Source organism: Amphiura filiformis, unplaced genomic scaffold (assembly GCF_039555335.1).
Source record: "Amphiura filiformis unplaced genomic scaffold, Afil_fr2py scaffold_64, whole genome shotgun sequence".
NCBI lineage: Eukaryota > Metazoa > Echinodermata > Ophiuroidea > Amphilepidida > Amphiuridae > Amphiura > Amphiura filiformis.
The window spans coordinates 430,130-553,279 of NW_027305528.1; the positions used below are offsets into that span (position 1 = coordinate 430,130).

General features: G+C 36.6%; 4 protein-coding genes across 5 annotated transcripts; 3 read left to right on the plus strand and 1 right to left on the minus strand.

Annotated features, from left to right (window-relative positions):
• Window positions 1-1,509: 1,509 nt before the first annotated feature.
• Window positions 1,510-11,622, plus strand: LOC140144575 (phthioceranic/hydroxyphthioceranic acid synthase-like). Its single transcript, XM_072166394.1, is given in 2 exon segments — window positions 1,510-6,992; window positions 6,994-11,622. Coding segments are annotated over 2 exon segments (5,829 nt in total). The 3' UTR covers window positions 7,340-11,622.
• Window positions 11,623-11,821: 199 nt separating this feature from the next.
• Window positions 11,822-38,257, minus strand: LOC140144570 (glutathione S-transferase C-terminal domain-containing protein-like). 2 transcript variants are annotated; one of them, XM_072166390.1, is made up of 10 exons: window positions 38,068-38,257; window positions 29,807-29,898; window positions 28,722-29,125; window positions 26,944-28,040; window positions 24,852-25,000; window positions 23,158-23,270; window positions 21,772-21,945; window positions 15,824-15,991; window positions 14,271-14,340; window positions 11,822-13,178 (listed from the first exon to the last, which is right to left on the minus strand). In XM_072166390.1, the coding sequence occupies exons 3-10, from the start codon at window positions 29,112-29,114 to the stop codon at window positions 13,021-13,023; spliced, it is 2,322 nt and encodes a 773-aa protein (XP_072022491.1). In that variant the 5' UTR covers window positions 29,115-29,125; window positions 29,807-29,898; window positions 38,068-38,257; the 3' UTR covers window positions 11,822-13,020. The 2 variants fall into 2 exon arrangements, with proteins under 2 accessions (XP_072022491.1, XP_072022490.1); XM_072166389.1 differs by lacking the exon at window positions 38,068-38,257 and having other exon boundaries at window positions 29,807-29,924.
• A 198-nt stretch (window positions 38,258-38,455) lies between these two features.
• LOC140144571 (progesterone-induced-blocking factor 1-like) lies at window positions 38,456-84,721 on the plus strand. The gene is given in 17 exon segments (XM_072166391.1): window positions 38,456-38,879; window positions 58,333-58,575; window positions 60,817-60,936; window positions 63,278-63,368; window positions 63,371-63,410; window positions 64,658-64,766; window positions 65,832-66,013; window positions 66,464-66,589; window positions 68,476-68,574; window positions 70,098-70,263; window positions 71,201-71,351; window positions 72,117-72,207; window positions 75,503-75,605; window positions 76,852-76,982; window positions 77,561-77,645; window positions 79,402-79,563; window positions 80,933-84,721. Coding segments are annotated over 17 exon segments (2,280 nt in total). The 5' UTR covers window positions 38,456-38,552; the 3' UTR covers window positions 80,987-84,721.
• Window positions 84,722-89,261: 4,540 nt separating this feature from the next.
• On the plus strand, window positions 89,262-119,629 carry LOC140144577 (uncharacterized). Its single transcript, XM_072166397.1, has 11 exons — window positions 89,262-89,438; window positions 102,601-102,752; window positions 104,771-104,892; window positions 105,434-105,566; window positions 106,734-106,804; window positions 108,301-108,506; window positions 109,504-109,600; window positions 110,352-110,504; window positions 112,833-113,005; window positions 114,426-114,591; window positions 115,375-119,629. Exons 1-11 carry the CDS (start codon window positions 89,275-89,277, stop codon window positions 115,567-115,569), a joined length of 1,632 nt encoding a protein of 543 aa, XP_072022498.1. The 5' UTR covers window positions 89,262-89,274; the 3' UTR covers window positions 115,570-119,629.
• The last annotated feature ends 3,521 nt before the right edge of the window (window positions 119,630-123,150 follow it).

Consider the following 123,150-nt stretch of genomic DNA (forward strand, 5'->3'; position numbering starts at 1 on the left):
AATTCTGAAGTATAAAACAATTGATTCTGGAATTTCCAACATTGGGGTCGATGTTCTGTTTTATAATAAAAATGTTTTTCTTGATTTCCATGATAAGGGCAAGTCGGTGGAAGACATCCTGTCTTGTTTTTGCCTAACCACTGGTTTATTCAGTTGAAATCCATACACCACCTATGGAAGACATGACTTTAATCTGCCAGACAGGGGGTGTAAATTTCAAATGGAGTTGCCTTTTCAGGTAAACCCAATTTGAAATTCACATTCCTGTGTGGAAGATTAAGGTCATGCCTTCCATAGGGGGTGTATGGATTTTATCTGGTATAGCCCAATGAATTCTGTCGGTCGGCATGACATCACTTGAGATAGATTGCTTCTTCACATTGGTTGCTTTTCCATCTCGCCCCCTCAGACACTAAGGAACACTTACCATTGCACTCAGTGGAGGAAATCACAAAACATGCCATAAAATAAACACCTGTTGGTGAAACAATTCCAAAAGGTTGATTTCTTATCATGGAAATCAACTTTAAATAATTACCAAAGACAAGGCAAACCAGTATTTTCTGTGCTGAGAAAACTAAAACTAAAGGGCCCCGTACAAACCAATAGGGACTTTGCGAGGGTGTCCCCCTTTGACAGACGTGAGATGTGGGTAAGTGCAATAGATGGAACAGCCCCGACCAAGCGAATAGTCCATTGAGCCTCTCTCCTACAAATATTGCACTTGACATTATAGCACACAATGATCTCTCTCTTTGTGCCATCCAATGAGTAAGTTGTTCTTGGGTGAACATGTTGAAGGTTGCAGTGAACACAAGTCCACATGATATCCATGTTCCTGTGCTGCTGAGGCTCTGTCTTGGTCAATTATCCCCATGCATACTTTACCTGAAAGTAGAACATACAAATGGAAAGTTTAGATTATGATTAAACAAGGAGTTCAGATACAAAATGTGATGTACAACGTGCATACATTTTCAAGCCAACATTTGCCCTAAATAGGCTATTCCATTTGAAATGCATATGTGACACGATCTGGTCCATGGGGGCCAAAGGCGGCAAATTTGAAACTAAGATAGAGGCAAAAATATGGAGTAAAAAACAATAAAATACATAAGAAAATAGACAGCAAAAAACTTCAAAACTTTAGAACCAAGTCACAGTATGCTAGGCCTTTGGTGTTTTCAGTATATGATAGCCTATTTTAAGTATAATGTAATAATCATAGTAACTCAATTATCAAAAATACTTCCTTTGGCCCCCATGGACCAGATCATGTCACATTTACCCTCTAGGCAAAAAATAAAAGTTGTTTGATTGTCCTCATATGACCGACCCTAATCTGGAAAATCTGGAAAAAAGTGGGTTTTTTTTGTTTGTTTTACTGTATAACTGAAATAACCCAATGCTAGCTTTTTAATTGACACCCTAGATTAAAAAATCCAAATTATATTTTTGAAATTATGATCAAAAACAGCACATATTTTCTTATTATGTTCTTTATATTTGATGAGTTATATTTGCCCATATCTAATAAACGGATATATCAGGTGTTTTTTTGTGCTTTTTCTCAGCTTAGAAGACGCCATCAAGCTTATCTACATCAGAGGAAGGCAGATGAAGAAGACTAGTGGGAGAGGGTCCATGGTAGCTGTATTACATGCAGTAGAAGAAGTTCAGGCCAGGTTAGAGAATAGTGAATACGTAAGTGTGGTCGATGTTGCGGCTATTAATAGCCCGAGTCAAATTGTACTATCAGGAGACAAAGATTCAGTTACTGGGTTTTCAGATGGGTTGAAGAGAGATGGCATTAGATGCATTAGTTTGAGAGTTGATAATGCATTCCATAGCTACCAGCAAGATGATGTCAAGAAAGATTTGATCAAAAAGCTGAAGTATCTGGATCCGTCATCTTCCAAAGATCTTTATGGAATGGTACCGATAGTGCCAATGGTATCTACAGTGACGACTGAATACTTAGATAGGGAGACTACAAACACATCGGATTACTGGTGGAAGAATGTCAGACAAGCCGTCAAATTCCGCGGTGCAGTTGAGAAGTTGATCCAAGATGGCTACAACTGCTTTTTAGAAGTTAGTCCCCATCCAGCTCTATCACCAGCCTTGAGGGATATCATTATATCATACGGAAACAAACCCAATCCACACATGTTCGTCACTGGATCGCTACGACGTCCATCAGACACCAGAGAGGTTGCAGACGACAAAGTCAACATTCTGCGTTCATTAGCGAAACTTCACGTAGAAGGATATCATTACGATTTGGATCTTCTCTTCAAAGATGGCGGCGACTACAAAGTGATGTCACTTCCTCCGTATCCATGGCAGCGAGTAATGTGTTCAGCGACTACAGAAAAAGCAAACAAACTGTTCAAATTCCCAGCAGGTCATCACCCACTTCTAGGAAAACGCCAAGAGTTGTCTCACTTCAAGGGAGAAGGTGCTCCACAAGTATGGCGATCCAAGTATGGAATCTCCTCAATACCTTGGGTACGGGATCACAAGCTTCACGGCAGCATTGTTATACCAGCAGCGGCACAAACAGAGACCATGCTTGCTGCAGCAAAAGAGCAGTTCCCGGATTCAGAGATCATAACACTACGTGATCTGAAATTTGAGCGATTCATCTTTGCACCAAGTACAAAAGGAATGCTTGAAACTACACTGGAGGTTAGACATCGGGAGGCACAGTTCACCTTGAAAAGCTTTAATCCATCGGACCAAACATGGACATCACACAGCAAAGGACACATAGACACTCCTAACAGAGTGCGAAGCTCCTCAGTCCATCAGCAAATGGATGACGATTTCCGTTGCGTTCGTTTAGCTACAGATGAAATCCGTCGGAAGTGTCCATTTGAAGTTGACCAACACGAGTTTTACTCACGACTTTGGCGTGGTGGATTCCATCTGGGCGATATGTTTAAATGCGTCAACATGGCGTTCTTCAGTCATGATTACAACGAAGCACTGTTATACACATCTGTTCCCGAGCCACTGGAGAAGGAATTCAAGCGTTATGTGTTCCATCCGGTATTGCTGGACAGCACATTCCAAGGAATCGGAATCTGTCAAATGTTTCAAGAACAGGAGAAAGCACGAAATGCAAAGACAGTGTTTCGCACATGGTTCCAAGTTCCTCACAGTGTAAAGAAAGTACGACTCCAAGGTAAGGCAACTACTCAGATAGCCTTCCACGTCAAGATATATCACGAGGATGATAAAACGGTCGGAGATGTTGTTGTGGCTGATGCAACAAACCAAAGAGTATTTGCCCAACTGGATCGGATCAGCTTTGAAAATGTCCATTCCAACGAACCAGAGGAAAAGGTGCAATTACGGAGAAAGGAATGGGAGAAGATCTCAGTCGATGTAGATGAGAATATTATCAATCAACCACCAAAACTTCCTCCAAAGTTGAATTCAAGGATCAGCAGGCCTTTGAGCGCAATTGGTTCAGAGAACCCCGGCGCTGTCATCGTCATCAAAGATAAGCAAGGCATTGCTATGGACCTGAAGAGAAGACTAGAAGTCGACAGCGTTGTAAGTGTCCTTGATCCACGAATATTGATTGACGGTGATGAAAGATTTCGCCGAGTTCTGAGATCGTTAGGTATAGTGACAGACATCATCATGCTCTCAACTCTAGATATTACGCAGTATGGACCACTTGGAAAAATCAACAGGGATAACTTTGAGGAAATCCAGTCTGCGATAGCCTTGTCACCTATCAGTCTATTCCGAGCCGTGGTCACTCATGATGCTAAGTTAAGACCCAGGGTATGGATGGTAACAAGAGGAGCTCATGCTGTACTGGATGTAGATGTTGTAGACCCACTAATGGCACCGGCATCCGCGTTGAATCTTACACTCATGCATGAAGAATGCGAGTTTTCTATTGCTACAATTGATCTGCCATCAGTAGTAGACTATGAAGAATCGGCCGAATGGTTATATCAGTACCTGCGGTCAGCACCAAGTGATGAAAACCTCGTAGCTCTAAGACGCAAGATTCCACTACCAGCTATGGATTATCAGCGAGAGACTGTGACTTTTGATGCCTTTGCTCTTCGCACTCAAGTACAGCCACAGTCTAGTTTCTCAGCACCAACTTTGTCTACGGATTGGCAGGTGGACGTCGTTGATACCTTGAAGCAGAAACGCTTGGTGGTGAAACAAAACCACGAAGTTCCACAAGAAAGGGGTCCAGAGGATGTTGCTGTTAATGTGTCAGCCTTTGCTGTCCAACAGCTGAAAGATGCATCCGACAAGAGGGTTAGTCTCAGCTACTTGTACGCAGGGCATGTCACCAATTGCAGTGAGGAGATCCAAGTTCTATTCCGAATGCGTAGTAATGTCTTAGGTTTCCGCTCAGGGGGTCACGTCACTCAAACGGTGTGGTCTAACGCTAATGAACTCGTCCCCATCCCAGCAAATCTGACTCCAGTAGAAGCCATCAATATTGTTCGTGACTATCTACCAGCCTTTGTTGCTTTCCACGACACTTTACAGTTGAACGAAAATGGCACCGTGATCGTCTGTTTGAGTTCTCTTAGTGACCGTGTTGGCTTGGCAACCACCCATCTTGCTCTTGAACAAGGTGCGAGCGTCTTCCTGCACGTAGAGACACAGGATACCAACATACTTCCAGTTGAGAAACTTTTAGGCATTTTGGGAGATTCAAGAGTGGTTATTACATCGAATGAGAACTTCAATAATCTCATCAATGACGGATCTGTAGATGTATTGTTATTTGCTGGAGAGATGACTCAAGACTCCAACAGCCTGACACGCCTTGTCGGTAAGATTCGTCCTTTCGGTACAGTAGTACAAATCCATGGCCGTAATGGAGCGAGTGAATCACGGATTAACTGCCTACCACCAAACACATACTTCTTGAGTATCGACATGGGTCTTGGTCGATACGAGGAAATGAAACCACGACTTCAGGATTCTATGATCAGATTGTTGCAGATGTTCAGTGTCCACAACGGATTCCAGGCTTTGAAGAACCTCACAGTACCAACAGCTCCGATATCCAAGTTATCAAGATCACCACACGCATCTATCGAAGAGGTCACCGTTACCATTGACGAGGAAACCATTCCTACCACGCTGAATTTTGATGATATCGAATTTACCGCCAGCGGAGACGTAGCTTACCTTGTGACTGGTGGATCACGTGGATTTGGTCTGACTGTGGTTGAATGGCTTGTCAAATGCGGCGCTAGACACGTGTATATCATATCACGCTCAACACCAGAAGAAGAAGCAGTCCTGAAGTTCAAGTCTTTCCGGGACACTGGTGCGAGAATCACACACCTGAAAGTAGACATGGGTCGTGATCATGAAGTTGAGAAAGCTTTGACGGCTATTCAAGATAACGAAGACCTACCACTTGAAGGAATTTTCCACTGTGCTACAGTTTATGACGATGTCATGCTGAGGAACGTCACAGCAGAATCCTGGAATAATGTGATGGTCCCAAAAGCTTTCGGAGCGTTAGTACTTCATCAACTGAGCGTCAAGATGGGCTTCCCGATCAGATACTTCGTTATGATATCTTCAGTGGTAGAAATGCTTGGCAATGCGGGCCAAGGCAGTTACTGTGCTGCCAACACATTCCTGTCTGGTCTATGTACCATGCGCCGAAAACTCGGTCTTCCAGCCACTGTGATCTCCCCTGGTGTAATCAATACTTCAGGGTTTGCAGCACGAGAAGGATTTGTTAACCTCTGGGAAAACATGGGAATGACCAGCCTACCACCGTCCGAAGTATTGAAAGGTCTTGGTTGTATACTATCTACAAATTTCCCCGATCTTGGCTTAACAGGAGCTATGGATCGCCGCAAGTATGCCAAGGCAAATGCTACCATGCTCTCCCATCACTTCAGTGAGACAAGTGGTACGTTTTCCGTCCTGAAGAAACTATTCCCAGACAGGGATTGCGTTCTAGATTCTGACAATGACATTCAGATGAGAATACGTCTTCTTCCTGCTGCAGATGCTCAGAGTCTTATCTTTAAGACTTTGTCTAATCATCTTGTGCAGAGGCTTGGTTTGAGCGATGAAGTTTCTCAAGACGCATCTCCAATGACGCTTGGTCTCGACTCGCATATGTCTACAGAGCTAAGTCAGGTTATCCACGAGAACTTTGCAGTTACTCTGTCACCCATGGAACTGTTGAACGACACCCTTACACTTCGTAACTTGACTTTGTCCATCTACAACAAAGTGCTGACATCTTCTGGTGAGGACGAAGAAGCAAGCCCCACACCTGTGGCCATTCGCAATGAGCTCTGGTTTAGAATTGATGAGAGCGTGGAGACGCCGACAAAACAGTTGATATGTTTCCCATCAGTAGGAAGTGGACCATCGATGTTTGCTCTATGGAGGCAGCAGCTAGCTGATCACAGCATACAGTTAGTGTCAGTTCAGATGCCTGGATGGGAAGGTCGTGAACAAGAGAAACCGTTGCAAAACATGTCAGACATCGTTGCCCGTCTATCAGACGCTCTTGCTCCTCGCCTTATGAAAGGAAGATTTGTATTCTTCGGGCATAGTCTTGGTGCATTGATCGCGTTTGAGCTTGCGCATCACTTGTGGAAGAATCATGACTTAAGTCCAGCTCATCTGTGCGTCAGTGCATGGTACCCGCCTACTCAGTCCTACCCTCATCCTGATGAACTTGAAGTATCAGGCGCTACAATGAGGAAGTTACAGAGATGGGTGTCAACTCGAGCAGATCCCATGAGGAACCCAGAGCCTGTTCCAGTCAAGTTTAGTTTCTTGGACCAGTCCATCCTTAACAACACACGATTGATGATGAGGCTGTTTCCAAGTGTCCAGGCTGCGATATTCACGTGCAAGAAATACCGTTTCCGTCATCGCGACCACCTGCCATGTCACATTACCGCGTTTGCAGGCAAGAACGACCCCTTTGTCAACCCATCTTTGGTTGACGATTGGATAACAAGTAAACCCAGATTTCAAGTTCAAGAAAGTCGTGATGGCAGGAAAACACATGTACATCCTTCAAGCTGGTAAGAACCTACTCAAAGAAATCGGTCTTGCTTTGGCAGCATTACCAACATTGGATGACGCGGCAAGAGAACCACGTGAAGCAATGGGTGCAGCTGCTGGCGCGGCAGCGTCAGATAACACATCGTCCCTCGCTCGGAGTGGGGTAGGAGGGGCGTCAGCATCTGGTCCAATTCAAGTTGAAGCTGATATTGAACGTATTCCGCATCAGTCTCCCAAACCAGTGCCGATGCCAAGGCCTAGTTTGTCAAGCTTAACGGGAATAGGACTGGAGTAGAACTTTCTTGAATAGTCGGTGCTGCTGAAATGAAGTGAAATTAATTATCATACTCTTAAAAATCCAATTGACCATACTCTCTAAAATATATCGTTGAAGGAAAAGTTTCTTGTCAAAGTATGCACGTGTGATACTCGGGGTATTCATTTGGATATTCAAGTGACCCTTATCTTTGTCTCCAAAATAACTTGATCATGTTTGTCATGTATGGACAGTTTAATTTCAGTAATTTGACAGAAATATCAACATCGTGACTTTTATATTGTATATAGTTTCGAACCGCACGATGAATAAGGCATCAAATATTAAGACAGTTTACTTTTTCTTGTCTGTATAGTAGAAAGATATTGTGTCAACCTATTGTTTTAAGCATATCTATTATAGGCCTATAAGCTCCTATAGTATAATGGTTATATTATAATCTTACGAAAACAGAAATTGTTACAGACAAATTTCATATTCAAACAAATTTCGCGTAGGGCCTACGTATTATTTGGATAGAATTGTAATTTCAGTTGAAATGCTACAGTAATTACTGATGTATCGAAGATGATTTTGATTCATGGAACCCATGCGTATATCAAGTTCGCATTTTTCTGTCATATAATATTTTGAATCAAATAAATTTACTGTTGTCTGAAATAAGAGAAACATCAAGGCAAGACCTTGAGAAAATTAGGCAATTCAAATCAATTGTAATTATAGTGTTGTTAATAAATTATCATCTGCAAAGTGCGCATTATATTACTCTTCCAACAGTATTGTTATAGGGGTACAGCAGAAAATCATGAATTTCTTTGATGCCTTTGAAGGGTGGGTGGGTAGGTTTAGTATTATGGTTTTATACAGTCAGGTCTAGGGATGAAGGCAAAGAAATGTCCCTGATTGTTAGTAGAGACAAGGTACATATAACGTGCATTATTTTATTATATTGACACTTGTTTTTAATCAAAAATGTTTAATATATTATAAAGTGAATTATTATAGTGAATCTTGTTATATAATGAAGAAGTGTTTTGAAGAATGAAATGTTATATTATGAATTGCATTATTATACTAACACTTGTTATAATGAAGAAGTGTTTGAAGAAAAATGGTATAAATGTTGTAGTATTAAGAATTATTGAATCCATGTACTATGAGTGCTAATGATTCGAAGGCTTGGAGCTGTGCAATAATGAATGTAGCTTAGATATTAGGGAATTTTGACAAAAAGTTGTTCAACTTGACACAGGTGACCTTTTGACCTTAGGTCACCTGCAATGGACTGTTAACTTCTGTAAGGTCAACATTTCTCTATTATCATCTTTGCTTATAATCATGAGTTTATGAATAATGTTAACCATGTTATACAAAGTATATTATTATGTTGTAGTATAGACCATGAAATGTGTTTTCACCCCATGAAATGTGTTTTCACCTTTAGTAAAATAGCAATCCCGTTCGGGTAAATTAAAACTGTGTAAACTTATATTGTAATTCCTAGTTTATTCTGAGCACCGAATTCATAAAACTGGTTCTGGTATTCTACTCTTTTAAGACAGTATTCAACAATTTCATATGTGATATGTGATCAATTAAAATCGGAAATATTGATTTTCAGATAGAGCCAAACAAAGGAAATAATTTCTTTTGCTGTCTTTTGTTTTGGAAACACTTCAACTGTTCATATCTTTGGAACTAAAGTTCAATTTCAATGGGTTTTTTTTTGCATAATAGCTTTGCAGATGCCTTTTTCAATCATGTAAAAAACTGAAAATTGAATATGCCTGATATGACTGATTTTGCTTGATCACACTGTATATTCAGAGCCGTAGCCAGCTTTTTTGGTCAAAAAAGGTCCAAATTTGGGAAGAAAGTCCACTTTTCACAAAATTGCCTGACCCCCCTGGAAAAAAAGTCCACTTTTTCAAAAATTAGCACTACCCCCTCCCCCACAAAAATCCTGGCAACGGGTCTGGATATATTTTGTGTCCTCCCGTCTTGTCATCCACGCATAAAATGACTTGATGGATAATTCGGACATTTTAAGGATTATGGCTTGCTTTACATCTGTATAATGTAGTAAAAAACTGTAAATCACACAAAGTTTCAGTTTATTTCTACAAACATGTCATTTAATGCATAAATTCACTGCACTTTGGTTGAAAACTGAGTAAAATACTTTATACAATCCACTGTTGTTTAGACGTTTCTTGAATTGTTACTACATTCCACTGTAGTATATGATTTACATTTAATGGAACCTCTGTATTCAGTAAAATAGTTGTGTATAATTTAGAATTATATTAATAGATCATTATTGACAAATACGTATGTGCTGTTGATTTGTAATTACGTTAACTCATGTTTCATCTTTAAAACATTGTGTATTCCTTTGTAAGAATATTAAAATGCACTCTTGGAGGACCGTATGTATTCAACAATAAGAAAAAATGTAAAAAAAACATGCATGACATATCATCAAAATATGTCCAAGTTTCCTATATTAACCCAGATATGTTGTATCATTCTGCAAAGTAGTTAAAAATGAAACAATTAGTTTCTATGTTCAAAATTAACTTTACTGTTTACACATAAAGTGATATTTTAAAACTTGTAAATGAAAGAAATCTTTTCCAATAATGCTAAAATTTCAATTTGGTCAAAAGGGTACAAAGGGTGTATTTTGATGCTGTTTGACATTAGATTAGAAATACATTAATAATATGCTATTCCAGTTGAAATTCACACCCCTATGGAAGACACAACCTTAATCTCTCACATAGGGGGTGTATAATTTCAAATGGAGTCACCCATTCAGGTAACCCAATTTGAAATTGAAACTCACACTTCCTGCATGGAAGATTAGGAACATGTCTTCCACAGGGGGTGCATGGATTTACACTCGAACAGCCCTATCATGGATAAACAAAAACACTCATCAATTGTGCAATATACATAAAATGTTTATTATGTCAATAAAAATACAGATATTATTGTAGCTTATTTTGCTAGGTCATTTAAGGATATTTACCATACCTTTGATATAAAATCTGCCATTTCATGCAAAATTTGGTTTACTTCTATGCTATGAAGTCATTCAAATAAAGGCACTCACATTTCAGTTGTGAAAATTCATATGGTACTTCAAGAAGTGCTTATCTGTTTGAATATAGAATTGTGCCATTTTACATAATTTTGAAATTTGCTCTCTGCTGAACACTACTCCAAATCTAAAATATGCTATCTACTGAAGATAGCATTTGCATAAAATCCTGTTTGATTGATTGGAGATTGTAGTTAGCTTTAAATTTAAAATGTGTTAAAAATTGAATCTAAAAGTGTGATATCAACTGAAGATAACACTTTTTGCCCTGTTACTTAACTGTGAAAGTTGACATGTCCGAAATTGGATGTAATGGGCCATTCCAGTTGAATTCAACACCCTATGGAAGACATTACCTTAATCTTCAACACAGTTTGTATGAATTTTAAATGGTGTTACCTGAATGGGTGACTGCATTCAAAATCTACACTCCCTGTGTTGGAGATTAATATTGTGTCTTCCACAGGGGGTGTATGGATTTCAACTGGAACAGTCTAACGTTGGACATCTTTTTGACAAAATCCCTACATGTAACCAAGATTGGAAGACTTTTATATTATCTTTTTATTTATTTATAGTAGAAACTAAGAAGTAAAATATAATTAAGAATTAAAATAGAACAATATCTTATATGTGCATGATTTTGGTATGCAGGTTTTGTTTTGAGCGTTTTATTCTATTTTCTCTTAAATTATATTTATTTGAAACATTTACCTGTTTTTAAGAAAACTTGAAAATTCCATTTTCTTTTGTATTTTGTGTTTAAAGAAAATACTATATATGTAGTAAAGGTTTAACGGACAACGATATGCAGGAACACTTTTTTGCCATATTACATGATGTCTTTCATTTCTTTACATTTAAGAATATTATTTTGTAAGACAGTAATTATTCTAACTGTTTAAGAATTGTAATTTAAATATTTGTGTTTGATTTATATTATAAAATGTTTACAATATAAAACAATAAATCTCCATGACAAATTCACAATTGTAAGTTGAGTTTATACTTGCCTGCGCCATATTTCTAGAAGTTAAACATATTTATGATGACCAAATTGGTTTAGCATCATATCATGTCTTTCTGTGTACAGTAAAATTCTAAGATTATTACATTATATGCAATACCCAATTATATGGGATTTAACAATAACATGATAATTGTAAGAAATTGTAAATAAAGTGAAATACGTAAATTGATGGTGCTCTTTCTTACGTTATTCTATGGTTTGTTTTAAGGGGAGCAATGGGCTATTCAGTTGTAATCCATACTCCCCTATGGAAGATACGACTTTCAACGCCCACACAGGGAATGTGAATTTCAAACGGAGTTACTCATTCAGGTAACCCGTTTGAAATTCACACTCCCTGTGTGAAGATTAAGGTCATGTCTTCCATAGGGGAGTATGGATTTCAACTAGAACAGCCTAATGTACCGTAGCCCTGTTCATTTATTTTGTAACTCAGGTCATTACATAAACGAGGTAACTTCAATTTTCACTATCAAGTGTAAATTTGGCCTTGTCAAAGGTATAACCAAATAAGTAAAGCGAGGCGGAATTGATTGTTTTTCACAATGGAGCCGTGAATCACATTCAGGATCTTCAATTTGCCAATCTCACGGCCATCTCAAAACGAGGTTCTACCCGCAACGTGTGTGCTGTGTGTCCGTACGCATGTCAAACTCATGCTATAATTACCGCATATATGTTGCAAAAGCCTTCTGTCATGTTGCTAGAAAAGCATGAGAAACAAAAATGCTCATTTTGTGCATGCGTTTGCAAAGAACCCCGTTTTGGTAGTAAGAGCGAATCCATGCAAAGGGTGAATACAGCCCCTTAATCAAATTAAAATTTGTTTCAAAATTCTGAAGTATAAAACAATTGATTCTGGAATTTCCAACATTGGGGTCGATGTTCTGTTTTATAATAAAAATGTTTTTCTTGATTTCCATGATAAGGGCAAGTCGGTGGAAGACATCCTGTCTTGTTTTTGCCTAACCACTGGTCTATTCCAGTTGAAATCCATACACCACCTATGGAAGACATGACTTTAATCTGCCAGACAGGGAGTGTAAATTTCAAATGGAGTTGCCTTTTCAGGTAAACCCAATTTGAAATTCACATTCCTGTGTGGAAGATTAAGGTCATGCCTTCCATAGGGGGTGTATGGATTTTATCTGGTATAGCCCTATGAATTCTGTCGGTCAGCATGACATCACTTGAGATAGATTGCTTCTTCACATTGGTTGCTTTTCCATCTCGCCCCCTCAGACACGAAGGGAACACTTACCATTGCACTCAGTGGAGGAAATCACAAAACATGCCATAAAATAAACACCTGTTGGTGAAACAATTCCAAAAGGTTGATTTCTTATCATGGAAATCAACTTTAAATAATTACCAAAGTCAAGGCAAACCAGTATTTTCTGTGCTGAGAAAACTAAAACTAAAGGGCCCCGTACAAACCAATAGGGACTTTGCGAGGGTGTCCCCTTTGACAGACGTGAGATGTGGGTAAGTGCAATAGATGGAACAGCCCCGACCAAGCGAATAGTCCATTGAGCCTCTCTCCTACAAATATTGCACTTGACATTATAGCACACAATGATCTCTCTCTTTGTGCCATCCAATGAGTAAGTTGTTCTTGGGTGAACATGTTGAAGGTTGCAGTGAACACAAGTCCACATGATATCCATGTTCCTGTGCTGCTGAGGCTCTGTCTTGGTCAATTATCCCCATGCATACTTTACCTGAAAGTAGAACATACAAATGGAAAGTTAAGATTATGATTAAACAAGGAGTTCAGATACAAAATGTGATGTACAACGTGCATACATTTTCAAGCCAACATTTGCCCTAAATAGGCTATTCCATTTGAAATGCATATGTGACACGATCTGGTCCATGGGGGCCAAAGGCGGCAAATTTGAAACTAAGATAGAGGTAAAAATATGGAATAAAAAACAATAAAATACATAAGAAAATAGACAGCAAAAAACTTCAAAACTTTAGAACCAAGTCACAGTATGCTAGGCCTTTGGTGTTTTCAGTATATGATAGCCTATTTTAAGTATAATGTAATAATCATAGTAACTCAATTATCAAAAATACTTCCTTTGGTCCCCATGGACCAGATCATGTCACATTTACCCTCTAGGCAAAAAATAAAAGTTGTTTGATTGTCCTCATATGACCGACCCTAATCTGGAAAATCTGGAAAAAAGTGGGTTTTTTTTGTTTGTTTTACTGTATAACTGAAATAACCCAATGCTAGCTTTTTAATTGACACCCTAGATTAAAAAATCCAAATTATGTTTTTGAAATTATGATCAAAAACAGCACATATTTTCTTATTATGTTCTTTATATTTGATGAGTTATATTTGCCCATATCTAATAAACTAATTGCTTTAAACTTTTCACATATAATCCAGTCGATTAGTGAAATTTTCATGCACACAACTAAGGAAAAGTACAAATTCACAAACATTTCATGTCGCAGTAACATGGGTTCTCTCTAAAATGCAAAATTTTAATGACACCAAAAATATCATGTTTAACAGTACCAAAGAGATATTAGACCCAAAAAGTAGCGACACAAAATTGACCTGTGTGTAAAATTATTTATTGCAAATCTGACAACGCTGCAGAGCAAATCACATATTATGGTTTTAATGTACTGTAGAGCTGGCTGTTTTTAAAAACGGGGTGTGACCTTTTTCTTTTTTCCTTCTCGATTTTGAGAACTAAGTTGCGCTCCTTCCCCTCCATTCACATGTACTTCCCCCCACCTGACAAAAATCCAAGGTATGCCACTGTCAGGTTACATGTTTAATTTCATACCTCTTTTTGAATGCTCTGTGTCAAAGTTCCAAGATGTCTGTTCTGCAGCATGTCCAACTATGAAATATTCCTATAAAGGAGGAAAAAGATTTACTTCAAAAGACAGAACATTGCATGGACTCTGGCAATTACATAAAAAAGACAAGAAAGACCTTACTAATTGGGTGGTCCTAAATTAATTTTGGTATAAACAAATCTGGTTGCTCGAGAAAATTAATGATTGAATGAATTTGGTGCAATTTGTAAAGTTGCAAATTCAAAAAGATTAGGCATGATAAATTGCACAGTCTAGCAGGTTCCACTTACCTGAAGTCAGTGGCAACCAGCGTGTGCCAATGATTGCAAACTGACCATGCTGATCATAGTCTTTCAATATGGAAACTATTTCTCATGGGCGATACCCATTAAAATTGATCCTTGTATACAGTAAACTGATGCTGCAACTCTTTGAATCACACCAAATGCTGCAGTAACTCATTAATTCGGTTACATTTCCAATTAAAAAAACCCAAAAAAACAAGTGTAGTATTATGTTGCAGCTAACACACTTCCATACACTTTCATCTTGAATTTATTGCTTTAAATTAATTGTGCTCAAGAAGAGTTAGGACCACCTAATCATGTGGGGAGTTTCTTTTTCAGGTGGGGAGTTTCTTTTTGTGATGTGTGTTATAAAGGCAACAAAAAGATTTATTATTTACAAATTAATCCATCATTATGTCTCAGCTTTGTATATCAATGGAACAGTGCCACAATATGGTATATGTCCTTTTTTTAGCTGCAGTACGAATGATTGCAACTGGGACATGGACATCTGTCTTTGCTGCCTGGATGATGTTTACATTTAGACTTTGATACAACTATACTTAATACTTTTAAGTATCTCTACTTTAAGTATCTTAACTCAACTTAATACTTTTGAGACATTAATGATATTTATTAAAATAAATACTCGGTATCATTAATGCAGATAAAGATAAAAAATAAACAAACTTCAACTTACAATTTATTAAAATAACAACAATAAGAGATATATTGTTTCATGTTAGCAAAATATTGCAAATCTGCAAAGCTCTAAAATGGAGCTACATCTCTGTACCACTGAGCTCTAAATTAAAGTGTCAAGTTTTCCGTGATTTAAAACAGTGAATTCCGCAATTTTCCATGGGTAGTTTTAAATACTAAATTCTGTGATTTCAGTAGAAAGGATGGTATGCCCATGTGCTAGGTAGGCCTAGTGCACCGCTACAAATTGGTTGTGGCATTATATTTTTAGTTGTTTTAAGGTTGATATCTTAGAAGACAGACTTAATTTTCATTATTTTTACCTAACATTCTCATTATTTTTTCTTCATTTTTATTTTTATCAAGGAAAAACATGTTTTCTGTGAATTTCAGTGTTTTCCATTTTTTTCTTAAATTCTGTGGATTTAGCCACTTTTTGCCACTCCGTGGATTTGCCACTTTACTCTAAATGAATGTACAGTGGCTAATGGACATAAGTCTTTGTGCCACTTAGCCATTGACATAAAAAGACCAGAATGACCACTTACATCGCAAGTAACGCCTGCTGTCTGGTACCGTTGACTTCTGGGATATGTGATAAGATGTGTGTCTTGTAAACCTCCATAGCAACAAGGACTGGATACAAAGGCTGCTTGGTGATGCAGACACTTGGACAAAACAAGATCTGTAGCTACACCACACGCATGCAGCGAAACCTATGTTAGATCAAAAGTGGAAAAAGAATGTTCATCCAGACACGCACACACAGACACAGAGGGTAATCAAAAGCAGATAATTCAGCATCGAAGTGGTTACATAATTCTCTTGGTTACCTGACCACACTATTTTGTATGCCTTCGAGTGCCATATACTTTGTGTGGTGATCGCTTCGATCGTGGTTCATTACTCAAGAGCGTGTTACATGACTTTGATACTGAATAACACAGGCATGGAACAATCACACATATCGACTGCTCAGTGCCAGAAATGGGTAAGTGCAATAGCTGCCATGTGTAGCTGCCGTATAGATGATTACAATATACTGCATTTACTATGTATGCTCAACCTGTCTCCTCAATAATCCGTAATCATGGTATTAGATATCATCTCTACGCAGATGATATTCAATTGTATTTCATATTCAACCCCAGTATTCCAGGTGAAGCAGCTAGTGCTCTGTTCAAGCTGTCATCCTGTGTGGAAGAAATACGTTGCTGGATGACACAAAACAAACTCAAACTCAATGATTCCAAAACTGATTTTTTCATAGCTGCATCCCCAAATAACATGCATCGCCTTCTCAACACTACAATTTGCATTGGTAGTACTGTAATAACACCTTCAGCTACAATCAAAAACCTGGGCGTAACATTTGATACAGCAATGAACATGTCATCTCACATAACCTCCTTGTGTAAATCTTTGAATTTCTTCCTCTGGAATATATCCAGAATTAAATCGTTATATCGATCAAGATACTTGTAGCAATGCAATGCGAGCACTTGTTCTCTCCAAATTAGACTACGCTAATGCTCTTCTATCTGGTTGCAGGTCTACCGATATTGCTCGTCTCCAGCGTTTACAGAACAGAGCTGCTCGCATTGTATTCCAAGTCCCTCGCCGCTACTCGTCATCCCAGCTTCTTGACTCCCTCCACTGGCTACCCATCGAAAAACGCATCATGTTCAAAATCCTCTTATACATCTACAAGTCACTGAATGATCTGTCACCAATCTACCTGTCTGATTGTTTGACGATCTATATCCCAACCAGAGAGGGTTTACGTTCGGCGTTAGACGCAACTCGTCTAGTTGTCCCCAGGAGCAACAGATTAATTGGTGATAGGTCTTTCAGTGTACAGGGACCCAAACTGTGGAACAACATCCCTTTAAACATCAGAGTTTCCCCCACTGTAGATAGTTTCAAGAGTAACCTAAAAACTCACTTGTACTGATTGTTGCTGTTTTTATGCCCTTTTTTTCTGGTATTATATGTTTTTGTTTATATTTTGTATCTTTGTAAAGTGCTTTGATCAGGTTGGAAAAGCGCTATATTAAGTGCTGTTATTATTATGTTATTATTATATTATTACTGTGTGTACATTGCCATATGTTCACAGGGTGGCTATTGCACCCACCCACTTCTGGCACTGATTGGTCGATATATGCCAGTAACAAACACGAATCTGTCATGTCTGTACAACTACATCAGCAATGAGGAAAAACTGTATGAAAAGGTAGAAAAATGGGCTATTACAGTTGAAATCTCACACACTGGTGGTGTAGATTTCAAATGGAGTGACCCATTCAGGTAACCCTATCCCATTTGAAATTTGTGAAAGATTAAAGTCATGACTTCCATGGGTGGTATGGATTTCAACTGGAGTAGCCCAATAGAGTAAACCAAAAATTAAGGTACCGGTTCTGTTCACCTTCTGTGCATGCTAAACAAAGATAGATATGTCATAATTGGAACCAGCAGCCAATAGCTGTATCTTTTAGCTCGAATTTAAGACCTCATTTGTTGAAATTGTTCTAGAAATAAAACCATGACAAATGCCAATTTAAAAGTTGCAGTTTTCTCCATTGCAAGCCCTATTGATTTGTACACAAAGCATTCGCGAACAAGAGAACTAACACTGTGCTTCCATTGATTAGCACGTTTAAACTAGTGTTGTGCTTTCATTGCACAAAAGTGCAACTTTTGATTTTGTTTCTTCATTAGGTTTTAGATCACTGTTTCTTTAATTCCCAACCAATTTCAACAAATGTGTACATCCATATCAAAACGATGCACTTGTCGGATGCTACATGTGTCTCATTTCACATAATAGCTAGGTATAAAAACCAGACTCATCTCCGAAGTGGAGGTCACTTCAAATCATCCCAAGTCACATGGTTTAGGAATACAGAACATTCCTTATGAGTGCACACCAGTAAATACAAGTCTCCTACACCCTGGGCGAAAAAAACCAGTGTTTAATACGAGGATTCGTGCAATACGACTAAATTAAATCCATTAGAAAAGGCTTAAACCCCAACTATTAGGCCCTGATTCATATTTAATCCTCATTTAGGCCTGGGAAATAGATTGTCTGTGAAAAATGACCAGGATCTGACTTTTTATTACAATTTGGCTAAACTTTCAAAATGTGTTACATTTCAGAAACACCAAGCTATTTGTAAGGTGGCGTACGCTGTATGGGCTATAGGGTGATCTAGTCGGCTTTTTTCTGGAAAAAAATGCTGGACTCCGTATATAATTTCTACAATAGATGACTTCATCTGACCTTCGACTTGCAGAAAGGGTAAGTTTTGAAGAACTGAGTCGCTCTGGAGTCAAGAAAATGACGTTTTCCTTGGCCCTGTTTGTACAGAAAGTCAATGGGAGCTATTTACTGGTGTGCACCCTGTACAATTTTGACCTTTTGACCTCGGTCACATTGTTTTCCTTCGAGTTTTAAATTGTTATCGATAAAATCCTTCAAAGCGAAGCTACAAATGACTGTATAGCATATCAATTAAGTGGTTTCTAGCTTGTTTAGCAAACTACCTGCAGATTTTTGACTATTGAAGGAGTATAAAGGTAAGATTTGTGTACAAATAAGGCCTATATCAGTGGAAATGCATACTCGGATCAGTCAGATCACTAACATAGCCTATAGCATATATTGTAAGACGATGCATTATCATGCATCACTGTGCATCGCTAGACTTCCAAATTTGGCACTGCTGTCATTCTCTATCATATAGAACAGCAAAAGCTTAAGAAAATCATTCCCACCATGGTTCGAGCATGCATTTAGAAGGCTGTGATTGGCTGAATGGAACCTGCATTGGACAGAATGTTGGTAAGCTTAAAAATTACACTGACCATTTTAACATGTTTTAGGCAAGCTAATTTTCATCGTACCCAGGCTCTACTCCCAGGGCTTATGTTATATAGTTACTAGCCATGTACAGTGGTGTAGCATGAGATATCCTGGGGGTGGGGGTGGCACAGACCACTATGGGGGATGGAGGGAGGGAAGGAGCATCACCAGGCCCTAGGGGCATCCAAGCACCTTTTCTGCAATTTTCCTCAGGGATTTTCAAAATTTTAAATCGATTGACAGGGGACATTATGCCCTTTCACCCCCCCCACACCCTTTCACCCCCCCACCCCACCCCTATGATGTTACACCACTGGCCATGTATTTTCTCCTCATTTGCTTTTGCAATTTGCTTATCTTCATGTTTGCTTGCTCTTATTTAGAGAGATTAAAATGAGAAATTATGAAATTAGAATTTTTGTCATTGCTATCAGCAGTAGATAGCAAAATATTCTAAAAATAGTACCATGTCAATTAGCTGATTTGCATAGTAAAAAACCCCTTCAAACTGAAAGAAACCAGTCTAATTAAGTTCACCAATGTCCAAATTTATGATTTACTAAATAAACATAAAAACATAAAAATTCTTTGTACAATTTTGACCTTTTGACCTCGGTCACATTGTTTTCCTTCGAGTTTTAAATTGTTATCGATAAAATCCTTCAAAGCGAAGCTACAAATGACTGTATAGCATATCAATTAAGTGGTTTCTAGCTTGTTTAGCAAACTACCTGCAGATTTTTGACTATTGAAGGAGTATAAAGGTAAGATTTGTGTACAAATAAGGCCTATATCAGTGGAAATGCATACTCGGATCAGTCAGATCACTAACATAGCCTATAGCATATATTGTAAGACGATGCATTATCATGCATCACTGTGCATCGCGAGACTTCCAAATTTGGCACTGCTGTCATTCTCTATCATATAGAACAGCAAAAGCTTAAGAAAATCATTCCCACCATGGTTCGAGCATGCATTTAGAAGGCTGTGATTGGCTGAATGGAACCTGCATTGGACAGAATGTTGGTAAGCTTAAAAATTACATTGACCATTTTAACATGTTTTAGGCAAGCTAATTTTCATCGTACCCAGGCTCTACTCCCAGGGCTTATGTTATATAGTTACTAGCCATGTACAGTGGTGTAGCATGAGATATCCTGGGGGTGTGGGGGGTGGCACAGACCACTATGGGGGATGGAGGGAGGAAGGAGCATCACCAGGCCCTAGGGGCATCCAAGCACCTTTTCTGCAATTTTCCTCAGGGATTTTCAAAATTTTAAATCGATTGACAGGGGACATTATGCCCTTTCACCCCCCCACACCCCCTGCAACCCCCCCACCCCACCCCTATGATGCTACACCACTGGCCATGTATTTTCTCCTCATTTGCTTTTGCAATTTGCTTATCTTCATGTTTGCTTGCTCTTATTTAGAGAGATTAAAATGGGAAATTATGAAATTAGAATTTTTGTCATTGCTATCAGCAGTAGATAGCAAAATATTCTAAAAATAGTACCATGTCAATTAGCTGATTTGCATAGTAAAAAACCCCTTCAAACTGAAAGAAACCAGTCTAATTAAGTTCACCAATGTCCAAATTTATGATTTACTAAATAAACATAAAAACATAAAAATTCTTTAGAGTGCACACCAGTAAATACAAGTCTCCTACACCCTGGGCGAAAAAAACCAGTGTTTAATACGAGTATTCGTGCAATACGACTAAATTAAATCCATTAGAAAAGGCTTAAAACCCAACTATTAGGCCCTGATTCATATTTAATCCTCATTTAGGCCTGGGAAATAGATTGTCTGTGAAAAATGAGCAGGATCTGACTTTTTATTACAATTTGGCTAAACTTTCAAAATGTGTTACATTTCAGAAACACCAAGCTATTTGTAAGGTGGCGTACGCTGTATGGGCTATAGGGTGATCTAGTCGGCTTTTTTCTGGAAAAAAATGCTGGACTCCGTATATAATTTCTACAATAGATGACTTCATCTGACCTTCGACTTGCAGAAAGGGTAAGTTTTGAAGAACTGAGTCGCTCTGGAGTCAAGAAAATGACGTTTTCCTTGGCCCTGTTTGTACAGAAAGTCAATGGGAGCTATTTACTGGTGTGCACCCATAATTATACAATTTGATTTGGGGATGATTTGAAGTGACCTACACTTGATATGAGTCTGGTATTTATTCCTAGCTATTATGTGAAATGAGACACATGTAGCAGCCGACAAGTGCATCGTTTTGATATGGATGTACACAAATGAGGTCTTAAATCAGAGCTAAAGAGTACAGGTTATTGGCTGCTTGTTTTAGTTTTAACATACTTGTCTTTATTTAGGATATATAGGGGTGAACACAACTGGTACCTTAATTTTTTGGCTTACTGTATATTAACAATAGTAATAAAAATGGTTTTCAGGACTAACATATAACCTTAAATTGGACAGAAACCATTCCTTACAGCTTTTCAACATTTTGAGTAAAGAATAACAAAATTATACAATCAAATCATGAGTAAAATGAGCAGAATTTTGCATGATTTGGCTAAACGTTGATTGGTCATGATCAGTAGTGTTCAATCCGGCAAGTCTACCACAGATGTGATGGATACTTACCCCAATGTCAAACTTCCCAATGTAGTAGTCAATGTTACTTTGATACAGAGTCACATTCTTAAGGCCAATACTTATTACTCTGTCAACGGCTCGTCTCAGTGATTCCTCATTGTTTTCTATCATGACAACATGGCATTCTGGGAGAAGGTGTGCTAGAACAATTCCTACATGGCCCTGAAAAAAAAACGAGAAGAATAAAAATGCAAGTTTAAATCAACACGCTATGAAAATATGACACTGAAAATTTCAGAGTTACAATGAAAAACTACACAATACCATGAAAATAACATTAACACTGAAAGTTCTTTTGTTATATTCAGGTATGCCCCTGACCCTTGTCCAGAGATGGAATGAAATACCTATGAATGACCATTCATTAACCCCACTGAAATGGGCTATTCCAGTTGAAATCCATACACCCCCTATGGAAGACATGACCTTAATCTCCCATACAGGGTGTGTCAATTTCAATTTGAGTCACCGATTCAGGTAACCCCACTTGAAATTCACACTCCCTGTGTGGGGATTAAGGTCATGTCTTCCATAGTGGGTGTATGGATTTCAACTGGAATGGCCTAAATGATGGATACTTATCACATTGAAATGTATTGGTCCATGCTATGATATTACTGGATCAGTGTTCATTACAGCAAATGATACCTATTATTACACTAAAAAATGCACTGAAATGCCATTTAACTCTACATGATTTAAGTGTGATTTTCAGTGTCATATAACTTCATAGTGAAACAACTAACAAGTGACCTTTGCAAGGCTGTGTGTCAATTATAGGAAATGTCAGCATAGTGTTTTTTCCTTCAAATTTCAACATGTGCTGTGACCCACTTGCTGTTTATCCGTAATTGAAAATTGAGCAGTTTTTATTAAGATACTAAAAATACTATGAATCCAGAAAATTTCTAATACACACAACCCGCAAACGGAGTTTGTAGTGCTGTTTGTGCAGTTGTGCAGCAAGAGTGCTGACAAGCTGTATAGGCTCTGCGGGATTAGGTTAGCATGCGCTATTGGATAAAGGGACCAGCGCTATGATACGTAGCTATATACTTAATTTCACTACCTTTAGTCAGTGGCACTAGCTTTGAAGGTAGTGAAATAGAGTATACCATACTCAAGATGAAACAAAGTATAGAATGATTTAGAGTGCACTACTCTTTAGCACCAATCACCATGAACTATTCCAGTTGATATCCAATACACCCCCTATGGAAATCTCCCACACAGGGACTGTGAATTTCAAATGGCGTCACCCATTCAGGTAACCCCAATTGAATATCACACTCCCTGTGTGGGAAATTAAGGTCACATCTTCCATAGGGGTGTATAGATTTCAACTGGAATATAGCCCAACCATTACTGACTTACCCCACCACTACAGAAGTCAACTATCGTGCATATTTTGTTGGCAAGCATCTTCACCCCGGCAATAAGACTCTCCACCTGGCTCCTTTTATTCTTGGCTCTCTTCTCATCAACATCTGTAAAGCAATGCACACAAAATGTTTAAAACTTTATATGTGGACTTGGTCAGGGGTGTTGGGTGAGGGAGGGCGAGTTGGCGCAGCAGTAGTTCCCTCGCCTTGCACCACTGAGGTCCCGGGTTCAAGCCCCGGCCAAAGGACTCATGTGCACTAGGTTTATCCCGATTCCATGCTCGCTCTCGCAGGTTTTCTCCGGGATCTCCGGTTTCCTTCTGTATCGCAAAAATCGGTGATTAGTTGTTTGGTTATCAAAACTTCCTTCACCAAATGGAATTTGGGGAGCTGCACAGATAATTGGTGGATGTTACAATCTAAATGCGGATAGGTGCGCGCCGTTCAGCAGCAACCTAGTTGATGCGATCAGATTGTGATGATTCACCATTGCAGTGAAATTACAGCGCTTTGAGTCCTCTAAGATCTGGAGAAAGGTGCTTTATAAATCCAAAATTTATTTATTTATTTATTTTATTGGGGCAACCAAGATGAAGTAGTATTTCCAAATAGTTCTGTTGACCCTACTAGAATGTCTAAAATTTAAAATTTTAATGCTAAAATGAGCCAAAATGAGGACAATTGCCCCGCCTAAAACTGGGCCAAAGGAAGAGGCATATTACAACTTTTGGTCAATTCTGCCCCAGTATTTTGAGCCTGAGGGGCAACTTTCCCCCACCCTGCCCCCTGGTTGGCACACCTCTGGATTTGGTAAGTGTATTCTCATGAAATTTAGGTTCAAGTGAACATTCTGTACGTCAGGTAGGCTGTTCACCTTCATTCAAAAGTAGTTCCGTAAGACTTCATTTGTTAAGCAGTTTCATTCATAGTACCAAAATGAGAGCGCTCTACTTCTGCCTGAGAGTATGTTATTATCAGAAAAGGCATTCTGATCGCAATTTTGAGTATGACACATGACACACGGCATACATTGTATATGTACAAAAGTAAATGTAAAAGTACATGTATATGAATTGTACATTTTATATGTGATATTCCATTATACGTGCAAATTAACCGAGACAGTCTATTGGTACGGAAGCTTCATTTACAGCCTGATCCTTGGTACAAAATGTGTCAACATCCAAGTTTTGATGACACTATTTCTTTGATGATGGTGCACACAATTACAACAGGCACTTGCTAAAGAATATGTTTGTGAAGATTATCATTCATCCAGGTAGTAAACAATATTTAATATTTGAACTATAATCTAGTCAACTGGACTTACTATTTTTGAGTGGGAAATTTTCCCGTCCAATCCTGAACGCATCATAGCCCTATATACTGATCACCTGGCGGTAAAAGTTCATGGACCTGTGAGATCAACCTGAGAGGTATCTTCCTGATCGCTGAACTGTAGGCCCCGGCCAAGCCGCCTCCCTATACCGTTTCACAAGTCAATGAACTTTTCCCGCCGGATGATCAGTAGGGCTGATGATGCGTTCAGGATTGGATGTGAAAATTTCGCATTCAAAATAGTAAGTCCAGTTGACTAGATTATAGTTCAAATATTAAATATCATTTGCTAAAGAGTGTCAAGGCCTTCCCCTAACCATTTGCTGATAATACATGCATGTGACATACCTTGACATGGGTTGACCTCTGCGGGGAAGCTGTCCCAATCTAACTCTGTGTTGACCAACTTGTCATCAAATGTGACCTGAAGATGATGCCTTTGTAATTTCTCTAAGATACCAGGTAACTCACGTTTAACAGCAGCTTTGACAGCTTTCCTATTGGGAGAAAACAGGAGAAGTTTTTGAAAAGGCATACTAGAGGTTATGCAACTGACTCAAGTGATCAGAGTTTGAAAATAAATCTAATACTGGAACTTACTTTTTGCAACTCTTGGTTCATCAGGCAACTGACCCTCTGGACTACTGGATGACTATAGGTCCGTTCATACTACGCCGCATTGCCGATATATCAATTACTTTTGACACAACTCACCGCAACTTGTCGCATTACCAAGTTAAAATGCATTTAACTTTATTGCGATACTGCATGCAGTATTTTGCAGTACGATGTAGTGGAGGCAATGTACCGCACAGCAAAGCAATTGAACAGACCTTAAGAACATTCACTCATTTGACTCAAGTGAATATTCAGTGACTCAAGTCCATTCAATTTGTAAAATGATTCAAGTGACTTGACTCGATTTAAAAATGATCCCAAATGACTTAACTTGACAAGTCCTTGCAGCTCTGGAAAACACAGCTCAAGTGTAATACTCAACTGAAATTGGTGTTGATTTTTTGACAGACACCATTTTTACTCACTTTTCAGCGCTCTTTAGTGTTATAACTGACAATTAGTTTTGTCTTCAAAATTATACTTTTTATTGTAAATAAATAAATCTATTAAGCATGATCTTATCTTATTTTTGAAAAGATTTGATGAGTTTAAATTTGCGTTAATAAGTAATTTGAGTTATCGCGGCTGTGTACTCTAGCCATTGTTTCTTTCTCAAAATTGAGTTTTTATGAAATGTTTGTACCTTGTTATGTTTTTTATAAATACAAGGAATGAAAATCCAGATTTGTAAACTCCAACTGCAATATTTTAAGGATTTTATTTCACTATTCCACTCGTGTTTGAAATTGAAAAGGAAAGAAAATCTTTGTTGTACCAGCAAGGTACACTCGCACAACAACTCATCGTGTTGTGTATCGCGCAATTTGTTAACGCACAAATACGCTGACGCATCTGCCGACGCTTATCTGCATCTTGCGCGGCGCATCTTATGGAAACACCACGGAAGCACTGATTTCACAAAAACCTAGTGGTCAAATGGCTCCGTTTTAGCTGATAAAATGTGGGTTTTTCAAGTTCTTTCCCCGATTTAAATATCAAGTTATGAATGGATTTCGCTCAAACTTCTCAAGGGGCTGTGGATTTACCCGATGTTCACGTAATATAAGTTTCAAAAAGCGAAAACTGTCGCATTCTCCTGTGAGATTCGATGAAAGTGCAAAATGTGACCACTTTAAACTTCAACGGCCATTATTTCAATGTTCATTTTCTTGGTAAAATGACGATTTAGGTACACGATAACTCAATAAATACAGCATCTATAGGTAAGCAAATATGATCATCGTAAAAAGCATGATCGACTCAAGAAACGGTTTTCTCATTTTTTATATTTTGGTCTATTTCCGATTTTGGGCATTATTTTGTGCAAATAGGGGTTTTTGAATTTTAAAAAGTTCATTTTGATGCCTTATATGGTCAATATCTCAAAAAATAAGGCCAATATCAAAAAAATAAAAAAAACGTTTTTGGAATGGAGCCTCAAGATTGAGCTAAAAAAAAAAATAATATTTTGGAAAGAGTGTTTTTTTGTTATGATTTACTTAACAAATATTTCCAAAAACTCACTTTCTTGGGATTTTCTTCAAAATTGTTGTTTTTACCCCAAATCTGTATTTATATTAGGATTTATTGATGTCTTGCCTTCATAAAAATGTATACTTTTATATGTTTTGCACGAATAATTACAAAGTTATTGCACTTTTACTACATGCATGTCTGAGAGTACACAGCCACCTTATTGGATTTGCCCACGCACCTCTTCTATCAGCCAGTGAATGGAATGTGTCCAGCATATCAGAGGTAGTAAAGTCTTACTGAAACATAGCATTAAAAAAACTACAGAAAGTTGCACAGAAATCTTTACCTTGATTTTCCCTTCCCAACCTCCGTCTCTTGACTACTACATCTCTTTTTCGCATGTGCAAGTGACATCAACTCATCACAGCAAAAATCACTTGGCATCTCAAGTATCGTTGAGCCACACTCCACTAAAGTATCCACTACACCTGGCATATCCCGCATGTTTGCGCACCACCGCAGTACAAATGGAATAGTCCTGAGAACATCTGTGCATCCCAACTCATTTACATACGCAACAAAGCATTGAATATAAGGGAAAAGTGCAACATCCACCAGGGTGAGGTCAGGTCCTTCTGCAAATGTGTGCTCAAGAGTTGGAAGTGATCTTTGAGTTGCAGACTTTTTAGCAGACGACTTCTTCTTACTCTTTGTCTCAGTGGTTTCATTCTGGAGTGGTCCTTCCTGATGCTCTGTTGGGGTTAATGCATCACATTGTTGCCCCGAGTTTGATTCCTTTGTTCCATCTTCTGTACGTTGAGCACACTCATCGTTGGAAACGTGTGAAGTTCTACTGGTATCTGATGCACTTTTGTTAGAAATTGATGCTGTAATTTGAGCACGCTCCTCTTTGGAGGCGCATGTAGTCCTGCTGCTATTTGATGCACTTCTGTTAAAATCCATTGTGGTTACTACATTGAGAGTTGAATCTTCTTGTACGTGAAGTTGAGCCATTGAAATGGTTACATCTTTCTTCACATCTGTTTCCTCATTCTTAAATTCATCACCTTTCGTCCTATCACCATAAATGGATTGCTTATATTTACGCTTATCAGTGATAATAGCAGCGCTTTTATATGCCGTTTTCAGACTTGGTCCATTACTTTTACCAGCGCCTTCTTTATGTTCAGTCTCTGTATTATCTGTACATAAATTAGTCTTCTTCAACTTCTGTTGTCGGTATACTGCATTGAAAGTAGTAACTGGTTCAGAAAGACTAGTTTCTAAGACCTGAATTGATTCTGGTATACTGGTGAGCCTCTGTCTTTTTTCAATGCGACATTCCTGCAACAATCTGGTAAGGTCGGTAGGTGCTTGAACTTCACATAGTTTTGTCCATAGACTGACTTCTGAACAGGTTTTCAGGCTTGTCTGTCTGAAACCCTGTGAACATAAAAGAACAATTAGGAAATATATTACAACAAAGTGACTAAATCATAGCACGGTGAATCGGGTGATATTCTCTGCAATAGTAGATCAGAATAGTAAACTACTCAATTGTGTCATTAGACATTTATAAAATGTCGATATTTATATAGCGCTTTATGCCGTAAACAGCCTCAAAGCGCTTTACATTTATTCCGCCATTATTAGAATATGTCGGAACCACGTTTGCTGCCTACAAATGGCGCAGGGGGTTCATCAGTACAACGACTGTGACTACCCCTAACAGCTTCCCATTGCACCTGGGTGGGGTGAGGCAAGCGAGACAAAGCGCCATGCCCAAGGGCGCAACACGGTGGCGGGACGGGGACTCGAACCTACGCACGTCAAACAAGCTCTCAGATTATGAGTCCAAGGCCGTAACCACTAAGCCACCGTGCCCTACATTTATACCATTTTGGCTTAAATTCTGACTGTTACTAAAACAAAAGTGAGTCCTGCTTAGACTAAAGTGATTCCTGGTCCCAACTAAATTCAGGTGAACCAGGACTTACTTTTTTCCCAAACTGAGGCCTGGTAGAGAAGCTCTTAATTTCACCCTTGCTTGTAACAAAATAAAACTAATTCTAACTTTATAGGCAAACCAACCCATAGGACTTGTCAACCAACCTCAGGACTTACCAGCAATGATATGAGATTCTTTGATGGATCCTGTGCATCAGCAGACATAACCAATCTACGAAGTACGGTGCATAACCCAGCATAACAAACAATCTCTCTGGCATCGACTATCGCAGGCAAATCACAGCTCTTCACTATCTCCGGTAACTCAGACCACTTCATAACTGAGTTAGACAACATTGATGGTGGTAGACAAAATTCACCCCATTTGTTGTCTGTGTCTTTACTATTGTGTGATTGACTACAATTCTTTTGGGTATCCACCAGGACTATCTTGTAGTTGTTGCAAGCACAGAACTGATAAAGAAACACCACACTCCATGATGAAGCAGGAACAGTCTTACATTGACCGACTTCTATGTACAGAGTAGATTTGCTCTCAGCAGGTTCCATGATGCTGGGATCTTAATACAAAATATAAAACAGAGATATAAAATGGGCAGAGATCCATTTCTGGAAAAGCAAACATTTTATGTCATCACAGAGAAGATATCTTACCCTTCCCAGAATCCTTTGCAACATGACACTCCCATTACTTTAAAGGTTCCCCTTGTTTTCTTTTTGAGAATAGATTGGCTAAACATGGGTTGATAAGAAATAAACATATTTTGCAAGATCTGGATGTTCTAGTTGAGGTACATTTTGTCATTATTGACCCATGTTGCACTGGATTGCAAATCAGTACAGAAAATTGAAATGGAAGATGTGCATTATGGGAAGTGTGTACATGTACATGATTGCCTCTGATGGACTATTTCCAAATATATCTTCATCCCTGATAAAAAATTTTGCAGGAGTATGGTCTGATTTTTTCATGTATGGTGTTTTGAGTTACATAGCTCCAGCAGTTTGCATGATCGAGGGAGCATGCAGCGTGGCACATTGTTTAAAAGGTCTTTCTTGGTGGGAGGTCCTGGGTTCACTGCAGGGAAAATAAAAATAAATAAATAAAATCCGCTCTCCCCGTGGCTCATATGTACTAGAAGGCGGGGTAGATGACCTATTATAAAAGACCTTGTTACACCTCGTTACACACTACAGTCGATTCCGAATAGGGTATACGCCCAATTGTTATCTACACTTGCCTGTCTTGTAAAAATGCCCTGAACATTTATGGCGACCCCCTTCACCAGGTCACTTGTCAGCGTTATCTCTCCTAGATTTCAGCTGTTCATGCCTATGAAATAAATAATAATAAAAAAGCAAAAATGTTTGTCACCAGGGTTTGATTTACTTTGAAAAATGTGCATAGTAATTGTTAGTGAAAACAATATTTATGTGATGTTCTTACAAAGTATTTAACGGTTACATTAAAAATTGCTACATACAAGCTGAAATTTGTGTAGCAGGTTGTCAGAATAGGAAGCATTTTGCTCTGCTACACCAGCCACCAGTAAAATCAAATGCTGTACATTCAAGTGATTTGATTTAGTTTTGGTTTTTGTAATTTGTAATTCCATTGAAAGTACTTGGCAGCTTACATAAGACTTGATCAACTATTTTGTGTCACATTATTGCAACAGAGTATGGAACTATAAACTACCGGTACTTCAGTCACTCAATCGTCGCCAATTTTCAAACACATTAAAACAATTCTTTGTGAAGTTTAATGTTTATACCAAAATTTATTTTGATGACTTATCTTCAGAGGAAAGTTTGCTAATTTTTGAGAGATTAACCATGCTATTAAGGGGTACTACACCCCTGCCCAATTTTGTGCCTATTTTTGCATTTTTCTCTCAAAAACTATAGCGCATTGGTGACAAGTAAGATATGTATATTATACATTGTAGGGGCAAGGATTACAACTACTGCACTGGAAATTTTATTTCAACACAAACAGCAGTTGTGGAGTTACAGTCAAAAATGAGGAAAACCAATATTTGATCAATAAATCAATAACTACTTGCCTTGAGTTGCTGAATTTTCAGTGCAGTAGTTGTAGTCCTTGCCCTATAATATACATATCTTACTTGTCACCAATGCTATAATTTTTGAGAAAATGCAAAAATAGGCACAAAATTGGCCAGGGTGTAGTACTAAAAACAATTCACCGATGTGTTATTTGAGCAACTTTTTCGGGCGCTATACCCGTTGTGATCGACGTTGGGGCCTTGGGACGAACGCCCCCATCCCAAAATGCACCAAAAGGCCCCTTTTTTGACCCAAAAAGACCCATTTGCGAGCATAGTGAGTGAAAAAATTGGGGCCTTTTATGCCTTTTGGTCAAAAAAAGGTAAAAAAATCCACTTTTTCAAAATCTTTCCCCAGTCCAAAAAGTCCAAATTTTGAAAAAAAGTAAACTTTTTCAAAATCAGCCCCCAAAATAAATCCTGGTTACGGGCCTGGATTTGAGACCAAGACCAAGCTCTATCGGACTATAGGGAGAGCGTGGCGCAATGGTTAGGGTAGGCCTACTTGCCTTTAGTGCATGAGGTCCCGGTTCGATTCGGCGGTGGCGATTTGCTGGGATATTGACTTGGAAAAAAAGTCTGACATTAATTGGCAACTTCTGTAGATTAAATTCAGACTTCCGCTCTCCCCATGGTTCATTTAGAATTGGGTAAATGAATCATGAAAGTACTCCGTCCTTCGGAGGGGACGTTAAGCCGTCGGTCCCGTGTACAGAGAGCCATACCTGTACATGTATCTCGCAGCCAGTTTCGAAAAGAGTAGGGTGTTAACCCCTGACTGTTCCCAACCCGTCCCGGTATTCAAATTGACCCCAATGGAAATAAGCTTCAATAGAGGCTTTCTTGGGTTATCCAGGGTTGTCAAAACCCGAACAAATCAAATCAAATCTATCCTAGTCATAATGACTTACTAATTTAAATGTAATGACATGCATGCAGGCATGCGCGGATTCAAGGGGGGCGGGCCTGCCCCCCCCCACCTCCCCAAAAAAAGAGGAAAGGAGAGAAGAGAAGAGAAGAGAAGAGAAAGAGGAAAAAGGAGACAAAGAGAAGAGAAAAGGAGAAGGGAAAAGGTTAAAGTGCACGTAATTAAGAGCTATGAGTAGGTCCATGCCTAAATAAACTGCACGATAGGGTCAATCGCTTGAAGGCGGGTCCTCCGCTCAAAAGCATGTGAAAATTACTGCGGGCCGCCGATCCCGGCCCGTCACATTTTGTCACCAAATTCAGTATTAAAGCCATAATGTGTGATTTGCTTCACAGCGACGCTCTCAATTTTACTCGGGTTTCTACTTTTTGCATAATTATAATGCCCAGTGGTGTACTAAAATACCACGTAAAAGACTAAGCCTGAAGTGCTTTAAGGGGGTACTACACCCCTCGATAAATTTTTGTCTATTTTTGCATTTTTCTCAAAAACCAATTATAGGGGCAAGGAATCCAGTTACTACACTGGAATTTCAGTGACCCAGGACAAGTGGTTTGTTATTTATGATAAGAAAAGAGGTACCGCTAGAATGTACCTCATTTTCTATCATATACATGTACATGTAAACTGAACCGCTTGTCTTTAGTCACTGAAATTTCAGTGTAGTAATCGGATTCCTTGCCCCAATAATATACATAACTTTTGTTATCAGTGTGTTATTATTTTTTGAGAAAAATGCAAAAATAGTCACAAATTTACAAACAGGGGTGTAGTACCCCCTTAATAACAGTAAAATTTAACTTTTTATATTAAAACCGGGTCGGCCCGGTTTTATTCAGAGTTCATCGATCGACTGCTTGCTAACATCTTCCGTGGAGGTCAGGTTATGTGTACACACGTCGAGCGTGATGCTCCGTGCAGTATAACATGTCACGAACGGCGAGTGTAGGACACATATTGTAGGCGCTGGAATGAAATCGCAATTTTTCTTCGTTATACCTCATTTGTTTGGCTCGAAATTAAAAGAGGATAATGTGATCAATGAAAACAAACATTTAAATAGGAATCTATTCTTTATGCAAATCACACATTATTGCTTTAAGACAGACTCCATGCTGACTTCAACATCGATCCATGCATGCTTTAATCATGAATCTTATAGGCCTATAAAGTGTCAGTGTAACATTTAAGGGGGTACTACACCCCTGCCCAATTGTGTGCCTATTTTTCCATTTTTCTCAAAAATTATAGAGCATTGGTGACAAGTAAGATATGTATATTATAGGGGCAAGGACTACAACTGCTACACTGAAAATTTTATTTCAGCACAGACAACAGTTGTGGAGTTACAGTCAAAAATGAGGGAAAACCAATATTTGATCAATAAATCAATAACTACTTGCCTTACAGTGCAGTAGTTGTGGTCCTTGCCCCTATAATATACATATTCTTACTTGTCACCAATGCGCTATAATTTTTGAGAAAAACGCAAAAATAAGCAAAAAATTGGCTAGGGTGTAGTACCCCTTAAAATTTTGGAAATTAAGTTTGGGCCCTTTTTTGTTTTAAAAAGCAATGATATATAATCATGATAATGTAAAAATGATGCACCAAATGGCTTCAATTGGACCTTCATTTTGCAAAATTTCCAAACTCCCCCTGCGTATATAAACACCTGCCTGTTTTCGCTTCTGTTAGGGAGTCCAGTAGTTTCCCGATTTCCGAATTTGTATCTGGAAGCACGTAAAACACGCAAGAATTGTCGTATGTTTTAAACATGATTTTTATGTTGAATGGAAAAATAAATTATGATTCGAAGAGATTAAAGATTAATCTTTCTAAAATTCTAACTGTATGATGTTTTTCAAAAAAAAAAAAAAGTCTGTATAATACTAGATCAATGCGATAAATACGGTGTACCTTCAGAGCAACAGATTAGCAGTAGATGCATTCGTCGCCATCTTGTCACATGAGCTTCCGGATGTGACGGAGTTTTTGGATCACATCTCATTAACCCCTGACCTAGTCCAAAATCTGAGATTATTATGGGATAGACAAAAGAATTCCCCATCCGGCAATAGTAAACAAATGCCCGTTTGTAACAGTGCAGAATGTTGATACCTTTTGAAGGATATTCTTGTTTGCTTTTTGCTATTTAAGAAATAGAAACACATCGTAATATTCCAGATAAACGGTCGAGTCATTCAGATCGATTTTATTAGGACAAAAGAATATTTGTTTATGAATAGGGAAGACGACTATAAAACCCAGCTGTGGGATAAATCTTTCTCTCACTCTCTCACTCTCTCACTCAAACTCATGGGGCCAACACACATTCAGTTATCATTTGTATTTTGATGTTGTGAAGGAAGAATAAATAAATTCATCACCAAACCAATTCCAGTTGTTACCAGAACTTTTATTTAAACCAGTGGCCTACCGCATCTTTATATATACACACCAACCAACCTCGTTACAATGGTGGCAGCGGTTCAGAACTCGAGATAGCGCCATGATAAGACTGTACCGTAGACAGCCATGTTTACAATGGTAGCAGCGGTGTAGAACTTGACAGCGCCAGAGAATTATCAATGGTTTGATACCCTGTGCTTTACAATTCATCGCAGTTTCCACAGTTATGTAACAGTGCAGAATGTTGATACCTTTTGAAGGATATTCTTGTTTTTATAAACAAATGTCATATTTAAAGTGATAAATGGTAGATGTGACACATTTGTGAGAGATTTGTTGTATTTGTGTTTCATATGATGCATCGTTGATGTGATATGTTTAATAATTGTTTGCATGTGAATTTATGTGGTACATCTCTGATGTAACACATTTTGATATATTGTTAAATAAATGAGTGCAGTTGCAATGTTTATTGCAAAGTTAGTTTAAAAACTGACACGGTTATTGACAAGATGAATTTTGTGTTGAATCAGTGTTGATATTGCATTGTATACATGTAGTAATTTGATTAATTTGATGAAGTGTATAGAAGTCTATGGAAAATTACTCCAATATTTGTGATATGCCATGATATTTTTGTGAAATAAGTTCATTGTTTTAAGGTTCATTGTTAATGATACAAGTACATTGATATTTATTTAAAATACATGCATTGATAAGACGAGTATATTTTGTCATTAGATATTTGTTGTGAGTGAAGTTGGAAGTTTCGCTCATTTTTGAAGTACATTGAGGTTTTGAAAAATTGCTCTGATATTTGTGACGTGTTATGATATTTTGTTAAATGGATGCAGTGTTTTAAGGTACACAAGTTTTGTTACATGTACATTGTTATTTATTGGAAATACATACATCGATAAGAAGAGTATTATTTTGTCATTTATCCAAAAATGTTACTTAATTTGATGAGTGGTTTTGATATATAGTATTTTACTCATTTTGGTGAGTGTTTTGTATGGAAGGTGTAGAGATGAAGTTCTATGGCATTATTTACGTGGTTCACGGAAAATGTTTTTACTGATATAGGTTCTATATTATGAATAGACTTTGTATTTGTATACCTTGATACAATAAAATTATGTTTAGGCTTTCAAATAAATCATGTTGTAGAAGTTAAGTTGTATCCATGAGAATCAAATGTTTTAAAAATAAGTTTATGTTCAAGAATAACTCAAGTATATGTTTAAGAATAACTCAAGCTTATAGTCAAGCATAACTCAAGCATATAGGGAAAACAAAACAAAAATATAGATGTTTTATTGTTCAATATTAATTATTTCATGTCTTTGACATTAAATGTATGCAGTAAATATAAAAAGAAAATTATTTCATGTCTTTAACATCAAATGTTTTGTGTAATAAAAATTATTCATGTCTAATTGACATTAATGTTGTGTGCAATAAAAATAAAATATTAATGAATTTAATTATTGCAATTAATGAATTTAATTATTGCAATTTTCAAATGCAATTTAATATTAATAATGAACAATAAATTTTAAAACTAGTGATGTATGTATGTGTTATAAAGTGCAATATAATTTATATGTAAATGTAACTGATATTGACTAACAAAAATATATGTAAAACAAAGGTTTGAAAGGAGTTTAAAATGAACATTAATGATTAAATGAAGTTGCATTAATATTTCGATATGCTAAAATTGCAATATTTTTCTGTATTTATTGAATTGTCAATTTTTTTTCAATTATTCAATCAATTTTCAATATTAAATTTGTCAAATTTTGCCTTGAAAAGTTGTATTTTTCTGATATTTCACATTTTTATTTAAAAACAAAATCACATCCAAATTCTTGTGGTTATTTTATGGACCGGTATAATTAGTAAACATAATTAATGTGATTTTAAATTAAAGATTTCAAAAAGTTTTTGACTTTTATTCTCGTATTTTATTGTCAATGTGTTCAATTTATTAACATTGACAATATTGAAATCAAATTTTTTTAATATTGCAATAGTTTGAAATTATTATGTAATTGGAAGAAGTATTGGTATGGTACAACTCATTGCACATTGGTACAAATCATTGTAATAAAGAAACAAGTTATGAAAACTGTTTTAAATAAAGATTGTTAAAATTGAAAATGCTTTGTATAAGATTTAGACCTTATTATAAAAATAAATGTATTATTGTAACTAACTTTATTTTAATTGTATTTTAAATGTATTAAGTAGAAAAGCAAAATTTTTCACTTAATGAAATTAAATCATTTAACAAAAATATAATTTTTAAAATATTTTACAGCATAATGCTTGTTACATACAACCCAATGTTATGCGAATGATGAGGGCATCATCTTGGAGGAAGGGAGTTATGTAACAGTGCAGAATGTTGATACCTTTTGAAGGATATTCTTGTGTGCTTTTTGCTATTTAAGAAATAGAAACACATCGTAATATTCCAGATAAACGGTCGAGTCATTCAGATCGATTTTATTAGGACAAAAGAATATTTGTTTATGAATAGGGAAGACGACTATAAAACCCAGCTGTGGGATAAATCTTTCTCTCACTCTCTCACTCTCTCACTCAAACTCATGGGGCCAACACACATTCAGTTATCATTTGTATTTTGATGTTGTGAAGGAAGAATAAATAAATTCATCACCAAACCAATTCCAGTTGTTACCAGAACTTTTATTTAAACCAGTGGCCTACCGCATCTTTATATATACACACCAAACAAACCTCGTTACACGTTGATAAAGCATGAACGGTAGTCAAAAGCAATTTCTGAGGCACCAAAATCAAGGTAATTTTCCCCGATTTTTCTTGTCAAAAGCCTTATAATTCGGTTATAAAGAGTCCATGAAACCTATATGAAACTGGTATTAGATTAAATTATAGACTTTCAAGAAGAAGTTGGCCATAATGGCCAAGTTGCAGAGCAATCGGAGGTTGCGGTAAAATGCGAACCATGATTTTGTACAGGGAGGTACTGTGGTAACATGCGAAGTACGGGGAGTGTAGCGGTGTGTTAGCGGTGCATGCCATGTGCCTTGTCGGGTTGACGCCTTGAATGGTAGATGTAGCGCATTATCGGGTCTTGAGGGCAAGGATAAAAATGAAAAAAGCACACTTAATACAAGTGATATTATTTTTGTTACTACTTTTAATCATTTCTATGATACTTAAAGAATCTGTGTAAATATTTTTAAATTTTTTTTTCACTTCCTTTGTATTTTTTTTTCAATTCTGAAGTTGAGTAGTGCAGTGTCAGATGAGCTTCATAAACTAAAGACAAGAACATTTTGCATTCACGAGGGCTTCAGAGAAATATGAGAAAAAAAACACTTCAATGAATTGATATTATTTATGTTACTACTTTTAATCAACTCCAGTATAATAAGAATCTCTGTTCTAAACTTGTTATAAAAATGTTTGCGTTTTTTCCCCGCATAGGCCCGAAGTTTGGGGTGACTTGAGAAAAAAATAAAACACACACAACTGCACTTCATACTAAATCATATGTTGTTACTTTTTTATTCAATAATTGTCAATATGATATTACAATACTAGTTGTCTTTTTAACTCCCTTCCAAATTTTATTAGATTTCAAATAAATTTTGAGACAGTAATCGACACACTGGGACTTCGTTGCAGACATTCTAGTTGGTCCCGGCGACAGACACAAAACCTGTACGCTTTTACAACTTTAATTGAGCATAACTTCACTATACTTTAAAGACTGTTGGTTTTCTCTTTAAATTCTCTTTCCAGTGATGCCAAACTTGATAAGGTTCGCTTAAAAAAGGCAAAAAGTGCCGGACTCCCTACCTGTATTTCTCGCCCAGCCTGCCAGCACTTGATGTTTTAAAACAAATAATTTATACAATAATAGTGCAAAAAAGTATTTTCGCACCTTTCATACTTACTCATGTACTGTGTCATGCATGTGATCATGTGTGTGTGTGTCACTGTCAAATAATCTGAGACCATCTTAGGTATTATGCATGTATGGTCTCAGCGATACCGTCTCAGCAAATAATAAATTCACAAATTGTAAGCTTACCAATCATCAGACATACATGCAATACTGATTACTGTCATGAATGTCACTGCCACTGGCACCACACAACCATACTACAACTAATGATAGGACTCGTAGTTTTATTCATTTCATGTACTCAATCGTACAAAATTACACTTAAAATTAATTGGATTTTCTTTGCTCCACATCCAACACGCACATGTCATGCATGTTGATGTTTACAATCACTTATTTTCAATGCACCAAAATAACCCTAGCACAACTGAAGTCGTAAGTTAAATCTATTTTGATTGGTTCAAAGTTAGCAGATAAGGGCTAATGCACAAAACTGTCCAATCATATTTTGTCTTCGTAAAAGTTCTTGAAAGGTAAACTTTAGGTCACTGCGCATGCGCATTTATGTATATTTTGTGACATTTTGTGAGAGCGGGTTGTGTGAAAGTTGTTGTGTTTGTACCGGAGTTTTGAATTTATTTTAGAGTCAAATTTACTGCAAAATTAGCACGATGGCTACTCGTGATTTGTCAAGTACTGTCAGTGAACTTGACACAGAAGATATCAGCACGTCGCTAGCTACAGATCTGTCTATTTCAATCGAAGATGAACTCGCACTGGCGGAGAAGAAGAGAAAACCCGGAAATCGATCAAAACAAAATCGTGTGACAAAACAGCTGATTGAACGTAAACAACTTCTTCATGACATTCAAGTTTTAAAAATTGAGCTTTCCCAGAAAAGCCTTACTATAGATACTATTAAGGCAGAGCACCTGAGTAAAGTAGAAGAATTGGAGGAAAAATTGGCCGATACAATGCATCAAAAACAATTGCTTCAGGTAAGCTTAAAATTGATTTTTTTTTTAAATACAAATTATTTTTATTTAAAATTATGAAAATTTGAATTTTGGAAGTGAATGAATCATTAAAATGTAACTCAATACAGAGACGCTGTTTCAATATTGACCAGATCGACAGCTTTCGCTCATTAAAACTGAGAATTTTGGTATGACAGAAGTTCAATTTACATGATTTAAAGGAGTATTTCGTGATCCTAGCATCCTCTTTTTATGACATTTTCAGTACATATCCATGAAAAAAGCCTATTCCCAAAATTTCGGTTGATTCCGATTGTGCGTTTGCGAGTTATGCAGGATATGTGTATTACACTGCTCCATAGACAATGCGTTGTAATTTCGTTCTGGTGCACCAGAGCGAAATTCAAATTTCACGATATCTTGCAAAACAATTAATCTGCAAGAAATATTTTGTACATAAACATTATGTAGCCAGAGGTTTCCAGTGATATAAAAATCTCAACTTTTTTTGAGAAAAGTGGGGGATGAGGCTGTGGATCACGAAATGCCCCTTTAAGAAAGCTTGTAGTTGTAGGTATGAGAGGCAAACCTAAAAACACATTTGCTAGGTATGCTAGGTGAATTCAAATTTGCCATCAAACTACATCATTTTATATATCAAATTAAAGCCCTTGAGTAAACAAAGCCAAAACTGAAAACCCTTTTTTCATAGCACTTTCCGTAGCAAAGTTTATACATCTTGTCAAAGATTGACTTTCATCAAACAATGTCAAAAAGATTCAGCTAGCAAAATTCCCCAAAACGGCATTTCGGGGGTGTTTCTAGATCTTTTGTCTCATTATGATAGCAGGTTTTTTTAATGGAACTGCTATCAAAATCCCTCTAAAATTCCATGAGCGAGTGTCTTATCACCATAAAAAATCATATATTTGGGTCAAGTGAAGTATAGAAAACATATTTATGTAGGTTTCCTTCTGCGGCCAGTTGTTTTAAATTTCTATGTAAAAATGCATTGACATTTTCGGCGAATTTGGCTGACTAGCAAATGTGTTTGCCTGGCATACCTACATTTGCTATAGCCAAAATATTAAATTCTCGATCATGAGAGCCAACTTGGGAACGCACCTTGCGTCGAGCGTACTACGCAAATACCGGCGATTACGGCGCAAACACAACTTTTGAGAATTGACCAATCACACGGTCGTTGCTAGGCAAGGTCAAGGTTCGGTCATGCAGGTCACGCGATCGTGTTATTCTATGAAAAATACGCTGATGCAGAAGGTACATCCTCTCATGATCGAGTATTTGTTACTTTGGCTTTAGTCAGCCAAATTCGTTTAGACCGGGGCCCAAACACAATACATATTTACATAGAAATTTAAAAGAACAGATTGGACAGGCTGGTCAAGGGAACCTTCATAAATATGTTTTCTATACTTCACTTGACCCAAATATATGATTTTTATGCTGAGTGATAAGACAATTGGACATGGAATTTTAGAGGGATTTTGATAGCAGTTCCATTAAAAAAAGCTGCTATCATCATGAGACTAAGATCTAGAAACACCACCGAAATGGTGTTTTGGGGAAATTTGCTAGCAGAATCTTTTTGATGAAAGTCAATCTTTGACAAGATATAACTTTGCTACGGAAAGTGCTATGACTAAAAGGTTTTCAGTTTCGGCTTTCTTTACTCAAGGGCTTTAGTTTGATATATAAAATGATGCAGTTAGATGGCAAATTTGAATTCACCTAGCATACGGTACCTAAAGCTTGAGTGTGAGTGTGACTGTGTTTTCGAAGAGCAATGTGCACATAATAATTATGTAGGAAAAAGGGAAAGGAGAGAAAACGAAAAGGAGAAAAAGAGAAGAGTAAAGCGAGAAAAAGGGAAGAGAAAGGTTAAAATGCGCACAATTGAGTAGGCCCGTGCCTAAAAAACTGCACAGTCGGGTCGATCGAAGGCCTAATAGGCGTTGGTTATAGTCCTACGCCTGTGATTATTTTAGGCATTACTTGAATGCAGGTTCTCGGCCCAAAAGCATGTGAAAATCATATGTAGTACATGCGATGATATAAAGCTCTGATAGGCCTACATGCAGGGCCCGTCACATGATTAAGACGAAGTCAGTGCTGACATCAATCCATATGTATGCGCTCTTAAGTAGGCATAATTGCGTGTCTCAAGTCTGTACAGTGTCAGCATGGTGGACCAGTGTAACACTTAAAATTTTGCAAATTGAGTTCGGACCCTTTTTTTTTGGTTTAAAGATATGATATTTCATGGTGTACCTATAAATGATGCACCAAATGGCAAAAGTGGACCTTCATTTTGCAAAATTTCCCCGTTTTCGCTTTTGTTTTGGACACCCGTACACTTTATATTGTTTTAAGTACGGTACGGTAATAACTTAATAGTGAATAATGGTTCACGAATGGCTTCGATTGGGCCTTCATTTTCTCACATATTTCCAAACTTTATCCAACTAAAATTTTACACAATAATAGTGTCAAAATGGTCCACCAAATGGCTTCAATTAGGTCTTCATTTTGCAAAAGCGTTTCTCACTTCAGACACCCCCCTGCGTAGAAGTTGCCCTTTTCTATTTAAATCGTTGGATACCCTGAACTTGATGTTTAAAACAACAATTGTTTAATATTTTAAACTTGTCCACGATTGGGAAATGGGCCGTCATGGTCATTTTAAAACATTTCCGCTCTTTACACAATAATTATGTCAAAATGGTCCACCAAATGGCTTCAATTAGGTCTTCATTTTGCAAAAGTTTCTCACTTCTGAGGGGGGCACACCCCCCTCAGACAACCCCCCTGCATATGTATAAAGAAGTAGCCCTTTTCTTTATATCACGATTGTAGGCCTACCCTTGTTACACACTTAGCATAGAAAATTAGGCACTATTTGATAGTTTTCATGTTCATATACACTCACAGGAAATTAGCAAGTCAAAATTTTTGTCACCCCAAAACGGCCATTTTCGGCCTAAATTGGACCAAAAAATGATTTTTTTCTCAAAATCAGTGAAAAATAAGGGGTTTTAAGTGCCAAAATCTGAAAATATGTGACTTTTTACCACTAGAAACATTTAAATAATCAAGAGCTTTGACTGTTTTCACCCCTAAATACTTTTTTCACACTTTGTCCGCCAAAAGTAAGTCAAAGCTTGAATGCTGTCATAAACTTTAACCCTAAACTCTGTAAAGTCCGTAAAAGATGACTGGACTGAAGTCTAGCAAGTTGCACCCTATTCGGTAATTGTACCATATTCTGATGATGTTTTTAAAATTTGGATGAGAGCTATTTATTTATTTATATAATTTATTTATTTATTACAGTTATCACTGGCATAGAATTACAAAAATATACCGTACTGACTCGAGTATAGTCCCACTCTGTTTTTGGGTTATTTAAGTTATTTATTTTTTCGGCTTTGGAGTGTCCCTGGACCTAGACCTAAATGCTAGGATCATTCATGGTTGATTAAAAAAAATTGTAGGCCTATGTGTTTTGAATAAATTTGTAGGCCTACTCATGTCATACTCTAATGATTTCAAAATGCATACAAATTCAATGCATTTTGAAATCATTTTTTATGGCTGGAGTGAACAGGTGTTATGCACCCCTTAGACCGCACCACCACATCCAAAAACTAGAGCTACTGTGGCTCACAAGCCACAAATATCAGGCGGTGACTTCTGATTTACCTCATTTGACCTTTGACCGTGGGTAAACTCAGGTTGACAACTCATACTCTCTTAACTCAAGGATAATTTGCATTTAAGCCCAATCGGGCCTACTTTAACATTTGACCTTTCCTGACCAGTGACCTTGGATGACCTTTACTCCCCAGGTGTCAGGGATCATTTTCTGCAAGTTACAGCCCGATCAGAACAACTCCAAATTTGTCCTGAACTTTGACCTTGAATGACCTTTATGGTTTCATACTCCTGAAGTGTCAGGAATCATTTTCTAATTTTCTGCAAGTTACAGCTTGATCTGAACAATTTTAAATTTGACCTGACCTTTGACCTCAGATGATCTTTGCAGTTTCATACTCCTGAAGTGCCAGGCATTGTTTTCCCTGAATTACAGGTCGATCGGAGCAATTTTCAATTTGACCTGACCTTTGACCTCAGATGACCTTTGCAGTTTCATACTCCTCAAGTGTCAGGGATCATTTTCCCAGAGTTACAGTCCAATCGCAGCAACTTAAAATTTGACCTGACCTTTGACCTCAGATGACCTTTGTGGTTTTATACACCCCAAGGGTCAGGGATCATTTTCCCAAGTTACAGCCTGATTGGAGCAACTCTAAATTTGACCTGACCTTTGACCTCTGATGACCTTTGCAGTTTCATACTCCCCAAATGCCGCGGATTGTTTTCGTCTAGTTACAGCCTCATCGGAGCAACTTTTAAGTTTGACCTGACCTTTGACCTCAGATGACCTTTGCCGTTTCATACTCCCTAAGGGTTCATACCACTAAATCCGCGTGTGAAGCGGTTTCCGGTAAAAGTTTATCACGACTATAGTCCCAACTTTGCATAAAAAATGTGCAAGATCGGTACCATATTAACAATTTTAGTGTTGCAAATCGTGTTTTGCTAGAACTTGTGAATGTGATCTCTACTAATTTGAACAGAAAACGCGAAAATTTGAGTGATGTTTACGATGATGAGCGCATGAACACACGAGGTCAAAACGCGGTTAGCAGTCAGACGTAAACACGGGAAAATCGGGTCTTTTTATATAGCGCTATTTTTTCTCAAAAAGTAGACCTAAAATATGGTGTCATTTTCAGATATGTTATGCAGAATTTTGTTCTGATTAAAATGATATCAAATATATATTTCAAAGTAAGACGTAACTCGACTTATAGCCTAAAACGTGACCCCTGTTTTGCACGTAAAGTCTATGGAAAGCTATTTGGTGGCATGTACCCTTTAAGGAGCAATTCCATGCGTTTTTCAGCGTCTTTATCTATTTAAAATGCACGCGAAGAAATGAGGAAGGACATCAACAAGCGCATGCATGGGCGCCGCCATGTTTTTTAAGCTGTACAATGCGTTTTCCATGAATAGGCTTACTTTTATTTCCAATTTAATAAAAGTTCCGATTTTGGTAGAAGTTTGAAACCTTTTGATATTCATAAAGAAGAGTTTCAAAATATTGAAAACATTGTTTATTGGTGTTTAAATTACAAAGAAGTTTTTCAATTTCATTGCTATTTTTTAACCAATTTTTTTGTCATTTAAACTCAAGTTTTGGCCTTCAATTTTAATAAAATTACATAAAATCTTAGATTTAAGATATTTAAGTTTCTAGTTTGCTTTATTTATACCACTGTCCAGTATTTTAAATTGTTATAACATTCAAAGTTTAATTTATATTAATATTTAATTTCAAATATCCATTCATTACATTTGCTTTTTGGACAAAACGCAGGGGTTAAAAGTGACGATGGGGGGGTAGGCCTACTTGATTGACATTTCTTGTCTTTTTAAATATTCTGCAGGTACTGAGAATGTTTTAATTTTGAAGTTATGCACTTGCAAAAGATGTTCAAAGAACGTTTACTGTTAACATCAATTAATATCTTCATGAAAATAGCAAATCAGCAACCATTCTGCATTCATGTGCATCAAAATGACGAAAAATGGCAATTGTCGGCTATCATGCTTGTGCTTGAAATCGGCATCCTGTCTAAAGTATGAAAGAAAATAACCCAAAATTTCTTACAATTAATTCAAAATGTAGTGAAAAAGATAACAAAATCATTTTCAAGGCCTAAAAACGATGTTTTAGCCTCTTCAAGGGTTCATACCACTAAATCCGCGTGTGAAGCGGTTTCGGCTACCAGTTTATCACGACTTTTTCCCTACTTTGCATAAAAAATGTGCAAATCTCGGTACAATGTTAACAATTTTAGTGTTGCAAATCGTGTTTTGCTAGAACTTGTGAATGTGATCTCTACTAATTTGAACAGAAAACGCGAAAATTTGAGTGATGTTTACGATGATGAGCGCATGAACACACGAGGTCAAAAGCGCGGTTAGCAGTCAGAGCGTAAACACGGGAAAATCGGGTCTTTTTATATAGCGCTATTTTTCTCAAAAAGTAGACCTAAAATATGGTGTCATTTTCAGATATGTTATGCAGAATTTTGTTCTGATTAAAATGATATCAAATATATATTTCAAAGTAAGGCGTAACGCGACTTATAGCCTAAAACGTGACGCCTATTGTGCACGTAAAGTCTATGGAAAGCTATTTGGTGGCATGTACCCTTTAAGGAGCAATTCCGTGCGTTTTTCGCGCGTCTTTATCTAGTTAAAATGCACGCGAAGAAATGAGGAAGGACATCAACAAGCGCATGCATGGGCGCCGCCATGTTTTTAAGCTGTACGTGCGTTTTCCGCATGAATAGGCTTACTTTTATTTCCAATTTAATAAAAGTTCCGATTTTGGTAGAAGTTTGAAACCTTTTGATATTCATAAAGAAGAGTTTCAAAATATTGAAAACATTGTTTATTGGTGTTTAAATTACAAAGAAGTTTTTCAATTTCATTGCTATTTTTTAACCAATTTTTTTGTCATTTAAACTCAAGTTTTGGCCTTCAATTTTAATAAAATTACATAAAAAATTAGATTTAAGATATTTAAGTTTCTAGTTTGCTTTATTTATACCACTGTCCAGTATTTTAAATTGTTATAACATTCAAAGTTTAATTTATATTAATATTTAATTTCAAATATCCATTCATTACATTTGCTTTTTGGACAAAACGCCGGGGTTAAAAGTGACGATGGAGGGGGGGGGGGTAGGCCTACTTGATTGACATTTCTTGTCTTTTTAAATATTCTGCAGGTACTGAGAATGTTTTAATTTTGAAGTTATGCACTTGCAAAAGATGTTCAAAGAACGTTTACTGTTAACATCAATTAATATCTTCATGAAAATAGCAAATCAGCAACCATTCTGCATTCATGTGCATCAAAATGACGAAAAATGGCAATTGTCGGCTATCATGCTTGTGCTTGAAATCGGCATCCTGTCTAAAGTATGAAAAATAACCCAAAATTTCTTACAATTAATTCAAAATGTAGTGAAAAAGATAACAAAATCATTTTCAAGGCCTAAAAACGATGTTTTAGCCTCTTCAAGGGTTCATACCACTAAATCCGCGTGTGAAGCGGTTTCTGGTAAAAGTTTATCACGACTATAGTCCCAACTTTGCATAAAAATGTGCAAAATCGGTACAATATTAACAATTTTAGTGTTGCAAATCGTGTTTTGCTAGAACTTGTTAATTTGATCTCTACTAATTTGAACAGAAACCGCGAAAATTTGAGTGATGTTTACGATGATGAGCGCATGAACACACGAGGCTAAAACGCGGTTAGCAGTCAGACGTAAACACGGGAAAATCGGGTCTTTTTATATAGCGCTATTTTTCTCAAAAAGTAGACCTAAAATATGGTGTCATTTTCAGATTGATGTTATGCAGAATTTTGTTCTGATTAAAATGATATCAAATATATATTTCAAAGTAAGACGTAACTCGACTTATAGCCTAAAACGTGACCCCTGTTTTGCACGTAAAGTCTATGGAAAGCTATTTGGTGGCATGTACCCTTTAAGGAGCAATTCCATGCGTTTTTCGCGCGTTATCTATTTAAAATGCACGCGAAGAAATGAGGAAGGACATCAACAAGCGCATGCATGGACGCCGCGCCATGTTTTTTCGCTGTACGTGCGTTTTCCGCGAATAGGCTTACTTTTATTTCCAATTTAATAAAAGTTAATATTTTAAAAGAAGTTAGAAACCTTTTGATATTCATAAAGAAGAGTTTCAAAATATTGAAAACATTGTTTATTGGTGTTTAAATTACAAAGAAGTTTTTCAATTTCATTGCTATTTTTTAACCAATTTTTTTGTCATTTAAACTCAAGTTTTGGCCTTCAATTTTAATAAAATTACATAATTAGATTTAAGATATTTAAGTTTCTAGTTTGCTTTATTTATACCACTGTCCAGTATTTTAAATTGTTATAACATTCAAAGTTTAATTTATATTAATATTTAATTTCAAATATCCATTCATTACATTTGCTTTTTGGACAAAACTGTTTAAAAGTGACGTTGTATGGGGGGGGGTAGGCCTACTTGATTGACATTTCTTGTCTTTTTAAATATTCTGCAGGTACTGAGAATGTTTTAATTTTGAAGTTATGCACTTGCAAAAGATGTTCAAAGAACGTTTACTGTTAACATCAATTAATATCTTCATGAAAATAGCAAATCAGCAACCATTCTGCATTCATGTGCATCAAAATGACGAAAAATGGCAATTGTCGGCTATCATGCTTGTGCTTGAAATCGGCATCCTGTCTAAAGTATGAAAGAAAATAACCCAAAATTTCTTACAATTAATTCAAAATGTAGTGAAAAAGATAACAAAATCATTTTCAAGGCCTAAAACGATGTTTTAGCCTCTTCAAGGTTCATACCACTAAATCCGCGTGTGAAGCGGTTTCCGGTAAAAGTTTATCACGACTATAGTCCCAACTTTGCATAAAAAATGGGCAAAATCGGTACAATATCAACAATTTTAGTGTTGCAAATCGTGTTTTGCTAGAACTTGTGAATGTGATCTCTACTAATTTGAACAGAAAAGCGAAAATTTGAGTGATGTTTACGATGATGAGCGCATGAACACCACGAGGTCAAAAGCGCGGTTAGCAGTCAGAGCGTAAACACGGAAAATCGGGTCTTTTTATATAAGCGCTATTTTTCTCAAAAAGTAGACCTAAAATATGGTGTCATTTTCAGATATGTTATGCAGAATTTTGTTCTGATTAAAATGATATCAAATATATATTTCAAAGTAAGGCGTAACTCGACTTATAGCCTAAAACGTGACCCCTGTTTTGCACGTAAAGTCTATGGAAAGCTATTTGGTGGCATGTACCCTTTAAGGAGCAATTCCATGCGTTTTTAGCGCGTCTTTATCTATTTAAAATGCACGCGAAGAAATGAGGAAGGACATCAACAAGCGCATGCATGGGCGCCGCCATGTTTTTTAAGCTGTACGTGCGTTTTCATGAATAGGCTTACTTTTATTTCCAATTTAATAAAAGTTCCGATTTTGGTAGAAGTTTGAAACCTTTTGATATTCATAAAGAAGAGTTTGAAAATATTGAAAACATTGTTTATTGGTGTTTAAATTACAAAGAAGTTTTTCAATTTCATTGCTATTTTTAACCAATTTTTTGTCATTTAAACTCAAGTTTTGGCCTTCAATTTTAATAAAATTACATAAAATATTAGATTTAAGATATTTAAGTTTCTAGTTTGCTTTATTTATACCACTGTCCAGTATTTTAAATTGTTATAACATTCAAAGTTTAATTTATATTAATATTTAATTTCAAATATCCATTCATTACATTTGCTTTTTGGACAAAACGCCGGGGTTAAAAGTGACGATGGAGGGGGGTAGGCCTACTTGATTGACATTTCTTGTCTTTTTTTTCTGCAGGTACTGAGAATGTTTTAATTTTGAAGCTATGCACTTGCAAAAGATGTTCAAAGAACGTTTACTGTTAACATCAATTAATATCTTCATGAAAATAGCAAATCAGCAACCATTCTGCATTCATGTGCATCAAAATGACGAAAAATGGCAATTGTCGGCTATCATGCTTGTGCTTGAAATCGGCATCCTGTCTAAAGTATGAAAGAAAATAACCCAAAATTTCTTACAATTAATTCAAAATGTAGTGAAAAAGATAACAAAATCATTTTCAAGGCCTAAAAGCGATGTTTTAGCCTCTTCAAGGGTTCATACCACTAAATCCAGCGTGTGAAGCGGTTTCGGTAAAAGTTTATCACGACTATAGTCCCAACTTTGCATAAAAAATGTGCAAATTCGGTTTTACAATATTAACAATTTTAGTGTTGCAAATCGTGTTTTGCTAGAACTTGTGAATGTGATCTCTACTAATTTGAACAGAAAACGAAAATTTGAGTGATGTTTACGATGATGAGCGCATGAACACACGAGGTCAAAACGCGGTTAGCAGTCAGACGTAAACACGGGAAAATCGGGTCTTTTATATAGCGCTATTTTTCTCAAAAAGTAGACCTAAAATATGGTGTCATTTTCAGATATGTTATGCAGAATTTTGTTCTGATTAAAATGATATCAAATATATATTTCAAAGTAAGACGTACATGTAACTCGACTTATAGCCTAAAACGTGACCCCTGTTTTGCACGTAAAGTCTATGGAAAGCTATTTGGTGGCATGTACCCTTTAAGGAGCAATTCCATGCGTTTTTTTTTTTTTTTTATCTATTTAAAATGCACGCGAAGAAATGAGGAAGGACATCAACAAGCGCATGCATGGACGCCGCCATGTTTTTCGCTGTACGTGCGTGTTCCGCGAATAGGCTTACTTTTATTTCCAATTTAATAAAAGTTCCGATTTTGGTAGAAGTTTGAAACCTTTTGATATTCATAAAGAAGAGTTTCAAAATATTGAAAACATTGTTTATTGGTGTTTAAATTACAAAGAAGTTTTTCAATTTCATTGCTATTTTTAACCAATTTTTTGTCATTTAAACTCAAGTTTTGGCCTTCAATTTTAATAAAATTACATAAAATATTAGATTTAAGATATTTAAGTTTCTAGTTTGCTTTATTTATACCACTGTCCAGTATTTTAAATTGTTATAACATTCAAAGTTTAATTTATATTAATATTTAATTTCAAATATCCATTCATTACATTTGCTTTTTGGACAAAACGCCGGGGTTAAAAGTGACGATGGAGGGGGGGGGGGTAGGCCTACTTGATTGACATTTCTTGTCTTTTTAAATATTCTGCAGGTACTGAGAATGTTTTAATTTTGAAGTTATGCACTTGCAAAAGATGTTCAAAGAACGTTTACTGTTAACATCAATTAATATCTTCATGAAAATAGCAAATCAGCAACCATTCTGCATTCATGTGCATCAAAATGACGAAAAATGGCAATTGTCGGCTATCATGCTTGTGCTTGAAATCGGCATCCTGTCTAAAGTATGAAAGAAAATAACCCAAAATTTCTTACAATTAATTCAAAATGTAGTGAAAAAGATAACAAAATCATTTTCAAGGCCTAAAAACGATGTTTTAGCCTCTTCAAGGGTTCATACCACTAAATCCAGCGTGTGAAGCGGTTTCCGGTAAAAGTTTATCACGACTATAGTCCCAACTTTGCATAAAAATGTGCAAATTGATTTTCAATATTAACAATTTTAGTGTTGCAAATCGTGTTTTGCTAGAACTTGTGAATGTGATCTCTACTAATTTGAACAGAAAACGCGAAAATTTGAGTGATGTTTACGATGATGAGCGCATGAACACACGAGGCCAAGACGCGGTTAGCAGTCAGGCGTAAACACGGGAAAATCGGGTCTTTTATATAGCGCTATTTTTCTCAAAAAGTAGACCTAAAATATGGTGTCATTTTCAGATATGTTATGCAGAATTTTGTTCTGATTAAAATGATATCAAATATATATTTCAAAGTAAGACGTAGCTCGACTTATAGCCTAAAACGTGACCCCTGTTTTGCACGTAAAGTCTATGGAAAGCTATTTGGTGGCATGTACCCCTAAGTGCGAGGGATTGTTTTCCCCGAGTTACAGCCCCATCGGAGCAGCTTTAACATTTGACCTTTGACCTCGGTTGATGTTTCATGATCCCTTATCAATGATTATTTGTACATGTACATGTACTAAGTTTTAGCTCAATTGGACATATTTCCAAATTTTGGTAGAAACTATATATAGCATTTACCTAGTAGCCTTTAGTGTGCATGTATTGATTTTCATAAATGCATCATGGGATGGAATAACATTTGACCACCAAACCCCCACCGCACAAATATTCACTATTATTGCGCAATCAGAGGCAACTATATAGCATTTACCATATACCCTTAGTGTGTATTTTCATAAATGCATCATGGGACACCATAATTTCCTGTGATTATTTAACTAACCACAAAATGGGCTATTCCACTGGGCGATTTTAGACACGTCCAGTTTGGTCCTTTCTGTGGATAGGATACTGTTTTTAATAATATTTACTTCACTTTCTTGGAAACAATATGCTTGTTATCAAAATAGCAGACAAGCTGTCTCCCAGCACAAGTTACTTACCACATTGCTGCCTCTAAAGACAGCTGCTTCATTACATTTCATGCAAATATTTTCACAAAATGACCCCTATTAAGCCTTACATGAACTATGACCCCAATCTGTGGTACAACTTATTTGAAGCTTGGGCCAGCGGTTCTTGCTGACCATAATTGGTGGTCATAGCATGTTATTTAAGGAGGAGTAGCATTTTTAAGATTTGCACAAAACGACCCTAATAACCTTTACGTGACCTTTGACCCCTATCCGTGTAGAAATTTTATTAAGCTTAGGTCAGTGCTTCTTGTGGCCAAGTTTGGTCAAAACTGGTTCAAGCGTCTGGCACTAGTAGCAATTTTTGGTTCTACTAAAGAAGAAAGAAGAAGATTTAGGAGCTTCACAGTATATCAGGCGGATAAATCCGCCTGATATAAGAAGGGAATTAGAGGGGAAAATGCAGGTTAAGGTGGTAAGTACTACACCCCTGGCCAATTTTGTGCCCAGTTTTGGTTATTCCTTCATGTAATTTTACACGAAATTAGGGTTAGGGTTAAGGTTAGGGTTAGTTTAGGGTTAGAATTAGGGTTAGGATTAGGGTTAGGATTAGGTTTATGATTATGATTAGGGTTAGGGTTAGAGTTAGGATTAGCTTGTACACGAAATAATTACATGAAGGATCGACCCTAGTTTTGCATTTTTTTCAATTACATTTAAATTTTTTTCAAAAATTATAGTGCATTGGTGACAAGTAAGTTATGTAATAATTCTAATATACATGTAGGGGCAAGGACTATACTACTGCACAGACAACAGTTGTGCAGTTACAGTCAAAAATGAGGGAAAACCAATAATTGAACAGACAGTAGGATCATTCACAGTTAATTTGGAAAAAAATTGGAAAAAAATTACAATTTTTTTTTTACAGTTTGTTCTCTTCACGGTTACACAAAGAGGCGTATAAAAACCGTATAAAAGGCGTATAAAGTTGTTCTCTAAAACAGAGTTTTCTCAGTAATCAAATATCATGGCGAGTGAAATGTTGGTGCATTGGATGTAGCTTAACATTTTTGTGTGTGTTATATACAAATTATTAGAATAAATTTGAAAATCCTTCGTTTAAAGCATTTTTACCCACCATGTTCACAAGATCAAAAACACGTTCCATGAGGTTTTTTTCAAATGTGCGCTCCGTATAAATCCACACCGGCGACTGTTTTCTTCTTTTTTATTATTGTATTACAAATCGATCAAAGAAATAATGTTGCCATGGGGAAGAACCAAATACAGTACCGATTAAATTTTAAAAGCCCGTTTTGGGGGAAAATTTTGGAGAATTTGCTTGAGAAAAAGCTGGTTTGTGAAATTATCGATATCTTGATTACGAGACGTTAATTTAGACATCTGAATACCTACATTATTTCTCAACATTCTGCCAATTGCTATTCCATTTGATTTTCACTCCAAATTGAAGCTAGTTTTGAAAAAAAACGAGGTTTTCCTCCATCAGTTCGTTCAAAATTTCAGCGCCGACATGCGTGTTTATTCTAAGAGCCATAATGCGGACGCGATTGTAATCATGTAATTTGCATCCAATTATAGTTATATCATCCGCTTTGAGAACAGTCAATTGCGTAAGCTGATCTATGGCCGAGTGGATAGAGCGTTGGACTGGGAACCTAATATGAACTATTTTTGTGGGTTCGAGTCTCCGTGTGGCTGAATTTTCTTTTTTTTTTCTTTTCTCATTTTTACTTCCTTTCTTTCCTCTTTTCTTTCTCCCTTTCTTTTTTCATTTTTTTTTTTTTTTTTTCATTTCTTTCTTTCTTTCGTTTTCGTTCATTTTCTTTCTCTCTCTTTCTTTCTCTTTTTTTCACTATTTCTTTATTCTTTCTTGCTCCTTTCTTTTTAGTTTTATTTGATTGATTCGGCTGAGTGCAGTGAATCGTGATTGATTGTTTTTCACTTTATATACTTCAGAAATTTGTAGGCCTGCTAAGTCTGTCTTGTTGATTTTCATCCCAAATTCGATTTACAAATAATTGCTTTTTGATATTGTTGTTGTTGCCTACCCTCACATTGTAATCAGGGGAATAGCAGCATTGATTTATCAAAGATATCAAGGCTATAAATTCAAAATCAACACATTTTCCAGGCCGTAGCTTGACGAAGTGCCCCCAATCAATTTTAAAATTGATAAAATCCTTGTGAAAATTGCAGAAAACGGCTTGTGCCACCCCCCCCGGCATCCGAGCTCCGGGCACGAGCTAAGCCAAGTTTCATAGCCTTTTCATGTCTCGGGCACGAGCTAAGCCAAGTTTCATAGCCTTTTCATGTCTTGACCGTGGATCGATATTGTAAGTAGGCCTCACGTCCCGATGCGCTTGTTCATTTTCTGCATGGCTGTTTCTGTTATGAACTTACGCCCCTCTGAAATCAAGCGCATGAAAAACTCTCGGCTAACCTTAATATGCAAACCAAACCAATAAATTTACCTCTTCATGTAGCACATATGTATGTGACTGGATACCTCAAATCAGCCGTAAAGTCGGACCCCGGTCAATTTTGTTTTATTTCGTGTTTAGAAAATATATATCATAAGCTTTAAAATGGTATATCATTTGACTTCAAACGATATCCAGAAGTGGGGTTATGGTTTGTTGAACTCTGTTCCTTCAACAAAATTGTACCTTTTTTCGGTTCTACATGTGTCTCTTTTTCCTCATTTCTGGTAATAAATATAAAACAGTCATAATTGGCGGTCATTTCAAATCATCCCCAAGTCAACAAGGTTCAATAATGTCCTCTCATTGTTAATTGTTGGTTATACATCTACCTAGAGAAAAAATACAATGCTTTGTTATCCACCACTTGAACAGGATTTAGCCAAAGCAAACAAGAACTATTTAAGGATTCTATAGAAATAGGTAGAAGCTTATATTATCCTCTTTTAAAAGCAATAGGATTATTGATTGGTTTAAACAGTGTTTGATGAGATACTTGTCGCACCGAATTGTGGTATGGTACAGTGAATACGACCTTCACACACATTTTACACTGCAGGGTCAGAAATTCGGTGAGAATCCATTCTCGCAAAGATTCTCGTCAACAAAATTGCAAGAATCTAAATGGATTCTTGTAAATATTTCAATTTATCATACAAAGTTATATGGCGAGAATCCAAAAGGATTCTCTCACTTGGTTGCGAATTTCTCACACTGCACTGTAACGCAGAATACAATTTGCCGACTTTACGGCTCAATGCATATAATATGTGATACATGAACAGGTAAACATTAGTTAATGGTTTGCATATATATTTAAGAATAACAAACTGTAATTTTTTGGTATTTTTTTTCCAAATTAACTGTGAATGATCCTAGCACTTCAGAATAGATCCAGTGGTTCTCCAAAGTTGCCAAAAACTTTGAAAAGACTTTAAAAAAAATTAAAAAAAATTTTTGATTTTTTTTTTTTTTTGATTTTTTTACAGACATCAGATCGTTATCGGATATCGGCCGATATTACAACATCGATATCGGATATCAGATCGGTAGACAAATTATGCCATATTGGTTGAGCCCTACTAATAATACTAGGGAGCTGGTTTCAATTGGGCACCATACACTGAAAAAGCCCATCTTGTGGCACTCAGTTTTAGAAAGCTGATTTACCAGCAACAAAGGATTAGAGCAAAGTCTGGTGGTGGGACGGTCTTTGTTAATACCATTTAAAACTACTCATCTAGATTGTAGTCATATAATCCCAGATTGCACTTGAAAAATATATTGAGATTGACATGTATATATCTTCTAAAACTTAATGGAAGAAGAGTTAGTTCTGTTGACTTTTCTTTGTACTCAGCCTCAGGATAATCTAAAATGAATCTAGTTGCCCTTCTCTGGACCCCCTCAACTTTTTGGATGTTGCGCTTTGAGCTACCACTCCAGAGGGGGCTGCAATATTCCAAATCACTACGAACCAAGGCCGAGTACAAAGTCCTGGATACAGTGGTGCATTTTATTTTCATACCAAGTTTTTTGTTACAGTTTTTAACAACCCTGTTAATATAATCATCCCAAGTGAAAGTTGAGGAAAAATCAAGACCAATTAAGATCTTTGATGGAACTAACACGGTCTAGAATGGCACCATTCATTTTATAATCATGATGAATTGCATTCCTACGTCTGGCGATTGATATGATCTGGCATTTAGAGGGGTGAAAATGGAGATCCCTAAGTTTTTCTCCAATTAAATAATGCATCAATCACTTTGGAGCATGTGACAATCAGAGACATCAGAGATGTTTTTATATCATTTAGAGTCATCTGCAAACAAAGGCAAGCTAAAGAAGAATTCTGGGCAACACTGGGCATGTCGTTAATTTACAAAAGAAAAAGCAGAGGCCCCAATATTGAACCTTGGGGCACCCCTGAAACAACAGGAAGCCAGTCGGAATTAACCCCATCAATAACAACCCTCTGCTTCCACCCTGTTAAATAAGCTCGAAACCAATTGAGGAGGTCAGAATGAAAACCAAATATGTGACCGTCCATCATAAACCACTCGTAAAGTTGGCAAATTGTATTTTGAGTTACAGTGCAAAATGTGCATTAAGGTTGTATTCATATGTACGGTACCTAATGTTTCTCCTACATGTTTCTCATTTTAGTGTCAGTCAAACACCAATCTTTAATCCTATTATTGAAGAGGATAATAAGCTTATACTTATGTATAGAGTTAGTAAATAGCTCTAGTCTTTGTCCATAACTCCGCTTCCGGATATCGTTTGAAGTCAAATGATATATCATTCTAAAGCAATTTTCTAAACACAGAAGAAAACAAAATTGACCAGGAGCCGACTTTACGAGCGTTTCGATGTGGATGATCACATATAGTCATTTTCACAGTAAAGGGTGTAACTTTTGATTTTTTGGGTCAAAATTTCAAACCACTTAAATATGTTTCTGTTTACTGAAATCATGCATAGAAGCAACTTAAATTCCAGTAAAATAATGTTTCAAGGCTTAAACCTTTTGATTTCTAATAAAAAATTGACATTTCCATAACATTTTGGTTAAAATGTAAGAAAAAATGTATTTTACATAACCTCAGAAAATTATGACATGAAAGCTGCAATACATGTGAAATCCCATTCCAAAGTAAGTCAACAGATATAAGTTAAATTTTATACCATGTTTTGCTATGTTTGTAATTGCAGTTTTGAAAATTTTTAACATCAAGTGTCATTTACAATGGAAATTTCCAAACCTTAAACATATTTTTTAAGTTTTAATTGGGTTCCTAAAATAATTTGAATGTCTAACTTCATGTACAAATACTACTTGATGAAAGGAACCTCCCAGCCAAGTTTCACAGAAATTGGAGTTATTTTTTAGAATTGGCAATTCAAGCAATTTGTGTTTCGGAGGCTTCAGTTAACAACACAGGTGATCATAAAAGTAAAATATTTGGCTAACCACTACAAGTTGACATAAAAAATAGGTAAAAATATCACAATTACCAATTTTCATGCTTTGCTTCTAAGTATTGAATTTCAGTTGTGACAAAATTAAATTATCACAGCAAGTCATTTTTTTGTTTCGGAGGCTTCATGTTAACAATTGTTAAACATTGCAGAAGTAGTTTTTTGAAAACAACAGTGTTGGGATCATCTAAGCTGTTATTTTCTTGTGTATATTGAATCAATGATTCTATGCGGCAGATATTGTAGATTTATCACATGTTAATTTTTTCACCCATTTGTTAAGTATGGTGTTTTTTGCATGTGAAGCCTCCGAAACAGGCTTTTTTGGATATCAGTATATTTTTCAAACATTAACCATAATGACATTCTGCACATATCAAGTAATAATTACAATGCAGATATCAGTATGAAACACACCAATTTAGATATGCATAGATGATAATTAATCTTATTGTTGTTTCGGAGGCTTCATTTGTTTCTGAGGCTTCAATTGTTAACGGAAAGTTTGTATTGGGTCCCATTTTCAAACGGTGATATATATCTCCACGATTTAAAAACATGTGACTTGAGGATCTACTTTGCTACATTTTGATAAATAGATTGGATGAGCTCTTTTATTTATATTTGCACAAGCTTGCTGAACAGTTTGTTTCGGAGGCTTCAAAAAGTTAACGGAAAAACGGCTCTTTGAAGTCAAGATTTTATAAAAATTTTAAAAGCTTGCAAATCGACTAATTTTTGTTACCCATTTCAAGTTAAGATAACAACTGTTATGAATCAAGAAGAAGTGAAGAAATAACCAAGAATTATGAACCAAAGCTACACCCACAAAGTTTGTTAACAATTGTTAACGGAAAATGAAGCCTCGAAGCGACAAATATCGAAGTCCGGTTCTCAAAAAATACAGGGCTGTTCACAATTAAATCTAATGTGGCAGTGTTTACTGAACATATGACTGTAGGCCTACTTTCAGGATAAGAAAAATTATCCATGAACTAACTGAAGAAAACACAGGGTTTTACAAAAATGTTACTGTTTTTTATAGTTTTTCAAAATGGCAATATTAAGTACATTTAAGCCTGCTAAAACTGAGCAGTAACTCCCAAAGATGATTATGCTACCCAAGGTAGCTGCTAACTAGATGACTTATGTGGCCAAAAATCATGGAATTCTGTGGCTTTATTAGAACACTACGGATTAAAATGTTAAAAATCCAAAGTTACACCCTTTACCGTGAAAATGACCATATATGTGAAGCAAAGTTATGACAAACACTGTCAAAAGCTTTTGAGAAGTCAAGATAAATCATGTCAACTTGCCCAGCATTGTCCAGACTTAATAAACAGATAAAAGCTGTGTCACTCAAAGTGGAGCGACCCTTGATAAAACCGTGTTGCAGATAGTAATTATTGCGGGAAACACTTGATCAAAAATAGCTCTCTCCATCACTTTTCCACATACACAATAATGTAATTTTCAGCAAGTTGCCTGTCAGATTTTTTTATAAGTTTACAGGAACAACATTTTAACCAGGCCTCAGGCATATAATACCAGAACTCAAAGATAAGTTAAAAATGTGACAGAAAGGAAAAAACAATTTCATGAAAGCATTCTTTCAAGACCCTTGGAGATATCCCATCAGTTATTTGATAATTCAACTGTATCTTAGTTTAAAAGTAATTTGGCAACATTTTTGATATGATCAGCCGACAAGATCGACAGTGTTGACTTCTGAACTTGCAGTATTGTACTTACAAATGTACCTTCAATTTTTTCAGGCTAAGTTACAAGCACAATTAACGATGCACCAAGATGAGTCCAAGCGGCGTCAGCAACATCTTCAGACAGAACTTGATGGAATCATCAAACGTCAGAAGCAGTTGGAAGCCAGGAACCTTCAGCTACAGAGGCAGGGGATAGATTCACGCAATGCTATCAAAGATGTAGAACTCACTGATGAACAGTATGCAGAACTCAAAGCGCAGAATGAGGAGGAGCTGTCATTGCATGATCTTGTAGCGGTAAGACAAATGGGTAGTAGATACAATCTGTAGTAGAATGGGTAGTAGATACAATCTGTTATATAGCAGTCATGGCCTATAATGCCCTTAGTCTTGGCATCGGTGTCCCTCAATTTCAAATTTTAGCATTCTTCAGTATAAGCATAAAATGGCCTCTGTGCCCATTTCAAGGCCTGTAATACATAATGTAGGCCTGTATAGCCAAAGTTTTCAAGGGCAATTCTAGCCCTTACATATATGTAGGTCTGATACTACCAGCCCTCATCAATTTTTACGCATCTAAATTGAATTATTGTAAAATGATTATAAAAAAATACTCATGTTATTACTTATTGTTTAGTTAACGTTACAATTAATGGTCCACATTTGTGAGACTTTTAAAGACTTCAATTAATGACAAATAGCAGGGCAGTCTTGCTAACAGGCCCCCAGGGTAGCAAATCAATAAGCACGCAATGATTTTCACTGGCATGTGAACCAAGCCACTGGCCTCTTTGTGGAAGTGCTCTATTTAAGGACCGTCGATGAATCGATAATAATCAAAAAATCGGCTATCCAATAATATCAATATCGCCGATATCACTTTCGGAAGAAAATCGATATATCGGAGTTGCCGATAATGAAAAAAAAATCCAAAAATCGGGCGTAAGCAGTGTGTTAACTACGCAATTATGTCAGTACAGGCGTGTTTTGAAATGTAAAACTTCTAGAATCAATAAGTGTTATTTTACCTCACCACTATTAAAAGATTCTAATACATTTCCATATGCCTAATTCAAATTTTAGAAGCTTAGTGACTTGAATTTTCAGGTCACTAAAATTGGGAGGAAAATCGATTTATCGATTATTATCGATAATGAGTGACCAATATATCGATTTTTTTAAATCCTAACATCGACGGTCCTTAGCTCTATTCATGTTTTAAATAGATGAATTGATGAACATGCCTTTTATTTGAAGCTAATTGGACATACCTTTTTCATAATACACACATTTTAAATTTCTTTGTATTGGCTTCAAACTTGGTCAAAGTGTTCCTGATGACTTCCGGATAATATATGCCTAATTAATTAGCTAGCTGCACTAATTTGCATAATTAATTGGCATTTATGCAAATTAGCTCAGTAATTATGCAAATTATGCAAATCTTACTATTACATTTGGTGCGATTGCCAATTCTGTAATTGTACCTTATAATATTTAATTTATTTTAGCTTTCAAGAGGCAGTATGATCGAGGCATGATACCATACAATTTTACATCGATTTTTATTTTTGTTGTTGATAAAAATTACTAAAATGTACCTGTTGTGGACTGAAATTAGCTAATTAATACAATTACAATTTAACAATATATTACTGATAATGTGATAGAACCTTGAATTTTCTTTGCATTTTAAAAGTGAAAAACATTACACGTACGTGACTCAACCAATCTAACGTTACCTACAACTATTTGTACATGGTATTGGCCGGGGGGTATTGGAAAGAATTTAAAAAAAGCATAAAATAATAAATAAATGACACCAGTTTCGGATTTCTCATATCAGATCCAAAGTATTGGAATTATTAAATACTGCACATTTCTACTTTGGAAAAAAAAGCATTTTTCAATGCAGCTGCCACAAGACAAAAATCAATCGATCACACCAAAATTCATTCATGCACACAATTCCATTTTGAAGTGTATGTGATTTGTATACAGTTATTTTTGCATGCAATATAATTGAATTCAGGTTTATAAAGACTCTGTACTATATATTATGGTACCATACCCAGAGTATTTACATGTATACCTTGCAGGCATGACTGTACAAATTTAATTAGTATACAGACAGTATACATAAGCCTACATTATGTGTTTGCTTTTAATTTCAAGCTTGCTTGCAATAAGAATTTAAACATTTCAACTTTAATTAGTAAAACAAACACTAGGTTTCAATTAACATGTATTTTTTGCAATAAGGTTTTGCAATGCTGTATCATTCTCTCTGTTGTCTATGGTTGTATGCAAAATTGTTCAGGACTAGCTCATAATTGACTGGCCTTTGAGGTGACTGAGTTGCTCCAAGAAAATGGTGAACCATTGCAAATGCTGAAATGCACTATCACCAGACTGAACATAGATCAAGTCATGTTAACAATTAATAATGGTTATGTAACAAGAGACAGTTGTAGGAAGTACATTTTAGAGCCCTGTTGCACCATGATCAATAATGATATCATATGATGACTTTTGCAGATCAAGTTGTATGAGTCGGTGAAACCACTGCAGATTGAAGTCGCTGACTTACGAGGTTGGAATAAGACGTTAGAAGCAGAGACAGCAAAGTACAAGAAAGATTTGAGAAAAACACAACAGGTAGGCATAAAATATGGGGTGTGTAAATGCATGTGGGGTGGGTGTGGGTAATGGGTATGTCAGTGAAACTACTGCAGATTGAAGTTGCTGACTAACGAGGCTGGAATAAGACGTAAGCAGAGACGGCAAAGTACAAGAATGATTTGACAACAGGTAGGCATAAAGTGTTGGGTGTGTAAATGTATGTCGGTGGGGGTGGTGTGTCGGTGAAACTACTACAGATTGAAGTTGGCTGACTTACGAGGCTGGAATAATACATTGGAAGCAGAGACGGCAAAGTACAAGAATGATTTGAGAAAAACACAACAGGTAGGCATAAAGTGTGGGGTGTGTAAATGTATGTGGGGGTGGGGGTGGTGTGTCGGTGAAACTACTACAGATTGAAGTTGCTGAATTATGAAGCTGGAATAAGACATTGGAAGCAGAGACAGCAAAATACAAGAATGATTTGAGAAAAGCACAACAGGTAGGCATAAAATGGGGGGGTGTAAATGTGTGGGGGTGTGTCAGTGAAACTACTACAGATTGAAGTTGCTGACTTGCGAGGGTGGAATAAGACATTGGGAAGCAGAGACAGCAAGAATGATTTGAGAAAAACACAACAGGTATTAGGCTGTACTAGGCATAAAGTGTGGGTTGTGTAAAAGTATGCTTGTGTGGGGTGGGTGTGTCAGTGAAACTACTACAGATTGAAGAAGCAGACATTGGAAGCAGATACAGCGAAGTACAAGGATGATGAGGAAGGCCTGCGTAAAGTGAATGGGGGGGGGGATATGTGGGGGTGTACATGGGTGCTTCAGTGTAAGTTGATGTGTAACCACTGCAGACTGCAAGTTTACAAAGCTAGAATAAGACATTGAAAGTGGAGACTGCAAAGTATATGAATGATTTGAGAATATAACACAAGGTTATTGTAAGGTATGTTTGTGTGAGGGTATGGGATGTGTAAAGTTTGTATGTGTAGGGCGAGTTTTGTGGGAATTTGTTGGTGAAATATCATTTTAAGGGACTTACTTGTAGTGCAACCCTTGTTAGCTGTATAATGTATCTTCCTCATGGTACATGGGCAAATGAACCATGAATGTGTTCCATCCTTTTGACGGGATTTTAATGCCCTGCAGTCATTATATATGTCTACATACATGTATCTACTATATCTAGAGAAGCCACATCTGTCCATGAATCTTGCAGGCAGACATGGAAAGAATGACTGTCCCAGTATGTTCAGGTGCTGTTTGGATATAAAAAAGTATACATGTATATATAGCTGATCTGTACTTATAATGGGCCATTCCAGTTGACATCCATATACCCCTATGGAAGACATGACCTTAATCTCACAGTGTGGATATCAAATGGAATCACCCATTCAGGTAATCCCATTTGAAATTCGCACTCCCTGTGTGGGAGATTAAGGACATGTCTTCCATAGGGGTTGCATGGATTTCAACTGGAATAGTCCAATGCCTTTGGTATCAGAGGAAGTAATCAGAATCTGATATCCACTATACAACACTTTGACTAAATTCTATAAATAGACGCTATAAATAGACAATATGCATTAAATCAACCAGAACGATAGGAACAATTATTGTAATGGCAGCCATGCATGCATATTGCAGGTCAGGCTACATGGCATTTCACAATGACAATTGAATCACCAGTTCGAATCATGTCTGATTTAATGCATTGTTCTCTGGAATGTGTCTTGTGAGGCAGTGTTTTGAGAACATAGTGTTATAGAGTTTATATAGGGCTGTACAAAAGCTGTAAGTAAGTAAGTGGTAATTTCATTACATGCCATTAGCCATGTCTGTAGCAAGGTTTAGTATTTGGGTTTGCCTTAAACCTGGCAGTAGTAACTTGGCAGTAGTCAGCAGTGACTTCCATGTATCCTGTACGTGGTACCGTTGACAGCCAGAATTGAAAGTCAAGCTATACATGTGTATTGCAGATTGTTTGATTTGTTATGTTTCCAAAGTGTAATGGGATCAGTTGAAAAGTTTCAGCTGTGCTTTCTGCATGAAAGGTGGGCATGTATATACGTAACAACCTGCGTCCCACTTTGTTACAGTAGTACATGTATATGTCAGGACAAGAACATGTACATTTTGGACTGTAAATTACAATGTGATGTGCAGCTTAAGTTAAGTGGAAAATAAATTTTTTAGTGAATAAGCTGTATCCTTCTGGAATTTGCTGCTTGGTCCATCCATGCCCTACAGAGGGGTCTTCTTTAAAAGTCTGTTGTCATGTTAGAGAAGTACTGTTATTTTATATTTTGTTGTTGTTTATAATTTGTCTGCTAACTACAGATATCTTTTTGATACCTTTTTGGTAGACATTGCAATTAGAAAACCAAAGTAGGTCACAACTAGAAGTCAAGTGTCAACAGTTATCCATAGAACTAGCAGAGACCAAGTCATCAATCCAACAGGGGACTACAAAAGGGAAAATTACGACAGAGTTAAAAGGTAAACCAATAGATAAGACAGGTGGCATAGGACATGTGACGTACGAGGACGGCGAAAATACAAGGCTGACAGCCCCATTCAAAATACACGGTTAGCAGTTATAAAAAGAAAAATAACATACTTACAGTGTGGTACATTGTCGCACCCCAACGGTTTTAGAGTAAGATAATTTTGCTTTGACACCACATAACAAATTTAGAATTGTTTGTGAAGATTTCATGATTATGTGTTAATCCAATGGCGACGCCAAAATGACGATATGGCATCCGCCACCACCTGAGATAAGAAAGAAATTATTGTATTTATCATTAATATCATAAATTTACATACATGTATGTATTTGGAAATATTGCAAGGGTGTGATTTATAACAGATTGGAAAACCCATCAATTTATGTGACATGATCTTAATTGAACCAATCAGACCAACTTTCAACTGCTCAGTGCCAGTAGTGGGTAGTGCAATAGCTGCCCTGTGAACATTTGGCAATTTACACATAGTATAATGTACTCATCTGCATGTACACATGGCAGCTACACATGGCAGCTATTGTAATTATTGCACTTACCCACTTCTGGCACTGGGCAGTCGATTTGTCAATAATCAAATTAAGTATAGGCACAATTAAGAAGCAAAAATACTATAAAACACAAGAAAATTATAAAAAGTACATCTATAAACGGGATTTCAACATCGGTAAACATATACGTACAGGTACTGAGCAAGTTGGTAATGGTAATTACTCAGTTTTCAAAATTTTCCAACTTTGATCTCATGCCTCACAGTGTGCAATCGATTTAAGGAATGATGATCTTTTAAAGACTTCTCAAAAAGTAACATAGCCATTACAAATAAGCCTATAATTTCAGAAATATTAACCGTATTCACAATATTTAACAAAGAAAGAAACATGGTGTACGCATGCACATTTTGATACTCATTTAATTGTTCAATTTATTTCAATATTTACAACAAATCAGTATTTTGAAAGAAAAAACCCTGAATTTAAAAGTTGCAGTAAGTGATTGATTTGAATTTAAAAACGCAAAGAAAATGGTGGGTTACATGCCACAATGCTTGCATGCTTTTGTTTAATATCCATTGATCATCCCTGTAAGTGCAACTTTTAAATTTGGATTTTTTCCTTGCATTTTAAGTGTGTTTGTGTTTGCAATATTTGCTACAAAGCTTACTGGTATGTACATGTATATGTTCCATTGTTTACCGCCATGTTATTGTTGTTACAGTGAGCGTGATCATCTTGATCAAGAACTGATGGATATCAAGAAAAGATACAGCTATCTAGATGTGACCTATAAGACAGTGGCCAATGAAAGGGATGACATTGCTAAAGATGTGAGTGTTACTCATAGATTATAATAACAGCTTGCAGTACAGCCAGCAATGTGCATAGAGGTAGAGGGTGATCACAAAGTTTGGTGGGCTAGGCAGGCATGAACATTTTCAGCTTTTTATCTGGTTTTAGCATTTTTTGTTATTGTTTTCAGTGTTTTTCAGCATATTTCTGAATCAAATTAATTGAAAATGGTAAAAAAAAACCATGGTTTTTAGTTTTCATGCCTGGCTAGGTTATCGGTCAGAAGGTTAAAAGATCATGAGCTCTATCATATCTCCTCTATCCACTCATTGTGGCCATAAATGTGCAGACACCACAGTGGGCGGATGGCGTGCTGTGGTTCGGAGAGTTAAATGATGATGCACACGGTCAAAATTGCTAAGCATGGTTAAATTTACTTGTCCGCAATGGACCCCTATCGACTATCCCAATCCCAAGTGCCCGGTTTATTCAATTGTTAATTTAAAACGCATGGATTGTTACAATGCTTTACTGATGAATACTAGAGCACGATGCGATTGATATGATCTAGAGGTTAGTTCAGGCTGTCAATGATAGCGCTCTGCAATTCACCTCTACAGCTTTGTGTGCTCCTTTTTTAATTTGAAACTTTTACAAATGCACCAAATTTCATATACTGGTATGAAGTCAATTTAGAGTGTTTTGTAGCAAATTTGGTATCAAATTGGAGCTAACAATTAAGATTCTGCACACGACCATATCAATCAAATTATCATAACAAGATCAGGTTTTGGTGTTGGACGGGTTACATAAGTGCAGACTTTCTTTTTGTATTGTGTTTAGTTCAGGTCTGAGGACACAATACTTGCACAGTCAAATACAGAATAAAGCCTTCAGTCCACCACATACACATAGGAAATTACATATATCTGTTCAACTAGCTAATTAGGGCTCAGGTACTTTGGGGTGCTTATTAAAATGCTTTTACTTGCTGAGACAGTAAATTCTTAGGGAGTGATTACTAGGGGAGGGTTGCTTATTAATGTAATAACAAATAATGTAGTTTTATGTAATTTTAACACATGTCTGTATTTATCCCACAGTTGTCTACAGTGAAACAAGAGCTTGCATTGCTAAGGCAAGACAAGGACTACCTGCACAGACAAATGAATGATGTCAGCCTGAAGCATAACAATGCAGAAGAGAGGCTACAGCAAGTCAACTCTGATCTGGAGAATGTCAAGAGGTCACGAGAGGAACTATATGAGAAATATGTGGACAGCAGGTATAATGGGCTATTCCACTTGAAATCCACACTACCCCTGTGGAAGATTTAGCTAAAAAAGTCTTCCACAGAGGGAATATGAGTTTCAAATAGAATAGACAGTTCGGTAACTTCCATTTAAAATGCTCACGCCAGTTGTGGAAGATATAGGTAAAGCCATAATACAGGGGAGTATGGGTTTCAAAATGATTAACCCTGACTAATTACATGTGAAAAACATACTCCCCCAAAACACCTGTTACCAATTGATTTTGACCTCTTAAAAGAAAAGTACCCCTTAAAGAGGGTTGACCTGTTAAAACAACCCTTATAACAAGGATTGTTTTTACATATCAACATGTAAAAGCAGCCTTCACAGATGAGTAGCATCAAGAAAAATGTGTGAATTCAAGTATCATTCATGATACACTGTTTTTACCGTAACTTCTTGGTTTCAAATTTCTCTTACAGAGATCGGTTCAAGGCTGAATATGAGAGTAAATTGCGTCAGGAGTTGGAAGCGATAAGACTGAGGACCGATGGTGAGGTGGATAAACTGAAAGTAACCACTCGAGAAATGTATGAAAGAGAAAACAGGTGGGCTTATCACTCAGATTAAAATAGTTGATCGATTTCTTATTGTACTTTTTGGACATTATAACTGATTTCAATTTTAGCCTTTAAATTTCATACAACCAGGGTTGTCAAACCCGCAATTTGGTAGCCTAATTGGGTGACTTTTGAAGATTTTCCCCACAACGTTTGACAATTTCCTGTCCATTGAAACTATTGGTTAAGAGAAACATTCGGCGACATTTCAGTATTGGCTCCGCGACTTGCGATAGTTTCCTGCCCCATAGAAAGCAATGGTTAAGAGAAAAATTGGGTGACTTTTCCATTATTTGACATGCGATTCAGGCTGAAATTCTTTGGCAACCCTGCATACAACAGCCAACATTCAAAGATTTTGTGTAATAGACGGGCATGTGATTTTTCCGCGGATTTGCGGAAATCCGCGGATTTGAGACCAAAATCTGACCCCCCTGAGATCAATGTAAATCCGTTGAGACATTTGGGGAGGGTAGGGCCCCCCTCTTAAGCTCCTGAACATTGGCAAAGAGCATCTCTCTCTTTTTTAACGAACTTCTTGTTTCGGCCGTGTGCGCTGTGGTTGCCAAGTCGTAAGGCAAATACCTGCTAAAAAAAACACGCAAAAATTCGCCCAATGTGTTTTTCCTGTGAACATGAATGGAAAAACTGCCGATTATTCATGAATTACTATTTTAAAAGTCGCCCAAAGAAACGCTATTGTAATTTTACTAACGATTTCTATGATTGGTCCATTTTGATGTCACTTGCCGATATAAACCAATCACTGATAAGCTTGCATTCTATCAACATTGTTCGGCCATCTTTAATTTTGACAACTGATATTGCGTGATCGACAGGATTTGTTTATCGGTATCGAACCAAAATCAAGATGAAAACGCTTCAGAAAAATGATGCAAACGTCAGCGTAGTTGATAAATATCTGAAAAACAAGTTCCGCTGGAGCTGGTTGGATCACGAAGTGAAAGTAATACATGTTAAAGATGGTCGCGAATTGAGCTGTACGGTGTAGGAAAATGGTATCAAAAATATTGCTGTCGCCGGTAAAGCTTATTGCTCACTGTGTGGGGACATGATATCTTATGGATCCAAGGGAAGAATTGCTTTAACGGACCATCTAGAAACCCTCTGTAATAAGTAATAAGTGAGGTTAAGTATTTGATTTTCACTCACATTGTACTAAAAAGTGGTATTTTTTCATTCAAATTAAACATTTTGTCTTCATTTATGTGTCTTTTTTTCCTGTAAAATTGCTCTCCTGAGAGGGCCTCAATAGGGTTTTTACAGTGTAGAAGCCCTCAGTGTAGAGGACCACACCAGGGGCCCTTAAGCGGGCCCCTGAACCCCCGGCCGTGAGGGGCGAGAGCTTCACTCGCTACGCTTGTTCCGCTTCGCAAGTTTCCTCCATTCTGGGAATTCCCTAATCACATGCCTGAATAGAATGTAAATTTTAGTTTGGTTATGTCCAATCCTTTGGTTTCAGTAAGGAAAAGGTACATGTAATATCTATTATGTCCTGTATTGGGTTATTTAAGTTGAAATCCATAATACACCCCCTATGGAAGACATGCCCTTTAACTTCAACACAGGGAGTGTGAATTTCAAATGGGGTTACCCATTCAGGTGACTCCATTTGAAATTCACACCCCCTGTGTGGGAGATTAAGGTCATGTCTTCCATGGGGGGTGGATTTCAACTGGAATAACCCAGTGTGTTAGCTGGGAATGATTTGTTAGATGAAAGCTTCAAGGAATTTTTCCTGATTTTTGTAAGTAGAATCTTACTTTGGGAAATACAAGGTTGTTTAGGGTTTTAAAATTTGAAGTTGATCTGTTAATCTTGTATATTTGTGTTTTTTATTGTATTCATGATAGGAATTTACGTGAAAGTCGTGACAATGCCATATCTGAGAAGGAAAAATCAGTCGCATCAGAGAGAGATTGTACTGCTAAATATGAGCAACTCATGACAGAGTAAGTTATAATTATGTGTTTCAATGCCAGTGGATGAGGCTGATGTCAACAAATACAAATAAATTTACTCCATGGCCAAAAATAGTCTGAAGGTCAAAAATAAAAATAAACTTATTTTTTGCAGAAAATCATATCTTGATATCTCCTCTTTTAACCATATATTTTTTTTCTTTATGAATCCATTTTAAGATGTTCAAAAAAGCAATAAAAAAATTAGAATTGATGTGCTTCAACTTAAACGTGGATGTGGAAGAATTTGTATAATCTTGAAATTTTACCACTACTGTAAAAGTTAGAAGTTTTTGCACAATTAATTTTATGAGCTTTATGATACTTAGTTCTCTGGATTGATAAAATGAACACATTTTGATCTTTACCTAGAGCAGCCAGCACACATAAATGTTGAAAAAAAATCCAGTTCATCTGGCCAGATTTGAACTGGCGACCTTCGAAATACTAGCACAATGCTCTAACCGAGTCACAGATTCACTTTAGAGAAGAGGGGGAAGATATAATATGCTCTGGTCAAAGATCACATTCAAAATGTGTTCATTCTATCAACCCAGAGAACTAAGTATAATAACTTTCATACCTATGTGAATTTGTTATAAATATGCAGTTCTGATGCCTTACGCTAGGAATGCAACAAACATCATTCTAACCTAATACATACAGATTTATATCTTCCGCTCTTCTAAAACGCAAAATATAATATTGTAGAGCATGATATATAATACTCTCTAGTTCATCGTACAAAATGTATATCAAAAGTTTTATGATTACTCCTTCATGTAATTTTACATGAAATTAGGGTTAGTTTAAGGTTAGAAATAGGGTTATGATTAGGTTTATGATTAGGGTTATTATGGTTCGGGTTTGGATTAGCTTTACACGAAATAATTACATGAAGATTGAAGAATCAACCAGTTTTATGGACAAAGCTATAATCTCTTTTGGGAGAGCAAGTCGGTGCGGCGGTTGTGCCCTTGCCTTGCACCACCGAGACCCGGACTCAAATACTTACCTCACCCAATAGAATTTCGGGAGCTGCACAAATAATTGGCGGATCTTACAATCAGTAGCGTAGCCAGCGGGGTGGCAGGGGGGCAGACTGCCCCCTCGGACACCTAAAATGGGGACGAAGAAGCGGGAAAATGGGGACGAGAAGAAGGGGAGAAAGAAGGGGAAGGAGAGGGAGAAAGATAAGTGAAAGGGGAGGAGAGGGAGAAAGTGAAGGGAAAGGGGAAAGAGAAGGGAAAGGGAGGAGAGGGAGAGTAAAAATAGGGACGATACTTACGTTTGCCACCCCGGACTGACAATGCTGTCTATGCGCCTGCTTACAATCTAAGTGCAGATAGATTTGAACAGGGATCAGCTGCAACCGGCCTAGTTGATGCGATCTGATTCTGATGATTCACCAGTGGCAGCGAAATTACAGCACTTTGAATCCTCTGCAAAAATGCGCTATGTAAATCCAAAATATATTTATTTATTTATTATTTTATGAACTTTGTCATATTTAGTTTCAGGCAACTACAGATGGCATCAGATTCTAAGGCAGCAGAAATGGTGGGAGAAGTAAGATTGAAAAACTTTGAGTTGGAAAGAACTCAAATGTTGCATGAAGAAGCAAACAAGAATTTTAGACAAAGTCAATTGGAGTGTGACAAGTATCAACAGAAAATTGAGGTATGTGTATAGATTTATTATTGGAGCAACTGCCCATAGCCTAAAATGGGTTATTCCAGTTGAAATCCATACCACCCCTTGAAGACATGACTTTAATCTCCAACACAGGGAGTGTGAATTTCAAATGGAGTTAAGGTGGCTTTATCGACTACGGTGTCATGCACAGAACTCCTTGAAAATGATATAGGATGTGTGTATTGATGAGAAAACCTTCCTTGCCAAGTTTTAATTTTTTTCTCCCCTTTCACTCTCAGCAAGTGATATGCATTTATTAAAAGCATTTTTGACTTAAGCATTTTTTTGTTATCTCAAAATCCCATTGAATTACTACAGGGAAGGGTTTTGGCACTTTGATAATTTCTCAAAATAGCCACATTTTTGAAAACAAAGATTTTATTTAACTGATTTTTCTCTCTATAGCAGTTGTATATAGAAGTTTTAAGTTTCATTTTGCTGCCAATATATCACAGAATAATATAAACCAAGTTTATTTTCTAACTTAGTATCACTTAAGTATATATTTAAAAAGGAATGTTGGTACTTTTTTATGTTTTTTTTATTTTTCTAGAAACACTAAATTACCTAAATTCTAGGATTTTTTGCCCACTTAGGAAGATGCTATGGTTACCAAACTTTCAGGGGTGGTAAATAAGATTAATATCTAAATTCTCTTGCCAGCTTTTTCCAATTAAGTGTTTCTATTTTAAGTTACAGTGTTTAAACATTCCCTAAAATAAAAAATGGAACAAACAATTTTTTTCAAAAAGTCAAAAAAAATTTCAAAAAGTCTAATGCACTCCCCCTTTCGGGGCTCGTGCATTAGGACGCATCAACATCTCAATACGCGTGCTTTATTTTGTACAATTTCACTCTCAGCAAGTGATATGCATTTATTAACCTATAAAATAAACTTACTTGTGGATTTTTTTTACTGCAGGTGTTAACTAAAGAATACTATGGACTTCAAACATCCTCAGAGAAAAAGACGGTTGATGTAGAGGCTCGGATCTCCGAGTTGAGGACAAAACTTGAAGTTTATGAGAAACTTGAGACGGAATTGGATGATGTTGTCATGCAAGCAGCAGAAAGTAGGTATATGTGATGTGATGAAGCAAAATGAGTCTGATGTTGATCAAAATCAAAATTCAGTTTTTCAATTTCATTACATGGGCCATTCTCAGAGCTTTTTTGGCTGAAAACCTCATCATAATTAGACTTACCGTTCTAGAAATATGGTCATTTTAGTGTTGCTCAGAACAATGAAATACAAAAGAAGTTGAATACTATTTATGGCTATATCTCAAAATCAATATTCCTGACATCCGACTCATTTTTCTTGATCACATCACATATAGGGTGTAAGCCAAGTAAGTTGGCCTTACCCAGGTTTATCAACATATAGTTTGATCAGCTAGTAATTGGCGGCCTTACTACATTGCAGATTAATATCAATATGTGTTATTTTGAGAATTGTCTTGTGATGTCTCGCCAGAAGCATTGCAAATTATTAATAGAATACAAGTCCTATACCTTCTTTAACACACACAATATAGACCAGATAGGTAAACTATATCGCTCTTTTAAAACATGTGTCTACTTTTTCGGAGCAGTGGTTAAAGCCTAACAATTCTCACCGATGATAATTGATCAGTCCATAGCTTCTGTTAGAAAACAGTGCTATAGTAAGAAATGTGACTAGATATGAAAAAAAGAACAGGATACTGTAATGTTAAGGATTTATAATAATATAGTGGTTTTTTCCAGCCAAGTTTTACAAATGTTTGTTATGAATTTCAATTACACATAAACTTTTTAAGCTCTAAAACTAGTGTACTTTGTTTCATTTGCTGTAGATGAAAATGACGTTGAGGCAGAGCGTGTGTTATTTTCCTATGGGTATGGTGCCAATGTGCCGTCTACAGCAAAGAGAAGACTACAACACAGGTAAGAGTAGATGCCAAACACTACGTGGCCTGGAAACCAAAGTGCAAAATGCATAAATTGCACATATTGGGTGAGGAGGATCTGCATTGAAATGTTTCAATGCAGTCTCCTTGGATCCGCATCCAAATTAGGCGCCATCACGGCACTTGAATCCGGGAAATGATGGTGTACAGTGTTCGAATTAAGAAAATAAAAGGGGTTGTCCCACGGACAACCAGGTTGTAATTTCTGGTTGTCCACCAAAATTTTTGGTTGTCCGTAAGCTGCAGTTTTCGGTTGTCCGTAAGCTGCCACAATCTGAAACAACTGCATGTGACCAATAAAGTGGAGTGAGTGTAGTCAATTTATGAACAATTACTCTTAAATATTTAACAATTCATCAGTTGTGTCAGGTTTGAGCAAACTAACATGCTGAAAAAGTGACTTTTGGCTGTCGATCTTTGGTTGTCCGCTGGACAACTAGAGCATTATTTTTGGTTGTCCGGTGCATGTTTTGGTTGTCCCGGGCGAACGGACAACCAAAATGTTGAACACTGGTGGTGTAGTTAGTGCTTTTCTTGAAAGTGTGTTGGGAAGTGTTACTGTGTGTGCCTGCAAGAGGAAATCACATTGAAAGGCATCCCCAGGAACGGATTTTAATACGGATCTTGCCTCTCGTGTATAGTCTGTCCACATAGAAGTACAAAGTAAATGGACCTCGGAAATTGGAGGTATGAGAATAATTATTTCAGTGCAATGCTTCTTTGGTGCGCCAACTGCTGCGCGATTTGTGCGCCACGCTCTTTTCAAGCGTCGCATCGCGTCGGTAGTGTGACGCAAAGCATCGACCCCGATGCCACAGATTTGGTTTGTACTTCTAAGTGGACAGACTGTAGTCACCCATTGCATGGGGGAGCGAGTTGGCGCAGCGGTTGTTCCCTCGCCTTGCACCACTGAGGTCCCGGGTTGAAGCCCCTGTGCGGCCCAAGGACTCATGTGCACTTGGTTTATCCCGATTCCATGCTCGCTCTTGCAGGTTTTCTCCGGGATCTCCAGTTTCCTCCTGTATCTCAAAAATCGGTGATTAGTTGTTTGGTTATCAAAAACTTCCTTCACCCAATGGAATTTGGGGAGCTGCACAGATAATTGGTGGATATTACAATCTAAGTGCAGATAGGTTTGCCGTTCGGCAGCAACTGGCCTAGTTGATGCGATCTGATTGTGATGATTCACTATGGCAGCGAAATTACAGTCCTTTAAGATCTGGAGAAAAGGCCCTATATAAATCCATAATTTATTTATTTTTTTATTTATTTATGGGCAAGTCAGTTAAAATATATGTTTAATATAAAAAGTTAATTCAGCACCGAGGGTTGATTTTTATTTATTTTGGATTTTAAATTTTTTTGTTTTTAAATTTTATTTAATTGTAAAATAAATTAAAAAACATAATGTGGTACAATTGCTCCAAAATGTGAAGTGTGTGTGGTCTACTGAAAACAAATTTGTTTCATTTTTTTATTGCCAAAAGTAGTGACATTTCTAGGTTATAAAAAGGCTATAAAAAGGCTGTATCCCTAACCTTGATTCAACATGGGAGTCGCCATAGCATGCTAATACCTGGATGTAGAATGCCGACTCCAAGTCAAACGTCAGTGACAATCACTTTTATACACTACAGTAAACTTTTGGTCTCCAAAGTCAGCCAGGCAATTCAATGCCGACTTCAATATCAATCCAGTTAAATTTTGAATATTTAGGTTTGGACTCACAAAAATTGAAGAGGGCAGGTAGATTCCCAACGCAATAGCGCCTGAAGATTTTGACTTATTTCAAACACTGCACAGTGTCTGATATGTTAACAGGTGTCACTTGTTCTTATTCAATATTGGGCTATTCCATTTAAAATCCACACTACCCCTGTGGAAGATTTAGCTAAAGTCTTCCACAGAGGGAGTATGAGTTTTGAATAGAATAGAAAGTTGGGTAAGGTCGCGTGTCTTGAGCTCGCCACCAAAAAAAGGTGGCGACGTTACATTTTGCCAAAGTCGACTCAAAACAAATGATGATATCTCTGTCAAGCAAGAAGGTATTGTCATGCTTGTGGTCTGATTTTATTGCTAAATAAAATGCACTTTCAACCATGTAAAAAGAAATACTTGAACTTGTTTAATACTGACACTGTGCTTCATAGAACTCAGAATGGGCAGGGTGGCGGTGGTGGGGGATGTGGTGGTGGGGGATGTGGTACACACAAACTCTATGGGATTGGTATTTTTAGTGCGTAATCTGCTTCTGTAAAGCCTGTAAATTGGATTTGGACTCTATTTAGCATCTAAAACACTCATGGCCTTACAGCTAAACAATTCTACTAATTGTTTTTAATAATTTATGATTGGTTTAGTCTAGAAAATACAAACTTTTCCATACAAAACTATCCGTTGTCATATTAAACACTGTAGTAAGTAATGCAGATGTTTTTAAAAACTAAAAGTTACTGTAAAATTTTAATTACTTATCCTATCATAGTCAAAGTATAGATTTTCTGAAGGGAAATTTGACGAGGAATCTAAATATGGACATGTTTTTTCTGTATGGGTTAGGGGGAAAATGTTTAGGTTCAAAATATGTTGAATTGTAAACAAATCTAACATACTTTGGGACACCCTACATTCGAGATTACCAAACAGCTGTGATTTTGGTTTCTTCCAAAGTCAGTTGGCTCTCCATATCCTCTACCCAAATGAAAGTTGTTTACTTCCAGTTTATTACTGTAAGTTGGTAATAAGCAATGCATTGAGTGACCCTTTTTTATCAAAATCTTTTTATTCCACCCTGTATATCTTGCAGGTCACCCTGTATAATGAGTTGAAATGTATATATTTGAATTGCTTATGCCTTCAGCTTTCCAAAATGTATACTTTTGCTAGTTTAGGGTTGATGATTGTCGAGATAATCTAATTAGAAACCCGGTTGGTGTAAAAATTTATAATATTTGTCATGTAACGCTAAGGGTGGCGAGTTCAGGACACACGGCCGTAACTTTCATTTGAAATACTCACTCCAGTTGTAGAAGATATAGGTAAAGCCATAATACAGAGGGAGTATGGGTTTCAAAGTGATTAACCCTGACCAATTACATTCAAAAAACATACTCTACCTATGGCAGGTTTTTCCAAAATCTTCCACAGGGGTAGTGTGGATTTCAAGTGAATAGCCCATTAGTGATTTTAGTTGCAAGAAGTGTATACTAGCCAAGAGTGACCGTTGCTCCATAAACTTGCATCATTTAAAATGTTCATTTTTAATTTTGCAGTGTTCACTTGGCAAGAAGGGTTCTTAGATTAGAGAGGATCAACACATCACTAACAAAAGAATTAGATGCCAGTAAGATGCAGCTAAGTCAACTTGGAGACGAGGTAAATATCAAATGGTAGAAACATACTTTCTACACAAAATTGAAATGGAAAGGAAAATTATACTTCTACGCTACTCAAATTTGGTACTCTCACCGGTGTCCTTTCACCGGGTCTTCAGCGGATGTTATTGCTCTGAAGATTGTTTTGAAAATTGAAATGTTTCACTAAGTGCAAACTTAAAAATACCAGTGCGCAGCTTTTCACAGCTTGGCTGCGGAATCCCTCATTCGGCGGGAGCTTTAGCATTTTAGCTGCAGTAAGCTGCAGCTTGGCTGGAGAAGGCTGCGCACTGGTAAATAGGTGTGGGCACTATAAAGTTTCTTGCTAGAGTTAGATACAAGAACAAAGAAATTAAGATGGCATCATTTCTGTTTTCCGAAAAGGGAATAAAACATCATAAATGTCAGCATAAAAAGAATTGGAGTAGAGAAAGTAAGGGCCCATACCTAAATACCAGTGAGCAGCTTGAATCTCTCATTCAATTGGAGCTTCAGCATTGTGGCTGCAGCTTAGCTGGGGAAGGCTGTGCACTGGTAAATAGGTATGGGCCCTAACCTTGAATGTTTGATTTGCCCTATGCCTTTCATAGTCTGTCAAGGTGGCAGCCATGGTTGAAGGTTCTCCACATATTCTGGTCTTGGGCCAAGTCTCTGGGCATCTCAATTCCTGTATCAACTTTTCTTGAGGCAATCATTTGTGTGTGTGTGACTAAAATGTTACCCCTCAAAAATGTATGTACAGTGTATGGGTCAGGTTCAAAAGAAGATTTTCTTTTTCTTTTTCCGATATTTTCTTGCATATTTGTCCTGTAATGATGAAAGTTGGTATAGGTTAACTTTATAATCAAATGCAGCAAACCTTTGACGAGCGCGACTACCGTGATGTTGCAAATTTGGAGCTAACAACGCGTACGGCGCACAGTTCATTCATAAATTTCCATTCGGCAACAGCAGATTGCCTCAGCAGCCAATCAGAGACAAGTGCATCCAACGCAGTAAATATGTGATGTATACTTAAAATACACGCTCGTCAAAGGTTTACTGCATTTGATTATAATATGCATTAAATTTGTTAAAAGCGCAAACTGCGAATATAATGATTGCAACGACCGAAAACTGTGCAATCTGAGAACCGCAGAATTCCTAATTTTGTTGGCTTGTCAGATGGGGTGGAGCATCTGCATAACACTGTGTTCTGTTATCCATTTTAATTTGAATATTTTATTTGAATTTCTTTTCACTTCCAGCTGTCCAATGCTACCTCATTATTAGACCAGGCACAGCAACCATACAATTATCTAATCGATAGTATACGCAGTCGTGATACGCAAATTGACAAGCACAAAGTTCACATAGCTGCACTAGAGGAAGACATCAGGTAAAAATAAATAAAATAAATAAATGTGTAGTACACCTGAGTACCAGCACACCTCCACCACTTTCTCGCTGCTATTAGGATATATATCAGAATTGTTTCCGCTTCACCAAGTCTGCACCTGATGCGCTGGTACTCTCAGCCAACTTAGATTGTGACCATTCCCAGCAGCTCCCTCATTTTACACGTGGGTGGAGTGGAGCAATTGAGATTTAAGCTGTCTTGCTCAAGGAACCTGAACCTGCAACCTTTTGATTATGAAGCTTGTGCTCTAACAATTAGGCCTCCATGCTTCCCTATTGACTTGGTAGTGGTCTAAGCAACATGATTATTTGGAAGGGTGACAACCAACCACAGAAGGACCTGTGTTGCTTTACTCTAAATAAACACATCACAAAATGTAACTAAAAAAGGAAGGAAGAAAGAAAGAAGATGAAGAGAAAAGTTATTTTCTCCGGTCCGGTTTTGAACCGTGCATGGACCCCTCAGGGATAGCAAACCACATGCCCAGCCAATGTTTTTGTTTCTATATTGTGTTCGGAAGATGTATGTCAGAAATATTTTTGTTATTTTATTTTCAGGAGATTAAAGCAACAATCTGAAGATCTGACAAGAGCTAGGAATCAAATGTCTGCTGATCTAGAAAGGTTACTCAATCAAAGAGAGGTAAAATACCAGCTGTCAATAGCTATACTGTGTCTCTTCTCAAGTTGAGAGTAACGCCATATTGGATTTTGTAGTGGCAGATTCAAATCGCACATGCTAACCTAATCTTGGGGGCATATACACACAGATAGAAGGACAATTTGTCGGTACAATGGCGATGCAACTGTGTAAACGCACTGATTCGAGTCTGCCACTACAAAATCCAACATGGCGTTACTCTCAACTTTAGATGAGACACAGTATAATGAATTTGTTTGCTTGCTCAAGCATGCTGAACCTTTTTTCAAGGTATACTCCAAATAGACTAATTAGTTAGTGCATGTAAGGCACCACATCGAATTTGGTCCTATAATGCTATCGGTGCCCAGCTAGGCAACAATGGCCCTTTCTATCATACCTGGGTCGTGTAATAAATTGTATCAAACATAATAATTAATAGTAATTACCGTAACTAATGTTATTGCTTTTCATTTGATTAAAAAAATGAAAGCACTTTTGAAATGTTGGGTGCGATAGAAAGAGCCATTGGTACTTAGGGCTGTAGGATCAAATTGAGAAAGTACAACACCCCAAATACAGTGAGTGATGAAATACTGTCTGTGGCATGAACTCCTTAAACATTAAGCATTCTTAAACCACTATAATAATAATCTTGGCAATCTGAGTGGCTTATCATCGTATGAGCCCCAACTTTATGCGCTAGAGTGAACTTGATAAAAAGGGTCACAAAAGGGGACGTAAATAACATCTAAACTTAATTTAAAGTTTGATATGTATAAGAATGAGATTAAAAGTAATGTTTAGAGACTCATCTGTGTATTTAACGCCATAACAGGGTAGATAGCATTTTATGTGGAACAACAAAATAATGGTATCTAGTGTGTTATATCAGGCGATAGATAAATGGCTGGGTCTCAAAACAATACACTTTTCAGAGATGCTACTTTTCAGGTTTTAGCCTGAATTCAGGTTTTTTGTGAGTGCAAATTCACACATTTTTATTTATTTTCAGCCTGTTGTGGGACTTTTTGGCCTGCATTCACATGCTTTTTCAGGTTTTTCTCACCAGTTGCGTGATTTTTAATGTGAAACTGAGTGGCATTTCTGACTTTTACACTTTCATTTTGCAATCAATGATGATAATTCTGTCATCATAAAGACATAAACCTATGAGAGCATTTTACAGGCTCCTTGCGCAGCTCTTACCCAAATGGCAACGAGATAAAGAAAGACTAGAAAATTTGAGAGGACACTAAAACACAAGAAAGGAAAAAGAAAGCATGGAAGAAAAAGAAGTCTTTGTTTGCTTGTCCTCATCCGACCGACCGGCTTGGCAGTGCCGACCGGTTTTTTAAATACAATTTTCCCAAAATATTGATGAGTGTTCATCTGAAAAACTTAAGATTTATAAGAAATACACCTGGCTGAGGGTTCTGATATTTCGTATCATCATCCTCAGTGTCTACAAAAAGTGAAACATCACTGAACTTTAAAATGCAGTATTTTACACGTCAAATAAAGTTGGGTTTACCTTGAATTTGTCTTTGGTGGAAATTCTGTGGTCAGTGAGTGTTTTACATACAAAAAGTACTTCACATTATTATACTTTTGGTACTTGGGGAAAAAAAGATATAAGAAAAAAAATTCCTGACCGACCAACCCAACATCTGATGGGAGAGGAATAATTAGAACCTGCATTATGTTGAAGCGCAATCTCCCCCATTTTAATTTCATGTATTTCCTTTTCATTCTTCAGCAAATGGCTTTGATGAAGCAAGTAGTTCTTGGTTTAAGCCAACACCATGACCAATCTAGTAGGAATGTCAACCCTGTACACATAGAGAGACTCAACTCGCCACCTATGACCAAATCACAGTTAGAAAAATCTAGTGCATTCCAGCCAGAACCGACAGTGTTTGTAAGTTTACATTCTTGTTCATGGATAGACAGGTATTAAGCTGAATTTATACTGATCGCTTTTGCAGAAAAGCGATTGCCATGCATGCTCAGTGTTTACTTACATTTCCAGAGCGTCAAGCCGATCAATCGATTCAAATCTCAACCAACTGGATATTATGTTGCTAATTAATGTACCTTTCTCGATTATTAACTTTCGGTGATGAATTATTTCAAAACAATAATTATTGACAGCAACTTATGTTTTAAAAATGTATTTTGTGGCATTTAGAATATTTGAATTGTAGTCTGCAATCGCTATCGCCGTGATAAGTATAAATGCAAAAGCGACAGGCGATGCATCGCAAAATTCGGCGATTGCCCATCGCTTTCCAAAAGCTTTCTTTCGTAATCGCCCGGCGATCGAGTATAAATTCAGCTTTATGCTATTTTATCCTTCAGTTGACATGAATTCTATAATATACAGGCAGGTAATATTTTTCGTATTACCTACAAGCACAATCCTAACACACCTAATATGCATAACATAACTCGTAAGATATCATAAGACGCGCACATGCTTCACGCGCGGCATGGCTGCACTTTTGTTAAAAGCAAGGAAGAAATTGGCCTACTCGTCAGTAAGATTATCAAAACTAAATTCCTTCACCAAAGTTTATGAACAAGGCGGAAGATAATAAAATTCATGTTCACTAAAGGATAAAATTGTTACCTCTGTTTGTTCTTACAAAATACGGGACACTATCTACAGACTGGTGCTGTATTACATTCAGCATTTGGCTTGATGGCACCAGACTGTAGATATTTTCCTGTATTTTGTGAGAACAAACAAAGGGTAACTAATAGCATATAGAGTATAATCTATTGACATAAGTCTCCATTATATCTTAGACTTATACATCCATATTCGCCATAGAAGTAGTGATGTAACAGGATAGATGAATACAATTTTTTGAATATATCGCCCTGCACTACAAGCAGGTTGCACTCATCACCTGTGTATATCTGCAGTCATAGATTGAATACAATACTTGTCTTTTCAAGGTACTAATCTTACAGGTGTGAGTGATCAGCATGATATGAATATTCTATAGAATTACTATCCAGGTCTTTATCCCTTTTCTTTGACATCTGTGATTCAATGCATAGGTACCTTGTGAACATTGTTGTGCAAGGTGATATATTAAAAAATTGTATTCATCTATTGCTATAGTAGTTAATCCTGTTACATCACTACTTTTACGGTGAATTGTTACCTTCATCAGACCAGAGAAGGTGTAATAATCTTCTTTGATGTGACATGCAGTATGCTACTAAGTGTACCAACTTTTGTTTGCTTATTTCTCTCTTCTTTTTACTTCCTCTTCCAGACGAGACAAGATCCACCAAGGTGGTACAGCAAACTAAAGGATAAGAATACATGACAGACCATAAGCCATGCAAGAAGCATAATGTGTGACAATCATTTACATTGTATGTTGAAACAATGCTGAAGCTTGATCAAACCCAAGGACATGACAAACCCCAAACCGTGCAAGAAGAATATCTGTGACAATCATTGCTGAATCGAGATCAAACCTGAGGATAAGGACAGACCACAAACCATGCAAGAAGCATAATGTGTGACATTCATTCATGTAGAAACAATGCTGAAGCTTGATCAAACCTGAGGATAAGGGCAGATCACAAACCATGCAAGAAGAATATATAAAAATGTGTGACAATCATTCATGTAGAAACAATGCTGAAACTTGATTCAACTAAAAAAATTAAAAAGGCAGTAATTAAGCTAGATATGCATGACAAATCGTCTTCCATTTGTAAACTCTTACCTTTTCAAAACAGTAATATAAGCTCACCTTTGGGTAGCTTTCAACCAGCAACTGAGCCTTCTTTGCCCCAATAAGAGCTGATTGTGATGACTATTAAGACTGAACACCAGTGAATGCTGTTCTACATTTTAGTCATGACCACAAAGGCGTGCAAGATCCAATGTGTGACATGCCCAATGAGGTTAAACCAAAGAGTACCACCTCCTCCATGATTATGTGTCTCATGGATGGCAAATATCGTACTTCTGGATAATTTAAGCTATGTGCCTGGAAAACTTTGATTCAAGCGTGTGGTTGTATTCGTTGTGTGTGGAACATGTTGTACCAACGCTCAAGCTTAAATAAAGACCCAAATTATCGTTTAATTTCAGACTCTTGTAGAAAAATGCAGGAGGTATTTACCCTCCATGTGTGACAAACCCAAATGGCAGATTTACCATATTGGTAGACACAGTAATTTTGAGTGGGTACTCTTTGGGTATAAATTCTTTGGACATGCCATGCATGCAAACTGCATATGAATAACTATCATGTTGGACTTTTTGCCAGATTCATAAGTTCAGACAAAGTAATGACAGTGTTAAATTTTACCTGGCTTTACAGTAAAAGATTTTTGTTGGTTGGTGGGTGGTGTGGAAAACAGATGTCACAGGTAAAATAAACAAAAGTGTCTCAAAGTTGATGTTGACTGCTCAGTGCCAGAAGTGGGTAAGTGCAATAGCTGGCATGTGTACATGAGTACAATATGTGACCAGATCTGGTACAATCAAGCTAAAGTTGGCAATAATGAAACTGAGATATAGGCAAAAAGTGAGGAGAAAAAAACAATAAAAACATAAGAAAATGGGTATGTAAAAAGTTCATAACTTTGCCACCAAGTATTCAAGAGACCTGGGATTCACTATCAGTAATTGTATGTACTGAACAAGTTAGTAATGGTAGTAACTCAGTTTGCAAAATTTCCGACTTTGGAATGAGTGTGTAAATTGCTAAATGTTCACAGGGCAGCTATTGCACTTACCCACTTCTGGCGCTGAGCAGTCGATGTGCAGTGGCGTAACTAGGGTTGGTAGCGCCCGGGCAAGAAACAAAATTGGTAGCTCCATGTACTGGCCATGTTGCTGTTGTGTGATTGTAAGCTATATACCTGTGACCATTGCCAATGGGCGGATGCTAAAATACTTTAAAAAATAAGCTACCACTTGAAGTCCATACACTCCCTATGGAAGACATGGCCTTATTATATCTTCCATATGGGTTGTATGGATTTCAACTTAAATAGATCTAAGGTGTTGCAGATTTACATGGATATAGGATCATACATGTATACTACCTCCATGGTCAGTGTAGCCAAATGTATCTGTAGGTGGTCATGTCCCTGGCGTTATGATTTTGCATAATGGTAAAGTACCCACACAGTACAGGGATGATAAGCAGCCTGTTTAAGATATATCTTAGGATATTGTTACACAAATTGAATTTCGTTGCTGGTTTGTCAGCTGCCACAATTCAAGTTGTAGCTAGCATTGAGAATTTAAAGGAGAGGATGAATTTGACATATGTGATGCGATCAAGCAAAATCAGTCGGAACTCGGAAATATTGATTTTGAGATATAGCCAAACAAAGGAAATATTTCCTGTTGTTTTGGAAAATCTTTAATTGCTCATATCTTTGGAACTGTTTGTTCAATTTTAATGCGGTTTTTTGCAAACTGCAGCTTTGTAAATGCTTTTTACTATCCTATAAGAAACTGAAAATTTAATATTTCCGAGTTCCGACTGATTTTGCTTGATCGCATCAAATATATGGGATATAGGAGCTGCACATTTTTTTACTAAATTCGAATTTAGATCTCTGGAGTAGACCATTATTACGATAGTCTTCCATGTGGAAACACAATGAAGTCCTGATAGGACTGTACTCAGGGATATTATACATAGAACAGACTTCTCAAAAGACTTTGAGATCATGCTGGTTACTTTGAAATAAACAGTGTGGAAAATTAAGTCAAGTGGCCCTATATTTCCTATATATTTTTGAACTTTTCCAATATTTTCCTATTGTCAAAAAATGTCCTATAATTCCTATATTTTTGCCAAATTTAGGAAAATAACATGTTTTTTTTTTCACTTGTACTAGTGAATTTTATGCGAAATTGACAAGTTTGGCGTGCTTCACGTACAGTCTGTCGTAAATTTTCAGCAGGTCAGTATAGGTAGATTTTATTGGCCTCTATCTTTTGCACAGTATAATATTAGACATACCAGTCAAAAATGATGCACACATGCAAAAATTAAAGCACCTTTAACAATAGTTACTGGTCCCCAATATTTCTGGGTTGAAGCCTGATTAAAACAAACATGGGAAGTGGTAGTATATAAGGCCAATACAACTGATTGGGTTATATTAATTTAAGTAACCCAATACAACTGATTGGGCCATATCAATTGAATTAGTTATCTCAAAGTGCCTACGTGCATGCTATAACTAAAAGTGTGTGTGTTATCCTTGCATGAGAAGTCCAGATACCCTTTGTCCTCTTTTTTATTTTTATTTCTTGTAAAATTGCATAAAATAACACTGCACAGCCACAAAAAGAAAGTCCTCACTCCTGTGACCTATGACATTTTGATTGACACGGATGTGGACTTGGTGCAGAATCTTATTACTATTAGCTTCAATTTGATACATTTCTTGCTTTGAAGCGAATGTAACAGATGGGCCCAGGAGCTTCCAGGGGTCTGCCTTAGGGTCCCTGGCTAACATACTCTTACTGATTTTGTCCCCATTTTTATTGATAGTTCCTCGTGAGCCATTTGAAATACATTAGTGGGCTGGATTTGGCCAGTGGATGTTGAGAATCCTTGACTTAAGAGCTTTTGGTATCAGATTGGAGCAAATCTGAACACATCGGTTATCAATGGTCATAACAAGGTTTAGATTTATTACAGGTTAAAGCAAGTGAGGACTTTCTTTTTGTGCTGTGTGTAATGTACCTATTGTAATGTCTTCCATAGCACATTGTTGGCTGTATTTACTATTCAGGTTGGTTTCAGCAACACATCTTATTAATTTTTTTGCTATATTTTCTAACTTCTATCAAAAACAAAATTCACACTATGATTTAATTTCTATTCAGTTCTTGTAGTTTCCTATTGCTTGATTTATATACCATTGTAAATTCTATCATATACAAAGGGTTAAGGGACCATGGGTTGTCAAGCTCTTCATGAGTTTTCACCAACCCTACCATCAATTTTGTATATTTGACTTTATTATATTGTATTTTCCTTTTGCTGAAATAAAATTATATGAATTATATTGTATGAACTGTTTGTCAAATTTGTCACAATCTGGGCTATACAGTGTGTTTCGAAATAAATGTAACACTCTGATTTGCAAGTGTTGGTCCAAATGTAAAAAAAAAACCAAGTAAGTGAATCACCTCAAACACCCAACCCCCTCGTACTCTCCAACTACTGGGGTGGATTATAATGCCATAGAACAAACATCAGTCATCCTATAGGGGGAGGGGGCACCGACCATTCTTGGGAGAACCGGACCGGATGGAGGGGGGGGGGGCATAGCTGAAATTTAAAAGGCCACCCTTTTTGTGTGATTTGGCAGTGTCCCTAGTCATTACTGTTATGTAATCAAGTGTATGATATAATTTATACATAATTATGTGGTTTGAAAGACAAATGTACATTCTTTATGTGGTCATCAAAAATTTCCATCTAAATAATCAATATTGGCCTAAGGGGTCTTTTATTATATACTGACCAACCCTCGTACATATCGATAGATACTTTTTGTCTCGCCTGATAAGGCAGGAGACTATATAATCACTTTTCCGTATGTAGGGGTGTGCGTGTGGGGGTGTGTGTGTGTGTGTGACAAATTTGATTAAAGTTTTGGTTTTCGCCTATTTTCTCGGAGACTAGGAGTCATACGCTTCTCAAACTTGGTGGGTGGGTGCATCTTGACCCGAGACAAAACCGGTTTGTATTGGTTAGTGGGTCAAGGTCACTGAGGACCTCTAGAGGTCATCTGAGGTCAAATTAGTAAAAACTGTCGTATGGGCATGAAACTTGGTAGGTACAGTCAACATTTCAAGCCAAAATTTTTGAAGGTCATTTCAAGGTCACCAGGGGTCATCTGAGGTCAAATTAGTAAAAACTGTCGGATGGGCATGAAACTTGGTGGGTACAGTCAACATTTAAAGCCAAATTTTTGGAAGGTCATTTCAGGGTCACCAGGGGTCATATGAGGTCAAATTAGTAAAAACTGTCGATGGACATGAAACTTGGTGGGTACAGTCAACATTTAAAGCCAAATTTTTGGAAGATCATTTCGAGGCCACCAGGGGTCATCTGAGGTCAAATTAGTAAAAACTGTCGTGTGGGTATGAAACTTAGTGGATACAGTCAACATTTAGAGCCAAAGTTTTGGAAGGTCATTTCAGGGTCACCAGGGGTCAAATTAGTAAAAACTGTTGCATGGGCATGAAACTTAGAGTATACTAGGCCCTATTATACCAAAATGTCTATAGGGGGGACTTACTTTTTTTTGGAACCGTTTACTACCTTAGGGTATTAGCTACCTCAAGGTATACCTCACGTGTACTACTATATACCAGCGCTTTGGGTCTCGTCTTTCTTTGTGAAAATTAGGAAAAACAGAAATTGTCATTTTTGACTTTTTATCTGAAAAGTGATTTAGGCCTGACAGTTAATGCCGCGATAAGGGCAAAGATGAAGTATGGATGAAAATTATGTTTGATACTTGATTGTTAGCTGGATGTATGAATTTTGGTATCTTAAAAGTGGGTTAGTAGAACAAGCACTGAAAAATTAAGTCGGGACCGTGAGTGAGGGGTAATTCTGGACACACATGCGTCTCTATACAGATGGTGTAATACTAACTGGGCACTTGTTATTTCGAAAATATAGACAACAACGACAGCCCCCATACATGCTTGAGGTAACAGAAGTAGGCCCCCTACCTAATACCATCTAGGGGATTAGCATCGCACTCCACTTTCCCTCTTAGCAGCAATCATTGTGTCCGGGATTACCCCCATCATTTTCTATACCGGTACCATTTTGTTTTGTTTTTAATTAGGCCCCTATAACTTATTAACTATAGATGTTGAGTTAAAAACTGTTACTAGTTAGAACATGGGGCCTACTCCTACTTTGCATTGATATGATTTTCACTGATGTATTGTAGGACCTACTTTATTTAATCTTGTAGGCCTAGGCCTATCTGTGTAGCCTTAACGAAAGGTGCCTGGGATTACCATATTCTCCCCTAGAACTGTTAATCATCCTTCGGCCTACTTTTCAATCAAAATGATATAGGCCTACTGCAAGCCACTTTTCATTCATTCTTTTATATATGCATTAGGCTAACCCACTCATTCATTCTTTCATTCATTCATTCAAGTCAATGAGATGAGCGCACTTGAGAATATGGTGAGTTTGGCACATTTTCTTTCAGAGTAGGCCTACAGGCCCGCCTACAGGAGCTTACAGGCCTAGGCTATCTGTCTTAAAGGGGCATTTCGTGATCCACAGCCTCATCCCCCCACTTTTCCCCAAAAAAGTTGAGATTTTTACACCACTGGATACCTCTGGCTAGGCCTACATAATGTTTATGTACCAAATATTTCTTGCAGATTAATTCGTTTAGCAAAAATATCGCCAAATTTGAATTTCGTTCTGGTGCACCAGAACGAAATTACAACACATTGTCTATGGAGCAGTGTAATACACATAATCATGCATAACTCGCAAACGCAAAATCGGAATCAACTGAAATTTTGGAAATAAGCTTTTTCGTGGATATCTACTGAAAATGTCATAAAAAGAGGATGCTAGGATCACGAAATCCTCCTTTAATTCAACGAAAGTTTGACTTTTATTTAGTGCCAGTTGGAACTAAGTAAATGATCAGGATTGAGCTATGTTTCATTTGGCAAAAGATTATAATATTTTTTTAATCCCAAAACAAATTAGTGCTATATTTTTCTGGAATAGGGATCATCGGCGTCATTTTCAGTGACGTGGTACGGTCATGACGGTGAGCTCTAATTCTGAATCATGTCGGTGCTCCAGTCCAAGTAGGAAGAACATTTTTCTCGAACGCAAGCGGGTATGGCAAGCCAGGTGCTCAATAATTCGATATTAACTCTGTCGCTTAAACAAACATAGGCCCTACCTACTTTAGGGTGCGGTTTTGTTTGTTTGAGCAAATAACTCTAATAATCACCAACATTTTTAAATATTGTATTTTCCCCCCGCTTCCGCGGCACGGGTTTTTTCAGCCTCAAAATAGACCTAGGCCTATAATAGGCCTTAAATCTGCGCGCCGGCCGTCAGCTTGAATGACAAAGGTAACTTCGGCCCTGGAGGTATCCTCCCGTTACGGAACGCGAACAGACTATATAGACCCCACTGACAAGCCTAGTTTGTCCACTTTGAAAATTGAAGTAGGCCTTTTATGCACATTCAGTGGCGTAGCGATGGGGGCAGTGTCCCCTGGGCGCTGCCCTTAGGGGCTGTGCAATAATTATGTGTACCCCCAGGGTGGTGAATTTTCAAAATGGTCTGCCAAAAATTGCTTGCCCCCCCCTTTGGCTGTGCCAAAAATCTTTGCCCCCCTTTTACATGCCAAAAACCTTTGCCCCCCCTTACACATGCAAAATTTTGGGGAACCCAAATTTAAAACCTTAAAAATGTGTTCCTAACGTTTTCCTACACCTTTTTGGGGCATATATAGAAATGGTGCCCAAAATATCTGTGCCAAAAATCGCTTGCCCCCCCTTTTGACCTGCCAAAAATCGCTTGACCCCCCCTTTCGACCTGCCAAAAATGCTTGCCTCCCCCCCTTTTGGCCTGCCAAAAAATCTTTGCCCCCTATAATCCCCTATAATTCACCAGACCGGGGTACACTACACATTGCACCATCACCACCCCTTGGGGGAGGGCGCGCCGACTCGACTAATTCAGCATCGATTCTGCGCCCCTCCAAGCGATGAAAGTCAAAATTTTTGCGCGCTTCCCGCACATTTCAGCACAAATAATTTGAAAGATCAATTTAAGACAGATATTCAACTTCATTATAACCAAAATTAATTAGCGGTAGACCCTAATTATGCAAATTGCGCGCGCAATTGTTTAAAAAATGTGTGGGGCGTCATTTAATATCCGAATAGCCCTGGGCACCAATGTGCGTCGCGTATTAAGACGCTCCGGTCCGATGCATTAATCTGAGGTTGTCACAAACAGTTTGGGGTTAACAAGTGTAGCCCTATTTTTGTGATTTTTTCAAGTGAAAATTGTTGCGTAATTACGGAAATACCATATAGGATTCCCCATCTTTCCAAAAATGTAAGCTAATGTATTGGTTTTTTATATACTTTGGACGTACACCAGAAATAATAACATCGGAAAAGGTCCATGTTCTTTTAAGCCATTACTCTCCCTTAAAGCAAAGGTTGAAGTTTGATTACTCTGATCAAACTATGTGCCAAAAACCGGGTAGGCCTAAGGGAAGTCTGATTGACTTGGTCAATATTTTATGCAAAAATAGCATGCCTTGCCTGGGCCTGGCTGTAATTTTTAAATTTTTAAATTGATTATAATGGAAAGTTTAAAAACTTTCCATTGTAATCAAAAACTACTCCGAGATAATTATAATCGTTACACACAATTAGGTTCTCATTACCATTGTGCAATTAAATGGTTTTCTTCTGATCTTCCCACGGGAAAATATTACAACTTTTGTTTTGCTTGGATTAACAGTAAAGATTTATGGTGCAATGGGCTTGCCATAACCAGCGGGTCAAAGGTCATATTTATACTCGGCAGCGAACATGGCGACGGCCAAGGGAAGTGAAAACATAGGAACAAATTCCTCTGCCTATACTCGAAATAACGGGCCTGAACAGGGAGTATCAGATCACGATCACACGTGCAAAGATGATAAATGTAAAGAGGCACCAAAAGCGTTGGATATCTTCCAATCCGTAAAAGCTGGGTAAGCTTTTTAGCTCATGTCCATCCGTCACAAAATTCAATTGAATTTTGATTCATTTCCATGTTTCAGTTCGAACCTTAAGGTAGGAGCATCGGATAATAGACCCATGCAGGAAAATAGCCACTATTTCAAATCAGAATTATGTATCCATTTCAAATATATAACCAATTGAAGATAAGTCTTTACTCCACTGATTTTTAATGTTTCATGAAAATTTAAACAATTCTTATGTTTTTCTTTATTTTTGAAAATTCCTAATTTTTTCTACTAATAATTATTGCTAGCCTAGAGGGAATGTGATATGGTCTCCATAGTTTGTGGGGTGGTTAATAAGCCTAATATCTAAATTCTCTCGCCAGATTTTTTGGATAAAGTGTTTATTTTTTGAGGAAAATCATTTTTTCTATTTTTAAATTAGGGAAATCTAGAAACACCCATAACATAAAATAGAAACACTCTATTAAAAAAAGCTGGCGAGAAAAGTTTCTAAATTTAATAACCTTTCATATGACACCTTGTTTGTTATAATTGGCCCTATGGTTAGCTCAGACAATAATTATGAAATTGGGTCATTCAGTGTTTCTAGATCAAATCAAGAAAATTTGAGCAAGTACTAACATTACCTTCAAATATCCCCTATATTACTGACCAATATATTGGAAAAAAGTCACTAATATTATTTGGTAACATTTTTGTAATAAAAAGATCCAAAAAGCAGTTCTATAAATGGGATAGAAAGGAGAAAAAATAATATTTAAACATAGTATCCACTTTCAAACTTTTACCAATTTTAGTGAACGAGGCTTAGTGTCAAAACCACTTTCTGTGCAAAGTCAATGGGGCTTTCTAATGATAAAAAATGGCATAACTCAAAAACGCTTTGTAGGCAAAAATTAAAACTTGGCAGGCAAGTTTTTCTCACCCAACTGCACATCCTGTATCATTTTAAACCAAATCTGTGCATGACACCGTAGCCGATGTTTCTACCTTAAGCTGAATCGCTGAAGCTTAAATCAAGAACTCAAGCATTGCATTGTCATGATTGTCAAGCTTCGAATATGCATCAAATCAACAGTTCTACGTTCTTAAATAGTACAGGGATCTATACGGTGATTTTTTTTATTTTGGGTGTATCACCGTATAGGCATTTTACATTGAAAATACATGTCACCCATGCACCACACAATTGAATAGCAGCCCGGTACTGCACAGGTTTGCTGTTTACCAGTTACTCTCGTCCAGACTTTAGGTAACCTAGGCAAACCTTAGTTAACACATTTACTAGTCAGCGAATTCGCCGAGACCGGGGCCCCAACACAATGCATATTTACATAGAAATTTGAATTTTTTTTGAGAATAGGTGGGTGAAGGAAACCTACATTAATGTGCTTTCTATACTTCACTTGACCCAAATATATGATTTTTATGGTGATAATCAAGTCGCACATGGAATTTTAGAGGATTTTGATAGCAGTTCCATTAAAAAAAGCTGCCATCGCCATGAGACTAAGATCTAGAAACACCCCGAAATGCCGTTTTGGGAATTTTGCTAGCTGAATCTTTTTGATGAAAGTCAATCTTTGACAAGATGTAACTTTGCTACGGAAAGTGCTATGAAAAAAAGGTTTTCAGTTTTGGCTTAGTTTACTCAAGGCCCGGCCTTGTCAAGGGCTTTAATTTGATATATAAAACGATGCAATTTGATGGCAAATTTGAATTCACCTAGGATACTTACAGACTTGTATAGTATTGGGACCCGTCATGAGTAATGCAGTGCGGGTCCAAGCCATGGAGTGCAGTACAGGTCCCAGGCCATGGAGTGCGGTACGGGTCCCAGGCCACGCCGCAGTGCGGGTGCGGGCAGTGTTCGAAATAAGCACTTATCCTCTTGTCCAAAAATCACTGGGGACAACCATATTGAGCTATGTACTTATCCCCTGGACAACCACATTTTGGATTCTTTGCACTCAAAAACATGACATATATATTTTGGGGACAACCAAAATGTTTTGAGGACAAGCAGAATTCATGCTTTAGTTGTCCTCGGGACAACCTCCATATTTTCCTTATTTCGGACACTGGGTAAGGGTACGGGTCCCAGTCCATGAGTACGGGTACGGGTCCGAACCCAAAATAGGGTGTGAGTACGCAGTGCAGTGCAGAGCCATGAGTACGGGTGCGGAAATGGGACTCGAGTGCAGGTGCAGGTGCAGGTCCCAGTATGGGTAATGGTGCAGGCCATGGGTACAGGTACATGAGTCCTATGGGTATGGGTATAAACAAAGCTATTGTTATTGGTATTTAAACATTAATTTATTAGCAATATTTTGCTGTAAATACACTCCTTAATTTCAAACCCACCCCTGGAATTACTTTTTCTGTAAGGATTGTTCCTTCTGCAAAATGATTTTAAAAACCTTTTGAATCAACTCAATCGGACAATACGTTGCGAAGATACAGCCTTTTAAAGATTCACAAAATTGGCCATTTTTACCCCATTTTTACAGTCAGTCGTGAGCACGCTCAAACGCTGCTCTGTGTGAAAGTAAATATGCATAACAACCAGTGCGCGTAATGCTCCGTGGCCAATTATGCATACTAATTAGCTCATGACATTCCCCCCTGTTTGAAGAGCTCTCATTTCTTTGTTTTAACACGAAAAATTACGAAACTTTCAAATTATCATGCCAACCCAATGAACTTGCACGTTGCCAAAAAAGAAGTAGATCCAAGTTTATTTGGATGAATAAATAGCGTGTGATTTGAACTAGCACATTTCAGTACAAATGTCGGAAAAAAACACAGTATTAAAGTCCATTTTTCTGCGGTAATTGAAATAACACATTCGCATAATCCAAAAATCTGACCAATACAAAGGTTTTGAATACAAATACCTCGAAAAATCCGTGCAATTGGCGTAAATCGACCAGGAGGTAGACATTTTTTTGGGAAGGTAAAATGAGGTTCGAGAACAATCAGCCCATGACATTGCCCTGTTTGAAGAGCTCTAATTTCTTTATTTTAACACGAAAAATTATCACTCTCTCAAATTAGCATTCCAAACTAGTAAACTTGCATGTCACAGAAAAAGAAGGAAGTCAAAGATTATTTAGATGAAAAATAGCGTGTGTTTTGAACTAAACAATTTCAGTAAAAAGTTGGGAAAAAAAAGCATCATACTTAAACTTAATTTTGTATTTGTAATTTAAATAACACAATCGTAAAAATCACAAATATGAAAGATAAAACGGTTTTGTACACAAATGCCACGAAAATGTTGTACAAATTGACGTAAATCACCGGAGGTAGACAGTTATCGGCGAAGATGAAATGAGCTTTGAAAATATTCAGGTATTTTAAAACTTTTTGTTTAGTTATTTATGCTTTGGCGAATTTAACCGCGTATCTCACTGTACACCACTTGCATAGCGCGCGTCACATAAAGTTAACCGGCGCGCCGTAGCGTATTTGTGTTAGGGCGCTAGCGTACAACCCGAATGTTGATTGATAGGTGGCGCAAAAAAATACCACGAAAGGCCTGCAATTCGGTAAAATTCGCATATTTACAAAAATTTAAAAGAACAATTTAGACACTTAAACAAAATAACACATACCTATAAATATACCAAGCGAAGCGGAATTATGTGAACTACGTGAAAATGAAGTAAAAAAGTTCATGATTAGGTAAATCGGATGGGAGGTAGAGCGAATGTCGCCTAAGGTTTTCAATTTGGAAAAATTGAACAAAAAGTTAGTGTCATTTAAATGATCAAAAACAACAAAAATAAAGCAAACTTGGTCTCGTTTTTTGTCACAGAATTAAATGTACATGCCTCCTTAGCAATTTGGAAGCAATTTTGAAATGTTTTCATAAAACAGATGACAGTATATACCTATCCTTTCAGGTCAGCCAGTGCTGAGCGTGTTTTTGTCTAAATTATTGTACACGGATTGCGGCGAGAAACCATGAGATTCTTCGAGATCCTCATTTCACAACTAGCCGATTCAGCTCATTAGCGACCGTGCTCACGACTGACTGTTTAGGAAAATCCTGATTTTGTCATAAATTTGCATATTCATGAAGCGATAATTGTGGGAATAAAGTCAAAGAAGGCATGAGATGTATTGTTTTTGTTTATTTTTAAATGTTCATTTTAAATGCAAATATTAAAAATCCTGGGTCATAATTGCTATATTTGCTTCTTTACAACATTTTTAAAATGGCTGAAATCACAAAAAAAATAACTCTTTTGCCAGGACTTTTAAGGTAAATATGTGTGATTTTCACCATTGAGGGCGCTATTATGTGCAAATTATGACCTTCAAAGGCCTGTATTTCCTAAACTACACAACCAAATTATCTGATTTTTGCACAGGATTTTGCTCTGAGGGTCTAGATTGTATATAGCATAATTGTACATCTTTGGGAAAACAGTTTTATTTGATGACAAAAATTTATTTTGTGCGTAACTTTTTATGCGTGACCGTACAAAAATGCTATATTCACCTTCATTACGAGCAGAAAATTTTCTATCTAATTAGGTAGTCGGGTTTGCACAGAAGTTACTAGGAGACAAATTATATGGAATTCAAAATGCCCAAAAGTTTTCCAACTGCTGCAGAATCTGTTACAATTTCCACCATGCATTTGTGTATAGGCAGGGGTACACACAATATACTAAAATGCAGAAAACCTTAGACGAGCGCGTATTGTAAGGATACATCGCGTATATACTGCGTTGAACGCACTTGTCTCTGATTGGCTGCTAAGGCGATATATTGTTGCTGAGTGGAAATTTATGAATGAACTGTGCGCCGTACGCGTTGTTAGCGCCAAATTTGCAACATCACGGTAGTCGCGCTCGTAAAAGGTTTGCTGCATTTTAGTATAGCTAGCATTGTGGCCACCCTACTTAAAGGTGACATATTTTGGGATGCAAAATTCATGCAAATGAAAACAACTATGTCTTTGTATGAATAGACACACAGACTGCACTAGAATACTTATTCCAACATACATTTAGTAGTATCAATCTCAAAAGGTCAATTGGATCTCAAATTTGATCAAAAATTTGTAGACTTTTAATTAATTGTCAATTTTCCAAATAAGTGGAGCCTTTCATGCACATCCACACATCCCAGGCACACACCAGATTATCCATTAGCTTAAGGGCTGGGGTATGAGCGTTTGGACAGTATTTATTTTGGGACATTAGAGCACATCAGACATATCGAATTGCATTCTGAATACGAAGAATGTCATTCTGATATCAAATAATTTTGAATTTTGAAATTAGCAATTTAATACACATTTTATGGCAAATCATTAAAATTGATATTTTTGATATAAAACAGTACTTGAAGTAAACTTTATAAATCTGATGATTTCTACTTAAAGTGTATGTAGGTGGGTTGAAAAGCCGACGATCAATTGAAAATTTTGACCTTTCGTATTGAAGATATGGATTTTTTTTCCCAAAACACCAAAAAAAATAAGGTCTTTTTGGGAAAAAATCCATATCTTCAATATGAAAGGTCAAAATTTTCAATTGACCGTCGGCTTTTCCTCCTGCTACATACACTTTAAGAATATATCATTAGATTTATATAATTTACTTCGAGGACTGTTATATATCAAAAATTCAAAAATATCAAATTTTTATAATTTGTCATAAAATTCAGATATATTGTGATTTTCAAAAATGAAAATTATTTGATATCAGAAAGACATGCTTCAGATTCAGAATGCAATCGATAGGTCTGAGGTGCTCTCATGTGCCACAAAAAATACTATCGAAACGCAATAAACGCTCATTTTAGATCCCTTAATATTATCATTAATTATGTACATCAGGATAATTATATCCAAGATTTATTAATACTTTGCCTATAAGCTCCTATAAATCCTAAATTTCTCAGTGTTTACAGGTGCGGTGAAGGAACTCTTCTATTCATGTGACTCAGATGCACTATCCCAAGTACATGTGCATGGAGGAAAGTGTTCACTGCTCACACCAGTCACATTATCAGTGTAGTTCTTCATGTGTGCACTTGTGCATGTAGGGAGTGTATTAGGATGGGGAATATTAAAATAATGAATAAAAGCTATGAACGATAACTTGAAATTCACCACAAAAGACAATTTCTTGAAATGTTTTTCCAGTTTGCTGCTTATTTTCTGTATCAGTCAGATTGTGAACATGGTGAATGCAACATGTAGTATTGTAATACATGTATGGGTGGCATAAAGTGTGCACATCAGGCTGGAGGCTGTCACAACTCACAATGTAAGCTAATGTAGGTTGTATGTAGCATACACATTTTGTGTAGCCAGGGCCATATTTACCTTTTTCATGGCCCTGGGCCAGGCTAAAATTTAGGGCACTTGCTATCTGGCTCAATGTGTTACTCCCCACCAATCCCCATCCCATGTAACCTAGATTTGCTTTTGATTATGATCATAGGACTCATAGCAGTGCAGTGAGATTCATGAGTGGGAAGTGAGAGTAGATCTACTCTGACTCTCACTTTCCTGCATGCATTTAGTAGGGATAACCATCAAAATTTCATGTTGACCATATTGCTACAAAAGATTGTTTTCTGAGTAGAACTAATCAACAGAAGTATTTTGGTGGTTAAATGGTCAAAATCGGTCAAAAACTTTTCAATTATGAATTATCAAAGTTTCCCATTCTGACCGGTCATTGGAACAAAATAAAATGACAAGGTCCAAAAATAGCAGTTGGGAGCAAAATTGGCATAAGCATATATTTACCTTTATATATTTCTTTATTTTAACATATTTGCAAACATGAAACAAGCATATTGTGAAAGTATCAAAGGGGTTGATTATGAAATGGCACTTAACTAGTCACTGGCATAACTTATTTTTTCAAACCAAGGCATTGAAATCATGCATTTAGAGGACATTTGCCAAAAATCATCCAAGATAGCCGATATGGCACAAAATCAAAATTGCACTAAGTAGGTGAACTTTTTTTTCACAACCAAGAATTTCAATGTTATTGGGTTTAATATGACCAATTAGTAGGTGTATGTAAACAAAATCTTAAGTTTTGAAGGTCATTGACTCATTCACAACAATAGAGATTATCCTCATCATGCTCATGTGTATTCCTGTAGTATTCCTCATTCAAACCAAAGTAGCACTCAATACATTATGAGTATCTTTGTTCAAACCAATTCAATGCTTGACCTCGGAGTTACCTGCATGACTATCGCGGGCTATTTTGAAACAGTTATGGTTGCACATTCAGGTACTTCTTTTGAAAGTCCTAAACAAGGTATAGCCAGCAGCAAGTTGTAGATATTATAGGCCTAAATATAAGAAAACGTTTAGGGTTAAGATCAGGTGAACAATACATCGAATGAGCACGAAACTTCACATTTATGTTCAGAAAGGTGTCTTCTTAACATGATTTGAAAGGAATATAAAAATTCCAAAGGGAAGCTGGTGATTTAATTTGTAACTCGAGATCTATTTGTTCAATTTTTTAACCTTTTTACAGAGGGTATGATAGAGGTATTACTGGCAACTCTGCCAAATTACAGCTCAGTAGGCCACGTTTTTCACCTGATCTTACTGATTTGAATATTTTGTGCCATTCTTGAGCAGTGCTAAACTCAGCCACTGGCAATTAAGCGCACTGTGGCGATGGACCAATTTTGACTCGCACTTACAGAAAAACAAAATAAGTTATGTTGCTGTAATTTGCAAGATAGTTACAAAATATAATTGGCAGTAACGTCCCCAAATTTTACAGAAAAATATTGAAAAATAAAAGAATGAGATCAATTTAGAAATGTATGTGCAAGCAGTGCACAGTTGAGCTCCCTGCATGTCTATGGGAGTGTTCTAATCAAGTTGATGGTTCATTGGTCATCCCTACATTTAGCCATGTACTGTATGGTACCCGTACGGTTACGGGTCCCGGGACATGAGTACGGGTACGGGTCCCAGTCCATAAGTGCAGGTGCGGGTCCGAAGCCATGAGTACGGTGCAGGTACAGGTCCCAGTCCATGAGTACGCACGAATGCGGGTACAGGTCCCAGTCCATGAGTACGTGCAGTACGGGTCCGAAGTCAAAATAAGGCATGAGTACGGGTACGGGTACGGGGGTATGGGTACGGGTACGGAAATTGGGACTCGAGTACGGGTACGAGTACGGGTACGGGTACTACAAGTCTGCTCTCGTCTCGTCTATGTAATCGCCAATCGCGGAGCCTAAACATGTGGCGCACATATCATGACATCGGGAATTGACGCAAATTTTACGGTAAAAGCAGTCATACCTAGAAAGGATAAAATTCAAATTGAGAAAATATTCTAGGTGGTCATGTGTCTTATGGTGGGACCACAAAATACACCACAAAATACCTGGTGGCGTTACATTTTTCTCTCCCCTTTCTGATTTAACTTGTTGTCACAAAGCTATTCTTGGTCCAATTGCATCAAGTTTTGGCTCATTATACAGCTTGATTATTCTAATTTTCAAATATGTTTCTCAATTTGGAATTCAAATTTGTTTAATTTAATAGTGAAAAATATTAAAATGTTAACGAAGGTAAACCTGGTGGATAAGTGGTAGAGGATAAGTGGTAGAGGAGTATGTACAATCTCTATGGCAAATGCTTTGAAGACATGATATCTTTTTGAATTTTAATTATATCATTGTCAAATTGTGTGCTATACATGAAAATCATACCTCAAATGAAAGCTTGTTTATTCATTATTCATATTCAGCTATTAATTTTTATCTAATCGTGTTTACAAGTATTCACTGAGAACTGCAAGTCGCAAGAACCACAATTTTTTCCTATTCACTTACACACATTTATGCCAAAATTTTCAGTCACAACATGCGTTTTGGCTTTCAATTGTTGTATCTTGAGAATTATACACCCTAAGATAGGAAAAGTATACATTTTTGGAAAGAGTTCTACCCCAGGAATCTAAATATGCAGTTAAAATAAATGTAGGATACACTCTAAAGAAAATATTTTCAAAAATGTAATCGACATTTTGTGCATGAAATTGCGTATATTTTTGCACCCTGTATCACCACTTTGGTCAATCATAACATAGCAAAAGTAAACATTTTAAAAAAGCTCATAGTGTGGCCTGTCACAAAATTAGATTTCATTTGAGGTATTCCATATCAGTAGCAAATGCAATAAATAAATTTACTAGTAAAATTAATTTTTTTCATGATATCACCCTATATATTTTCTTATGCACCCTGTATACCAACTTCAATTTTGCATTGTTGGATTCCTTGGAACATAAGCTTTCCAAAAATGTATAGTTTTGCTGGTGTGAGATACAGTTTTAGATGTATCAATTTTAGTGAAAAGGAAAACAAATGATCAAAATCAGTGCTTGTAACGCGCTTTCCGTAGCAAAGTTACATCTTGTCAAAAAGATTGACTTTGTCAAAAACATTCGGCATTTAAATGCATCGGCCATCAATTGCATGGCGAATAGCGATCCTGACTTTTAGACTACATGTAGGCCTACCCTCGCTATATATTTAAGACTAAACTTTTTGAAAACAAGTGAAATTGGCCATTTTTCTAGGGAGTTTCCATCACAAGAATAGATGACCAGATGAGTGAAAAGTTTCAGAAAATAAAGGGAAATATGGGAATTTTTTCAGAAAAATAGATCACATATTTTGAGAAATTCGCCATCTTGAATAAATGCAGAATTGCTTAAGGGGGTACTACACCCCTGTGGTAAATTTGTGACTATTTTTGCATTCTTCTCAAAAAATAATAACACACTGGTAACAAAAGTTATGTATATTATTGGGGCAAGGAATCCAATTACTACACTGAAATGTCAGTGACTCAAGACAAGCGGTTCAGTATATATGATGGCCGGAAATGAGGTACATCCTAGCGGTACCTTGTTTCTTATCATAAATAACAAACCGCTTGTCTTGGGTCACTATAAAATACATAACTTTTGTTCCCACTGTGTTATTAGTTTTTGAGAAAAATGCAAAAATAGACACAAATTTATCGAGGGGTGTAGTACCCCCTTAACGCAGTAAAAAGATGTCAAACATGCTTGAAAATATATGATTTGCTGCCGTAAATTACCTCATCATGTGCTCGCGCTACACGAAAGTGTGGAGGTGGTATGACCGGTTTTGCATCAAGCTCTTTTACATCAAAAATAGCTATAAAAACATGAATTTTGGAACAAAATAAAGCTTGTCCGACAGAATAAAGGTATGTTTGTATATGTACACAGTTGAAAACAAGTTTAACCTTGTTGAGAATAGATGGTTTAATTTGATAAATTAGCAATTTTAATCTTATGCAGTGTATCCATTATATCAAAACTTGTCGGCTGGTACACCAATACATGTGTCTCATTTCACATAGCTAGGAATAAATACCAGACAAGTGGAGGTCGCTTCAAATCATCCCCACATCACATGGTTTTAATGTTCTATTCCTAAAACCATGTGACTTGGGGATGATTTGAAGTGACCTCCACTACTTGAGATGAGTCTAGTATTTATTCCAAACCATTATGTAAAGAGACACACGTAGCAGCCGACAAGTGCATCGTTTTGATATGGATGTACACATATAGAGGCCCTGCATGCTTTTATTTTATACAAACAAAGGATTTGAACTGGTGTCCTTCACCATGGCACAGTGTAGTAGTCCATTCAATTAAATGTTGTCATCAACCTATTTGATCGTAGTGCATTTGTTATGTGTGTGAGACGAACTGTCGCGGTAGATTGCAATCATGGTTTTGTTTAATGCATTTGAGTAGTCCGCCATAGTTATGGTATGATACCGTGATACGTCATGCATACTATGCACAATTCAACCTCTATAGCTCGGGTGGTCTAAAAGTCAGGATCGCCAATTGCAAAATAAAACAGCATAGTCTCAGATCATCTCATGATAAGGCACTTGAAACTTGTTTCTGAGTTTAGCATCCACCGCCCGTGTTATGTGCCTCGTTAGACTATGCCATAGTCGAATTTGATTAAAAATGTGTTATTATTAGTCATGATGAACCCATTTCGTTGAACTCAAAATTATACTGATGTTTATTAAAATTAAAGTATTCAATAGTAAAATGGTCATAAAGAGTTAAAAATATCAGATGATTAGTGACAATAAAAGTAATTGAATGCAACATCTTGCATAATTATAATGGCTCACTTTAATACTGAACAATTCTGATTTTGGAATTTACCAGTTTATTGATAGCGAACCCCGAAAATCCGACTATGGACTTTGAATTTCAAGCAGAACTTTACCCCGGGACTTTGCTCTCTAAAAGCACACTGTCAAGCATACTTGTTTATCAGTCCATTAACCTCAAGTACTAAGCATGGTATAGTACAAGACGCGCTAGATGTTTGATGAGAAATTAACTTTCGCGTCAACACAAAAGCGCCGCAAATACCACAGACAGTTGTGTACGGTGTAGTTAATGGTTAACGGAGAAGTCTAGTGCCGCGTTTGAGATGTAAAATCTGAAAATAATTCATTATTTTGCAAATTACTACTAAACCAGAAAGAAAATTTGTTCTGCAAAATTTTTAAACCCCTTTTTTTTTTTTTTTTGAACCTTTCAAAAAGTATAAAGCCTTGAGAACTATTTGATGAATCAATCTAAATATTTTAGCATTAAAAATATACAGGTTTTTGACCCTTGCTCTATCCAATTATTTCAATTATACCTTTGGGATACCAGAGTAGACTAGAAATCAACCTAGCCAAAATGTTTTTACCAGATTGTTGATGTTGTAAATAATTTAACTAGGAAAGACTAGTTTTGACAAATTGGTGAAAAAAATTTATATCATAATGTTCTGCATGATTGTTATTTTTGTATTTAATGAGTCAACCCCCCCACCCCAATCCCATTTCCCCTATCCTCAAATGTATACGGAGAGGTTACAAATTGGAGTGAAGAAGACTGGCATGGTATACTTCGGAATACATTTAGTTTGTTTTAAAACTTGAAAAACAAAAAGCAAGATAAATACTTTTATAAATGTTTATATGTGTGTTTGTGACATTATATTGCGACTGGCGATACCCAATTAGAATGAACAAAAGCGCATAAGCATTGGTAAAAGGCCGCTTATAATGAAACCTTGAAAATAATGAATAATGAATATTGAATAATGAAATAGTTGCCTCATTATGAGCTGAAAAAAATGGGACGCTAAACTCAACATCAAGTTTCAAAAGCCTAAAGCACACTGACACACATGAGCAGCTTATAAATAGGGGTAGGTTATAGAGGGGTAAAAAAAGGGTGATGTTTCAGATTCCTTTGAGCTCAAGCTTATTTGATGCAGGATTATCTCCTGAGCCTTTTGACACCTTTTTTATTGAAATCGGCAAAAAAAAAAATGAGAAGGCGCCGTCAAAAAACTTATTCGGACGGGGGGTCTGAGGGGTCTGAAAATTGTCATTTTGCATCAAAAATATTCAATCACAGATAATAACTTTTAGATACGCGGACGCAAATTTATGCAGGTCATTAAAAAAGTATAATGACCGCGTCCGGTGACGTAGCTAGTGTGATTGGTCGCTAGTGGTATTTCCTTGATGGGATATTCGCTTTTTTACAGGGAAAATGACAGATAAAGTTAAAATTGTGTTCTGTTTTCAAATTAAAACAAGAAAATGTGACATAAATAATTTAAAAAAGTCAAAAGTGATGGTTATGAATGACTTTGGTTAATGACTTTGTATCAGTTATTTTTTGGGTATTGTGAAATATCTAAACATTGTGCTTTGGACCTCGGAATATCCCTCGGGCTGCACCCCGAGGGATATTCCTTGGTTGCAAAGCACAATGTTTAGATATTTCACAATACCCTCAAAACAACTGATGCACAGTCATTAACCTCTAATCGGTGATCTTACGGCGATGGGTAAACCTCATGAGATGACACTTAATCTGTGTTGAACCGCATCTGCCTACGGACTCATAGGCTAAATAAAATCAATTTTACAGGAAAGTGCAGAGACTTTCACAAGTTTGTATTATAGATATGACAAATACTTTCCTCAATATCTTCTCACAGTAACATCATTCAAATCATTTTTCTCACCTTATAAACATTGTATCTGCTTTCTTCTTTGTAGGTTTCTTATACGAGTTCAAGAGTTGGTAGAAGATGAAGGTCCTGGGCTGCTACAAGACCATGATGACAAAGGTCATACCCCAGTACATTGGGCTGCGTTGGGAGGCCATACTAACATTATCCGTCTGATGGTGCAATACAAAGTACCCCTTGGTAAGTCTGATGAGGACCAGTATTGGCGCATACATGTGCATTTTTCATTGTGACTAACATCAGAAAATGCTTCTGTTTAAAGGGCATGTAGATGCAGAAATGTTTGAATATTTCATGCCATTATTATTGATTATTAAAATGAACTTGAAACATGATTAAAACAAAATGTCTGCAAATCTGACCCAGTTGAATTGTTTCAAATAAGGTCAGATCAGTGGTAGCGCTAGGCTGCATTTCGGGGGCCCGGATTCACCAAAATACAGTTCGGACCCCCTATGTTTAAATTTTCTGCAAGTTCAGGGGTTTTTACAGACACCCAGTTTTTCAATCTAGCGCTACAGCAGACATACTATTAAGGGGGTTCGAAACGATGTTTCTGGAAAACAGAAACTGAATTTAGAACCATTTGAATAGATTGAATAAGTTAAGCTAAATACACTGAGCAAAATAGTTTTTGTTTGAAGGAAATCGGACATACGGTTGTCAAGATATACATGTTTTTAGTTTCTTTGTATTCTATTGTTTTTGCCAATATATTGATGAAGTTAATGAGGAAAATTGGCATAATGTGCTCATGAATATTCATGTTTGCCAATATTATACCAATATCTTATGAATAAACCTTCACACTATTTTTATTTTATATGATTTTGACATGAAACTTTGCCAATGTGTTTCTATGGCCTAAAACATTAACATGTGATTTTCCATTCTAATTTGCATATTTGCATAATTAATTAGCATTATACTTAAAGCTAATTAATTATGCAAATATGCAAATTAGATGGGCGGAAAATCACATGTTAAAGGTTTAGGTCATAGAGACACATTGGCAAAGTTTCAGGTCAAAATTTTAAAGGTAAAAGTAGTATGAAGGTTTATTCATAAAATATTGGGAAAATATTGGCAAATATTAATATTATGAGCACATTTTGCCAATTTTCCTCATTAACTTCATCAATATATTGGCAAAAACAATAGAATACAAAGAATCTTTCAACAGCAATATCTCAAAAACCGTTTGTCCGATTTAGCTCAAATTTTGGAATTAAGATTATTTTGCATATCTCTCTGCAACAAGTCTATTTTAATCTCAATCAGAGCAACTTGATTTTGCCTTTCGTACCACCTTAATGCTGCATTTGTGCAACTCTGACTCAGCAAACTCTATTACGGACCCCCTATTTTTTAATTTTCTGCAAGTTCCAGAGTGTTTTGTTCCAGCGCTACCCCTGGATCAGATCAATAGCTTGAACAAGCGTTTGTTTCAGTGTATGTTCATGTACCTCATTAAAGCCATAATGTACAATCTTATAATATGAAATTAGTTAATTTTTTTCACACCTGATTTTTTTTTTTTTATTTCTAATGTTTACACATGTCCCAACAAATGGAATTGGCCAAATTTGTTGTGTTTGTAGGACAACAGAGCAATTCTGACATAAAGTCATGTCCGCCATAGAACTCCATGTTAAACGACCAAAATAGCCAGTGGGGTTTCTTTCACTTAAAAGGTAATACACTATTTTAAAGTGTTGCGATTTGGTAGTTCACAACATCTTGCGAATGGTAGTGAGCTTTGGCAAAATTGCATTGCTCATTTCCTTGCGAAAGCGTGTAGAAGAATTCAAATATCACAGAAATATTTTGTAGGCCCTGTGGTTCTTGAGTTATGTTGTAAAGAGGGCTGAAACAACAACACTTTTGTAAAATGTACATAACTTATTTACAACGATAAATTAAGCAAGTTTTCAAAGTATATGATTTGTATAATGAACTTTTGCAAAACATCAAAGTGTTATTTTTCAATAATATATTGATTTAGACAATAAAAATCAATTTTTTTGGCTGCTTCGACCAACAATACCGCATCTACCCTTAACCTTGTTATTTAAGCTTAAATGGACAGAGACCCTTCCCAGCAGTTATTACTTCAGCATTTTGGGAAAAGAATAATAAAATAATTTGATGGAAATTGTATATTAATATATTGCCTAATGTTGTACTTTCATAAACAGATCAGCAGAGTAAAAATGATCTTGGTCCGAGACCAATCCATTGGGCTTGCGTTAATGGTCATATAGCAGTAGTAGATATTCTCCTACAAGCTGGTGTTCCTATTGATACTGTAGACAATAAGGTAAGTTGATATCCATACACCCCCTGTGGGAGACTAGACTTTAATCTCACACACAGGGGGTGTAGATTACATATGGAGGCCCCCATTCAGATAACCCCATTTGAAATTCACACTCTCTGTGTGAAAGACTTAAGTTTCAACCAAGGTGTATTGAAACCCATCCACCCATCTTTTGACGGGCATTTTGGAATAGACCGATCATACAACAATATCCACATGTGTAGTCTTATTCTTTTGTTTTTAGTTAACCAAGGCCAAACAAAATTAATTGTTTGTTTTGGAGCTATTTAATCTGGAAAATGTAATCATATAAAATTATTACAATAATTGGCACCATAGAAATGCCAGTGATATTTTTAATGGATGGAAACTTGTAAAATGAAGGAAAGATTAAAACCCTTAACAAAAGCCCTCTTGACAAAGACAAAACATTATACATACTGGTACATGTAGCATCATTGGCATTAATTAGGATTATTATTATATGATTATAAGCAACAACATTTTTAAAATTATTATAAATATCTTTCTCCTCTTACAGGGTTGTTCACCACTGATTATTGCCTGTCAGTATGGTCAAACAATGCTATCTGGGTACCTAATGGGGAAGGGGGCAAGACTGCAACTGACTGATAGGGAGGGGGACAATGCGTTACACTGGGCAGCATTCAAAGGTATGTATACAACAGAGTATCCTGAGTGGTAATAGAGTATCATATATGTGACCATCCACCACGAAGTGGTAGTAAAGTCGGCTCTGGATCATTTTCAGTTTATTGCGGATTTTGAATGAATGCACTTTTAGCTTCAAAATGACACCTCAACCAGCTTCATCGGACATCTGGAAGTGAACTTATGGTTCATCAAAGGTCAAATTCCTTATATACTTTACATAGAAATCCATATACTGTTTTGATTGTATCTCAAAACGACCAGTTTGTGGTGGATGGGCACATATGTGAGTGGACACTACGAATGAGCCGTAAACTCTGCAAATTGTATTCTGAGTTACAGTGTAAAATGTGTGTGAAGGTCGTATTCATAGGTATCACAATTCCGTGCGACAAGTATCTCATCACTGTTTAAACCAATCAATAATCCTATTGCCGAAGAAGATAATAAGCTTCTATTCTACCTATTTCTATAGAATCCTTAAAAAGTTCTTTTCTTTGTTTGCTTTGGCTAAATCCTGTTCAAGTGGTGGATAACAAAGCATTGTATTTTGTCTAGGTATGTATAACCAACAATTAACAACGAGAAGACATTCTTGTTGACTTGGGGATGATTTGAAATGACCAGAAATGTGGAAAAAGAGACACATGTAGAACAGAAAAAAGGTACAATTTTGTTGAAGGAACAGAGTTCAACAAACCATAACCCCGCTTCTGGATATCGTTTGAAGTCAAATGATATACCATTTTAAAGCTAATATGATATATATTTTCTAAACATGAAATAAAACAAAATTGACCAGGGGCCGACTTTACGGCTGATTTGTCTTGTCCAGTCACTATGTGACCGGTTCTGTCAAAATCAGGTGGAACCGGGCATCTACAATGTTACCGGTTATGGAGTTTGTATGTGGTAGACTTTGTACTTTATATTTGGAGGGGTACGAAAAGTGTGTGAATGCCTAAATATGAGAGATTTGTGCGTTAAAGTAAACCTTGTCACCAATGCCATTAGTGCATCCGCATTGTTTTAGTGAGTCCCAGACACAGATAGGAAACAACTAAGGCTAACCCTGCTCTCTTAGTACACATTACTTGCTTTAAATAGGAGAAGATTGCGCAACTGAATGGTATTATTATTATGTGAATTATTTTTTTGTTCTTTCCAAGGAAAATGTGAGTTGACCAGGTTACTTATATACTCTGGCTTTAACCCAAGACAGAAAGACAATTTTGGACAGGTATGTATTTCAGTCATGTGTACAGTGTACAGGGGGGGGGGTGGGGGGGGTGCCAGGGTGTGCAGATGTGTGTGTGTGAAAAACTCCCATGATTCGAATGTTTGTGTGTGAAACTCCAAACTTGGGGGTCATACAAGAGGGTAGGTGTGTATGCATTTGTTTTATGTATGTCATAGGACTTAAATTTGTTTTAATTTGATTTGATTTATTGATAATCCAGGCACATATCACATATAGAATATTAATTACCCCCGAAAATAAAATGAAGTAATTGGCAAAACAATTTGCAAGCCCACCAATTTTCCGAGGACTTAACACCCACCATGCAAGAACCTTACAAGTGTCCTCAGAACAAAGAAGTAGCCTGTAGTATAACATACTGTATTGGGTATACATTTCTAAATTGTAAGTGTAGTACTCAAGTCCTACCCCCGACCCACACACCACTGTTGTTGTTGCTTTTTTTTTTTGGGGGGAGGGGGTTTCAAGGACAGTGTTGGACAGACAACACAATTATTATTCCAACTCATTCCAAGAACTGATAATTATAGATTGGTGTGTTGGGCTGGCACAAGTGCCTGCTTAGAATTACCCTAGAACTAACCAGCCTAACGGCTTGCCCTACATGTGGGTCAGTGATATTATTGACAGTAGGTGACTGATTAATCAAAGTAGCGTAATTTGAGTACTAAATCAATCATTAAACTGTACAGATAACATTTTATCTGTTAAGCAAACGCCTAGATGTGTAATGTTCCTACTTATCTACTATTAAGTCAATATTTGTCAACCCACAGATGCAACATCCATGCACAAGTTATCTGTTTGATGCTCAATTAGGTACTTGCACCTTATAAATTTAATTCTATGATATGGTGAATTTTTCAACTGATTTGAATTTTGAATGAAGATTTGTATCTTATGCTTTTATGTGAATTTTGTATTTAAATTTTTAAATAATAATAATAATAATAATTTTGAATAAAATGGATTTTAGGCAGGATTATTTTTTGGATGACTGTGTTTGACTGTAGGTTAAGAGTCCTGTGGACGGCATGACCTTAATCTTCCACACAGGGAGTGTGACTTTCAAATGGCTACAGAAATTAGGTAATCACCATTAATTGCACAAGTAGAACTCATGTAATATGTTTAGTAAGAAAGTTTATTGTAGTGAAAAGCAGATTTCATGGATGAACAAAATTCCTCTTTAACCCTATATTTGTGGAATGGAGTTGGGCCTTTCTTCCATGAAAACCATGATTAAGTGTACGTGGAAGACTATTTAGAGAGTTGATTTTGGCTCATATTTTTGTAAAAAAATGGAATTGGGCCCTTCTTCCACTCAGGTATTCAATTCCATTTGAAATCTACACCCCTGTGTGGGAGATTAAGTTCATGTCTTCCACAGGGGTTGTATGGATTTCAACTGGAATAGCACATTGCCAGCTTATACCCAATTGTGTTCCAATCTTTCTCGTCTTATTTTTGTGCAGACACCCCTACATTTAGCGTGTATCAGTGGTGATCTTAACACAGTACGGATGTTATGTGAACAAGATGGTGTGGAGGTAGACACAGAGGATAACAACCATAAAACGCCATGTTTGCTGGCTAAAGGTCGTAACCATAACGATATCGTAGGCTATCTGGATCGGATGTTGAATAGGAGGAGAAGTCTCATCCCACATCTAGATTTCAAGTATGTCATTTGTTATTTGTTTTATCATACTTATAATATTTATTATGATTTTCTGATTCAAATAATGTACTCAAGGATGAAAAATTCCCTGATTTGAAAAATGGCAAAAACACATGGCAAAAAAGTGATAAATTTTTCACTTTTTTTCATCATGAACCTAATTGTTAATTAGGTCGCAAAAATAATATCCTGAGTGTAATAAGGCCAGGTGTGGTAATTATAAGTAAAACATCATATAAATTAAAGGCATGGATTATCATCGCCCATAGTGCACTTATCTGAAATGTGTTTATCAAATTCAGAACGTTTTTGATTTTAAGGGGTTACTTACTACACCCCTGTGGTAAATTTTTTTAAAATTTTTCTCAAAAACTAAAAAGACACATAACCAAAGTTATGTATATTATTGGGGCAAGGAATCTAATTACTACACTGAAATTTCAGTGACTCAAGACAAGCGGTTCAGTATACATGATAGGAAAGGTACATCCTAGCGGTACCTCATTTCTTATCATAAACAACGAACCGCTTGTCTTGGGTCACTGAAATTCCATTGTAGTAATTGGATTCCATGCCCCTATAATATACATAACTTTTGTTACCAGTGTGTTATTAGTTTTTGAGAAAAGTGCAAAAATAGTCACAAAAAGTCACAGCAGGGTGTAGTACCCCCTTAAGGACTGGATGATGAGACATAAAATATGATTCATTAAAAGTTGTATGTAACTGTTTATGAGCTTTCTGTATTACTGTGTTAATATCTGACTGACTATATATGAGTTTTTGCCGCTTTTTGCCATTGTTGCTAGTTTAAACCAGGCAAAAACTGGCAAAAACATGTTTTGCCAGGCAGAAAAAACTGGGTTTTTAAAGTATGGTGTTAATTAAAAGCTAACATTAGCGCAAAAAGTTTGAAAATGACGTTAAACGGCTTTTCTATCTGAATTTGTGAAAACTGTTTTAATTCAATTTTATTTTACAATATTGTTTGTTACAGGACAATAGTATTTGGCCCACCAGGAAATAGCAAAGCACCGTTTTTATTTCTGCTCTTCAATGTCATCTTATTTGGTTATCCTATGTATATATTTAAGGTAAGAAAACGTTATATAAGATATAGTTGTATTTTGTAATAATAGTAAAGAAGAAGTGGAGTTCTGATTGGCTAATTGTCATCATAATATCCGTACCTCATTTGGCGAACAAGCTGTATAGCTACATGAAGGCTTAGAGAGATAACACAATCTCAGATTTCTCGCCATGAATTTAACTTTTTAGTGATTTTCTCACATTTAAAAGATTCATTTCTACCACGAAAATCTATTTCTGTGGTGAATTGTTGCAGAATTCGACAATCATTGCAACTAAAAAAGCTTAAGTTTGACCTGATTTTCCAACCTGAATTTACAAAAACAGTCCCATTTTCTGGCACATCCAAGCAACAACACAAGTAATATTCTTTATTTCCTGCTCAAACCTTTCAGTATATTGACCTTTTATTAAGCTGATTTAAGGCCAATATTTGTGTATTTTTGATGACAGTCCGGTCGCCTATTTGTTTTGGTTATGGAGTCAAAAAAAAAATACTGCCCTCAATTTTTTTTTCTTTTTTTGATTTTCGTCAATTTTGGGTCATAAATCTAGCCTTTTCTCACATTTTGCAGTTGCCATCTCGCATTTTTGGTCAAAAAATTGTGACCTAGTTTTTTAGACGATGATCGGGACAAGCGGTCAGCAAGTGCAATAAGTTTTTGCAAGATAGTGTAGTACAGAAGAACCAACAGTCCAAATTTTGTCTGATAGCAAATCATTATTGTTCTTTCACATGTTTACTTTGTATTGCAGTGTTTCCCACTGACGTATCCTTTGATTCCCGGTCTCCATATTGTATTTATATTACTCAATGTTATGATGTGGTTTAATTTGCACCGTGCCTATGTGAGAGATCCTGGATTCCTACCCAAAAACACAGACGACTACGACAGAGCTATACGGCAGGTAAGCAGCAACATTTATCTTGTTATAGTAATATATACTTAGTTCTCTGGGTTGATAGGATGAACAAATCTTTATCTTTACCCCGGATACGAACTGCCGACCTTGGTATTACTAGCACAACGCTCTAGCCAATTGAGCCACAGAAGCACCCTGGAGAAAAGTGGAAGATTTAAGATTGCAAGATAGCGTAGTACAGAAGAACCAACAGTCAAATTTTGAAATCTTGTGGCTCAAGATTCATTCTAACCTAATACCTATAGATTTAAATATTTCGCTTTTCTCCTGTGTGCCTCTGTGGCTTAATTGGTTAAAGAGCGTCATGCTAGTAAAAGGAAGGTCGCCAATTTGAATCCGGCCAGATTTTTTTTCAACATTTATGTGCGCTGGCTGCTCTGGGTAAATATTAAGATTTGTTCATTTATCTTGTTAGAATAAGATATGGGATTGAAATGGGCTATCCTATTTACAGTCCACACTACCCCTGTGGAAAATTTAGCTAAAGTCTTCCAGGGGAGTATAAGTTTTGAATATAATAGACTATTATACTAAAATGCAGTAAACCTTTGACGAGCGCGTATTGTAAGGATACATCGCGTATTTACTGCGTTGCACGCACTTGTCTCTGATTGGCTGCTGAGGCGATCTGTTATTGCCGAGTGGAAATTTATGAATGAACTGTGCGCCGTACGCGTTGTTAGCGCCGAATTTGCAACATCACGGTAGTCGCGCTCATCAAAGGTTTGCTGCATTTTAGTATAGGTAACTTCCAATTGAAATACTCACTCCAGTTGTAGAAGATATAGGTAAAGTCATAATACAGAGGAGTATGGGTTTCAAAATGAGTAACTCTGACCAATTACATTTCAAAAACATACTCCCCTTTGGAAGGTATTTCCAAAATCTTCCACAGGGGTAGTGTGGATTTCAAATGGAATAGCCCAAACTCTTTGTTCTCATTTTATCCGTAGATAGCAACCCACCATAGAGTTGATTGATTAGGACACTTTAATTAAATCCTGAGTCTCAAAGCTTGTGAGAAATTGAAAACTTAAAGGAGTATTTTGTGATCCTAGCATCCTCTTTTGATGACATTTATCAGTAGATATGCACGAAAAAAGCTTATTCCCAAAATTTCAGTTGATTCCAATTTTGCGTTTGCAAGTTAAGCATGATTATGTGTATTGCACTGCTCCATAGGCAATGTGTTGCAATTGCATTCTGGTGTACCAGAACGTAATTCAAATTTGACAATATTTTTACTAAACAAATTCATCTGCAAGAAATTTTTTGTACATAAACATTATGTAGCCAGAGGTTTCCAGTAGTATAAGAACTTTTTTGAGAAAAGTGTGTGTGTGGGGGGAATGATGCTGTGGATCACGAAATGCCTTTTTAATGCAAATGGTTATATTTATTCATTTTTTTTTTGGTCAGTACAGGCTTTGGGACAAGCATTTTGTGCAGAAAGTGTCCAATGTCTGTTGCAAATGTTGGAAAAGTAGACAAATAAAGTCAACAGCTACAAAATGATTGTTCTCAGTGTTTGAACCCTTCAAAACTTGCTGAAAACTTGAAATCAAATAGGAATTTTGAGTTTTAATTTTCGCCTTTTGTAGAAAAAAAATGAAAAAGACAAAAAAATTGAATTTCAAGCTTTGAGACTCGGGATTTAATTAAGACGGCCTTATGTCAATGATGTTGCAGTGAAACATTGAGAACCAAATACGACTCTAAATATGTTGCTCCATTTCTCTGTTCTCATACTTTCATTCAATTACTTGTTTGATTTACTTTCACATTTTGCTGCTTGGAAAGTAGAAACTTGCTCAGGGGCGTCGCTAGACCAATATGATTCGGGGGGCATGTTTTGATTTGGGCATGTTTTGCCGACGGAAATATGATTCGGGCATGTTTTGCCGATGGAAATCAATTTTTCCTCCCCTTCCTCAACAGCCAAAAATTTTTTCGATGATTTTTTACTCATGAGTAACTACTATCACATTAACAATAGCTATATTAAGTATCTTACGTAACAACAGCACAATTTTGTAACACATTAATATTTTAGATGACTCTTGCAATTTGCCGACAATCACACATAGCTTTCACATGGTTTTGCCGACAACGGTCAATTTTGCCGACAAAATTGTGTATTGTGGGGTGTCACACCCCCATACCCCCCCCTCTAGTGACGGCCCTGAACTTGCTTTGCTGATTCAGTTTTGTTACACATGCTGCATTGTGAAGCCACTAAGAACCAAACAACTCAGATTATACTGCTCTTTGTCTCTGTTCTCATGTTATCGCTCTCTATTATTTGTTCTTAAGGTTGCACATTTTGACGAATGGAAGCAAGGTAGAAACCCACTGAGTCGGTTATGTCACACATGCCGTATTGTGAAGCCGCTAAGAACCAAACATTGTAGAACGTGTAACCGATGTGTTAGGCATTTTGATCATCATTGTCCGTATATTTACAATTGTGTAGGCTACAAAAACAGGTAAGCTTAATTGTGTCACGATCTGGTTCATGGGGGCCAAAGGTGGCAAATTTGAAATTGAGATAAAGGCAAAAATAGAGGGTTCAGATCAGAAAGCCGTAACTCACTATGACCAGCGCTCACAAAATGAGCATAAACTTGGATCCTTGCTTTTTCTTCAAAAATCAATATTTCCTCCACAATGTCTTTTGTTTTCTATTGAATTTTGTCATGATTAATGGACTGTATTTGCTATAGTGCCCTGGCGACTTTATGCTCATTTTCATCAGCAGGTGATTGTGAGGTGAGGCTTTCTGGCTCACAACCCTCAAATTATGGAGTAAAAACTCAATAAACTACATAAGAAAATACACATCACACAACATCAGGACATTAGAACCAAGTATGGTTTCACTATATGATAGCCTAATGTTTATAAGGTAATAATTATAGTAATTCATTTGTCAAAAATGCCTCCTATGGCCCCATAATTCTCGCTATTACGCAATAAGAGGCGCCGCCAGCGGTTTGCGATGTAATCGTGATGTATCATGGGAAAAGGTCGACATCAAGTCCGCGCATCTGAATATTACCATGCTATTACATAGGAACATGTGACAATATTTTTTAGTTTGTCAAAATAAAAGGTGTTACACGCGAATCGATACTCAATAATACTTAATAATGTGATTTGAAATGTGCACAATTAATTTTTTCTCTATCGATTTGCGTGTAATACCGTTATATTGACAAACTAAAAAATATTGTCACGTGTTCCTATGTAATAGCATGGTAATATTCAGATTATTGCTGGACTTGATGTCGACCTTTTCCCATGATACATCACGATTTTCCCATGATACATCACGATTACATCGCAAACCGCTGGCGGCGCCTTATTGCGAATAGCGAGAATTAAATCTGGTCACAATTAGTTTAAAATTTTGTGTAAGACAACCTATTCCAAGGTGCAAACATTGAACAATTAATAATTAACACACAACTTATTATAAAACCACAAACAGTCACATGGAAGTCAATTGTCATAGCAATCTTAAACAGATGAGTCTTTTGTCAAATGCAAAGTAGTCTTTTTAATTCTGTATTCGATTATACGTATACCGTAAGCATATGTGCTTACTGTCAAGCGCTTTGGAAAACCTGAAATTGTACCAAAGTCTGGCACTTTATCAACTGAGCTAATGGGGTTGAGCCAAACAAATGCAGGTTTACTTGTTCGTCTATGTGTATCAATGATTTGCTCAAAACCCTTTACACTTTTGTGGATGGGGCTCTTCATGTTTGTATGTTTTAAAAGTGCTCCATAGTAAGCACATATGCTAACTATCGAGTTTTTACGGTATATAACTTGGAATGTGAATTACCTGCATCACTGGTAGTGTTCAGTCAGTATAATGTATCATTTCTTGTCCAATTTCAGAGGTTTCTTCTTGGGTTTCACCACATCATTAGCTCTGATGGCACTCATCACTGTTTACTTTGCTAGTCTCCTACTCAAAATAGATGGCTGGAATTGGCTCTATATCATAGGCTTAATAGAAGTAGGCTTCTTTGGTATGGTGGCTACCTTCCTCAGTCTAACAGCTGTAAGTACTTGTTATTAGTCCAAACAAATCATCGTCTACATCACATACTGTCGTATCTCAAAAGGCTGCCTTTTGTGAGTTTTATTATCAATTTTGTATTGCATATTGTTATTTTGTATTTCAGCATGCTTCTTTCTTTTATGAATGGAAATGAGATTGTAATATTGTGATTCCTCAAACTTAATAATATATTAAGTTAATTTTACAGTGTATCTCATCACAATTATCTTGAAAATTATACAAAAATCACACAAGGCAGCCTTTAGAGATACGACAATATGTGAAGCAGACGACGAAATGTATGTTTCAAAGCTACTGTGTGTATTTGTTTTGCAGTGCATATCTGTCTCTGAAAAATTGGCCAATTTAATTTTTTACCAATTTTTTTATACAAATTTTTGGTAAAAATATGTTTTAAAGCTTAGAAGAATTAAATTAAGTAATAATAAGACTTTAAATTACTGAAAATATCTCAACATTTGTTTAAGAATGTAAATTTTGAAAGTTGCGAGCATCTCAACGTTTCTCTAGCTTATTTTCACTGAGTTTGAATTGGGGGAGGGGAAAGACGAATCAAGTGCACAACATGATGGTACAGGCAGGGCTCGACCTTGCAACCCTCCATTTGCGAGTAAGAGCACGTACCACTACACCACCGCGCCTGTACCGCTGCGCCACTGTGCCAACGCTTAATTTTGGAAGCAAATTATGCTCTCAAGTGTGTAATATTATAACTTGGAATATATCATATATTAATCTTGATTTGTTCCTTTCTCAATACAGTGGTGGAGTGCATTTATGAACATCAATACCAATGAAAGAATGAATTTCAAGCGTTATACGTACCTTCAAGATGCCAGCGGTCATTTCTTCAATCCGTACCACCGAGGCTACATTAATAACATCAAAGAATTCTTCAATATGAAACCAACTCTACAGGATGAAGAAGTGGAACAAGCAGTCGTCTACACGGTCTGATTTTGAGGCACATTTTATCTTTTCTTTAGGTGTACTGTTCTATATGATTTGTACTCTTGGCGGCGACTCAGTGTGCATTTTAATTGGGTGCAGCTTCAAATCTGGAGCATTCGCTCAAGCGGTGGCCTACATATGCGCATTATTTAAGACGTTGCATCGATGTGTGTGTGGAACAGCTGCCTCAACGTGTGGATTTCACTGGCTCAATGAGAGTAAATATGCTATGATTTTGCAGCATTATGGCAAAAAATATAAATATTTTGGTTTCTGGGAACTTGCCCATTCCTTAAAGAATGTTACAAAGATAATGTTATGCTATTTTGAAGGGGAAATAAAATTTGTTAGGTTTGTCCTAGTCTTAGGCCTAAAGAAAAAATTGTTTGATTTGGCGTAACATAAAAAACAATTATGGTAGGAAGGTAGGGATTTTTTTTCTTTACCAAAAAAAAAAGTCAGGGTTGGGCCTACTTTTAGGTTCGGCCTGGTTACGCCAATCAAACAATTTTTTTAGGCATTATGTCAGACTGATAGGATGTTGCTAGAAGCCTCAGATTTTATTTCCCCCTTGATTCAATTATATTGTTTTTAAAAATTGCAAAAAATTTTTCTTTATAGTAATATTTTCCCTTCTTTCCGTCCCAATTTTACACTACCTATTCCAGGAAACAAGTTATTATTTATTGTTGTGGCCTATTTGTCAAAGAGTGTTTAGTTATATTAGACCTATTTCCAACAGGCAAGATTAGAATATTTGAACAAAAAGCTTGAACAATTTGCCTGTTTGGCTGGGCTAAATCAACACAGCAACATGTAATGATGGTAGATGTGTCATTTAGGACAGACCATCACGATACGTTAATTAGGGTCAGGGATTATGGTTATTAGGGTTAGGGTTAGTAACCTCTGATTAACATATCATGATGGACTGTCTTAAATGAGACATTTACCGTAATGATCAGTGCTCTGTAAAGCCATAATGTATACAATGCATGATCTTTTTAAATGAATTTGGTTGATTTTTTTTTTTCAAACCTGATTTTTGGCATAAAACAAATTGGAATCGGCCAAATTCAGTGTGCTTGTAGGACAGGGGTTATCTGCTTGTGGGCCACAGAGAGGTAAAATCATTTCAAAGATTTATGTTTGAGTGCCAAATACAAATTGGTTTGCTATGTTTACAGCACATTTCAGAGCTCTTTGCCAAGCACAATATGATGTCGATGTGTAGCTAAACTCCTTCTCACAAGGTAATAGGCATAACAATAGACACAGTTCAGAGGTTAATCCATCTCCTTTGTTGAAGTCACATGGGTTGCTTGCCGATTGATGATCTGATCATATAACACCGCTGTTTCATAGCTGAACACACAGCAACAAAGTCATTGACCAACAGGCTAACAAAACAACCCGTTGGCTCAAAGAGGCCATCTGGATTAGAAGCAGAGGTAACACCACCATGAACAAGAACCAGGGGGCGTACAGACTTGATCGAATCTAAGATCAGATCATCAATTGGCAAGCAACCCATGTGACGTCATCAAGATCAGTCACAAAGATAGCCAATAACAACTAGAAACACCACCACTCACCAAACCAGAGTGAACAAGATTCCTGATAGGAATCGAAATATTTGTAGTGAGTACCTAATTTTACTTATTTGGATCTGCCCTGAGAACATTTGCTTACCAATACTATAATTGTATTTATTTCCATTTTGAAATGTAGGCTTAGAAAGTAATTCAAAATCATGGTGTATAAAGGATTAGATGTATCGAAAGATGGTGCAATTTGCACTCAACATGTTTTGAAGCATATTTTGTTTCTGTCGTTAAGATGGTGCTGAAAAAGATAAAAGTCAGAACTTTTTTAATTTTGAAGAAAAATTGAAAAGAAAAGAGGGTTCAAATTTGAAATAAAAAAGTATGAAATAGAGGTTAGTTTTACCCAATATGGCGATTTATAATGTCCATAATAAAATAATGATAGAAGTAAATTAATCTAATGTATTTCTGTTTACTTTTAGGAAATGCTGGCATAGATATAATCATTTTTTGTAAAAGTAATTTTTGTAATTTTGAAAACAGTAGAAAATGGGTTCAAGCATGCATCAGTTACGTAATCACCCTAATTATTTCAGATTATTTCCTATAATTTGTATCATTGTCGTTTGTTCTTGGGCAAAGATTGATGAATGATTATGTTTAAATGCATGCTTGAACCATATTTTGTACTTTGTTCTCAAAATGACAAAAAAAAATGCTTTGGCTTAGCATAGTACATGTAGGCCGACGAGATGGCAAATTGGAAAGAATGGAAATCAAAGAACTGGAATGGAGAAGGCAGATTTTGCAGTGCATTTGCATGTCACAAATATGGAGTGGTAAATAGAGTAGGTCCTGTCATCCTTATATTTTGTGTGCACATTGATTGGTGTAATAGGATATTGTTACTGACCAAAGTAAGCTCTGAAAATGACACATAAAATTGAAATAAAAAAAAAAGGAATTTTGATTTTGCTTGACGAACAACTCGTTTTACTTGATTGCATCCCATTATATGTGCATCCATATCAAAACGATGCACTTGTCGGCTGCTACATGTGTCTCATCTGTGACTTAGACACAATGACTTACGGGTAATGCGTTGGCATGTGTGATGTGAACAGATGAAAGGTCAAGGGTTATCTAGGGTCATTTTACAAATTGAATACCTGAGTGGAAGAAGGGCCCAACTCCATCAACACTTTTTTTGAGATATTAACAAAAAACACAATATTTGGACAAGTTTTAAGAGACAGACTGTTTTTATCTTCAGGGGACCTTTAGTGCTGGTGCTGAACATACATTATAACATACATATGAGATGATATATGTGCAACGGTACAAGTCTTTTAAAGTATGATAAACTCATTTTTGCCAAATGGAGTTGGGCCCTTCTTCCACTCAGGTATTCAATTTAAAAGCTTCACTGTCTACAAAAGTTGATGAAGATTGATGGTACTTGCAAGGAATGATCCTTTGTTGAGGGGCAATGTAGGGTGGTATCATGGAGTCTGGGATCAAAGGTCATTTTAGGGCTCAAGTGATGAGGTCATTGTGGATTTACGACACTAATGAAAGACAGATAAAAAGAATTTATCGCGTCTGATGTCACTGTCAATTACGACCCTTGATTGGTTTACACACTACATAGGTTAATAGCGCGTAAAAGGAAGGCCGATTTATCTGGTGCCGATCGGAGAAAAGGAATAGCAGAAAATGGCGAAAAATTACGTACTTTTACAAGGCAAAAAGCAACTTTTCTAGGCATTGTTGACATGGTGCCTTCGCGAAAGAAAGTTTCCTACTATAAAGACAGACCTAACTTTTGAGATGGTTTGTATGTTTGAAGGTGCAAAATTAACAATATAAGGCGCCCGGTTATACCGCCGCGTTCAGCAAGTCATCATCATGATACTTGTAAACAAACTGTGCTCGAGTTTGATTGACAGATGACGTCAGACACGATAAATTCTTTTTATCTTTGTCTTTCATTATAAAAGTTAACCCTTAGATGCAATGCATGTGTGATGTCAATGGATATGAGGTTAAAGGTCATTTAGAGTCATATGCTGCCATTTAGTATGTTCATTCATCACAAATTTGCCTTTTCTGGTCTCATAATCTGGCAGAGACAAGTTTTTTGCACCACATAATTTACTGATCTACATATGAGACACGATCTACTCCACGGGGGCCAAAGGAGGCATTTTTGACAATTGAGTTACTAGAATTATTATCTTGTAGTAACATTAGGCTATCATATACTGAAAACACCAAAGGTCTAGCATATTTGGTTATCAAGTTATGAGGTTTTGTGATGTGTATTTTCTTATGTATTTTATTGTTTTTTACTATATATTTGCCTTTATCTCAGTTTCAAAATTTGCCGCCTTTGACCCCCCGTGGATCAGATCATGTCACATATTTATTTTATATTTTAGTACCACCATTCATTTGTGTCTTCCCATAATTGATTTTTTTTTAAATTGTGCAAGCCTGCATGTTTGGTCTGTGACTGAGAATTGCTTTTTTTTTTTTTTTTATGATTGTCATGTTATAAATGAATATTTGCAATGACTTTATTTCAAATTCCAACTACAGCACTATGTCGTTAATTTATTAAAGAGGAAACATTTTGTTTGCTATTTATATTTATTTAGTTACTTTGCTACTGTGTACCAGCATACAATTGTATCAGTGTGCTTTCTTTAAAAGATGATGCATATATGTCATCGATAAAAAGAATAAATGTTAGCATCGATATAAGCGCCTTTGAATTAGTTCCAAGCGCTTTATATTAAATTCAACTGCCACTGGGATGTATGACATCATTTGGCCGGCTTCCATCAACAATGACAATCCCAGCCCTAACAGCTCCCCATTATACACCTGGGTTTAGTAGTGGGACAAGCAAGATAAAGTGTCTTGCTCAAGGACATGACACGGTGAACAAGGGTTTGAACCAGGCGATCTTGAGGCAAACGCCCTAACCGTATTAGGCCACCGTGCTCCCATTATACTGATTATTGCATTTGTAGTATATATGTGACATGATCAAGGGGAATGAGTCACATGTTGGCCCTGTTTGAAAATGAGTTATACACATGTTTCTAAAGAGGACATTTGGAGCTTTCTGAAACTGAAAACCCCATGTTGATACGACTTTTCTTTCTGAAGTTACACCAATTTATCAATCGCTGAAAACAATATAAAACAAAAGAATTTTAACACTTTCTTTGCCAATATCTCAAAATCAATATTAGCGACATCCGACTCATTTCCCTTGATCGTGTCACATATCTCAAAATAGTTTTGAAAAGAATTGTGCTGGTTCAGAGCATCTTCAGCAAAACAGGTTCTTCAATAAGTGCTGCACTATTCAGAATCATCTTTGCTCATTGTTTTATGATAGTCATTTTGGCTGCTCCCTGCAACTGCTGAGGCGCATCATATTGTGTATCGATCAAATTGAATTAAAATTGATTTTATCTTGTTTGCAATTCAATGAATTGAAATTAATTTCAGGAACCACAATTTGAATTAGAATCTGAATTTTTATTTCATGCAACAGAGAATTGAATTACAATCTAAAATTTGATTTTGAATTGAATTCAAATTGTTTTGACCTTATTGTGTTGCACTGAATTGTAATAGAATAAAAAACCTATAGCTAACCAAGAATTGAATTGGAATTGGATTAAGAATTTATACGTATAATGGAATCGGAATCAAATCAATTAATAATTAATTAAATGATACTGACATATCCTATTGGCAGCAGAATAATTGTTGAAATGTGCTGGTACTAAAATGTAGCACACTTTAAATCACCAACATTTATTTATTTATTATCAAAATGACACTAGTGCGTGCATCTGTGTTAAATCAACCAAAACAAGTCTCACTATCCAGGACACAGTTCTGTGTCACTTATAATCAGTAATGAGAACTTCCCTCTTGTAGTAGAGAATGAGTTTTTATATCTAAGAAATGCAAGGTCATTCCCTAAATATGTACATAGTGGAAGAACTGTACGTGCTGCTGAGAAATATTATTTTGTTACCTTGTTTATACACAAAAACAATTGTTTCAAATGTGTACGACCAAGTCAAAAGGTGCATAACTTCTTACACATGCATCTATTTGTTATGTCCAAATATCGACTGCTCAGTGCCAGAAGTGGGTAAGTGCAATAGCTTCCCTGTGAACATTTGGCAATTTACACACAGTGTATTATACTCAGCTACACATGGCAGCTATTGCATTTACCCACATCTCACACTGTGCAGTTGGTATAGCAAAATTGAATAAGTGAATAAGATAAGTACTATAGTTTCATAAATGATGGAATGTTTAATTCAATTGGCCATTCCATGTGATATCCATACACCCCCAATGGAAGACATGACCTTGATCTTCCACACAGGGAGTGTGAATTTTAAATGGGGTTACCTGAATGGGTGACTCCATTTGTATTTCACTCTCCTTTTGTGGAAGATTAATGTCATGTCTTTCATAGGGGGTGTATGGGTTTCAACTGGAATCTAGCCCAATGAGGCAAAGTCATGGCTCATTCTGTTGCACTGTATAAATGCATACGGGGTGCAATATGATAAAACGGAGTGAAAGTGCTTAGTGTAATGAATGATGTTTGAGAAGCAGTACAATGGTTTATTATTGTCAAGGTTATCCTTGATGAGTGCTTTGAAAACTGTTATTACCTGAAATATTAACATTGGTAACATTGTACTTTTCAAATGTTATTATTATTATTTATTTAAGTAGATTTATAAAGGAATAGGTAGGTTATTTATTAGAATTAAGTGAAATAGGAATTTTTATTGGGATAGTTGGATCAATCATGATGTAGGTTTTCAGAATTCCTTCACATTATAGGGCTATGGTACTTGAACCACATTAGTACAAATGTGACATGGTATATCAAAAAGAGACACTTTTGGGCAGGTTACCAATTTTGAGTGTTTTACATAATCTTAAATATAAAGATATTTTGCTCCACAACACCGTTTTCCCCAATGAAATTGGACATTCCTAAGCAAAGATATTGAGTTTGTATGTTATGGTATTATAAAATTGGAAATTAAAACTATTATTGACAATGTTGAGAGTAGGAATGGGCTTAAAAATGTCTGAAAAATTACAAGATGCCAGTTATATTCCGTTCTGAAACTATCAGACAATATTTTTAAAATTATTAACAACATCGCAAATTTGCAACAAACCCAAATTGAAAAAATAACCCCAAGCAGATTTTTTGCTATTTCTCCATTTATGATCCTGCCCAAAAGTGTCTCCTTTTGATATATCACGTCACATATATTCAGTGTGGTCATGTTGAGCACTCTGGAATGGAATTAACTGTGTACTTTGCTTTCTTCTCTCAACTAATGGGAATGGAGGTTTAAAGGATTAATCACATTTTGTCATGTGCTGAGAGACTATTAGGCTAAAAAAAAGTTTTGTTGCCCTCAACCGACCGACCCAAGAAACCTTAAATTTGGACAGAATCAAGGACTGTTTATATTTGTTATTCACTCATTTTATTTATTAAATGCATATTTGATTGAAAACAAGAAGTATTTCCATTTAAATCCAGTCCAAAAACACACAATTGTTTTACCATAAAATGATCAAGCATTTGTCAATACTAGCCTTTTCAAAATGGAGGAAAAATCGAGGAAGAGTCCATGAAAAAAGAAGGAAGAAAAAAAAGGATGGACCTACCCACTCTCCAAATTTTTGTATCGGAAGGGCAACCAAACAATTTTTTTTTGCCTTACATCAAAGTATTACAATACTGATGTACTAGTATCTTAATGTATCTGAGCGACTGCAGGATTGATGTATCTGAGCTTACATCAGATTGCCTCCCAATCTAACTAATTACCAAAGGAAAATGTTCACCATGCCTGGTAAAAGTGTGGAATCCATGCAGGAAGCACCTTCCAAGAAATTTTGCCAATTTTTATGTAATACCCAAAGAAGATATTCACAATGCCTGGTAAAAGCATGGAATCCA

Excerpts from the sequence above, each read along its gene's own strand:
- LOC140144570 (XM_072166390.1), bottom strand. The coding sequence starts at position 29,114 with ATGGAACCTGCTGAGAGCAAATCTACTCTGTACATAGAAGTCGGTCAA. Across the intron at positions 25,001-26,943 it reads GTTGGGAAGGGAAAATCAAG|GAAAGCTGTCAAAGCTGCTG; the intron begins GTAAAGATTTCT and ends TTCTCCCAATAG. Across the intron at positions 14,341-15,823 it reads CAGCAGGCGTTACTTGCGAT|GAATATTTCATAGTTGGACA; the intron begins GTAAGTGGTCAT and ends CCTCCTTTATAG.
- LOC140144577 (XM_072166397.1), top strand. The coding sequence starts at position 89,275 with ATGGCGACGGCCAAGGGAAGTGAAAACATAGGAACAAATTCCTCTGCC. Across the intron at positions 89,439-102,600 it reads TTCCAATCCGTAAAAGCTGG|GTTTCTTATACGAGTTCAAG; the intron begins GTAAGCTTTTTA and ends TCTTCTTTGTAG. Across the intron at positions 106,805-108,300 it reads AGAAAGACAATTTTGGACAG|ACACCCCTACATTTAGCGTG; the intron begins GTATGTATTTCA and ends ATTTTTGTGCAG.